Below are 121,896 nucleotides of genomic sequence, written 5' to 3'. Positions count from 1 at the left end.
GGATCTTCCTGACTCAGGAATCCAACCTGCCTCTCCAGCCTCTCCTGCACTGGCAGGCGGATTCTTTACCACTGAGCTACTGGGGAAGTCAAAAAGCTAATGACAGAGGTTGCCTTTTTTTTTTTTTTTTTTTTTTTGAGAAAATTATTCAAGGGCTGGGAGACTTGAAGACATTTTAAAGTTCGTTGTGAACAGAGTACTTAAAAAACTCACTTCTATAAAGAATGAATCCATTTTTTCTAACTTTTACCCTGTGTGGTGCTGACACGCTAAAAATATGCCCTAACCTCTGCTTTGAAGGCAAGGGGTGGGGGCGGGAAGGAGGACCTTTTATTTCCTCGGGGAGTGAAGCCAATAAAACGTATGAATAGATCCAGCCCAGCCTCGTGCTCTGTGACTCGGGGGCGGGCTCCTCCTTCCCCCAGCCCCATCCCCAGCTGCGCCCTCGGAATCTGCCATCTGGCGGCTGGAGTCCCGGCTTCCTCCTTAGAGGGCAGCAGCGGAGCGTCTCGGGGACGCATGCGCCCCAATTTGCGCCCGGGGAATTAAAGAGCGAGAAGAAAAGCCCCAACGAAACCCGCGCCCCAAACAAAACCCAAGTGGAGGAAAGCGCGCGGCTCCGCAGCTTCGGGGCCGTGGAGGCGCCTCCCGCCTCGCCCGCGTCCCCGGCCGCGGCGGGATGCGCACGGACCGGCCCGCGACGCCCCGGCCGCCACTGTCCCCGCACCTGGACGCCGGTCGGGTGGCCGCGCCCCAGCCGCGCTCGCTCGCCGCCGCGGCTCGCCCCGAGTCTCCCGGCGCCGGCGGGGCACCTCGCTCTCCATGGGGCTGAGGGACTGGCTGAGGACCGCGTGCTGCTGCTGCCCCTCCAAGTGCCTGGAGGAGCCCGCCGTGCCGGAGAAGGAGCCTCTGGTCAGGTGGGTGCGCGCGCCCCGGCCGTGATCTGGGGCTCCCTGGCTGCCGCCGGGCACCACGGACTCGGGGTACCCGTGTGCTCGTCCGAGCTGGGGAGGTGCGCCTGTTTTAAGCTCACACGGAGGCACAGACTAAGCCCCTTGGTTCCTTCAAGAAGATCCTGCTCCTTGGGGGTTGTTCCTTGGTAAAGTTTTTGCCAGAATGCACGAATCCTTGGAGGCGCCTGAGACCCAAGAAGATGCGTGTGGGAAACGGCAAGAGCTCGGGTGCAGTTCCCCGGGTAGAGAACTACCGGAGAGAAGTTTGCACAGAGGTCCTATTAAATACAACTGTGATTGTCTGTTACATAGGCATGTTTCAGTGAAGTGGGCGACTGTGAATTTCTTTCACCCAGGAAAAAAGTTGGATACCTTATCATTCAATTTTGTTAGGAAGAGAAGACATTTACAGTGACGGAGAGCAAGGAAATATTTTTCACATTAAAAAAAGTAACATATTTTTCTCAAGGGACACTGGAACGTTGATTCATGACAGATTAAGCTATTAAATGGGAGGAAATTAATGCACGTTAGCAATGTGCTAAGTGCCTTTGTGAAGGGACCGTACAACACAGCTTTGTTCTTGGCTGTGATTGTAAGCAATTATTTTATATCTTGACTCTGCTGAAATTAAGGTTTCATTTCGGCATGACTTGGGGGTAAGTAGGGTAGAAACAAAATATTTAAAATGAAATTAGGAACTAGTAGATGAGGCAAAATTCCAGGGTTGCGTAGGGGAGAACATGGAAGCCAGTGTTTCTTATGAAATATGCAACTAATATGATAAAGCTTTCACAACTTTGTAAAAACACAATTTACCTTTTCTTACTCTGTCAAGTCCAAACACTCCCCTTGGCTTTTGAGATCTTACATAACCCCTTCCCTCCTGTCCACTCCTGTTTTCCAGTATATTACACATTGTGCACTCTTTGATTTAATCAGACAGGCATCCTTACTGCGCTAGGAACAATCTAAGCTTCTTATTACCTCCAAGCTTGTTTCAAGTGGTGACCTTTATTCTTCCTGCCCCTTCTTAAATGCCAGTTTTCAAGTCCCCCTCAAACAGTCTTCTTTGATTTTTTCGTCCTTATTCATCTTTCTCTCCTATGACTTAGCTAAACCCTAAGTTTAGCTAAACTTGCTGTCTGCCTCTCACAGTTTAGTGAGCACATGTATATGTAAACTTGTATGTCCTGTTTGTTTTGTGTGTAATATACACACCATACAGAATGTTTTTGTTTGCTCCTGCAATGGTATTCCCACTTCGATTATTAGATTGTTGTGGGCAGGGAGAAACCCAGTAATCTTCCCGTAGTCTTAGAATAGTGGATAGCAATCTGGAATTTCAGGTTTGGATTATGCCCTTAATTTGTCAATATTCATAGTAACATGAAATAACAGCCTTCAGCTTGGTCTCATTCTCAGAGCCTTGGGTCTTTCCAGTATTCTTTTGGGAATTGCTATTTAAGGTAATAGTTTTGGTTGTTTTAAAATCTCAACCCTCTTCTGCCTTGGTTTACACTGTAAATCAGCAAATTTGCAAGTGATTTTAAGACTTTAGAGTCAGTTGGAGCAGAATAGCATAGTGCGTAGGAGCCAGATTTCCTGGGGTTAAATTCCAGCCTGGGTGACCTGGCACAAGTTATGAAACTTTTTTTGTGCTTTAATTTCCTCATCTGTAAAATGGGAATGGTAATAGTATGTACCTCAAAGGGATGCAGTGTATAGATACCTGCATGTTCTTTCCTGCCCAAGTCATTAGAAGGTCTAGATTGAAATCTTTTTTAAATGTGAAGTTCACTGCTTTTTAATACATTCACAAAGCTGTGCAGTCATCAACACCCTTTAACTCCGGACATTTTTCGTCACTCCAAGAAGAAGCACTATACTCATTGGCAGTCACTTGCTGCCCTCCCCTCCCTGCCCACCCCCTGCCATCCCCTAGGCCTGCAGTCAACCACGAATCTACTTTTTGTCTTTAGAGATTTACTTATTCTGGACATTTTGTATAAACGGAATCCTTCAATATGTGGCCTCTTGCATTTGACTACTTTCACTTAGCATAATATTTTCAAGTTTCATCTATGTTGTATGTTTATCAGTACTTAACTCTTTTTATCGTTGGATAATATTCCAGTGTATAGATGTTTTACATTCTATTTATCAATTGATAGATATTGGGGTGGTTTCCACTTTTTGGCTTTTAAAATAATGCTTCTGTGAACATTAGTGTACAAATTTTTGTGTGGACATACGTTTTTGATTCTCTTGGGTATATACCTACAAGTGGAATTGCTAGGTCACATAGTAAATTTACATTTTAACTTTCTGAGTTGCTGCCAGGCTGTTTTCCAAAGTGGCTGGTTTGAAATCTTGACGTGGTGAAGTCAGATGGCCAGATGGTCTTAATTTTTATTTTATTAAGAACTTCATTCTTCATGTCATTTTTTTTCATTTATAAAAAGAAGATTTTATACAGACACTGCCTGCCCTCAGCTGAATCCTTTATTCCATCATAAAACAGTGGTTATCAAGCTTTATTTCATACCCCAAGGCAATAGTGCTGGAAGAGATATGGTTGGAAGGAAGACGTTTGTCATTTGTGCACATGGTCACCTGCAGTCCTTTTCCAAAACAGACCAGGGAATCTCATTAGTTCAGCAAAACTAGTTTTTAAACTCAGCTCCTATGCCAATCTGAGATTGCCACTTGAGGTTTTTAAAAAATATCTACTTATTTATTTGGCTACGTTGAGCCTCAGTTGTGGCACACAGACTTGGGAGTTGTGGCAGCGCATGGGTTTTGCTGCCCCACAGCATGTGCGATTCCAGTTCCCTGACCAGGAACCCAACGGGTGTCTCCCACAAAGCAGATTTTTAACCACTGGACCACCAGGAAAGTCCCTGTGTGTTTGATCTTGCTCTGTTTGCTTTTTCTGGAATTCTGTCCCTAAAGGGAATGGCTGTCACTTTTCTGGCTTGCATCTATATTTTTCTCTTTCCCATGAGTTCTTTCTTTGCCCTTTCTCTCGAAGTATGCTGGAGCTGCCCCTGACTATAAATTCATCCCCATGTTGCTGTTTTCTTTAGCGGGCATCCTCTGCTTTCCCTCGTGTCGGGCGCAGATGTCTTTAAAGTGCAGTCGGTTGTACCCCCACCTCCTCCTTCACCTCCCACTCAGCATGAGATCTGGTTCTTTCCCTGCATGATTCCATGAGAACTCTTCTCTTGAAAGTTACAAGAGAAAGAAATCTGCTGCTCTTCTCTCGGTGTACACGGAGTGCCCCTACGCTGACCATCCGGGCCTGATTTCCCATTTCCTTCTCTCTGGCCCCTGATTTCACATTTTCTCATCTCTGTGCCTGTGATCCATCTAATCATGCTGGTTTCCCTTCTGGTGTTGCTGTTAGTGGCGTAATTGTTAGCCAGACATCTTTTTGTTTGCTCTACTGCTGAAGATTCTACTTGGATAAGGTCCATTTCAGTTGCTGCCTATATGATGAAGTCTTAGAAAGTCTCCCCAGACAGTTATGGTGTCTCTCTTTTTTCTGTTTACCTCTTAAGTCCCTTACTGCACTCTCCCTGGTATTATTTCACTTGTAAGGTGGGGACTGTGACCCCTATCAGACTGTAGATTCTAATCTAGATTGGGGGGGGATGAATCTTACTACTTTAGCATCCCCTAATGTGTCCAGCACAGTCTTCCACATGGAGTCAGAACTGAATTAAATACTTTTTGATTAATAAAAATTATAATGGCTGTTAATTTATTAATTTCTTCCTATGCGTAAATTTTAAAAAATATATTTGGAACAAAATGTTATAAAGAATAACAGAGCAGATACCCACATACCAGCACCCATCTTAAAAAAAAAATTAACAGAAGAGTGGAACCCCCCCTGTGTATCCATCCATGGCTGCATCATCCTTGCCCTGCATAAGTAACCTCTACACTGAATCTGTGTTTAGCATTCTTAAGCTTATATAAATGGCGCATACTGTATTGTGCTATTGTATAAGGTTTTTTACATGCATTCTGTCATTTGTCGCTATGGGAAAGATTAAAAGCCATGCATTCTCTCTTCTGTCACTGTGGGAAAGATTGAAGGCAAAAGGAGAAGGGGGTGGCGGAGGATGAGATGGTTAGATAGCATCACTGACTCAGTGGACATTAATTTGAGCAAACTCCAGTTTTTTACCGTTGTCATCTGTGGATGTGAGAGTTGGACCATAAAGAAGGCTGAACACTGAAGAATTGATGCTTTTGAACTGTGGTGCTGGAGAAGACTCTTGAGAGTCCCTTGGACTGCAGAGGAGATCAAGCCAGTCAATCCTAAAGATTGAAATCAACCCTGAATATTCATTGGAAGTCCTGATGCTGAAGCAGAAGCTCTAATACTTTGGCCACCTGATGTGGAGACTTGACTCACTGGAAAAGACCCTGATGCTGGGAAAGATTGAGGGCAAGGGGAGAAGGGGGTGACAGAGGGTGGGATGGTTGGATGCCATCATCGACTCAACGGACATGAGTTTGAGCAAACTCTGGGAGATAGTGGACAGGGAAGCCTGGCGTGCTGTAGTTAATTAGTTAACGAGGTCCCAAAGAGTCAGACACGACTTAGCCACCGAACAGCAGCAGTGACCAGATGAAATAGGTTATTTATTCCCCATTTTATAGGTAAGGAACTCAGGGCTTAGAGTGTTTAAATAATTAGTTCACAGTCACAATTGGTAAGTAGGAGAGTCAGAATTTGAATCCATGTCTGACTTCAGAGTTTATGCCTTGCATTGCAGAAAATTCAGAAAGCTACCAAACGGTTTCCAAATTTAACTGATAGTGTTTATATCCTAGACACTGGTAGATGTCACTAGCCTTAGCTCCTGCCCATTGTGACTCTTTTCTCCTTTTCTCCTTTCTTCTATGTCCCTCCTTAGCTTAATTCTTCTACCTGGATGCAGGAGCAACCTGACCTTGAGAGCCAAGCCAGGGGGAGTTAGGAGACCTGAGTCTTTGACACAACTATTAATTGTCTGTGGGACTTTGGGGAAGTCTCATAACTTCCTTGAACCTTAGTTTCTTCTTCTGTCCAGGAAAGGCATCTGACTTTAAGGTGCAGCCTTGAAGAGCTGTTCCAGGCTTGATGCAGACTGTCTTCTTTCTGTGGGCTTATGTCAGCTGAAATTCTGTTTGACATGGAATACAGGTGCAGCAAGGTTGTGTGTAGTCCTGGGGAGGAGCCTGAAGGCCTATGATGTGTGAATCATGACTATGATCCAGCTGCCAAGGTCGGCTTCACCAGCAAATATATGAGTAAGCATTTCTAACACCAGGAAGCTTAGAACAAGTCTAGGCTTGGAGAAATGATCCATGGCCTGATGTGGGCTTGACACCAGGCTTCTGTCAAAAAAAGCCAAAGATTTCATTCAGTCTCACTATTTCCTCACCTTCATCCCAGGTTTAGGAATGAATCATGTAATGTTCATCTTGTCCATCATCTATGTAAGGTGTGAAGTTCTGACAGTCATTCTTCTCCACACTATTTTTCTCAAGTAGAGTAAGTAATGATCACAGTGACAACAAAAATCCATATGCGCTGAGGACAGGACAGTGATGCAAATGGATCATTTTGGAATGGCTGGATCATTGTTTATTTGTCTGTAAAATAGCGAATGACGTTTTGACCCAAGATTTCATGTTGCTAATTAAAAGAAACAGTGGGATACCTGTTATTAGGTTCCAGGACTGCTGCGACAAGTTGCCACAAATTTGATAGCTGTATATTAAGGCATATGTGTGGAATCTAGATCAATGGAACAGATGAATCTATTTGCAGAGCAGGAATAGAGATGTAGACATAGTGAGCAGATGTGTGGACATGGTGGGAGAAGGGAGGGTGGCATGATTTGGGAGATTGGGGTTGACATGTAAACACTATCGGGTGTAAAGTAGATAGCTAGTGGGAACTGTTGTATAGCACCGGGAGCTCAGCTGGTTGCTCTGTGAGGACCTAGGGGGTGGGATGGAGGGAGCGTGGGAGGGAGGCCCAAGAGGGAGGGGTTATATGTATACTTACAGCTGATGGCAGATGGTGACTGCAGCCATGAAATTAAAAGACATTTGCTCCTTGGACTAACCTAGACAGCATATTAAAGAGCAGAGACATTACTTTGCTGACAAAGATCTGTCTAGTCAAAGCTATGGTTTTTCCAGTAGTCACATATGGAAGTAAGAGTTGGACTATAAAGAAAGCTGAGCACGGAAGAATCGATGCTTTTTAACTGTGATGTTAGAGAAGACTCTTGAGAGTCCCTTGGACTGCAAGGAGATCAAACCAGTCCATCCTAAAGGAAATCAGTCCTGAATAGTCATTGGAAGGGACTGATGCTGAAGCTGAAACTCCAGTACTCGGGCCACCTGATGCGAGGAGCTGACTCATTGGAAAAGACCCTGATGCTGGGAAAGATTGAGGGCAGGAGGAGAAGGGGACAACAGAGGATGAGATGGTTGGATGGCATCACAGATTGGATGGCCATGAGTTTGAGCAAGCTGTAGGAGTTGGTGATGGACAGGGAGGCCTGGCGTGCTGCAGTCCATGGGGTTATGAAGAGTCTGACATGACTGAGCAACTGAACGACAACAGTACATAATTTGTTTTGCACCAGTAATATGCCCTGCACTCTATTCTTTGGTGTTTTTTTTAGAAAATAATTTTGGTGAGACTGTATCTATCTAAAGAACTCCTGTACTGCCTGGAAAGGAGTTAAGAGTTTACTGTATTGCCTCTCATTATTTTTTTCTTAGCTTTTAAAATCTTATGTTTGTATATCAAAGACTGAAAACATACAAGCACATGTACAGTGTCAAACACAGCTACAGGGACTTCCCTCGTGGTCCAGTGGTTAAGACTTTGCCTTCCAATGCTGGGGGTGCAGGTTTGATCCCCAGTTGGGGAGCTAAGATCCCACATGCCTGGTGGCCAAAAAACAAAAAAGAAGCGATATTGAAACAAATTCAATAATGACTTTAAAAATGGTCCACATGAGAAAAAAAAAAACAAAAATTTTTTTAAGAAAAGAACAACTACAAGATGGATACTCCTATAACCACCGCCCAAGGCGAGAGAGAGCTGTGGGCAACCCCACACCCCCCCCACCCCTGATTACATCTAGACTTTTGTGATAGTCATTTCCTTACTTTTCTTGATAGCTTTTCCACCTATGTATGCATCTTAAAAATGGACTTTAGCTTTGCCTGCTTTTAAACTTAACGTATGTAGGATCAAACTGTGTGTGTTCTCGACTTTGTGAGCTCTGTCCAAGCTGGGGCAGGCCGTCAGTGGTTCTCACTGCTTTGTGGTGTATCCCCAGTGATTCACCCATTCTTCTGTTGGTGGATTTTCTGGTGTATTCCCCTTGGTTCACCTGTTCTTCTCTTGGTGGACGTTTGGGTGGTTTCCAGTTTGGGGCTCTTACACACGGTATAGATTTTAAAGTCAGTGCATAAGGGCAAATTGCTCATTCTTCAGCCACATTGGCCTCCTGGGTCCTCAGATAGACTCTTAGCGCCCTCCCTGCCTTGCATGTTCTTTCTTCACTTACCCAGGAAACTCCCTCCCACGATTCAGATCTCTCCTTAGAGTTATTTTGTCAGAAAGATCTTCCCTGACCACCCTCTTTCAAACAGTACTTTTTACCCTCACTCTGACCCTTATTCCTTCAGAGGCTGATCACCACCAGACATGAATATGTATGCTTACTGTCTGCTTCCTCTGGAAGACTCTGAGCCCCATCTTCATGAACTTAAACAGATCAAAGATGTTAAGAGCTTGTCTGTGAGTTCGGTGGGATTCCAGCCTCGTTTCTGACATTCAGAGCCCTGTGACGTTGGGAAGTCACCATTCATCCAACAAATTGAGCATCCATTATGTGTCAGGTCCTGTTCTAAGCACTCCACATATATCACTGAGCAAAACAGATACAGACCCTATCCTCAGGGGGCTTTCATTATGGTTTTAGGGGAGCACAACAAACAGTAAACATAGTATTGATAAATAAATCAGAAGGTAAACAAATACAGTCATTCCTAGGTATCTGCAAGGAGTTGATTCCAGAAACCACCATCTCCTCTGCACCTCCCCAATCCAGGGATGTAGACCGCATGAATATGGAGGCAGAGCCGGGGCAGGAGAGCATGCATGCAATTTTAAATAGATTGGTTAGAATAAGCCTCATTGAAGAGGGGATATTTATTTATTTTTTCTTGTTTTTTTTCTTTTTTTTCCCCCATTTATTTTTATTAGTTGGAGGCTAATTACTTTACAACATTGCAGTGGTTTTTGTCATACATTTAAAATGAATTAGCCATGGATTTACATGTATTCCCCATCCTGGTCCCCCCTCCCACCTCCCTCTCCACCCCATCCCTCTGGGTCTTCCCAGTGCACCAGGCCCGAGCACTTGTCTCATGCATCCAACCTGGGCTGGTGATCTGTTTCACCCTAGATATACATGTTTCGATGCTGTTCTCTTGAAATATCCCACCCTCGCCTTCTCTCACAGAGTCCACAAGTCTGTTCTATACATCTGAGTCTCTTTTTCTTTTTTTGCATGTAGGGTTATCGTTACCATCTTTCTAAATTCCATATATATGTGTTAGTATACTATAATGGTCTTTATCTTTCTGGCTTACTTCGCTCTGTATAATGGGCTCCAGTTTCACCCATCTCATTAGAACTGATTCAAATGAATTCTTTTTAATGGCTGAGTAATATTCCATGGTGTATATGTACCACAGCTTCCTCATCCATTCGTCTGCTGATGGGCATCTAGGTTGCTTCCATGTCCTGGCTATTATAAACAGTGCTGCGATGAACACTCGGGTGCACGTGTCGAAGAGGGGATATTTAAACAGTGATACGATATGAAGGAGGGGGGGAGCGAGGCATGTGGATATGGGGGTGGGGGTGGGGAGGGAGCACTATTATAGGTGGAAAAATCAGCCACTGCAAGGGCTTGCAGATGGCAGTGTGACTGGTGGGTTCAGGGAACAGCAAAGAGACCAGAGTGGCTGGCATGGCATGTAGGGATTATAGACCACAGTGTGACCTAGGCTTGTATTCTATGTCGGATGGGAGCCGCTGGAGGGTAGTGACGGAGGGGAGACAGGAATTGATTGATGTATTGAAAAGATCACTTTAATTGTGTTAAGAAGAGAATTGGTAGAGGCAGTGGTTGAAAAAGGTGAAAGTGAAAGAAAGTGTTAGTTACTCAGTCATGTCCCACCAACTCTTTGCGAGCCCATGGACTGTAGCTCCTCTGTTCATGGGATTTCCCAGGCAAGAATACTGGAGTGGGTAGCCATTCCCTTCTCCATGGGCTTTTCCAGACCTGGAAAAAGGTAGATCGGTGGAAAAAAAAAATTTGCAGGAATCCTTTTGTAAGACAGAGGTTCTTTGACCTGGGGAGTGGTAGTGGTAGAGGTGGGCATTTGTTTAATGTATGGTCAATAAGATTTTCTGTTGGATTAGATGTTGGGGGTGAGACAACCAAGGATGACTTGAAGGGTTTTGGCCTGAGGAAGGACAGGTTTCCCATCTTCTAGGTGGGAGACTGTTGGTGGGGAGGTTTGGAGCAAAGGTCAGGGGCTTGCTGCACCATGTTGAACTTGAGCAGTGGTCCAGGCATGCTCATGGAGAAAGGAAGAAGGCAGGCCGTGCAGGAGTCTGGGACTTGAGAGCGTGGTCTGAGCTGGGGATTCAGTTACAGGTTTGAGACTCTTCCTCAAGAAGATGGCATTTAAAGCCGTGAGACCAGGAGTTAGTGTAAACAAGGCGGAGACCAAAGGCTGAGTCTAATCTTCCCGAGCCCGAGTGTTTCCTCATCTGGGAGACAGAAAAGTCATGCTTCCCCTGCCTACTTCACAGACTTCTTGTCAGAACCATCTTCAAGCCTTTAAAGCATTTAAAGCAGTGAATGAAACCCGTGATGGCGTGAGGTTCTGTTTCAGCCTTGGGATGGGAAGGCATGAAGGGTGAGGGCATGCCAGGGAGCAAGCAGGGCCCAGAAAAGCACCTGGAGGTTTTCTTCTTACATATTCATAAGGTAGATAGCTCTGCTGTTGAAGGATGTCGTGAGACCAGGTGTTTAAACACTGAGAAAAGCGCCAGAATCCATGGGACGATGTTTAGACTTGGGGTTCAATCATGTTCAAACACTGGATTAACATTGGTGTATTTACGCCTGGAGTCTCCCTTAGCCCTGTTGGTATTGGAAGAAAAGATTCCCTAGAGGTTTGGCCTCACACCGTAGGTGGGGTTGGGGATGGAAGCTGAGACTTTGCTCATCTTACCTTCTGGGAGAAAAAGCAGCCTTTGCTTCGCTTCGTGTGTAACTTCAGAGTCACCTCTCAGATGCCTGAAGTTCATAAAATATTTATCATCAGCAGATGGCAGCCAGGGGCGAATCAGCCCCTCTCACTTTCCTCGGAACCTTTACAGATCATTTTACAGAGGAGGGAGGGAAAATGAAGCTCCATTTCAGTGCCCTGTTCTCCCTGCCGTCTGTCTTCTTGGGCTGTGTCCCAGACCCTAGGGCCTTTGCACAGAGTTTTGTTTACACAAAGGTCCCACAGTGCTTTAAAGGCTTGAGTGCACAGACGTTCCCAAGCTGCTGCTTTAGTTGTTCGCTAGGTTTTTCTTTGCTCTGGACTCTCCACCCTAAGGGTTCAAAGTTTTAAAACAGTGGATGCTGCCTTGCCGGGGTGGTGGAGCAGGACGAAAGGAATGGGGAGCAGGGATCTTGGGAATCAAGATCCTTTCTATGAGTTCAGGCCCTTGTTCACTGTTACCTTGATTGGTGTTTTGGTGACATTGTTAACTTAATGATTTATTTAGCGGTGAGCCCCACCTCTCTAGGCCTTCAAAGAAACGAGATTTATAACTTGAATAGGTAAGAAGAAGGTGGTGGGAGCGAGGTCCAGGTGAGGGAGGCAGCCAAGCGGAGTAGGGGGCTGCTCTGCAGAGGAGGACAGTCGCTCAGATCCTGAGCTTGAGAGCATCACTCGGATGAGAGTCGTTGCTCACCCTGGGCCAGAAGCCCTTGATTCTCTCCCCTGTTTTATATCATCGCCTGGGGAGAGGATCAGTGACTAGGCGGAGTCTGAGACTCACGGGTTGTCAGGGGAGCAGTGCTCCTAATTAGGGGGTGCTGGCGAGGCGCTGCCTATCTGGAGACATCCAAACAGGCCAGTGTTGACCTTCCTACAGAGCTGTCTTCAGGATTTGAGGTTAAGGATGCGTGGTACTGTTAGACATTGGCTGGAGTCATGTGTGTGTGTGTGTGTGTGTATGTGTATGTGTGTGTGCTTGTGGCGTGGGGAGAAGAGAGAGAAGACAGAGAGGTATTGATTAACTGATTGACTGTGAGAGGGTAGGACTACTGGCCAGGGGGCTTCCCTGGTGGCTCAGTGGTAAAGAATCCACCTGCCGATACAGGAGACCTGGATTTGATCCCTGAGTTGGGAAGATTCCCTGGAGAATGAAATGGCAGCCTGCTCCAGTATTCTTGTCTGGGAGATCCCATGGACAGAGGAGCCTGGCAGGCTATAGTCCATGGGGTTGCAAAGAGACGAACACGACTTAGCTATTAAACAACAATGAGCGACTGGCCAAGAAGGCACCTGTCATAATCTTCTCAAAACAGGCCAAGAAATTGTGGCTTATGAAGCCAAAAGCTGCTAGATTATTCAAGGTCAGATGCTGTTTTATCACCTTCCCAGGAAGCACAGTGGTAAAGAATCTGCCTGCCAGAGCAGACACGGGACTCAGGTTCGATCCCTGGATCAGGAAGATCCCCTGGAGAAGGGAATGGCAACCCACTCCAGTATTCTTGTCTGGAAAATTTCACTGACAGAGGAGCCCTGTGAGCTAGAGTCCATGGGGTCACAGAGAGTCGGATACAACTGAGTGATTGAGCATACACCCATTCAAGTGGATATTGGCCAATGTCTAAACCTCCCGCATTAGGGGACTTTTAATGAGTTATGTCAGATTTCCTTTAATACTTTGGGGTCACAGCTCTGTAACTTTTAAAGGTACTTGTAAAGCAGCTTCTCTCTGCCCGCCCCCACCAGGTGATGTGGGTTGTGAACTGGGTACATCCCAGTGACTCAGATGGTGAAGAATCTGCCTGCAATGTGGGAGACCCAGGTTTGATCCCTGGGTTGGGAAGATCCCCTGGAGAAGGAAATGGCAACCTGCTCCAGTATTCTTGCCTGGGAAATCCCATGGACGGGAGCCTGGTGGGCTACAATCCATAGGTCGCAGAGTCGGACACGACCCAGCAACTAACGCTTTCACTTCTCATCCCTACTTTAAAGGAGTGGAACCTATCAACTTGTTGAGACAAACAAATGAAACAGATTTGGGGAAAAATGAAAGACTGAGTTTCTGGAACGTAACTCAGGTTTCAGGATCTGAGAGGGGTGTGTACTGTCCTGGTGAAAACTATGCCCCCGGGGTTTGGATGTCTTGAGGAGAAGTCCCAGGGAATTTGCTTCCCAGGGAAGTCGGAAATCACTTCACACCTGGAGTCAGTATCTGAGCCGCTGTGTTTGAGGACCCATCCCATCACAGCACTTGGATGCACTCTATGAACTCTGTGACCGTGGCTGCTTAGAGATGCCCCATCGGGGTCCTTGTGCTGGAGGGTGGGGACCATCCTGTCCCGGGAGAAGTCAAACAACTATGGAGTCTCGTCCCCATCTGCCAAGTGGGATAGCGTCCCTGTCACCTGCCCCCATGAGACCTCAGATGGTTGTACTGAGGGAGGGATAGAGGGTGGAGGGATAAAGTAAAGTGCTGTGTGGTTTATCACTGGCCGCAGAATTGTTTGGGCATAAAGACGTTGGAGTTCATGCTCTTCGCGCTCTGATGCTGGCCGGGGTCGCCTGCTCTGCAGAGTTCCTCTGTGTCCAGCGTTCTCGCTCCCTGGGCTCTCCTGCTCTCTGTAGTCTCCTTTTCCATTCCCCCGAGGTCCTTCTTCACTCCCTCCTTTCCTTCCTCCTTGTTCCCAGATGCTTCCCTGGTCCCCTGGCTTCTGCGGTGATGGAGATGCATGAGTGTTTCTCCCACATCTAGGTCTCCTGTCCTGTCCTTGGTCCTAAGCCCAGATCCTGAGTGCTCCCTGCAGGTGTGCAGGTCAGCCGTGGCTCCTCCTGTCCTCTGTAAAGGCATCACCCGCACGCGGTCAGCGCTGACTCCCCTCCTCCCACCTCCGTGTTGCCCAGCTGGGTCAGTAGGGCAGCCGTGACTTAGTCGCTGATGCTGCAGGAACCCATGCTCGCTGTTCCCACCTCTATTTCTCAAGCCCGTGCCCTCCTTCACTCGTGCCCCAACCAGTATTTCAAATATTTTGAATTAAACATGGACTTATTTAGCCGTAGAACACTCTTTCCTATGCCCCAAAGGAATCTTCTCTGTAGCTCTAACGAATTACAGATTTGAACCAGCTGTTCTGGCTGTGGTTGGTTTGTGGGCATCTTCCTCTCTCTGCTGAGCAGCCCTGCCCATCTCCTGCCCCACAGTGGCCCCCGAGGCCCCCAGCACTAGGAACTCAAAAGGAAAGCCACACCTACCCTCTTGTGACCGTTGATTGTGACAGCCTCCTAAGCCCTGTTCCTTCTTTATGGAGAGTTGTTGTGCAACTTAGACCTGACAAGGTTCAGAATCGCTTCGATAACTTGTCACCATTCACAGAACAAAACTTGAACTCCAGCAGGCCTCAAATGTCCTTTTCTTCCTGTCTGTCCGTTTCCCTCCTTGGGAGCCTGTGTGGTCAGCCCTGTGTGAACACTTGGGAATTCCCCCACCCTGTGGACACTTTCCATTTCCATACGCTGCAGATGGTGTTCCCTGTGTCAAAAACACCATTCCCTTTGCTTCTCTTCCTGGAGAAAGACTGTATAGTCCTCAGATCTGGGTTACTTTCTGCTCCATGCAACCTTTCTTGAACTTCCTTCTCATCATACATAATGTGTCACTCTTTCTCTGTTCCTACAACTTTCTGTTTGCACTTAAAAAGGAAATTCACTTGCCTCCTTGCATTATAGTCACGCCAGCAACAGGGAAAATGCCCTGTTTATTTGTGAGTTCCTAGAGCACCCAGCCCAGTGGCAGTATACAGTTGAATAAATGAATGCATGCATGAATGAATGAGATGGACGTGCTTGGTAAAGCTCGTATGGACACCAAGGCATCATTTGCCTCCCCGTTTGTTGGCTCGTCATTCTGCAAAGGAGCAGGTGGTGGGTCTCTCTGTTCAGCTTTTGCGGGGTCAGGCAGCTAAGGGAAAACAGGGCATTTCTGACAACCTCGTGGCTGAGCTGCGTCTGATTCCCTGAAAGTCGCTCCTTCTCCGTAGTTCTGATCCCTCTGTCCAGTCTCTGCCCCTGCACTTCTGAACTGGAGAGACTTCAGGAGCACTTTTCAGCATCCATTCAGGTAGCTGGCCTCCTGTAGACCTTGACTGCCAGCTCCTGTCCCCTCTCTGTCCCAGTTTTCATGAGTGGGCCATGGTTGGCTCTCCCAAGCCTGACCCGGACCTCATCACTCAAGTGCTAGAGTCCATCCGTAGCTGGGAGGATTCCTGCGTTGAACACCAGTTTGGAGACCCAAGTTTTGCTTCCTGTTGCAGCATCTCCTTAGTGCCAGCTTCTGAATATTTCATGTTGGTTTAAATCTTAACATTACCTTCGGCCCAGTTGTCAGTTACTCTTATCCTTCCTTCCCAGAGGCTGTCTGCTTATCAGGTACCCACAGTCTGTCCTCCTTTGCCAGTCCCTCCCGTCACACCTGCAGATGTGTTGGCCATCCTGCTGCCATGGGGCATTGTAGCTCTGCCTCAGACGAGGGCATCGCTCACCGTCCAGGTGAAAAGCCAGGAGCTTCTACCGCCTCCTGCTCCTGGCTAATGCAGGGTAATACCTACCCTGTCTCACCAGAGTTGCTTCAGTTCCATCTTAATGAATCCCTCACATCCACTCTTCACCCCTCTGAAGCATTCTCCACACTGTAGCCAGAAAGATTTTTTTTTTTAATTGTGGTAAAAGTCACATAATATAAAGCACGCTATATTAACCGTGGTCTACCTTGATAGCTCAGTTAAAGAATCCGCCTGCAATGCAGGAGACCCCGGTTCGATTCCTGGGTCAGGAAGATCCGCTGGAGAAGGGAAGGCTATCCACGCTAGTCTTCTTGGGCTTCCCTTGTGGCTCAGCTGGTAAAGAATCTGCCTGCAATGCGGGAAACCTCGGTTTGATCCCTGGGTTGGAAAGATCCCCTGGAGAAGAGACAGGCTACCCACTCCAGTATTCTTGCCTGGAGAATACCATGGGCTGTATAGTCAATGGGGCCACAGTGAGATGGACCCGACGAAGTGACTTTCACTTTCATGTGAACTATATCTAAGTCTGCAGTTCAGTGGCTGTAAGTACATTCACATTGTACACTTGTCACCATCGTCCATCTCCCGGATTTTTCACTTTCCTAAACTGAAACTCTGTCCCTATTAAACACTAAGACCCCCTTCCCCCTCCCTACCTCCCTCCCGCTCCTGGCCCTTCTCATCTACCATTGACTTTCTTTTATTTAAAAAAAAAAAATTATTATTTGGCTGGGCTGGGTCTAAGTTGCAGCATCTGAGATCTAGTTCCCTGACCAGGGATAGAACCTGGGTCCCCTGAATTGAGAGCCGGAATTCTTCGTCAGTGGACCACCAGGAAAGTCCCCAGTGTACTATCTGACTCTGTGAATTTGAGTATTCTTTGTTGTTGTCATTGTTCAGTCTCTGAGTTGTGTCTGACTCTTTTCGACCCCATGGACTGCAGCATGCCAGGCTCCTCTGTCCTCCACTGTCTTCCAGAGTTTGCTCAAATTCCTGTCCATTGAGTTGGTGATGCTACCTAACCATCTCATCCTCTGCCACCCCCTTTTCCTTTTGCCTTTAGTCTTTCCCAGCATCAGGGTCTTTTCCAGTGAGTCAGCTCTCCACATCAGGTGGTCAAAGTACTGGAGCTTCAGCGTCAGCATCAGTCCTTCCAGCGAATATTCAGGATTGGTTTCCTTTAGGATTGACTGGTTTGATCTCCTTGCAGTCCAAGGGACTCTCAAGAGTCTTCTCCAACACCACAGTTCAAAAACATCAATTCTTCAGCGCTCAGCCTTTTTTATGGTCCAACTCTCACATCCATACACGACTACTGGAAAGACCATACATAGCTTTGACTGTACTGACTTGCGTTGGCAAAGTAATATCTCTGTTTTTTAACATATTGTCTAGGTTCGTCATAGCTTTTCTTCCAAGGAGCAAGCGTCTTTTAATTTCATGGCTGCAGTTACCATCTGCAGTGATTTTGGAGCCCAAGAAAAGAAAATCGGTCACTGTTTCCACCTTTTCTCCTGTATTTGCCACGGAGTGATGGGATCAGATGCCACGTTCTTAGTTTTTTTGTAGAAGTTAGCCAGAAAAATCTTTAAAGGTGTAATATTGTTCATGTCACATTACAGTCCTGCTTTAAGCCATTCTGCACCTTACCTAGCTCCTAGGAATAAAGACCACATTTCTAAAGAATGTTAGAAAACATGGCCTGCGGAGCCAAGATTATCTGGCCCCCACTGCCATCTCAGCTTCTCTTTCACTCACTAGCCAACATCCCCCTTCTTTTCCTACCTTTGCCCCGCTTCAGTCCACCCCAGGGCCTTTGAACATGCCATTTCCTTTGTTTGGAACTCTGTTTCTTGTCTTTCAGCTTAAAGCTCATTTAAACCCCTTTTTCACAACGCCTACCTGATGCCTACCCCCACTACCTCTCACAGCTCCCTGAGTCCCCCCTTTATAGCACTTATCACTGTTTTTAATTATATTGTCATGTGATCATTCATTACTCTGTTGCTCCTTAGACTCCAAGGTCCAAGGATAGGGACCACGTCTGTGTTGCTCACAATTTTATAAGCCCTGTGAGTAATGTAGAGTCAGGGACTTGTACATATTATTAATGTCAGATGAAGGAGATGACCCCAGCATGACCCGACCTGACCAGTCCCACAGAAGTTAACCAGGTCTTTGCATAAGCATGTCCTAGGTATGACACTCTGCCACTCAGCTCCTTGTAAACATAGATACTGCCTCATAAAGGGTAAATCCTTTACCTTTATGGCTCATGAAATCCTTACTCAACATCCAGTACTGCTTATTGAAAGTATTCAGATGTCCATGTTTATTACTTAATTTTCTTGTTGTAAGGAATTTGATCAATAATATTAATACATACCATTGTACTTTGAATTCACTCTATTTCCTTGAATTCAGAACCAGTAAAAATTTCATCTCTTCATATTAATTGCTTCTTTTAATCACATGAGAATTCTATTCCTCATTGGAAACCCTTTTTTTTTTTTTTTTTGTCTTAGCTGCCAGGGTACTCATGATAAATTTCATGTTTAACATGGTAATATTACCTCTGCCAGGTATCCTATTTTAGCTGTCCTCTGTTTCTATTTCACATTCTTTTGCTAGAAATCTCAACACGTGTTTTAAAAGTGATTTTTTAATTGTTCTGTTGTGTTATGCTTCACTATTAAAAATAGGGCAGGATCTTTTCCTTGGAATACATATTTATATGTTGTGCATGCATGCTAAGTCACTGACTCTTTGCGACCCTGTGGACTGCAACCCACCAGGCTCCTCTGTCCATGGGATTTTCCAGGCAAGAATACTAGAGTGGGTTGCCATTCCCTCCTCCAGGGGGTCTTCCTGACCCAGGGATCGAACCCCCATCTCTTAGTCTCCTGCATTGACAAGCGAGTTCTTTACCACTAGCGCCACTGTGCTCTAGAGCCCTTGCTCCACAACGGGTGAAGCCTCCCACACAACTATTATATGTTACTGAGAGAGTTAACTTCGGTTCATTCAGTTCAGTCACTCAGTCGTGTCCGACTCTTTGCCGTCCCATGGACTGCAGCACGCCAGGCTTCCCTGTCCATCACCAACTCCCGGAGCTTGCTTAAACTCATGTCCATCGAGCCGGTGATGCCATCCAACCACCTCATCCTCTCTCGTCCCCTTCTCCTCCTGCCTTCAATTTTTCCCAGCATCAGGATCTTCTCCAGTTAGTCAGTTCTCCACATCAGGTGACCAAAATATTGAAGTTTCAGCTTCAGTGTCAGTCCTTCCAATGAATATTCAGGACTGATTTCCTTTAGGATTGACTGGTTTGAACTTGTAGTCCAAGGGACTCTCAAGAGTCTTCTCCAGCACCACAGTTCAAAAGCATCAATTCTTTGGCGCTCAACTTTCTTTATGGTCCAACTCTCACGTCCATACATGACTACTGGAAAAACCATAACTTTGACTAGACAGACCTTTGTTGGCAAAGTAATGTCTCTGCTTTTTAATATGCTCTCTAGGTTGGTTATAGCTTTTCTTCCAAGGAGCAAGCATTAGGGAGAGTTAACAGGCAGGTTGATAAGAAGTCCAAGCCTAAGACCCCTTTAAGGAAGAGGTAAACATTCTTTCTTTTTCACATTCTTTTGCCCTAGACAAGTAGGCCTTATAGGCAGCAGTATCTCTTGTTCAAGGACCTGCCTTTTTTTGAGCTTTGGATGTATGTTATGGGAGAAAGTCTGGGTAAAAACTTCCGCAGCCTTGAGCTCTGGGTTAACCTGTTTCTTCTGGCTAATCTCATGCTGATGTCATCCTAGGATGTATGTTATGGGAAATGGTCTGGGCAAAATCCTCACAGCCTTGAGGTATTTTTTTTCTGTTCTCAGCAGCTAGCAGAAAAGTATATAAGGCCCCGCTGAACTAGTGAGGCGGGTACTCTTTCCACCCCTTTCTGATGTCTGTGTCAGAAGCTTTCTTTGTCCTGTCCCTTTAAATAAAATTCTGTGCACAAAGCTCTGAGTGACTGAGACCTGTCTTTGGTCCCAGAGTTAAATCTTCTCCTTTGGATACCAGGAATCTGGTGGCACTGTTCACCGTAAGCTATCACTACATTATGTAATATGTAACACATTTTGATTTATATGTTACTTACACGTGGTGTATGTATATGTTTAGTTAGTTATTCTGGGTCTTTGTTGCCACACAGCTTTTCTCTAGTTGTGGAAGTCAGGGATACTCTCGTGGCGCGTGGCTCCTCTTGCTGAATGTGCAGGCTCTAGAGCCCAGGCTCCGTAGTTGCGGCTCTTGGGTTTACTTGCTTTGCGACATGTGTATCCTCCCGGACCAGAGATCAGACTCATGTCTCCTGCCTTGACAGGTGGATTCTTTACCACTGAGCCACCAGGGAAGCCTGATGCATGTGTCATATGTGATATGTATTACAAAGCCCTTATAGCCCCTTTTTTTAATCCCATAGTGGTAGAAATCCATATTCTTCGTTTGGAGCCACGTTGGCGAGGGATGATGAAAAGAATTTGTGGAGTATGCCTCACGACGTGTCCCACACAGAGGCAGACGACGACAGGATCCTGTACAACCTGATTGTCGTTCGTAATCAGCAGGCCAAAGATTCAGAGGTAAGCAGCTTTTGAGATCTTGCCATGTGCCGATGGTAATGCATAGCAAAAGAGACCATGACAGAGAAGAACAGCTTGAAATCGAGAAAAGAATGAAGCATGATATGTGTGACACGAAGGGCAGGTCTTTTAGCAGCATCTAGTCACGGATTATAGCTGGTCTTGGTATACCTGTTTAATACACAGATAAGCCTGATTTCTACTTGCTGCTTTAATGATATAAATTACAACTGTATGGCAACAGCAAGGCAGTGCTGTTCAGATCATGAAGATACTTTATTGTCTTAAATAGCATAACCAGTCGGGTCTAATCTTTCCAGTTGTTTGGCAAGCCGCAGTTCAACATTCAGACTGAAGATTGGAGGGTACTTTGCATCATCCCCAGTTTTGAATTAATGGAGCCTGAATTGTTTTCTTTTTTTTTTTCCTGTTTTATCTTCTTGAATTGTGCTTATTGATCAAATACTGTATCTGGCGTATTTGAGATGATTTGTGTGATAAGGCTTGAAATCACTCTTAATGGACTTTTAATCAAAGTTATTGATACAGGAACACTAGACTATTGAAAAGGAGATGACCTCATAAATTAAGAGAATACAGCAAAAGGGATCATATTTTATTTTCTCTTTTTTTTTCAAAAGTAGTATTATATACTATAACAATTCAGTATAATGTTATATTATGGGTGTCTTTTTCCATATAATACAGCCTAAGTTTTCTAACCTCTGTGTTCAACTGTTAGTTCTGAGTAGATACCTATATTAGATATGACTTTATGTGTTCCTTTGTATATTATAGTAATTGAGAAGAATAGGGACATTTAAAATGCCAGGCTCTTGCTTTGAAGTAAAGTACCAGACTGTGTGTGTATGGGGTACTTAGGGCAAGGGAGGTCTGTTTCTTATGTAGGTTTCTTTATATTTTTTGATTATTAATTGTTTTTTCTCCAAAACATGCTGTAGCAGGATATGAGAACTTTTTTTTTTTGGTTACGTGGCTTGTGGGATCTCAGCTCCCCAGCGCAGAGATCAGTCCCCCCACCCCCTGCCGTGGAAGTGAGGAGTTCTAGCCACTGGACCGCCAGGGAAGTCCCAATAACGTTTAGAAGAGCCACATGTCCCAGTCTTTTTATTCTAGTGTGATCTGGGGGACCTTAGGGGGATAGAGGTAGACTTAGAAGTAAGGAATCACAATTGCCTCTGGTTCTTAAGACCTGGGGGAAGGGTAGCTGAAGAGTTCCCCCAGTGGCTTTGATGAGCATCGTTTCTTGGCTGTGGGGTCCTGCTGAGGACCACTTCTACAAAATATTGGTCACAGAGCTTAACTCAAAGACTCGGGGAAGGAAATGGCAACCCACTCTGGTATTTTTGCCTGGAAAATCCCATAGACAGAGGAACTGGTGGGCTGCAGACCAGGGGGTCACAAAAGAGTTGGGCTTGACTTAGCCACTAAACCACCACCACCACCATCTACTAGTGGCCCTGCACCTGCTACCCGGCTTCCCTTATCCCCACTGCAATCCCCTCCTCCACTGGAAACGTTCGAAAGACGTCATACAGGCTGCTTAGGCCAGGAACAGCCGTCCTGGCTGCCCCTCCTGAGCATATGGACGGGAATGCGTGCATGACCTAGTTTGTCCTTAGATGGGAAGAGATAGTCCTTACCCTGCTGTATTGAGCTGACCGGTTAGGGTTTCTGCTGGTGAGAATGGAACCTGTTCTTTATTTTCCTTTTCTTTCCCCACTCTGCTCAAAGCTGTGACTGTAATAGGGAAATGAAACGTGTAGTACTCCTCTCTCTCCGCACAGGGTCTCATGCCAACTCGGTAAGGGGCTTGAAGGGTGTTTGCACGGGGCCTGGCAGCTCTCTCGGAGGAGCTCCAAGTTCTCTGCCCTGTTTGCCTTTGCTATTGAAGAATCAGTGGAGGAGGCAATGTGAGCTGCAAGTCGCCCTGAATAAGCACAGCTTCCAAAGAGGCTATTGTGTCATTCGTGCTGCTCTTGGGCCTGTGTGAAGGGCCTTCCAGAATGCTGTTTCTTCTCCTTGCCTAAGAAGTAAAGTCAAGTTTAACTCTAGAGAAAGAAACCCTGCAACCAGGACAGGCCATCAGGTCAGCAACATGAAGATGTGACGATGTGATGATGATGATGAAATGGTGTGAAATGTCTGTTCATAGTGCTTCCTTCTTTTTAGGTGTAAAATATATATATATATATATATATATATATATATATATATATTCCCTGGTGGCTCAGATGGTAAAGTGTCTGCCGGCAGTCCTGGAGACATGAAGGTTCAATCCCTTCATCAGGAAAATTCCCTGGAGAAGGGAATAGCTATACACTCCAGTATTCTTGCCTGGAGAATTCCATGGACAGAGGAGCCTGGCAGGCTATAGCTCATGGTATTGCAAAGAGTCAAACATGACTGAAGTGACTAACACACTATATCTATGTGTATACATACATATATACACATAAAGTGAAAGTTGCTCAGTCGTGGCCGACTCTTTGCCCCCCCATGGACTGTAGAGTCCGTGGAATCCTCCAAGCCAGAACACTGGAGTGGGTAACCTTTCCCTTCTCCAGGGGATCTTTGCAATCAAGGGATTGAACCCAGGTCTCCTGCATTGCAGGTGGACTCTTTATCAGCTGAGCCACAAGGGAAGACCTATACATATAAAGGTGTTTATAAAGTATGTATTTTAAGGTATATGGGCTTCCCAGGTGGCTCAGTGGTGAAGAATCTGCCTGCAATGCAGGAGACCTGTGTTCGATCCCTGGGTAGGGAAGATCCCCTGGAGGGGACATGGCAACCCATTCTAGTATTGTCATCTAGAGAATCCCACGGACAGAGGAGCCGGGAAGGCTGCAGTCCATAGGGTCGCATGGAGTCGGACACAACTGAAGTGACTAAGCAGCAGTGTCTATATATACATACATACGTAATATATGAAAAAGAAAGTGAAAGTGTTAGTTACTCTGTCATGTCCAACTCTTTGTGACCCATGGACTGTAGCCCACCAGGTTCCTCTGTCCATGGAATTCTCCAGGCAAGAGTATATATACACGTGGTTAAAAAAAGTTTATTTTCTACCAAAAGTATGATACACATATAAAAGGATGGTTGTTCAGTTAAGTCCTGTCTGACTCTTTCCAACCCTGTGAACTGCAGCATGCCAGGCTTCCCTGTCCTTCACTGTCTCCCTGAGTTTGCTTAAACTCACATCCATTGAGTCAGTGATGCCATCCAACCATCTCATCCTCTGTCGCCCCCTTCTCCTCTTACCCTCAATCTTTCCTAGTATCATTCTCCCCACAGATTGGATCATATGTTACATATCATTCTGTACTTGGTTTTTTTTTCCATTTAATAATATATTTTGGACATATTTCCATTTCACCATGTGTTCAGTTCAGTCCAGTCACTCAGTCGTGTCCGACTCTGTGCGACCCCATGAATCGCAGCATCGCCAGGCCTCCCTGTCCATCACCAACTCCCGGAGTTTAATCAAACTCATGTCTATCGAGTCAGTGATGCCATCCAGCCATCTCATCCTCTCTCGTCCCCTTCTGCTCCTGCCCCCAGTCCTTCCCAGCTTTAGGGTCTTTTCCAATGAGTCAACTTTTCACATGAGGTGGCCGAAGTATTGGGCTTTCAGCTTCAGCATCAGTCCTTCCAATGAACACCCAGGACTGACCTCCTTTAGGATGGACTGGTTGGATCTCCTTGCAGTCCAAGAGACTCTCAAGAGTCTTCTCCAATACCACAGTACAAAAACATCAATTCTCCGGCACTCAGCTTTCTTCACAGTCCAACTCTCACATCCATACGTGCCTACTGGAAAAATCATAGCCTTGACGAGACGGACCTTTGTTGGCAAAGTAGTGTCTCTGCTTTTAAATATGCTATGTAGGTTGGTCATAACTTTCCTTCCAAGGAGTAAGCGTCTTTTAATTTCATGGCTGCAGTCACCATCTGCAGTGATTTTGGAGCCCCCAAAAATAAAGTCTGACACTGTTTCCACTGTTTCCCCATCTATTTCCCATGAAGTGATGGGACCAGATGCCATGATCTTAGTTTTCTGAATGTTGAGCTTTAAGCCAACTTTTTCACTCTCCTCCTTCACTTTCATCAAGAGGCTCTTTAGTTCCTCTTCACTTTCTGCCATAAGGGTGGTGTCATCTGCATATCTGAGGTCATTGATATTTCTCCCAGCAATCTTGATTCCAACTTATGCTTCTTCCAGCCCAGCGTTTCTCATGATGTACTCTGCATATAAGTTAATAAGCAGGGTGACAATATACAGCCTTGACATACTCCTTTTCCTATTTGGAACCAGTCTGTTGTTCCATGTCCAATTCTAACTGTTGCTTCCTGACCTGCATACAGGTTTCTCAAGAGACAGGTCAGATGGTCTGGTATTCCTATCTCTTTAAGAATTTTCCACGGTTTATTGTGATCCACACAGTCAAAGGCTTTGGCATATTCAATAAAGCAGAAATAGATGTTTTTCTGGAACTCTCTTGCTTTTTTGATGATCCAGCAGATGTTGGCAATTTGATCTCTGGTTCCTCTGCCTTTTCTAAAACCAGCTCGAACATCTGGAGGTTCACACTTCACATATTGCTGAAGCCTGGCTTGGAGAATTTTGAACATTACTGGCATGTGAGATGAGTAGATTTCCCTTATTGTTTTGAGGGGCTCTCTGTTCTCTTGCTTGGATTTCCCATCATTTATTCAGACAGTCCCTATTGTTATTTAGGTTGATTCAGGTTTTTTGTTGTTAGGAGCAGAAGCAATGCCTCAGTGGGTATCCGTATATACTTGTATGATCTTTTGTTGTTTTTTCAGGTGTAGAATTACTGGATCAAAGAGTACATGTGTATTTAAAATGTAGGAATTGTCTTAGTGCTTCCTTTCTGGAAGAACCAAGGAAAAACACTTTAGGGTGCAGAGCTAACACTGGAAATTCGCACAGTGTTTAAGAGAAGCAGCTGCTGATCTCCAGATAGCTATTTGCCATGCTGAGAACTGTGGATCTGGAAGTGCCAGAACTCTGGCTTTTTAAGAGAAACTAAAACCCTAAATTTACATATAAAATGTTCAGATTATTAAATGATAGCTCACATTAAACATGTGTCAGCTAAACAAATGGGCTATATACCTAATGTTTACGATACAGACTGCTGCTGCTGCTGAGCCACTTCAGTCGTGCCCGACTCTGTGCGACCCCACAGACGGCAGCCCACCAGGTTCCCCGTCCCCGGGAGTCTCCAGGCAAGAACACTGGAGTGGGTTGCCATTTCCTTCTCCAATGCATGCATGCATGCTAAGTTGCTTCAGTCGTGTCTGACTCTGTGCAATCCCATGAACAGCAGCCCACCAGGCTCCTCTGTCCACGGGATTCTCCAGGCAAGAATACAGACTACTACTACTCAATATTATTGTTATTTTGTTCAATAGGATTGAAAAATGAACTAACTGTGAATTTAGAAGGTAGAAGTAAAAAGCTGGTGGTGGGTGTATCTATTGTTTATTTTCTTTTTCATGCAGGATAAAATTGGCACAAATTTTAATAAAATAGAGGATTTTAGTTTCTTGAGAGAAAAACAAATTCCACCTGCTAAGGAATAAGGAACCCTAGATATTTTTGCATGAGGATGATTTAGAAACTCAAGCAAGGCATTAAGGAAAATTGAACATTATGTTTTTCCTTGAGCAGCAATAGCGTGAAAAAGCTAGGAACGTCTGTACTTGGAATTCTCTGGAAATTGAAGAGTAATTTCAAAACAGTGTGTGTATCACCTACATTCTCTCATTGAATCTGGAGCTGGTAGAAGGGCTATGAGTATAGTTAAGGCTAAATTTGCAGTGTTGTCCCAAACTGGAAAAAAATCAGAAGAGACGATATATAGGAGGGCAAATAATGAAACATGGCCTGAATTTAAAGTTACCTGCAGTGTCAGAAAATAAAATAGTAACATTATTTAATTCTTACACAATCCACTTTCATTTACACAAGCCTTCAAAAGCTTGAAGACAGCAGAAGAACTGACACATTTACAGACCTCCAAGTACTGGAAAAATTTGCTCTTGTCTTTAATTTTGGAAAATATTTTATGCTTAACTAATTCAGAAAACTAAGATCATGGCATCTGGTCCCATCACTTCATGGGAAATAGATGGGGAAACAGTGTCAGACTTTATTTTTTGGGCTCCAAAATCACTGCATATGGTGATTGCAGTCATGAAATTAAAAGATGCTTACTCCTCAGAAGGTAAGTTATGACCAACCTACATAGCATATTTAAAAGCAGAGACATTACTTTGCCAACAAAGGTCCGTCTCATCAAGGCTATGGTTTTTCCAGTGGTCATGTATGGATGTGAGAGTTGGACTGTGAAGAAAGCTGAGTGCCGAAGAATTGATGTTTTTGTACTGTGGTGTTGGAGAAGACTCTTGAGAGTCTCTTGGACTGCAAGGAGATCCAACCAGTCCATCCTAAAGGAGATCAGTCCTGGGTGTTCATTGGAAGGACTGATGCTGAAGCTGAAAGTCCAATACTTTGGCCACCTCATGTGAAGTGTTGACTCATTGGAAAAGACCCTAATGCTGGGAAGGACTGGGGGCAGGAGGAGAAGGGGACGAGAGAGGATGAGATGGCTGGATGGCATCACTGACTCGATGGACATGAGTTTGGGTAAACTCCGGGAGTTGGTGATGGACAGGGAGGCCTGGCGTGCTGTGATTCATGGGGTCGCAAAGAGTCGGACACGACTGAGCGACTGAACTGAACTGAAGAAATAATAGGGACTTCCCTGGCGGTCCAGTGTGCTTTGAATGGAGGGGGTGTGTGTTCAGTCCCTGGTTGGGGAACTAATACCCCACATTCCAAACCACCAAAAAAATTTTTTTAAATAGTAAACAACTATAAAATTATGTCAATAAATCATTGTCCTAATGTTCATTCTCATTAACCTAACTGTATACTTCATATAACACTCTGTATTCTAGGGGACCTAATAATGGTTAATGAAATATCACTGTACCTTATTTATTTGTTTTGTATAAATAATTCTAATCATACTGACTGACCCTGCCCTCCGAGATAATTATGAAAACTGTACCAAGCACTGTTCAGCTGCTTGACATACATTAAGTCTTCTACACAACAGCTGTGAGGTGTATGCCATTATTATTTCTTTTTGAGTCAACTTGTTCAAGGCTGCATCATTGAAATATGGAGCCAGGATCTGAATCTGGACTTTGTGACTCTAGAAATGTAAAATGTAAATGAGCACCATGATTGAAGTTGTAAGAGAGGACTAGATATTGTCTGTGATTCCATGAAGATTTCAAAATGCATGGGTGGAATCTATCCAAAGTCTATTTCTGTGACTTTTTGAAACCAGTGATGTGAAAGGCAGTCTCACATCAGTGGGATAAGAACTGTGTTTGGTTTGGGGATTGTGACCGAAGTTCAGAAAGTGGTCTCTGTCGAAATCCACCTTTTCCACATTATGGATCTGTATGCTTAGTACAGCTGGTTAAGACTCCAACCAAGTGTTTTGGTTTTATTAGCTCCAAGATTCTTCATCTTGTTTCTTCTCAGCCCTTCGTTGTTTAGTGTTCTCTTGTCTTGTTATTTGGTGCCTCTTCCGATGGTTCAGTAATAGATCTTTTAGGAGTCTGTGCATGGCTTTAAGATTTTTACTGTCTTCAAAATTACTTAGATTTTTGATTAAGAATGTGAGTGCTGAAAATCAAATTGTTCTTATAAACACTATTAAGGACTATTTTGGTTCAAAATAGGTAATGTTTATTTGGTAGCATCGGTAATAGAAATGCTAGGCATGTTTTTAAAGCTATTAAATAATTACATGCTCGGAAATGCACCTCATTCTGATGATGAGCTTCTATCACTGAGTGAAGTAGTGTTTATGCACTGGCTGGAGCCATGTGAACACCAGATGCTATGTGGCTCAAGGGATCCTGTGAAAACTTGAATATCTCCCTCTGCTGAGCCCCAGGGAATGGCTGTATGTTATTATTTTTCAAAACTTTACAGGCAAAAACATAAAATGTTCCTGTTTGCAATTTGTTTGTTCTTCCTGTGCGTCAGGACTCCCTGCTGGCAGAGTGTTGCCAGGCATTGTAAACAGTTCCTATAAAATGTTTAAAAGAGCGACAGATGTTCCCAGGGGTTTGTTTGCAGTGTCTGGATTATACGCTCAGCCTGTCATATCCCTGGTACTAAAAGAAAGGACAAAACAGAGTTAACTGGAATGTCTGGTCGGAGGATGTGAGGAGGTGGAGAGAGGGTTGAGTTGATGGGGTACCAGCCACATCACTTGGAAGCGCTTGCGGGCGGGATGTTCTGGCTGGGCTCTGCATGACTCCCTCTAAGTCTTCACTTGCTGTGTGGGGCTTGCTCTGGTCAGGCCCTCTGACTTCTCTACAAGTGGGTGAACACTGGCTACAGTTGGCGATAGGACTGTAAGTTTTAAGCCAAGCGTCAAGGAGCAAAATAACAGTGGAAAATGGAAGCAATTCTCTAGATAATTCTAGGCTTCTCAAAAGGCCTCTTTGTTTAGGATGCAGATGATCCAGATTGTTGAATGTAAGCATTCTTTTTTTTTTTTTTAGCTTTTTATTTTGTATTAGGGTATAGCCGATTAATGAGCAATGTTGTGGTAGTTTCAGGTGAACATTGAAGGGACTCAGCCATACATATGCATGTATCCATTCATCCCTAAACTCCCCTCCCATCCAGGCATGCAAGCATTCTTTATTTGACTTTGCTAGTGACTGTTTGGGTTAGAGGGGGAGAGAATAAAAACACTCATTAGGATCTGAGAATTAAGTCGTCTTACCCTCTGTGTTCTAGGTAATATTTATGCAGGATCATGCTGGGTGCTGAGCAGAAGTGCCCTTCTTAATGTGTGTGCTCCAGACAAAAACTCAAGCCTCCCAGTAACCCTATGAAGAAGGGGTTTTGACACATAAGATCAGAGACGTTTGGCCATCTGTCCAAGGCATTGAGAGTGGGGCAATTGGGATCATAGTTCAGCCTGTGTGTGTGACCTGGAAGTCTGTATGAACGGAAACACTTGTCCCCATCTCTCTCTTGAGCTTAGAAAGAGCTTCAGTGGGATCTTTTTGGTCAAAGATAAAGTGAATGGGTGTTAACAAATGGGTGTTGAAGTGAAGTGAAGAAGTCGCTCAGTCGTGTCTGACTCTGCGACCCCATGGACTGTAGCCTACCAGGCTCCTCCATCTATGGGATTTTCCAGGCAAGAGTACTGGAGTGGGCTGCCATTTCCTTCTCCAGGGCATCTTCCCAACCCAGGGATCGAACCCGGGTCTCCTGCATTGCAGACAGATGCTTTACCATCTGAGCCACCAGGGAAGCCAAGTGGGCGTTGACTTCCGGCCAAAGCAGCTGCCCGGGGCTGTGTATTTGTCAACTGCTCCTCACCCGGCACCACCTGAATCACAGAGTGGATGACGTTGGTGTTTGTTTAGTATCGCCTCCCTGGTGGCCCAGACAGGGAAGAATTTGCCTGCGGTGTGTCGGACCTGGGTTTGATCCCTAGGTCAGGAAGATCTCCTGGAGAAGGGAATGGCAACCCACTCCAGTATTCTTGCCTGGAGAATCCCATGCAGAGAGGAGCCTCGTGGGCTACAGTCTGTGGGGTCCCAAAGAGTTGGACACGACTGAGAGACGAACAAAACAGCAAACCTGTGGTGTGCAGTGCATGCAACAGCCTCCAGGTGCTGCTGCCTGGGGAACTTTTAACACCTCGGACACCATTCTGGGTACAGAAGATCTGCTGGGCTCCACCAGAAGACATTGTCTGTCTGTCTGTAATGTTCTTTTCTACTCTTTGCCCACCCCTGACTTTAAAAAAAAATCTAAGCATTTTGGATATTAGCATTAAGGTTTTACGTGTTTCTTAGCAAGTAGGTAGCACATCAAAACTCTGTGTAAGCCAACGGAGTTGAGACAGAAAATGAAGCAGGCAAAGGGAAAATCATTAGATATTCCGTAGGATGTGAGGTGGTGAAAAGCATGCTGTTTTGGAATTAGACAGTTGGGGATGAGAGTCATACCTCTGCCGTGTCCTGAGATGACACTGAATAGTTAGTTATTTGACCTCAGGGCGTTCTTCCTGTTTACTGTCCAATCTGGGACATGATCGCAAGGTCTTCACTAAGAGGAAAGATGGAGGGCTTCTCTGATGGTCCAGTGGTTAAGACTCTGCGCTTCCAGTGCAGGAATCGAGAGTTGATCCCAGGTCGGGAAACATAAGATCCAGCATGCTGCGTGCCGTGGCCAAAAAGTTAAAAAAAAGAAGAAGAAGAAAGAAGTTTCCTAATATTGAGTATGTATATACATGTGTGCTCGGTCGTGTCTGACTGTGACCCCACGGAATATAGCCTACCAGGCTCCTCAGTCCATGCAATTTTCCAGGCAAGAATACTGCAGTGGGTTGCCATTTCCTACTCCAGGGGATCTTCCCGACCCAGGGATCAAACCTATGTCTCTTGAGTCTCCTACACTGGCAGACGGATTCTTTACCACTGAGCCACCGAGTATGCAGGCCAAAGATATAAATTGAAACTGCTCTAGACAAGCTGGGATGTATGATCACCTTTTAAAACAATCATGGTAAAATATAAATAGCATACAATTTGCCATTTTAACCATATTTAAGTGTCAGTTCAGTGGTAGCTAAATGCATTCACATTGTTGGGCAGCCATCATCACCATCCACCTCCAGGACTTTCATCTTCCCAAACTAGAACTCCATGTCCCTTACACCATAACTCCCTCCTACCCTTTCGCAGCCCCTGAAACCCACCTTTCTACTTTCTGTCTCTATGAATGAGACTATACTAGGTACCTCGTATTAAGGGAATCATACAATATTTGTCTTTTTGTGACTGGCTGACTTCACTTAGCCCAAGATCCTCAAAGTTCATTCATGTTGTAGCATGTGTAGCATGTAGCATTTCCTTCCTTTTTAAAGCTGAATAACATTCTATTGTATGTATAAATAACATTTTGTTTATTCATTCTTGTGTCAGCAGGCATTTGGGTTGCTTCCAACTTTTGGCCAATGTGAGTAATGCTGCTATGAACGTGGGTGTACAAATATTTGCTTGAGTCCCTGATTTAAATTCTTTTGGGTGCATACCCAGAAGTGGAATTATTGGATCATACTGTAATTCTATGTTTAATTTTTTGAGGAACCACCATACTCTTTCACAGTGTCTGTACCATTTTACTTTCTCAATAGCAAAGCATGAGAGTTCTAATTTATCCACAGCCTCTCCAATAATTGTTAGTAAGATCACCTTTCTTAACCTCCACACTGATCAATGAAACAGCTGGTGACTTCAGATTGATCAGTTTTCACATCCAGATAGAGACAGTTGCAGCTGTGGACCACTCACACCACTGAATATTAGCATTAGGGTTATAAACCCAGAAGAAACTGATGTCTTAGCAGAGCCTCCTTCTGAGCCACTTGTCCACGGAAGAGAAATAGAGAGAGACTGGGAGAACTCTTTGTATGCGAATTTAGTTCTGTTTTTTCCGAGCATCCACATGCTAACATGTAATGGCCAGGCCCTCTTTCTATTCCTGTTCCTTAGATTGTCCTTACTGGCCTCCTTTCCTTGGAGCTCCAAAAAGGTAGTAGGTAATACACCTTGGGAGTACTGACAGGTCAGTGACAGAGAAGATGGACAATGCCTTGGGGACCTCCAGGAAGATGCCTGGAAGAGAAGGGCAGGGAGCTGTCCATCTCATTGCATTACTAGAACTTCACTGTCACAGTAACAGGTGGCTGTGTTTTTGGTTTCCTAAGTTACTGTGCTTGTGCTGGTGAATTTCCAGAAGGCAAACCACATGTTTATTGGTGCTCATGTGCAGGATCATTTGATGATAAGACTTGTATCTCTCCGTTAGTTTTTCTACAACTTGCATAAAGCAATTAGGCCTGAGAAGAAACAGAAACCATAAAGCTGCCTCAGTTCACTTCAGTTCAGTTCAGTTCAGTCACTCAGTCTTGTCTGAGTCTTTGTGACCCCATGGACTGAAGCACGCCAGGCTTCCCTGTCCATCACCAATTCCCAGAGCTTACTCCAACTTATGTTCATCGAGTCAGTGATGCCATCCAACCATCTCATCCTCTGTTGTCCCCTTCTCCTCCCTTCTTCAATCTTTCCAAGCACCAGGGTCTTTTCAGATGAGTCAGTTCTTCGAATCAGGTGGCCAAAGTATTGGAGTTTCAGCTTCAGCATCAGTCCTTCCAATGAATATTCAGGACTGATTTCCTTCAGGATGGACTGGTTGGATCTCCTTGAAGTCTAAGGGACTCTCAGGAGTCTTCTCCAACACCACAGTTCAAAAGCATCAATTCTTTGGTGCTCAGCTTTCTTTATGGTCCAACTCTCACATCTGTACGTGACTACTAGGAAAACCATAGCTTTGACTAGACGTACCTTTGCTGGCAAAGTAATGTCTCTGCTTTTTAATATGCTGTCTAGGTTGATCATAGCTTTTCTTCCAAGGGGCAAGCATCTTTTAATTTCATGGCTGCAGTCACCATCTGCAGTGGTTTTGGAGCCCAAGAAAAGAAAGTCTCTCACTGTTTCTATTGTTTCCCCATCTATTTGCATGAAGTGATGGGACCAGATGCCATGATCTTAGTTTTCTGAATGTTGAGTTTTAAGTCAACTTTTTCACGCTCCTCTTTCACTTTCATCAAGAGGCTCTTTAGTTCTTCTTCACTTTCTGCCATAAGGGTGGTGTCATCTGTGTATCTGAGGTTTTTGATATTTCTCCCGGCAATCTTGATTCCATCTTGTGCTTCATCCAGCCTGGCATTTTGCGTGATGTACTCTGCATATAAGTTAAATAAGCAGGGTGACAGTATACAGCCTTGACGTACTCCTTTCCCTCTTTGGAACCAGTCTGTTGTTCCATGCCCAGTTCTAACTGTTGCTTCTTGACCTGCATACAGGTTTCTCAGGAGGCAGGTGAGGTGGTCTGGTATTTCTGTCTCTTTAAGAATTTTCCACAGTTTGTTGTGATCCAACTGCCTCAAGAGTTGAATTTTTTTAAGCTATAGTTAACTAGTTATAAATTTGAAACATGAGGGATTATCAACAAATTAAGCCTTCAGTGAACTACCTCAGTGATGACTGGTTTTTCCTTGAACAAATGAGATCATCAGAAATACCTGCCTGTGTAGAGTCAGGGAGCCTCCTCCACACCATACCTGGATTTTCACAGCAGTCTACTGATGTAGATGAGTCATTCATTAAAAAAGAGTGAGAGAGGCTTCCCTGATGGTTCAGTGGTTAGCACTCTGAGCTCCCAATGCATGGGGCCCCGGGTTCGATCCCTGGTCAGGGAACTAGACCCCACATGTCACAACTAAAGATTCTGCATGCCACAACCAAGACCCCATGCAGCCAAAAATATATATAAATTAAAAACAAACAAAAAAAAGAATGTGAGAGAGAGAGACCCTAAGAGGTTTTCTCTTCCTGATAGCATCCAGAAATAGGCTTCTGACTCAGGGTTCAATGCCCTTCCCACTGGGGAGGAGAAGAAGAGCTACAGGATCTGAGGATTTAGGGCAGATAGCTATATGATGATTGTCTCTGTTCTTTATTTTAAACGAGAGCAAAAATAATCATGTGGCAAAATAAGTCTGTGGGCCTAGAACTTTATAGAGAAGAATGTAAAACACTTGCCAACTTATTTCCCTCTTCAAAAAATACCAGCGTGTCTGATCTTTCAAGGTATCTGCTATTAAGGATTTGTTTCAACAAAATTCTGCCTAATGTGTCTAACCTATTTATTGGTTAATTTTATTAAAAACAATTTGTCTAATGTTCATTTAGGCAAGCTTATTTCCAGTGAATGCTTGCAGTTCTTCATATCCCCGAGAGTCTAGTATTTTCTAGTCTTGATGTTTATTTAGTGTTAACAATGCAGAAAACTCCTTTATGCTCTTCCTGCATCTCCTTCCTCTCAACTCAATACAAGGATAAACTGATTTCTATTTGCCATGCAGTTAGAATTTCTGCTTTCATCAAAGTAAGGACCCGATTTCAATTTCATAGCTGTTCTTAGGTCACTGTGATGGGTATGTACACCAGGGAGCCTGGTTGTTTGCTCATGCAAATCTCACAGGCTTATGATACCATGGGTGTGTCACTTCTGCCCCAGATCTAGTAATCAGCTTTGCAGGTCTCTGCACTTGATTTTCTCAGGGCACATAGAGCTTTTTGAACTTAGGGAGCATATTATTCAGAGAAACAGAAGCAGGAGGATGTGTGTGTGTATCTATATCTCTATATCTGTATATTTATACCTATATCTCTCTCTCTACTTCTCTCTCTCTCTTATCTATCTCTATCTTTCTATCATATTTACCTTTTTACTTTTTTTTTTTTTTAAGGAAATGGTTCACACAATTGTGGAGGCTTGTTGAGTCACCATCTGATGGGGGAGGCTGTAGATTTAGGGGGTAGTTGCAATTCAAGTTCAAAGGCAGAATTCCTTCCTGTAGAAAGGAGGGTAATCTTTGTTTTATCGCCACCTTCAAGTGATTAGGTAGGGCCCACCCACATTGAGCTTCCTTTGCGTCTCAGCTGATAAAGAATCCGCCTGCAGTGTGGGAGGCCTGGGTTCGATCCTTGGGTTGGGAAGATCCCCTGGAGACGGGAAAGGCTACCCACTCCAGTATTCTGGCCTGGAGAATTCCATGGACTCTATAGTCCATGCAGTCGCAAAGAGTCAGACACGACTGAGCAACTTTGACTTCACCCACATTATACAGAGTAATCTGCTTTACTCCCAGTGTGCTAATTTAAATATTAATCTCATACACAAAATACTTCCAGAGAAACATCCAGAATATTTGACCAAATATCTGGGCACTGTGACTCAGCCAACTTGACACAAAGATGAACCATCATAGAGGATTTTCCTAACACTGACCAAATTTGCAAGAGCCTGCCATGTAAACCCGAATGTATGTGACCATTTGATGGGCCATAAACTTGACTAATCTGTCCAGCCTCTCCCGTATAATGAAATACGTAAAGGAAACTGGTGACCACACTAGGTGACTGGGGAAGAGGGATCAGAGCTCAGTCGCAGCTGACATCAGTGGGACACTTGCTGTGTGCCCAGTGCTGCTCTGAGTACATTACACTGGCTTGTGCTCAATCACTAAGTCGTGTCTGACTCTCTTCAACTCCATGGACTGCGGCTCGACAGGCTCCTCTGTCCATAGGATTTCCCAGGCAAGAATACTGGGAGTGGGTTGCCGTTTCCTTCTTCAGGGGTACTTCCTGGACCAGGGATCGAACCTCCTGTGTCTCTTTACAACTGAGTCACCAGGGAAGCCATCCATACACCGTGTTGACAGCTGTGATAACACGTGTCCTCCAGATGTGATAACCCAGAACTTTCACCCCCGGTATAAAGTTATTCCTCTGATTTGGTTAGGACACCCTGCCCCTTGATGGTGGTGGATAGAGGTTTCTGAACATCACCCCCAGGTGACTTGTAGCTTCAGGAACTGGACATAAGCAGGGATTTGGGAGGGCAGGCAACAGGATATAGAATCAAGGGAGATCCAGAATAATGCAATATTAGATGAATCTTAGACTTGAGAGCAGGGGCTATTTAGTCACTAAGCTGTGTCCGAGTCTTTGAGACCCCACAGAATGTAGCCCTCCACGCTTCTCTGTCCATGGGATTCTCCAGGCAAGAATACTGGAGTGGGCTGCCATTTCTTTCTCCAGAGAGCAAGGGAGATATTTCAGATATTTTTAAACTGAAGAGGCTAGGCAGATATCCAACAGAGCCAGCAGATTAGTAATGGAAGGTAAGATCTCTAGACATTTCAGTTCCAGTGAAATAATCTATGTAGATTTATTGCAGATAGAATTTAATGCATTGCCAAGGCTCCGCAAGTCCTGTCTCATTTTCTCCCATGGAACCTCTTGACTCTTTTCTCAGTCCAATAGTGATGTCATGTGTGTTGCCTATGGACAGCTACACTTCTAAAATTGAAGACACATTCATTTTCTTAATTTGTTATTTAATATATAAAGCTGGACTGAGAGCATAGAAATTGAGGAGGCTGTTGTGCTTTGAGGAATCTCTGCCTAAATAGACTGTGGCAGCCTTCAGTAAAGTTATGTTTTCCTCTTGGCAGAAAGGAGAGAGCCCAGGGGAAGTGGTGGCCTCTGAGTGGTATCCCTTGTGATCAAAATAGCTCGTTGCTTCCTCATCAGTCCTTTTGGCCCCTTTCATTGGCTTGAAATTCTTTTAAGGTGGAGCAGCCTAAGTATCAAATCCAAGTTACATGAACTCACAGGGCAGTTCTGCTGTTGGCAGTCCATCCTATACATATTGTTACACCGTTAAACAAAGATAACGTGTTCTTTGCAGTGGTGTTTTGAAAAGTAAACATCTGAAATAAAAGTATTTGATGGTTAAAAAATAATGAGGTTTAAAAAAAATAAAAAGAAAGCAGTGCTGTGATGAGCCAGTCTGAAGCTTGAGGCAAAAAGAAAGGTCAGTTATACTGTTTGTATTGAAAAATGTTATTTGTTCATTGTGTATTTTTTTATGTTGGTTTTTAAAAAATATTGCATTAAAATATTTATCTTGAGAAAAATAATGAGGTAGGATTTACAGATCCTGGCTTGGAAAGATAGTTATGATCTATTGCTAAGTGGGTATGTATAATGTGTAGAAAAATGTCCATTTATATAAAAGTATATGTATGCTAATATATAACTAAGATTTCTTCATAGGAAGGTCACCTATGAACTTTTTTTAGCCGTGGTGACCGCTGGGGAGTAGAAGTGGATCGAAAAAAGGATACTTTCTCTTTCAATTTCATGATCTTCTGTACTGACAGCGGTACATACGTGTGTTTTGCTTCGGTATACATCTACTTGGTATAAAATAGTTATTTCACAGCACACTTTGTGGAGGCCATTTCCCTGGGTCTTTCTAATCTGTCTAGTTTTAGTGTGGGTACGTTGAAGAAAGGGGAGGGAGTGGGAAGACGGAGAGAGGGAGGAAGGGAGAGACCAGAGAGCTCAAAAGAGAAAATGAGACGTCGCTTCGGAGGAACTGCCGCACGCTTGGAGGAATCCTGCCCAAACGGACTGAACGGCAGAACGTGGATGAAGCAGTCAGTTGGTGTTTATCTTTTTAACATTCTGAGATTCGTCTGATAAAGCAGGCTCTTTCTCTGGAGCTTACGCCCCCTCCCGCCGCCTGCGAATTCACGTGGTAATTAACAGAGCCGCGCTTGTCCGCGGCTTCCCCACCGCCCCTCCCCCGCCGCCTCCTTTGATGGTCTTGCTCGTCTTAGAGGAACCGAAAATGGCTCTTAATTGCACAGAGCCTGCCAGAGCCCTGGATACTGGCGCGCTGGGACTGCAGGGTGTGAATGTGCTCAGCTGGGGAATCTGGGAAGGCTTACGGGGAGCCTCTGTAAGAACAGTTTTCTGGTTTTGAGTGGATGCGGGGAGTGGGAGCTGGGGGCAGGGGGCGTGGATGGCAGGACCCGCCCGGTTCTGTTGGGGGCCGAGATCTGTGGCTTCTCCGCCCTAAAATCCGAAGACTGTTCTGGAAGGAGATCTTGTTTTTCTTGACAGGAAACCACCCCTCCCGTTTAGGTATTCAGTCCCTGGGTAACTGTTGTTACGTCATAATTAGAACACGTGACCATGCTCTCCCCCGACCCTGGAGGAAGCTGTGCCCTTTGATGGGTTTGCAATCAAGAGGCAGGTCAGGTGGCTTATGAATGAATACAAACTGGGTCTGCGCTCTTGAAATAATCCTTCTGTTTAATTAGAAATGAGGTCAGGTAAAGTCACTCCCAAGCTTGTTTACCACATTGTTGTTGTCTTTGTTATGATTAAATAACTTGGAGTCTAGATCTAGAGATTATCATACTAAGTGAAGTAAGACATACAGAGAAAGACAAATACCGTATGATATTACTCATATGTGGACTCTAATTTTTTAAAAAAGATACAAATGAACTCATTTACAAAACAGAAGCAGATTTATAAATGTTGAAAAAAAACTTAACAGGTACCAAAGAGGAAATGTTGAGGGGTGTGTGGATAAATCAGGAGTTTGGGATGAACACTCCAGCCCTGCTATATATAAGGTAGATGACTGAAGGGGCCCTACTGTATAGCATAGGGAACTCTACCCAGTATTATGTGATAACCTATGTGAGAAAAGAATCTAAAAAGTGATGACTATTTGTATATGTGTAACTGAATCACTTTGCAGTACACCTGAAACTCATAGAACATTGTAAATCAATTATACTCAAATTTTAACATTAAAATATTTTTTGAAAATTAAGTAAATGCGTGTGTGTGTGTTAGTTGCTCAGTCATGTCTGACTCTGTGACCCCATGGACTGTGGCCCACAAGGCTCTTCTGTCCATGGGATTCTCCAGGCAAGAGCACTACAGTGGATCAGTCAGTCAGTTCAGTCGCTCAGTCGTGTCCGACTCTTCGTGACCCCATGGACTGCAGCACGCCAGGCCTCCCTGTCCATCACCAACTCCTGGAGTTTACTCAAACTCATGTCCACTGAGTCGGTGATGCCATCCAACCATCTCATCTTCTGTCGTCCCCTTCTCCTCCTGCCCTCAATCTCTCCCAGCATCAGGGTCTTTTCACATGAGTCAGCTCTTCGAATCAAGTGATCAAAGTGTTGGAGTTTCAGCTTCAACATCAGTCCTTCCAGTGAACATTCAGGACTGATTTCCTTTAGGATGGACTGGTTAGATCTCCTTGCAGTCCAAGGGACTCTCAAGAGTCTTCTCCAACACCACAGTTCAAAAGCATCAATTCTTTGGCGCTCAGCTTTCTTTATAGTCCAACTCTCACATCCATATATGACCACTGGAAAAACCATAGCCTTGACTAGATGGACCTTTGTTGGCAAAGTAATGTCTCTGCTTTTTAATATGCTATTTTTCACTTCCACTGTATAATCATTACGGATTTGATTTAAGTCATAAACAGACTTAAAGGTAGGTAAGCATAAACAGAGATTAAAAAAAAATCCACTGAAACTGGCTCCGAGTTATTATTTTTAAGTAAGCATAGACAACGCCTTAAAAAAGTAAATAACTTGGAAGTAGTTTCAGTGGACCTGAGTCAAGTTTACCTGGCTCCTTCTCCGATGGTGTGGTTTGCGGTAGGAGGCCGCTCGCAGCGAGCAGTGTGTGTTTGGGCCCCACGTCGTCTCTCCTGGCCGTGGATCCAGGAACCAGAAGATCCTGTGCTGCTGATGCTTTCCCTAGGCCCAGATGCTGGGCAGTCATCAGGGAGGGGCCAGGCAGGAGGAAGGCCTCACAGACCCACCAGGATACTTTTTGTTTCATGGTGCAGTTGAATGCACCTCACTCTCTCGGAGTTTCCTTTTTTACTTTTTCTTGTTTTTGCCAGCCTTGGCGAGTTTACCAGGAAGTTTTGAAACCATGTACAAATGGTCAAAATAAAATGTCCCTGTGGTTGTTTGTTGTTAAACACAGGACAAAAAAAAGACAAAAAAAAAAAAAAAACACAGGACACGCTTCAGGCACACGAGCTTTTATCTGTTGACTCTTTGCCAGCAGTCACTCAAAGCTTGGTGAACTCTGAGGAGAGCTATGGATGGGAGTGTCAACAGCTTCTAAGAAGAGAGAGACCCTCAGACCAAGGACTGGTCAGGGTGTCTGCTCTTTCAGCCCAGCTTTGGCAATGTGCGAAAATAAGTTTTAAAAATGCCCTCTTGTCGTCTTATACTGTATAGACTATCATCTGTCTAAAGTCAGCGTGGTTTCTGTATTTTTTCCTTCTGGGAAATGACTGTAGGCCATGGTCTTCAGCCATCATCCATTTGCCTCTAGGCAGAAGCCTGGGGGGAAGGGTGATGGGGTGTGAGGAAAAGGGTGACGTGCAAACAGGAGACTGCTTGAAGTAAGACTGAGCTACCCAGGGATGTATTTGTCACCCCCAAGATGGGCAACCTTCGAGTGCAGAACTGTTCTCCCTGCCTTTCTGGGGCCCCATTGACTTCTCAAGGCTCCCCTCTGCCCGCCCCCGCCAGGATTCTTCTCATGGTGCCCCCTGGCTGTGCCCCTGTTGTTGGCTCCTCATCAAGCCTGGTCCCCCTACCCCCAGTTATCCCATGGCTAACATTTTTTTTCTCCCATCTTTCCACCCAGTTCAACATCCTTTTACTCTCTGTAGGCTCCGCTCAACCGGAAATTAAAAAGAAACAGGTATTAGGTCAAAGCTAGAGGATTTCAGTGAAGAGTGTGAATGACTTGAAGGAGGAAATGTGTGACCCCGAACTCATCATCACTGGTGAAATGTGAGGAAGAGCGGAAGTTTTCTGAGCAGAGAGGTCCCTCAGTGTAGTGGTTTCTTGCTGGGCATCCAGATGTATTCATGCCTGTTGTCACTGTGGTTTTTGGTCCTGAATTGGGGTTGGAGCAACCTCGTCACCTTGGAAACACTGCCAGGAGCATGCTGTGTGAGATTCTTGGGGTAGGGACAGAATCCTGTCTGAGGGCTCTCAGGGTGGAGGTCAGGGCCCTGGATGAGCCAGTCTGTTTCTTATCCCAGAGGATTTTGTGGGACCCAAGGGCTGAATTGTTGAGAGGGGTGGACTTTGGCATGGACTGGCAGTGAGCATCAAGTGCAGCTAGCACCAGCCTTCTGTGAGCTGCACAAGAATGTGGACAGTGAGCTGGGGGTGCCTGGATACGCTAGCCTTCTTACTGAGGTCAGGTAAGGCGGGGACATTTGAACACCATCTCCCTTGGAGCTGGCAGATCCTCTGCTGATGTGGAAACACTGGCTGCCGTTCACACCACTCACTCTGCCTGTTCTTCTGCCCTCGTTTGGAAAGGTCTTTTCTTCCTCTCTTGTTTCTCCTGCTCGTGGCTCTTCTTCCAGCCATGGAAAGCAGAGGGCAGGGCTTTGTAAAGTGTCCCAGCAGGGAAAGAAGCAGAACCTGATTTTTTGGGTCCATCCTTCTCTGCATTTTGCTTGCTCATATTTTCACCCCTGTCTGTGCTTGTATTTGAAGTGAACGTCTTGGCCGATGCGGGCTAAGATTTAGTCATTGAGAGGAACTGGCTCAAGCCTGCGTGTATCTAGGCTTTTCACTGCTAAATGTTCTTGAACTCTCAGCATTTTCATTGATGCTTCAGTTCTCACCTTCATATTTTGATCCATGACATGCTGTTTATCTTTTACCTGCTTTAAAGGGACGTTTGGGGGATAGAAAGCATCTTTGAACATATTTGGGCTTCCCTGGTGTCTCAGACAGTGAAGAATCTGCCTGGAATGCAGGAGAACCAGGTTCGATCCCTGGGTGGGGAAGATTCCCTAGAGAAGGGAATGGCAACCTACTCCAGTATTCTTGCCTGGAGAATTCCATGGACGGAGAAGCCTGGCGGACTATAGTCCATGGGGTCGCTATGAGTCAGACATGACTGAATGCCTAACCCTTTTAACATAAAGCACTAGAAGGTACATGTTTCAGAGGGATGATTCTCTTTTGGGTGGAGAGTACTTGGCACTATTGCTTCTTCTTTTTCTCCATTGCAGTGACTTATTTTCTTCCTTCCTTCCTTCCTTTTTTTACAGTGTTTATTTATTTGACTCCACCTGGTCTTTATTGCCTCACACACGACCTTTGATCTTTGTTGAGGCACATGGCATCTTTAATTGTGGCATGTGACCTCTCAGTTGTGGTATGTGGGACCTAGTCCCCTGACCAGGGATTGAACTCAGGCCTCTGGAATTGGGGGTGTGGAGTCTTAGCCCCTGGATCACCAGGGAAGTCTGGCACTGTCTTATCACCGTTTTAACCTATCGCGGCAGCGTACTGTGTGCTTCTGGCACATGTTGCTTTCTTTGAAAGCTCATCAGTCATATTGGATTAGGGCTTACTTTAATGACTTCATTTTAACTTGATCACTTTTGTAAAGACAGTGTTTCCCAATAAAGTCACATTCTGAGGCACTGGGGGTTAGGACTCGGCATACAAATTTTGTGGGGACACAGTTCAACCCGTAATGGGGACCAAAAATATTTACTTGTTTGGTCATCAGATGTAGACCCCGTGGCTATAGCAGGGTTTAAAGAGTCTGCCCTCAGGGAGCTTACATTCTATTAAAAGGACTCTGACAACAAATAATGTAGGTTTTGCTTGCTCCTTAGAAGGAAAGCTGACAGACCTAGATAGTGTGTTAAAAAGCAGAGACATCACTTTGCCCACAAAGGTCCATATAGTCAAAGCTATGGTCTTTCCATTAGTCATGTATGGATGTGATAGTTGGACCATAAAGAAAGCTGAACGCCAAATAATCGATGCTTTTGAATTGTGGTGTTGGAGAAGATTCTTGAGAGTTTCTTGGAAAGCACGGAGATCAAACCAGTCAATCCTAAAGATTAAAATCAACCCTGAATATTCATTGGAAGGACTGATGCTGAAGCTGAAACTCCAGTATTTTGGCCACCTGATGGAAAGAGCTGACTTATTGGAAAAGACTCTGATGCAGGGAAAGATTGAAGGCAGGAGGAGAAGGGGACGACAGAAGATGAGATGGTTGGAGAGCATCACCGACTTATTAGACATGAGTTTGAGCAAACTCCAGGAGATAGTGAAGGACAGGGAAGCCTGGCGTGCTGCAGTCCATGGGGTCACAAAGAGTTGGATAGAACTTAATGACCGAGCAACAACAACAGAAGGTTATGTAGCGGTGGAAAGATTTTCCCTTCTTTCCTTCTTTGGCTGGACTGATAGTTAAATTGATATAAGACAGATTAATAGGAGAAAAATAAACTTAATTATGTATTTATGAGATTCCCATAATGATATGAAGACTCAAAGGGCAACCACATAATTGAAGTTTATGTAACATCCTGAGTGAAGAAAAGGGGTGTAGGAGTCTGGGGGTTCAAAGTTGGAGGAAAGCCATTCATGGGAAGGCAGAGGAGATGTTTGAAAAACAAGTTTCCTTGTTACGCAGATAAGTTTCCTGGATAAAAAATAATTATGGGGTACAGGCCCCCTTTCCAATATAAATTTAGATGGTTGAAGGGAAATTAAAAATCTTTTCTTTAATCTGATGGGTTTTGATTGCTTTTACCCTCAAATATTGGCTTGGCCAAAAAGTTCATTCAAGTTTTCCTGTAACATCTTATGGAAAAACCTGAATGAACTTCTTGACCAACCCAATAATCCTTATGCCAGAGAGATATGTTTTAGGGTAACAAAACCTTCTCCCCTTTCAGTTGTGATAAGCATTTGGAAGAAAAATGAGATAATATGAGGCAACAGAAAGTGACTTTGGGGTCAGTGCAGAGACCTGATTGGGCTGGGAACAGCCTTGTAAAGCGCATCCAGGCAGAGGGAATAGGGCCTGCAGAGGCTCCGAGGCAGGAATGAGCATGGTGTGAGCCGGGACAGCAAGGAGGCCAGTGTGGCTGCAGCGGAGGGAGCCAGGGGAGCAAGGACCAGACCCCTCAGGCCTGCTAGGCACAGTGAGGGCTTTGAATTCTAAGAGGGGTAGGGAATGCTTTCAGATTAATAAGATAGGAAATGCTAATTTGTTGCTTTGCAAAATCTGTTCTTCTCTGGCCCCAGTTACTTCTAATCTGGGCAACTTGCATTCCCTGGGAGTCCTGAGCAGGCCTGGCCTTCCACCATGCCTCTCCTCTGCATTGCAAGATACATCTCCACGGGAATCTTGATCTCTGCACACACCCTGAGCAGAGGCACTGTCTGCCCTTTGTCTGGACTGTCTTGTCAGGGTGTTTTACAGTGAACAGCCTTGGCAGGTAGAGCCAGGTGTCTCTCTGGAGCAAAGGGCGGGTGGGTCTATCCCATTATAAAAGGTCAGGTTCCTTGAGTTTAGGGTTCCTTTCCTGTAATGTAGCCTACTGCACGTGTAGGCATCATTTAGCTCTCTTCTCGCTACTGGATGGGATTTGGCATGAAGAATGCTGATCTGCTCCTGCTGGATTCGTTGTCTCTGACCCTGAAGTCTTGTGTCTTTTGCCAGCACTTGTGAAACTGTGGCAGGAGATCACATTCGTTTCTAAGCTTGTGAGTCAAATCTCAGATGCTTCACAATTTTCAACACCCTTAAAATAGTTCTTACGTTGGCATCATGACTGAGAGCTTGACCATAGGTCAAGACTTTGGTGTATGTGTGTGGTTTTTAAACTTTTTTTCTGTTATTTTTGGAACTCTTCACACTTCCCTCTTCCATGAAATTTACCAGAAAACAGCTCTAAATTGAAACTGCCCTGGTCTGAGGAAAGGCAAGAACCTAAAGGGCTAGGTGAGGACATGGTTTCAGAAGTTTCTGTGCTTAAAGGCCTGTGAACCATGAAGCACAGATGCAGCTTTTAACGCAAGAAACGTTAAGTGCTGTCTGTCATCCTGGGTGTCTGCATTTTAAGGATTCAGACCTCTTTTGAATGAGATGTGTGCCCTGTGGGAATGGGGATGGGATTGTTTCTGAGAGTAAGTCAGGTGGACTGGATTCCTCCATGCCACATGTCTCTCCACAGTCTAGACAAGCTGTGGTCCACATGCCAAATTCCAGTTTTATTGGAACACAGACACTCCCACTTGTTTATATGTGTTTTCTGGCTGCTTTGGTGCTTCGTGACAAAGATGAGTAATTGTGATGGAGACCTTGTGTTTTGTCAGTTCAGTTCAGTCGCTCAGTTGTGTCCGACTTTTCCAGTGGGTCAGCTCTTCGCATCAGGTGGCCAAAGTATTGGAGCTTCAGCTTCAGCATCAGTCCTTCCAGTGAATATTCAGGACTGCTTTCTTTTAGGACTGACTGGTTTGATCTCCTTGCAGTCCAAGGGACTCTGAAGAGCCTTTTCCAACATCAAGTTCAAAAGCATCAATTCTTTGGCGCTCAGCTTTCTCTATGGTCCAACTCTGACATCCATATATGACTACTGGAAAAACCATTAAATATGTCTTGTAAACATATGAAATATGTTCTGTAAAATATGTGTTGTGAAATATGAAAAGCCATTAAATGTGTCTTGTAAACCCTAAAATATTTAGTATATGGCTTGATGCCGTCCAAGCTTTGCTTGTGGTTTGGTGCTCAGTAGAAGCTCCGATACTTAGGCCACCTGATGCAAAGAGCCAACTCATTGGAAAAGACCCTGATGCTGGGAAAGATTGAAGGCCAAAGGAGAAGAGGGCAGAAGAGGATGAGATGGTGAGATAGCATGACTGACTCAATGGACATGAATCTGAGCAAACTCCGCGAAACATTGAAGGACAGGGAAGCCTGGCATGCTACAATAATGGTGTCATAGAGTAGGAAATGACTTAGCGACAGCAACAACATACTTGGCTCAAATGCTTGTGTGGCAGATTTAATTTTTAAAACAACAAGGACACATAACCAACCCCCCTCGAGGAGGGCTCCCCACACCCGCTGCCTGGTGATACTTTGGAAGAAGACATTCTCTTTGGAACCTGACAGACTTTTTCAGCCTTTTCATTTACGGGTGAAAAACAGCTTTCAATTCCTGATGATTTTTTCTTTAGAAAAATGCCTATACAATTACGTGTCATGTGAGACTAGTCAACATTTTAAAAAATAGCATTTCTAAACATGTTGATTTTACCATGGATGGGTGCCACTGTTTTCTCTTCTCATTCTGAGAATTTTAAATGCAGAGGGATTGTTTTAGGGGCTTTGTTTGAATTAATTAAAGCCTGCCATGTTGATAAGGAAACAGGCAGATGACTGACAAGGCAGAGGTCTGGAAAACTGGAAATGGCTATCGAATTTAGGATTCATGAAGGCAGCTTCCTAATTGGCTTGGCAAAGGGTCATCCATGTGTCTATGACAGCCAGTGAAGACTGGGGTAATTATAAACCATGTGTTAACCAGTGAGTTTCCAGGCAATTACAGGACTGTTTCCACTTAAGCCATTATTTTGCCTTCAGGTGGAGGCATTACATCACACTTGGGGCTTTGTCAGAGTCATCTCCAAACACTTGAGTGGGGGGAGCAGCATCTTCGGGTTCTGCTGAAGATGGTAGGGGAGTAAAACATGGATGGCAGGTGACATACTGGAATTGTAAGGAAAAATGTTTGACAAGGCTTGACTCTAAATAATAACTTCCAATTGTTATAGGAACCCTGTCATCATTGACAGGTGACAGAGCAAGCATTTTGTGCCTCTTTTGAAAGGGGTTCATGTCGTGTGTCCCTGGGGGTATAATATGCTGGAGATGTTCTTCGAGTGATTGGGTGGTGGTTCAGTTCACAGGTTCATGTCTTCAAAAGGACGTAGATCACTTAGAGCAGGTCTGAAGTAGACAATGAAAATAGAGAAAAATTAGAAAGTAGGAATCAAGTGAGGGGGGAGAGGTGGGGTGAACGCAGATTGTCAAATCAGATTCACACGGATCATAGATTTTATCCAGCACCAAACTTTCCCTGAGAGCTCAGTTGGTAAAGAATCGGCCTGTGATGCATGAGATCCAGGTTCGATCTCTGGGTCAGGAAGATCCCCTGGAGAAGAGAATGGCTACCCACTCCAGTATTCTTGCCTAGGAAATCTCAGGGACAGAGGAGCCTGGCAGGCTACAGTTCATAGGGTCGCAAAGAGTCGGACACGACTTAGCGACTAAACCACCACCTCCTCCAGGCTTTACTAGCACTTTCAATGATAAACAGACAATTGAGAGGCTCAGGAGAAGCAGAGAGAAGTCTGGGACACTGAGAATGTCTCCCAGGGCCCCCTGTACCCCACATGACATGCACCCCTGACTCAGAATACTAGGCGAGGTTCACGGGGTTACCTCACACAGTGCAAAGCATTTAAATTATGGAAGAGCTCTGTTGTATGACCCCTCATTATTCTGTAGGATATGTGACATTCTCCGGGGACTATACGCCAAAGATATTTGATGTCTTGAGTCCAAGTCATCCTATGGCCAGAGACATCCTGCTAAGGGTATTCTATAGTCAAACCTTCCTAGCAAATATTGTTAGTCTAGTTACCTGGAGGTTCACTTGATAAGAAAATCATATAGATTTACCTGCCTTCTTGGGCTTCCCAGGTGGTGTTAGTGGTAAAGAACCCACCTTCCAATGCAGCGAGTTCAGTCCCTGGGTCAGGAAGATCACCTGGAGGAGGGCATGGCAACCCACTCCAGTATTCTTGCCTGGAGAATCCCCATGGACAGAGGAGCCTGGCACGCTACAGTCCATGATATCAATTCAGTAGTGTGTGACTCTTTGTGACCCCATGGACTGGCCTGCCAGGCTCCTCTGTCCATGGGATTCTCCAGGCAAGAATATTGGGGTGGGTAGCCCTGCCCTTCTCCAGGGGATCTTCCCGATCCTGGGTTCGAACCCGTGTCTCCTGTGGCTTATGAACTGCAGGCAGAATCTTTACTGCTGAGCACCTGGGGAAGCCCATAGGGTTGCATAGAGTCGGAAATGACTGAAGCAGCATAGCACGCATGCACTCACCTGCCTTCTTTCCTTTTTTGGGGAGGCTTACCCACACCTACCCTCAACACACACACATACACACCCAGCCAGTAAATGGACCACAGGCCAGCTATTTAACTCCTGAAGGTGTAAAAAACTGGAATTATTCAGGGTCAAGCAGAAATAAAAGCAGCTTGGCAGCTTTCAAATAAAGGAAGGACAATTATAATTTGGGTTCCTGGTAATAAAGTATGGAAAAAGAGTCATTCAGAAAGGGTTAGCACTATAATGAGAAGTATTTTCATTAAAAAAAATAGAAAACTTTCAGATTTGGGGGGTTGTTAGTTTTTCAAAGCAAGTGACAACTTCCTACTTTCTCTCCTTCCTTCCTTTCTGCTGTCTCTCTGCCCGGCTCTGCTGAGTTTTGCATGTACCAGCCACCCCCTTCCGGGTTATCATCTTGTCCTTGCTCTTTCCCCCCTTTCCTCCACCTCTTTGAAGCTGGCAGAGATCCTGAATTCAGAGTAAATGCCCACAGAAGCAACAGTGTTTTCAGCTAAATATTGTAACAGGCACAGGAACTTGCAGACTTATTGACAGGCTTTTCAGTTCAACAGAATTCATTGAAATCAGGTGACCTAAGGTCTGTGCATTGCAATCCAGAGCATGGGAAATACTTTTAAAAATAAATTCGACTTACGGTAATATCCATAGCTAGATTTTTCTATTTTTGAAGCAATTAGATACTTGGTTAGGTTAATAAAGGAAATAATTAAAAATAATAACAATCAATAAAAATAATCCTTGGGGATTTTAAAGTTTCTATTCTGAATATAAAAGCAGTACATGATCATTATGGAAAATTTGGAACATATAGGGAAAAAATCATCTATACATAATCTTATCCTTAGATTAAATGCTATTATACTACTTTATTGCATTTTTCTTTTGCTTTTTTGAGACAAAATATACATATATATAGACATGCACAGACATGTATGTATTTACGCTCTTCTGTCCATGGAATTCTCCAGGCAAGAATATTTGTCATTCCCTTCTCCAGAAGGGAGACTATATATATATATATATAATGTTAGATACACTATACATAATATTACATATATACATAATATTATGTATAGTTTATATATTATGTATATATATACATAATATATAGTCTATATATTTATATATATTATGTATATAGACTATACATACATATGCATATATGTATTATATATTATGTATATACACTTATATATTGTGTGTATATATATACATGGATGTCTATAATGTATATATACTAATGTGAATATATACACTATTGTTTCAAAAATATGTTATGATAAATATATATAGTCTGCTTTAACCCTAATCACTAATGTATCATTTAAGTCTTTTTTTCATCCATCACCTTTTAATTAGTGCTGTAAAGCACATTATTTGCATTGACCTTTTCTGCATTTGAGATTATTTCCTTAGGCTAGATTCTTCAAACTGGAATTCATAGATTAAAGATTTTATCCTTTTTTATATACTCTGATATATACTGCCAAATAGTTTTATCTGTGAAAAAAATAAAGTAACACCAATTCCATAACTCTCAGTCTTAATACAAAAGAGCTCCTTTCACCACACCCTTCCCAGCACTGGATGTTCCCATTTTCTTTTATTTTTAATAGATAATTTGGCTAAATGTAAGGCTTAGTAAGGGTTGGTTAGTTGGTCAGTCGTGTCCGACTCTTTGCAGTCCTGTGGGCTGTAGCCCTCCAGGCTCCTCTGTCCATGGGATTCTCCAGACAAGAATACTAGAGTGGGTTGCCGTGCCCTTCTCCAGGGAATCTTCCCACCCTAGAGCTCGAACCCAGGTCTCTTGCATCGCAGGCAGATTCTTTACCATCTGAGCCACAGGGAAGCCCGTATACAATTTGGCTAGACAACAGCAAGACAAAATTTATTGTTTCATTGAGAATTCTTGAAGGGTAGATAATTATTTCGTAATTAATCCCTTCATGAATTATCTATCCATGGCTTCTTTTCTTCAGTATAATTGTTCTTTCTATATTCATCCCTCGCTATATTGTATCAGTGGAGAAGGAAATGGGAACCCACTCCAGTATTCTTGCCTGGGAAGTCCCATGAACAGAGGAGTCTGGTGGGCGCAGTCCATGGGGTCGCAAAGAGTCGGACACGACTGAGTGACTAAACGCCATACTTGTATCAAATGCTTTTTCCACTATGTTACCTGCCTTTTTAATGTTATTACTTTTTCTCTGTGAATAAGTTTCAGGTTTTTATTTAGTCAAATTATATATTTTTCTGTTGCCTTGGAGGTCTTTGAAAGTAGTATGATGTTTGTCCAGGTATAGGAATCAGTTCAGTGAGATTATGGTACAAAAGCATTTTTAGAGAGTGAAAGACACTACCAATGATGGGGCAGTGACTTCGCCCCCGACCGTCACCTGGAAAGAACCTGCAGTTCTGTGGACCCACACAGGAACGTTTTCTGTAAGGTCTGGATAGAGAGGTGGCCTTTTGCAAACTGCCACTCTTCAGCATGTATTTACATTTATACAGCATCTTTCCATTTGGATGAGCCTCACTGAAGGTGCTGACTCCCAGGTATGGCCAGCAGCTATGATATTGCACAGCCCAGGGCTAGAGGCTGAGGGTTGGGGGTTGACCTTTGCGATGCTCTCTAGACTGTGCATGCAGACAATCCATTGTTACATCCAGGCTTGCCTCGGGACTTAGAAGATGCTGCCTTCCTTGACGGCACACACTTCAAGTAATTGACTGTTTCTGTCTTGCCCAGAAATTCAAGCCCCCCTTTCCACTCTATGCACAGGAATTGACTTATTATCCTTTGCCTTTAGTGACAACAACTAATTGTCTCTTTCTTGCCGTGACCTGAGCAGCAGAACTGATTAGGAGTTGCAGTGTCACAGGAAAACACCGAGGCCCAGTTCTTTCCACTGACCGTGTTGGCCAGATCGCCTCCTGAGTGGAGCCCTTCTCCCATCACTAAAACTGTGTGTGGACTGGAACCCCCCAAATTCGACAAGACTGACTTGAAATCTCTTTGCTTAACAGCCCCATCCGTGGCTTTGCTGGCATCCATCCACAGCCGGAGCTGCAAGCTATCCCTTGGCTTAATCTGGTTTAAACCAGATACAAGAATTAGGTCAGTGGCCACTGGCTGCAAGGCAGTCTGTTTCCAGAACTCCAGCAGAACTGCGGAATATAAATAAGCAGGGAGAGTTGGAAAAGCATTACTTGGTACTTACATTTGACTTGTTCTGGGTCAGACTTCTAGCCCTGGTTCTAGGTCTTGACACAAGAGCTCGCAGAGGGCAGTGAATCTACATTAGCAACCAGGGGTGGTGGTGGTTCAGTAGCTCAGTCGTATTTGACTCTTTGCGACCCCACGGACTGCAGTACTCCCCTGTCTTTCACCATCTCCTGGAGTTTGCTCAGACTTATGTCCATTGAGTCAATGATGCCATCCAACCATCTCAGGATGTACTTTTCCATGGTGCCTCCGGCAGGAACTGCAGGATGCTATTTGGGGTTTAAGGCTCTGTCTGGTAGGTCAGGTCAAACCGCCCAAACTGCCAGACCTTGGGCAAGTTTCACTTTATTATCTTTTAATATTAGAGCAGAGGTCCCCAACCTTTTTGGCACTAGGAACCAATGTCATGGGAGACAATTTTTCCAAAGACCAGGGATGGGGGGATGGTTTGGGGATGATTCAAGTGCATTACATTTAGTGTGCACTTTATTTCTAATCTAATGCCACCTTTGATCTGACAGGAGGTACTGCTTTGCGGCCTGGAGGCTGGGGACTCCTGTTAATTAGAGCATCTGGGGTGGGGGGTCTCAGAGCCTGGTGGACAGTGCAGCAAGCTTACCCAGCTAAGGCCCAGCTTTCTCTGGGATTCAGGGAAAAGGCAAGTAGATGGCTCTGGAAGGTCAGTAGGAAGGAGTTGTTCAGTTGCTCAATTGTGTCAGACTCTTTGTGACCCCATGGACTGCAGCATGCTAGGCTTCCCTGTCCTTCACTATCTCCCAGAGTTTGCTCAGGGATGCAAACCTGTGTCAGAGGCTTGTTCCTTCTTTTTTTTTTTTTTAAATGAGCTTTATTTTTTTTTAAGATTATTTTGATGTGGACTATTTTAAAAGTTTAAATTTTATTGAATTTGTTACAATATTGCTCCTTTCAATTGTGTTTGTTTGTTTGTTTTGGCCACAAGGCATGTGGGGTCTTAGCTCCTTGACCAAGGATTGAATCTGCACACCCTGCATTGGAAGGTGAGGTCCTAACTACTGGAACACCAGGAACGTCCCCAGAAGCTTGTTCTTATCTCACTGGATTGGTGGGTCTGAGGAGGCTGGGGGAGAGAGAACCTCATCAGAGTTTGACCTTCCCAACTGAAAAGGCTCCTTTCCTTAGGCCTTAGTTACTGACTGATAGGTCTGGTGTGGAGCGGGTGTTCCAGAGTAGCGAGATGTCTAGGCTGAAGCAGTAATGAAACTACACACTTCAGATTGGGACCCGAACCCAGGCTCACTTCAGCTGGAACTCGAGCCCAGTCTTCTAACTTCTCTCCTTTGGAACGGACTGGAATTCAGCCTCACATGAGGTGGGACTTGAACCCACAGTCTCTGGCTTAGAAGGGGACTCGAACCCACAGTCCCCCAGTTGAAACAGTCTGGGACTTCCCTGGTGGTCCAGGGTTAAGACTCTATGCTCCCAATGCAGGGGACCTGGGTTTGATCTCTGGTCGGGGAACTAGATTCGGCACCTAAGAGTTGGCTAAAGATGCTGCAGGCTGCAAATTAAGACCTGATGCAGCCAAATAAATATTAAAAAAAAAAAAAAAGAATGGAAACCCCACGTCTGGTCACAGGTATTAATGAAGCAGGTTCTTTATGCCTCAGCACAGAAGGAATTCAGCAAGAGGCCAAGTGATAGGCAGGAAGTAGATTTATTATCCATGATATAGGACGCTTATGAAAGACACCAATGGGCAGGCAGGAGGGCTCTGCCCTGAGAGCTAAGAGGGAAAGCAGGTCCATTCAGGGGAGACACACTCCACAGACAGAGTTTGGGCCATCTCAGAAGGCATGAGGCCATGAGATGTGGGGTTGGTTAGTTTCTATGGGCTGGGTAATTTCGTAGGCTAATGATTGGGGGGATTATCCCAACTATTTTGGGGCAGAGGCAGAGATTTCCAGGAATCGGGCCACTGCCCACTTTTATACGTGGCCTTGGAACTGTCATGGGGCTGATGGGTGTGTCATTTAGCATATGCTAATGTATTATAATGAGCATGTAACGAGGCTCAAGGTCTACTGGAAGTTGAATCTTTTGCCATCTTGGGCCTATTAGGTTCTAACCAGTTCATGTTGTATCCTGAACAACTGTGTCATTCTTTTTAAAAAATAATTTCATTTATTTATTTATTTTGGCTGTTGTGGGTCTTCGTCACTTCAAGGGCTTTTCTCTAGTTGCAGTGAGGGGATAGCTAGCTACTCTTCATTGAGGTGTGCGGGCTTCTCATTGCAGTGGCTTCTCCTGTTGTGGGGCACGGGCTCTAGGGCATGCCAGCTTCAATAGTTGCGGCACATGGACTCCATAGTTGCGGTTCCCGGGCTCTAGACCGCAGGCTCAATAGATGTGGCATACGGCTTAGTTGCTTTGAGGAATGTGGGATCTTCCCAGAACAGGAATCAAACCTGCATCTCCTGCATTGGCAGGAGGTTTCTTTACCACCGAGCCACCAGGGAAGCCCCCCTACGTCATTCATTTAAAGCTTGTGCCCTGCCTCCTTCTGTCCTGCCTCTATAAGGCCAAGCCTTGGTGGGAGCTGTTGGAGGGCCCTCCAAATTCTGGAGCCTCCAAGGACTAAGCGCCAGGTCCCCGGGCACTGGCTCCTCCTTGGCCTCCACTCCCTGCCACTTCCTCCGGCAGTGTTCATCTGTCTGCGGTTTCTCCTCTAACACACCGACTTTCTTGTCTGATCTGTGCCACTTGGGCCGAGGTGGAAGCAGAAGGCTGATGAGTGGAGCGGCAGTCTAGGAACAGTGAAAGACAGTCCTGTCTCCTGCTCACACATGGTGGGGTGGAGGGTGGAGAGAATGGGCTTTTATAGTCCCGAGGAGGATGCCTGTCCTGGGTGGGTGGCCTTGACTCTGTCAAGATCAAGCTCTGAGCTTCCTCTGCAAAATCTCTTCTTTCCTCCCCTGGCCCCTTGCACTGGGACCTGGGCAGTGAGGGGTGTGTGGTCAGAGGTGCGTGGAGAGCAGGGCGGGGCCTGTCTGTCCTCTGAATCCAAGTGGCCCTGCCAGAGCTGCTTTGGGAATGAAAGCCTCTGCATTATGTTCCCTTTCTTTCTCTGTGTCCCAGTTTCCACATTGGTGACAGGGAAGGGCCATGGAATGAGCTAAATTTGGGCCTAATTGGTGCAGCTTAGGGTACTGGGAGAAGCATGGGTTAAGGAGTCAAAGAGACTTGGGTGGAAACTTTAGGTTCCCTACTTAACAGCTGTGAGGTCGCAGCTGAGTTGTTTAACCTCCTAGGGTCTCACTTAACACCCTCTAGAAAAGGATCCACAAACCCAGCTCATCAGATTCTCTAATGGAAACAAGGACACATGTGGAGTGCTCAGAACAGGGCCTGCCTCACAGTCCAGCCTCAATGTCTGTTGTTATTTAAAGAGACATATGTGAAAAGTACTTTTCAAATATCGCCTGCTTGATCAGCACAGAGCAGGAGAGGTGAATGGGTTATTTTGTTTTATTTCATCTTTCTTGAATTTATTCTGCTTCCCCAAAATATGGGGATCAAAATATCTTGATTATATAAATCTGCCTTGTTCAGAATCCACATGGAGTAGAACTCATATGGCATTTTCTGATAACATTTAGTGCTGCTTTCTAGATTCAAAGCAGGCATTCAGTCATCAGCAGAAGGTGGCCTTTCTGTGAATTATCATTTTCTTTTGAGTTAAGCCAACCCACTGGGATGCCTGCTGTGTGCAGAAGACTCTACGGCATGGATGAATCCAGATTCTTGTATCCACAAAGTCCAAAATCTAGTAGTGAAAAAGGTATTACAAGTAGTGCCTGTATGACAATGTGTGTGCCCAGTTGTGTCAGGCTCTTTGTGACCCCATGGACTGTAGCCTACCAGACTCTGTCCATGGGATTCTCCGGGCAAGGATACTAGGGCGGATTACCATTTCCTTCTCCAGGAGATCTTCCCAACTCAGGGATCAAACCCACGTCTCTTGTCTCCTGCATTGGCAGGCGGATTCTTTACTGCCGAGCCACCTGGGGAACCCCTCTATGACAATATCTTGACAGTCAATAAGTCTACAGCAGTTCCCATAAAAGGGCTGAGGAATTTCAAAAGAAGCAGCAGTTCCGTTGAGCTGGTGAGAAAGGTGAAGGCTTCTCAGGGTGGCAGTATTTGGCTGTGTCTGGGAGACGGGGTAGGGTTTAGATGACTGTGGGATGTGGGCAGGAGTGAATGTGGTCAGAGGCAGACAGGGTCAAGATGGAGAGCCTATCTGGGGCTGACACTGCTTTTTCAGTAAGTGGTACCCACTGGAGTTCTCTGTGAAAGAAATGATCCAGTCTGACCTTTAGGAAGATAGCTGGTTGGGAGGAGACTGGAGTAGTTAGCTTCTGGAAGCAGAGGGACTTTTACTGGAGCTGTTCAGGCCAATGAAGGCTGAGGCAGTGGGCATAGATAAGAGAGGAATCTTGTGACAGAGACCGAGGGACCAGGACTGGGTGACTGATTGGGATGCGATGCGAAGGTGGGCTGGAAGGGGAGTGAGCGGTAGATGGCCACGTTGGGAGTGTCAGAGCGCCGGCGCTTGCTTGGTGGAGGCCGGTGGGGAGTCAGACTGGGCTCTGTCCAGTGGCCGGGTCAGCCACCCATCCATGTGGAGGCATCGGGCAGGAAGGGGACGATGGAGACCTGGACCCAAGGCTTGGGCTCAGGGCCCCAGAAGGAGTGACCACAGAGGTGGGGGCGTTTGAGGAAATCATCCAGGCAGGTGGAAAGGAAAAGACCCGACACAGCGCCTTGGGAGAGGCCCACCCAGGAAGAGGCAGAGGAGGAACAGGACCTGCCGAGGGAGGCAGGAGAGCGAGGAAGTGGAGCCGGAGGAAGCACTTTAGAGGCAATCAGTGAGTCTGAACCTTAGACCTCCTGCTGGCTGACTCCAGGCAAGGACCAGACCTTTCTTCTGCCGTATGGGGGGACTGATGTCCACCCTCCCCCACGAGGTGTCCTGAAGGGCACTTAGTAGATGCTTCTTTCTTCTTTCCCGTAGAGACCTGGGGAGGCATGGGAAGAAGTGGGATGGGGAGGGCACATCAGTGTCCAATGCTTTAGGAAAGGACACTCCTGTTGGGTTACTCCTGAGCTGAGGAGGTGGGGAACGGACCCTGGTACTTGGCGTGGGTAGCAGGTCTGAAAAGCTAACGGCCAGGGGGTGATGAGTAAGGGGATGAGGAGGAAGAGAGAAGGCTCTGGAAGGTCCCTTTGAAGCCACGTGGCCGAGAAGGGAGGGTGTAGAACCACGCGACATTAGAGGAAGCAGGGTAATGGGGAGGGCGTCCTGGTAGTGCGTCAGTGAAACCCTCTGACCTCTCAGGAAGAGGGAGCTAGTTCCTGGCAGAACTCCATTTCTTGCATTTGGCATCTGGGGTTGAAGCTTTCGAGTGTTTTTGTTCAGAGATGCCAGCCGATGCACTCTGGAAGGAAGAAGTCTGTCACGTGAGCCAGGGAAACTGTGGTTGGTCTTGTGAGCCCGTTGGGGCCCCTGCCGGGTTTCTGAATTAGATGTCCTGTGACCCAGTCATCTCGAAAGCCTGGGAGGAGAGGGCCGCCAGCTTTCCGGGGACTTTTCCAAGGGAAGGGAGACAGTGTGATCCGTCTCCTTCTGAAATGAGTGATGGGGCTTCAAGGGGAAGAGCAAAGAAGTACTCAGTAGGTAGGTGAGTCTAAGAAACTTGGGGCCTTTCTCAGCTCCGAAGCCTAGTTTCAGAAGAGCGTGGGCAGTTTCTCAGCTCTCTCTGCATTGCAGACACGCACAACCCGGTCCCAGACACTGACCTTTTCTCCTCTGTCCTCGGGATCTCAGACCTTGGCTTCTGCCACCCCTCACTGCCCACCCCGTCTGCATCTTGACGGGAGTGGTTTTGCCTTTATCTCACTCCTCACCGATGACTGTAGCAGGAGGGTGTGGGAGAGGGGGGTTGAGGTCCTTCCACCTGCTCTGAGGAGGGGAGGCGGAACGAAAGTCCCCAAAGGAAGGACTCCCAGGAGTCAGCCCTTGAGAAGGATGTTCTTGCATGGCTGCATTCTTGCCTAAAGCCTGGTAATACTTAGCTTTTAGAAAAGTTCTTTTTCCTTCCAGGATTTTAATTGTGTTTTCTTAGATCCTCCTTCAGGTTGACCTCTGTTCCAATCACCGGCTTTTTCGTCCTTACCTCCCTTCTTCCCTTGCTCATGTGCCAACTCCCCCCCAACCCCGCCACTTTCCCATTTGAAGAGACAGGGTGGACAGTGGCTATGCGTGTTGGCCCTACAACCAGACTGCCTGGGTCAGAAATCCCAGCTCCTTACCTACTGCTGTGTACACCTGGGCAAGTACTTCATCTCCCTGAGCCTCAGTTTGCTCATTTTTCAAATGTTATAATAATATCCATCTCGTTGGGACTTCCCTGGTAGCCCAGTAGCTAAGGCTTTGCATTTCCAATGCAGGGGGCCAGGGTTTCGATCCCTGGTCCAGGAACTAAATCCCAGACACTGCACCTAAGAGTTTGTGTTCCACAGCTAAAGATCCTGCCTGCTGCAAATAAGATCCAAATAAATAAATTAAAATATTTTAAAAAATCCATCTCATACATGTCATATCATAAGAATTAACTAAATAAATACATATAAAGAGCTTAGAGTAGTACTTGGGAAGTTGTAAGTACTCTGTCAATATGATCTATTTATATCTGTCTACTGTCTGTCTGACTCTCTCTTTTTGTAAATGCCTTCAAATCCTTTTCTAATTTTTCCAGGTGACACAGAAGGAATATATTATGTTTAAACAGCCTACAGAAGTTACATTTCTAGAAATTATAAATTATATAGTGTATTTTCACTGTGCTGTGTGCTTAGTCATTCAGTTGTGTCTGACTCTTTGCAACCCCATGGATTGTAGCCCACTAGGCTCGTCTGTCCGTGGGAATCCTCGAGGCAAGAATACTGGAGTGGGTTGCCATGCTTGCCTCCAGGGGTCTCCCAAACCCAGGGATGGAACCCAGGTCTCCTGCGTTGCAGGTGGATTCTTACTGCCTGAGCCACCAGTGAGCCCCTAGAGTACAGCAGCTCCTAAAGTACACGGAGCTCCAGTGATGGAGAGCCCATCCTCTTAGAAAACCTTCATCCTGGGTGGAAAGTTCCATCTAGTATCGATCTTTCAAACGCGAACAAGTCTTCCTGGAACAAGGAATAAATAAAGTTATTAGTTCTTGTTATGAGGAGCAAATAAAAATGCACCCACCTCTTAGGTTGAAAAAAGTCAACATAGCCAAAGGACCAGATGAGGGGACGTGTCTTTTGCATGAACTGCTGCTAATAAATTTCAACTTGTAGATTTTTTATCATAGGTCTTATTTGTTACAGGTTTCAAGCCTTGATTCTTACATTCCCTGTGTTAGTCATCTCTGCTATTTTTGTGACCTTTGACTCCATGCAGTACCTGATGAAAACGATGACTAGGCTGAGAAACCAAGCCCTTTCCTGTGTCACTAAAAACCTTCCTCCAGGCTGACATCAACAGCTTTGAATGCTCTTCCGTAGCTGGAAGACTACCCTAGTCTGTGTTATCCACTTCACATTTCTCTGTGAAAAACAAGCACGAGAGAGTCTGTTAGAGGCTTGTTAAAATCCAGATATTCCCCCACTCCCATATATCACATGTCTTTTTCTTACTTATCTACCTGCAGAATGAAAGAAAATGAAATGGGAGAAGCAGTCAGTATTTTTTTTTTAATATCTTTTGGAAACTCCATTTTTAATAGAAAGTAGCATAAGATGATCCGAACTGGTGAAAGTTGAAAGGAAGGAGATAGCAGTTACAATGTTCAAAGATTTCATTTTATCAAAAAGCTGTCACTTGCAAGTAAAAGTATTTGACTACTCTGCACCTTGTAGTTCCTTGAGTTAGATGTTTAATGTTATTATAGCCACAGTCGTATGGAGTCTTCTTTTAATGTGGATGTTGAGTTGAAGTGGAAATTCCCATAGGGATGTACACAGTGTATGATACATGTGGATACTTGGGGCAATATAGCTGTTCCATCTTTCTCTCTCTCTCATTGCAAGGGAGGAGAACAAGTGGGGACACAGATTCTCTCTAGCATTTGCACAGATCACGATCTGTTCCCTGGGGCTGGCACATTGCAGCCCCAAATAAAATCTGGGTTCCAGTAGCAAAAAAGAAAGACATAATGCAGACCCTGGGGTAACTGATCTGTCTGCCACAAGCAGATGCTTGATGTTTGCTTCTCCAAGACCTGTTTTTGCCTTCTCTCATCAATCGATCAAGTTTGTCCCAAATTTCCTTTGGAGAGAACAGTTACATTCTCAGTTCTAAAAGTGGACACTGATTCAGTTCAGTTCAGTCATTCAGTTGTGTCCGACTCTTTGTGACCCCATGGACTGCAGCACGCCAGGCTTCCCTGTCCATCACCAGTTCCCAGAGCTTGCTCAAACTCATGTCCATGAGTTGGTGATGCCATCCAACCATCTCATCCTCCGTTGTCCCCTTCTCCTGCCTTCACTCTTTCCCAGCATCAAGGTCTTTTCCAATGAGTCAGTTCTTTGTATCAGGTGGCAAAAGTATTTGAGTTTCAGCTTTAGCATCAGTCCTTCCAGTGGATATTCAGCACTGATTTTGACGGGTTTGATCTCCTTGCTGTCTTACAGAGTCTTCTCCAGCACCACAGCTCAAACAGGACACTGATCGGCTTAAGCTAATAAACTCAACCCTGGCTAGATATTAGAACCAATAAGGAACTATTTTAAAATATCTGTGCATGGGACCCACCTCTCAGAGCAACAAAGTCAGAATCCTTTGAAGGGATACTTGGCTTGAAATCCAATAACATAAGCCAATCAGCATATCCCGCTGGCTCAAAGATTGGCACATAACCCAGCTCAAGCCAAGTAGATGCAGCAATTTTTCATTTTATGCCCTCTGTTCTCTTTGTGATTATATTATTTGTATAATTAAAAATAAATTAATCTCTTTTGAGGTTGCTCCTGAAAGTATAAGATGATTTTAAAGTATGGGTCATCTATTTTAGAGTTCGTTTCTTTAAATGTACAAATCTCCAGGAAGAAGTAAGAAGTATTTTTTAACTGTGCCATGTATCCACAACCTCACAATAATACAGAATAAGTGTGAATAACATGTTTTATGTATGAGAAGATGACCCCTGGAGCTTGAATCAGAGCTCCAGGTCAAGAGCAGCTGCATGAGAGCTGGCTCCTGACGGTGGAAGCCGATTGTGGTTTGCTCTGCTTTTCGTGTTTGACCTCAGCCTTCTTCTCTAGCAGCTCTAATCTGATCTGGCCAGCAACTAGAGAGGAGAAAAACCTCAAGGATTCAGCTAAGTATCTTCAGTTGCTCTTTTTCAGATGTTTTTGGGTTTGACTTGGTTCCTAAATATCTTGTGAAATTAAATTTGCATGATTTTTTTGATTACACCTCTGCTGATGTACTCATTGTTTAACTTTCAGGCCACAGCATCACAATGAGCACATTGCATTACTTCGGAAATTATGAGTAAACAAAGATTGTTTTAGAAAATAAAAGTTTAGCTTTTGATGTCTAATAAATTTGAGTGTCAGGTCACTTGTGAAGAATATTTGACTTGTTATTTTCAAGTTATTTATCTGAAGAAAACTGGTGCAATTTTTACAATGTAGAAGGGTATCATAAGACTCGTTTTCTGTAATACTAAGGAATAAAGGAGTTAGTTTCTTTAGTTGTGGGTAAGATTTTGTTCATCACCGTTTCTTATTTGCTACATTTAGATTCTGTTCTTTGGGATCATATATTAAAAAGAAATTCAAATCCCCTCTTATCATTTGTTTTTTTCAAAAACCAGTTCTTTGTTAAAACTCTGCCCAAGTTACTTCTGGTTTTAGAGCTTTAAGTTTTGCACAGAGCTTTCAGATGCTTTCATATATGATTATCCATGACTATTATGTCAAAAGAAGACAGTGGATAATGTGGATTTATGAAATGCACAGTTTCATTCTGTTAATCTTAGCAGGCACTTATCACATGTATCCATCCTCAGCAGATTTACAAATGTTGCATTGTTGCTTCTCCTTGACAGTTTATCAGAGGAACAGACAGTGAAATGGAATGAGTTTGTGTAACATTAAGTGTTAGTGTTTAGGAATAGCAAAATAATCGACAAATGGACAGCAAGAAAAGAAAGATTAAAAAAAAATCTGAAGCCTGGATTACCCAATGATGAATGTGTGTCTGAAAAAGAGAGATTTGGCTACACTTAATTCAGGACATAAGTTCTGACCATAAGCCCAAGTAGCTAAAGAAAAATTAGCAGAGACTTTCCATTGCAATGTAATGAAGCCACCTAGTGGTTTGTTAGATAATTTAAGGTTATGTGAATGTAATAAGTGTCTTACTTGCGAATTGATTGGGTGGGTCTCTATCAAGCATGAATAGGACTCTGATCACTTGTCACTTAGTCTGGCAAGGAGGGTCAGTTTCATTGAGAATAAGCACAGCGCTACTCTGTGTAATCTTTTATATATTTATAATCTTTTTTTAAATCATAAAGGACTTAAGTTAACTCACATGAAACTACAATGAGAGAGCACAAACTAGAAAAGAGGAAAAAAAAAAGATATAAAAAGTGGTAAAAATTTCTGATAATTCAAAAATGTTTACAAGATTCTGTACATTTTCCATGATAGGACTCTATGTTTTCAGGAAAGCATGGAAACCGATCAGTTATAAAAATTCAGTGCTCAAAACAGTGAAATAATTTTGGGGGAAAGCAAAATCCTACCTGATGTCAAGAACAGAGAAATGTTTTTCTGAAGGTCCTCACCGATGAGGTTCTGCCTCATGTCATGTATAATACCCTCAGTCCTTGTAATGGAAATCATCCCGAGTCTTGGAATATTGTTTCTTAGCTGTGCCTCCACTGCTTTGGAGGAGAACGTGCACCAAGCTCTGTTTTCAGGGCTTGCATTAAAGCATTTGATCCTCATAATAAGCCCGAGAGGAAGGCAGTATTATTATCCCATACTGCAGATTAGGCCAGTGACATGCTGTGTCACTTTATGAACCTGCCCAAAGTTAGGCTGTTAGTGAGAATGGAACTGGAATTCAAACCCTTTGCGCTTTTTTCCAAGATGCTGTGTATACTGAATGACACATCCGGTGAAAATGGCAGTGCTGTACTGAATACTTAGACGGTCTGTAGGGCGTTGGATAGGAGCGCTTTAACATGGTGCTCAGGACATGGTGTGGACTGCACATTTCTGAGATGACCCAGCTAACGTTGCCCTCCTGTGTCACAGGCTTCTCCCTGACTCCAGTCCCTGCACACTCATGCATATGCATGTGCATACACACCTTTGATCAAAAACAGAGGACCAGGCAAGTGGATTCAGACTCACCAATTCCTGACTAATGAAAAACAGCTGAAATTCATGACCTTTTAAAACAGTTCTATTGAAGTGCAGTTGATTTACAATGTTGTGTTAATTTCTGCAGTACAGCAAAGCAGTTCATTCATTATATATCTATACATTCCTTTTCATATTCTTTTCTATTATGGTTTATCACGAAATGTTGAATATAGTTCCCTGTGCTATACAGTAAGACCTTGTTCATCCATTCTTTATATACCAGTTTGCATCTGCTAACCCCAGACTCCTAATCCATCCCGTCCCGCTCCCCTCTCCTTGGCAACCACCAGTCTGTTCTCTGTGTCCACAGTTTTGTTTCTGTTTCATAGATAGGTTCATTTGTGTCATATTTTAGATTCTACATATAGTGATACCAGAGAGTATTTGTCCCTCTTTCTGACTTATTTCACTTAGTATGACAGTCTCTAGGTCCATCCATGTTGCTGCAGATGGCATTATTTCATTCTCTTTAATGGCTGAGTAGTGTTCTGTTGTATACATGTACCACATCGTCTTTATCCCTTCCTCTGTCCATGGCCGTTTAGGTTGTGTCCATGTTTTGGCTGTTGTGAATAGTGCTGCTGTGAACATAGGGCTCCATGTATCTTTTTGAACTATAGTTTGTGAAATCCATGACCTTCTGATGGCTTTGTACCTTCAGATACAAGATTTAAAATGCAGTCATAACCAAATCTGCTTTATTCTGCTAGTTTTTCTTTCTTAGAGTGGTATCTATAAATGTTTGGGAATAGCAGCTAAATTGATTTCTCTTAACCAGTCATGAAAGTTGATTAGGGATGAGCAAGGCAAGCCTGGCATCACTGAAATGTTTTCAGTTAGAGGAGTCAAAATACCATATAATCTGAGTCTCAACTTGAGCATTTAGAATGATGCTCTTTTAAGCTGTACTTTAGCATAATTGTGTGACTAATTTCTTGCAAAGCAGAAAAGATATACTCTATAAAATGAATTTTCCATATAGATAAGGCTCCTTGAAAACACATTTCCATGGTGTTTAAAAGAAATCCGTAGCTCAGTAAAGATTCTAATGTTCCTGAAAGATTTAAGTTCTGTTTGAGGAGCTGAAGCTCAATATTTTGGCCACCTGATGTGTAGAGCCGGTTCATTAGAAAAGACCCTGATGCTGGGAAAGATTGACAGCAGCAGAAGAAGGGGATTACAGAGGATGAGATGGTTGGATGGCACCACCAACTCAATGGACATGAGTTTGAGCAAGCTGCAGGAGATGGTGAAGGACAGGGATGCCTGGCATCCATGGGGTTGCAAAGAGTCGGATATGACTCAGTGACTGAACAACACCAATGATGACCTACTACCCATAAGGTTGAAGTATTCAGAAAGATAACCTTTTAATAGTTCTGCTGAGTGCTTGAAAGTTTATCCTGTCTTGGGAATATAAATGAAAGAGCAATGCTGTAATACGATAAAGGAAACATTGGCTGGAAATCAAGAAACTTGGGATTCCCAACTCCACTGTATTCTGATAGCAAAGGAAGATACAAATTCTTTTGGTGTCATTTTTTCTCAGAAAGTTCTGAGTCAGACCTGGGTTCAAATACCAATTCCAGTACCTATTAGTTGGATGATATTGTATTAGCTAGGTAAACTTTCTGGGTGTCAGTTTATTTATCTATAAAAAGTCTTTAGTAATACTGTGCGCAGGTATTTTATATATAAACGTATGCAGATATTTTATATATAAAAGTTTTTTTTTTATACCTTCAATCTTTATAACATTCTTGAATGGAATATTCACTGTTGTTATCCCCACTTTATAGATGCTATCACTGTAGTTGGGAAATTAGATAATGTGAAGACATTAATTAGGATAGTTTCTGAGATGTGTTACGTCACCTGGTACATGATATTCCAGACATGGAGGTGATGTATTTCTGCTGACTTCATCTCACCCAACTCCTTCTTCCTTTTGGGATATGCCTTGAAGATTAGTGAAGGGGAGAACCACATGCATTAACAAGTTAACTTTGGGAATTAGATAGAGATTTAGGCCAAAGTGTAAAAATAAAACTGAACTTTAATTTTTCCTACAGGAGTGGCAAAAACTCAATTATGATATCTACACCCTGCGGCAGATTCGAAGGGAAGTGAGAGGTAGATGGAAACGCATTTTAGAAGATTTAGGTGAGTCTAAAAGTGATTATAAAATGGCAAAAATACCAGTTGTGGCTATTCCTCTTTACTTTCTCCAGCCTGGTTTTTATAAAAGGAATGTCGGTGACTGACTGATTAACGCTACTGTGTACTAATTGTTTTCCCAATGCCATCCTCTCTGTATCCTCCGGCATACACATCTGATGTTTCTTTTATCATCAGCCCTTGTCTTGAGGACATATTTTGCCATGTGTTACCCCATCTGTCTTCAGTATCAAGTAGCACAGGGCAGTGAAATCATATGGGACATTCATTTAATCAAGATCATTGAATTGGGGGGCACTGTACATTGATTGATTTAAATGGAGTGATTTGCCAGTTACTCATAGATTTATAGATAGAGCAGATTGGGAGAAATATTATTTGTAAGAGAGGCAGCAAATACCTCTAATAAGAGTAGCTACTGGGTATTGATTTTTCTTAATTCTGCCAGGGTTGTAATTCAGTAAATATGGCCCTCACATGATAAAGAAGCTTGTTTTCATGTTCAGAAAAAATGAAATTTATCAATTTTGAAGTCCTCAGTCCTTCTCCTTTGAAAGAGAACATTACACCTTGGCATTATAACTTTGCAAATGTGGGTACCAAGTTGCTGTCCCCTGTTACTTACATTACGCTTGTATTAAATCTGTGAGTCTTTTAGACTTTTGTACAAGTAATTTAGCCAACCAACAATATCGCTCTGGGGGAAGGAATCTGGGCTTGGAGGAGTGTGGACCCGAAGATGACCAGTTTGCAGGTTGAGGGGGCAAGTAGGAATTCTGGGGACAGGGGAGGAGGTGGGGAAGGGGAGGAGGGTTTCCAAACTGATAAAGGGGGTGGCAGGCAGTCAGTGGATGAGTAGCAGAGGCTTAACTTGGAGGGAAAAGTTAGCAAAGAGAATTTGATACAAAGAAACCGCAAAAGCATTTTAATTAAAGACCCGACCAACCCCACTGAGCTGCCGGGCGGCAAAGGGAGTGGGCTTCAGTTTTCTCGCATTTGCTCCGAAGCATCGACGGGTCCCCTCACCCCTTGCAGGTCTGTTGTCTCCTCGTGACTGCTTCACATGAGGGTTTAATTTCTTTACACAGGTTTTCAAAGAGAAGCAGACTCTTTGTTGGCAGTGACAAAACTCAGCACCATCAGTGATTCTGAAAACACAAGGAAAGCTCGGGAAATACTGCTGAGACTGGCTGAAGAGACCAGTATTTTCCCAACCAGTTGGGAGCTCTCGGAGAGATATCTCTTTGTTATGGTAAGTGTCCATCTGCTTTTTTTGGGTAATTTTTAAAAATTAATTTTTATTAGAGTATAGATGCTTTTGTCCTCTTGGAGGGTGTCTCAGATGGTAAAGAATCCACCTGCCATCCAGAAGATTTCAGAGACCAGATTCTATCCTTGGGTTGGATAGATCCCCTGGAGAAGGGAATGGCAACCCACTTCAGTATTCTCGCCTGGAGAATCCCATGGGCAGAGGAGCCTGGCAGGCTATAGTCCATAGGGTTGCACAGAGTCAGACACGAATGAAGCAGCTTATCTCACATAGTCGCTTTAAAATGTTGTGTTGGTAGAACACTGAGTCGAGTTTCCTGAGCTATACCATAGGCCCTTATTAGTTAATCTATTTTATGAATAGTATCAATAGTGTATATACGTCAACCTCAGCCTCCCAGTTCACCCCACTCACTCCCCTTTCCCTCTTGTTGGTGTCCATACATTTGTTTTCTGTATCTTTGTCTCTATTTCTGTTTGCAAATAAGACCTTCTGTACCATTTTTCTAGATGCCACATACATGCATTCGTATATAATATTTGTTTCTCTCTTTCTGACTTACTTCCCTCTGAATGACAGGCCTTTAGGTCAATCCACGTCTCTGCAAATGATCCGATTTTGTTCCTTTTTATGGCTGAGTAATATTCCATTGAATAGATGAACCACATCTTCTTTATCCAGTCCTCTATTGATGGACATTTAGGTTCCTGATTTTGCTTTAAATTTTTGCTTCTCTCTTAGTCCATATACTTACTCATCATTCTGACCCCATGAACTTCACCATGGTATGAGGTGTGGCAGATGGTGCTGACATCTTATGCCTTGGTGTCCAGTGGCCAGCACATCATAATCATTTGGAGGGCTTTTAAAATTCAGGTTTCTGGAATATGCTTAGACCAGTTGAGACTTGGGTTGTAGTTCAAGCATCTGTATTTTTCAGCCAATTTTGTTGTGCAGTCAGCTTTTTGAACTGTTTTTAGATCAAAGAGATGTGAGAAATAGTGGGTATACAGCCTAAGATTGAAAAATGATTTGAAAAGACTCTTAAGAGCAGGGGAATGTTTCCTGAGAATGTAAGTGATTAAGGAGTGTCTCTAAATTTGTTGAGAAATATTTAATAAATGTTTTACTCACTCATTGTTATTTCTAGATGGATGTGCTTTTTAGATGAATTTTGCCACAGACATGGCTTTGTTTCCATTTTGACAATTTTGTTTTTAATTTTTTGGCAGGACCGTCTCATTGCACTTGATGCTGCAGAAGAGTTCTTTAAAATTGCCAGTCGAACTTACCCCAAGAAGGCTGGGGTCCCGTGCCTGGCAGATGGCCAGAAAGAACTGCACTACTTTCCTTTTCCAAGTCCCTAAAGGAGAAGCTTCGAGGCAGAATGGGAATTCTTCCACTGGACCTCAACAACCAACCAAAGTTGGGCAAATGTGTGCAGATGAGAATGAGCAAGAAGAGAGCTAGCTAAGAGAAAAAGGATTTTGAATCCTGCTAAAACCTAAGAGTTTGGATAGCTGGTCATCATGAAACTCTTATGAAATGTTGAGGTTGCATTGAAACATCCTGGTGATCTTGCATCAGAGAGTTGGTCAGTGGGCTGTTTTATCATGGGTGATTAGATTCTATTGCCCCCATTTTGGAGAAGGAAATGGCAACCCACTCCAGTATTCTTGCCTGGAGAATCCCAGGGACAGAGGAGCCTAGTGCCATCTACGGGGTTGCACAGAGTTGGACATGACTGAAGTGACTTAGCAGCAGCAGCCCCCATTTTGGTTTTGGTTGTATAATGAGCTCTGACCACTGATCCTATTGGGAGAATGGGATATTCCAGTTAATAAAATAAGATTACTGGAGCCATCATTGAGCCCAAATATGGATTACTAATTTTTAAATAACTGTTATATAATACAGGCTAACACCAAAACACTACCAGGCATGATGTGACCTTCCTTGATTTTGGAGCACCTACAGAACCTTGGAGGTGTTTTGAGCATCAATTGGAGAATATCCAGAAGTTTAGGTGTACCAAATAATAGAAATATCTAGGAGTGCTGCTCAGGAGGGAGTCCTAAGTAGAATGATCTCAAGTAGAACTCCATGTAAAAAGCTCTGTCTTCAGTTATGGTACAGGCATCTCAAATTTTTAACGTTAGTGATATCTGGTTACCTCATTTTTGCATAGTGTCCAGCTCTGGTCCACAAGCCCCTGCCTGATATTTTATCGGGGATATTTGACCTTCACTGTCTTCTCTTTAGCCTGTTTCCAGCTTATTGACTGAGAGTTAGACCTGCCCAGAGTCCTCGCGTGTATATTTGCAACTCTGTAGGCCATGTTGCATTGAAGAAAGTCATTGATGGACTTTCTTCCATCCTGAAGATGATTTTCAGAATGGAGCATTTCTGTCAATACAGTTTGCCACAGGTTGAGCAGCTCAGCTTCAAAAGTTAATAGCCCCTTAAGCAAGGAGCTTGCCGTGAAATCAGGGTTCATTGTATTGAAAAGAGCTTTTCAGGTTTATCAGTAGATTGCTGAAAACAATGGTAATATTCTTACTTTTACAGATTTTGCTTTTCTGACTTCAAGTTTAAAAGTAACTTGTATGTAGTCTGTGCAGGGGATTGTGACTTGAAGATTTCCCTCCCCCAACTAGCTCTTTTGGTAGTGAATACTTTGTTTAAAATATTTGTTAGAAGAGATCCATGTTATCGATTTATGAGTGCATTGCAGACCAATTAACTGACATGTTTCAGGAAAATTTTTCATAGTTGAATAAGTAAACAAAAAGTTTTATTTTTTAAAATAAATAATACATTTTTATTTTGTTTAGTTCTTAATACCTCTCTCATGTTGTTTAAAATTAGCCTGCAGATATTTTCTCTCACTTCTGTAGGCTCTTGCAAGATAAACATACAGTGAGACAAACAAACAAAACCAAAAAGAAACAATAAATTAACAAAATACATTTGAAGATCATACTGTTTTCATCCTTGTCCATGGAATTTGTGTTTTGTCTTTCTACCTTTTCTGATGTCAAAATAGAGAAGATTGTTTGCAACTATAGAAATAGAGAATAAATTGTACCATAGTCTTTATTTTTGGTAATGAATAAGTAAGGTTAAAACTGTCTCTACGATTATAAAAACTCATGGAATTATCCAGGAAACTTTCATTGCAAAGAATTAAAAGGTTTCTCTATTTACTTTTCAGTTGCATGTGTGTTATATTTCCGAGAATAAAGAGGGAACAGGTATTCTTTCCTTAATCCCTTTAAATTAAAGGTAAAGAGGCTGAGAGAGATGGGCTTAAGGGCCTCTGGTCGTTCTAAAGCCAGTCAAGGGGCCAGTCTGTGCTCAGGTCCATTGAGAAGTCCATGAGAGGGACTTGAGGGTGACGGAAGTGACCACTTCACAAGTCACAAGCAACAGGATCCAGGGGTTCATGTGTGTATGCAGGGCAGTTTCAAGTGGTAGATGGATGGAAAATTTTATATTAATAGTTATTTATTTTAACATGCACCAAGGAAGCGAGGGGGTGGGGACTTCCCTGGCGGCTCAGCGGTAAAGAATCTGCCTGCAATGCAGGAGACCTGGGTTCCATCCCTGGCTCGGGAAGATCCCCTGGAGGAGGGCATGGCAACCCACTCTAGTTCTCTTGCCTGGAGCATCCCATGGACAAAGGAGTCTGACAGGTGCACTCCATAGGTTGCAGAGGTGGACACAACTGAAGTGACTCGGCAGCAAGAGCGGGGAGGGGGGCTGTAATTTAGCCGATAGAACACGAGATTTCCTATTCCATGAATATAATTACAACCAATAAAAAGTATTTTTGTTTCCTTAACGGGTCCCCAGGAAGGCAGAGTGGACACATTGACCAAAGTGATAAAGGATGCTTTGGTGAGGAGTCACTAACATCACTGAAAGCTTGGTGTATCCCTTAGGATGGGCTGTTCCATAAATGAGCTCACTGGTAGCAGTGGGGATGGAATAAGAGGGGCCCAGTGGCAGGCTTCACCATCAGAAGCCAAGTGGGCACAATTATATGAGTGACCAGATCTGAAGAGTACCTGTAGAGAGATTTGGCGATGGCTGAGGGAACATGGCCTCTCTAGGGGCAAAATAAATGGGTAGCCAATAAGAATATTCACATTTTACCATCAAAAGATCTCAAGGACAAGGCTAAGAATCCAGCTTGCAGTGCAAGGGACACCAGTTCGACCCCCGGTCCCGGAAGATCCCCACGTGCCACGGGACAGTTGAACCCGAGAGCCGTAACTACCGAAGCTCATGCACCCTGGAGCTCGAGCTCCCTAACAAGAGAGGCCACTGCAGTGAGAAGCCTCCTGCTGCCAGCTAGGGAGTAGCCTCCGCTTAACTGTGACTAGATAAGGCCCTTGCATAGCAACGAAGACCCAGCACAGCCAAAAGTGTATGAATATTCAGAAAAAGATTAAAAGATCTCAAGGATGGATGATCAAGAGATAAGCAGGACACAGATACAGCCAGTTTAATAAAAAGTTACGATCTCTTGCCAGCTTTCCAGACTTGGACTGTTTTCCAGACTCAGAAACCACGTACTGAAAGAAAGACTGGATCTCTGAGAAGGAAAACTTTGAAACACCACTGCAAGGGGACATGGCAATGCGTCCCCTAGTCCTCCCTCAAAAAGGACCTGTGCTTATTTACTGGGATAACTACACTAGGGAAAGGAGTCTGCACAGACACACTGCGGACGAGGGACGCAAGGTCCAAGTGGACGTAGACACCCGGGGGCAGGAGAATCATTACAGTGTGCGGTTTAGAGTGGGGCACGTGGAACGCAGATAATAACTGGAGTCCTACCCCACTTCCCTGGTAGCTTAGATGGTAAAGCGCCTGCCTACAATGCGGGAGACCTGGGTCCAATCCCTTGGTCGGGAAGATTTCCTGGAGAAGGAAATGGCAACCCATTCCAGTATTCTTGCCTAGAAAATCCCATGGACAGAGGAGCCTGGTAGGCTACAGTCCATGGGTTGCAGAGTCAGACACGACTGAGCGACTTCACTTCTGACCCCGTCTAACTCACAGTCAGTCAGTTGAGTTCCTGGATCTACCCAGTGGTCATCTCCCCAGTTCCAGATTAAATTCCTGGATGGAACATACTTGGGACTTGGCAGAAGCAACATTTGTGTTTTGGCCTATGGGTTAAAAACCAACCTACTGAGAAAGCTAAGTAGAAGACTCTGAAACTGCTTCACTCCCTGGCCAAGATAGTAAACACAAATTAACATTGGATTCCAGAAAGACAACAGAGATTAGCACCCTTAAAGACCTAAAGGATGCAGGAGTGTCGGTCCTAATTATAATTCCGTTCAATTCACCACTCTGACCCTGAAACCAGATAGATATTGGAGAATGAAAGTGAATTATTGAAAATTCAACTAAGTAGAAGCCTTAACTGCAGCTACTGAGCTAAATGTGGGATCTTGGTGAGAGTAATTAACAAGTCTCATCTACAATGTGGGTATTGATCTGGCAGATGCATTTTCTCCATACCCATCAGAAAGGAAGGTCAGAAATTGCATTCACTTGAGACGTCTAGACAACAGTATGCATTTCTGGTATTGCTCCAGAGCTAAGACTCTCCTACCCTTTGTTATACTAAAAAGGATCTGGACCCTCTGGATTCTGCAGAGTATCACTTTGGTTACTATATGGTAGCATTAGATAAATGGTAAAATTAGATAAATTGGTAACATTAGGTCTGATAAATGCAAAGTGGAAAATGCACCAGAGGCCTTGAAGAAAGACAGTTCAGAGGATGAGAGAGAAATTCTGCAGTCTCAGGAGCCTGTCACTTCATTGCAGTTCTTAGGGGTCCAGCAGTCTGCGGTGTGCTGAAACATCCCCTCAAAAGGAAGGTTGAGTTACTTCGTTGTACACCTCTCAGGAGCCACCAAAATGCCAGGTAGGCCTCTATGTTGCCTCCTGGAACTACCCCTCATCCCATTGAACTGGATGATGTGAGAAGCTGCCAGCTCTGAATGAGGTCCAGGGCAGGAAAGCGCTCCCAAGCAGGTCCGGGCTGTGGCCAAGTGGCCTGACACGTGTAGCTTAGGACCCTGCAGACCCATCAGTATTGAAAGTTGGTGATGAAAAAAAGATGCCATGTGGAATTTATGGACAGCTCAATAGGAAACTGACAATACAGACTCCAAGAGTCCTGGAGTTGAGGTCATGCCATTTTCAAGGGATGATTACATATTACTTGAAAAACTGCTCATCATGGATTGGGTTTTTGTCAGACCCATGAAAGGGTAAGGTCAAATCTAACAGCAATCTATTTTTTTTTCTGTTATTTTTCAACATAAGCTATTTAATTTTAGAATAGTTTTAGATTTCCAGAAAAGTTGCAAAGTAGTGCAGAGCTTTCCCATATGCCTCATGTCAGTTTTCTGTTACTAACATAGCATTGTACCTGGGGCTTTCATGGTGACTCAGACAGTAAAGAATCCACCTGCAATGCAGAAAACACAAAAGACGAGGGTTTGATCCCTGGGTCAGGAAGATCTGGAGTAGGGAATGGCAACCCACTCCAGTATTCTTGCCTGGAGGATCCAATGGACAGAGGAGCCTGGCGAGCTACAGTCCATGGGGTCTCAAAGAGTCAGGCATGAATTTTAACTAACGATAACAATAGTACCTTAGAATGGTACATTTGTTATATCTAATGAACCATTATCAGTGCATTATTATTAACTAAAGTCCCAAGTGTATTCAGATACCTTAGTTTTTATCTAATGTCTCTTTCTCTTGCAGGATCCCATCCAGGACATGGTATTGTATTTGAAAGAAAGTGAAAGTGTTAGTCGCTCAGTCATGTCCAACTCTTTGAGATCCCATGGACTTAGCAAGCCAGTTTCCTCTGTCCATGGATTTCCTAGGCAAGAATACTGGATTGGATAGCCATTTCCTTCTCCAGGGACTCTTCCCAAACCAGGGATGGAACCCTGGTCTACTGCACGGCAGGCCGATTCTTTACCGTCTGAGCCACAAGGGAAACCTGTGATGGTTTCTCAGACCTTCCCTGCTTTTGGTGACCTTGGCAGTTTTGAGGAGTGCTGTTCAGGAACCTAAGAGGGGAGAGATGCGAACCTAAGAGGGGAGAGATGCTAAGTATTGGCATGGCTTTGAGACCAGCTGTGGCAGTGGGGCTGTAAGTCATCCAATTAGCCTTTCTTCAGGAAAAGAAATACACCAGATTCCAGGAGGAGCCTCTCCCAGGACGTGCCATGAAAAGCAAGCAGTTCAGGCAGCACGGAGATGCTGTAGTCTGCCCTCTGTGGGACAGAAATATCCATCCCCTCCGCTGCTGGCAGTGTCAGAGTAACTGGCAGAGTTACTGGTGTCTGAGATCTCAGCCAGGTCTCTCTGTAGCAATTGCCATCAACCAGTTAGAGCTGCCTTGTCCAAAGTCGTCCCCCCATTCAGCCCATCCTGCCTCTACGGATGAGTTAGCTGGTGCAGAGGTGGGAAGGGTTATCCTCGCTCTGGAGCTCCCCACTAGATTGATGGAGCCTTTTGTTACGACATCTCAGTAACAATTTTCCCAACCCTGCTGTACGTATTTGCTTGCAAACTTCTTGCAGGCCAGTCTCCATTTCAGAATCTTTTTCTCAGGAAACCATATTCTGACAGTGTCTGAGTCAACAATACAATATGCAAGCCTGCAGTTGTAGCTCGCACATTCATAGTGATTCTAGTTAATCTTAGTGGAATTATACCGGAGCATTTATCTATTGAAATACATACTATTTCATTATGAGTCATTAAAATGTATTAAACAGGTATCTATCCTTGGTATTAAGGCATTGTTTTTTTTAAAGGTTAATTAGGTGGTTATTTGTAAATTCATTTAACATAAATGGTTAAATTAATTATTTATTCCGGCTGTGCTGAGCCTTCCGCTGCTGGGCCTGGGACTGTCTAGTTGCACTGTGAGGGCTTCTCATTTCAGTGGCTGCTCTCGCGGAGCACCGGCTTTAGGCGCATGGACCGAGTCGTGGCAGCGCTCAGGCTCTAGCGCAGGGGCTCAGTAGGGTAGCATGGGCTTAGCTGCACCTGGGATCTTCCCAGACTAGGGATGTAACCAGTGTGTCCTGCATTGCAAGGTGGATGGATCCTTAACCACTGCACCACTAGGGAAGCCTGGTTGAATCATTTTTAAAGACCATCATAAGAGTTACCTTTTCCTTACCTAAGACATTAAAGTCAGTAACTTCTGGGAAAGGACTGCATTGACAGCCTCAGAAACTTGTTTTTGTGATTTCTTGCCAGTGATTTCTTACACAGAACATCTGTTTAAGTTGCACTGAAAGGAGCATAACTCATAATTTCTAAATCATTACTATGTACAGAGTGAAAGCGGCCAGCCACTTTGCACTTTCTTTTACAATGTTTCAAAGAGTGTTATTATTAGCTTTCAGAGTATTATTCTATATTTTTCTTTGACAGACTACAGCAGGACATATGGGATTTCAGTTTTCAACTTCCTTATCAGATGTGTTTAGAACCCTGTATGGTTTTCTGTAATCTTGACCTGATTCTCATCCTTTAATCATTTAGTAACTAAATAAGATTTATCTAGTTGTGCTACTCATCTCTATTCTAAGTATTTAGTCATGTTAAATTTATAAAGAGCAGTCTTTTGTACATGTGTATGTGTACATATTAATATATCTCCATATTATATATTATAAAAAGAACAAAAATAAAATTGTGAGATTTATACGAGCTAAATAAAGCCCAGACATATAGGTCAGTACTTTTTCAAAAACCAACAGCAGTAGTTTTTAGGTAGCAATTTACTTTAAAAAATTCTCCCACATTAATAGTGTGAAATGTGTAAGTAAACTTTTTATCATATATCCTAGAGACATGTATTTAGCATTTGAAGTATCCTAATCAGGACACTACTTTCCAATAGGGTTGTTTACTCATTTCAATCATCTTTATCAAAATTTACACCAGAAAGTTCATCAAGTTGCATAAAGAGTGTTAGGAATGACTTTCCATTTAAAAAATGATTTTCCAGTTATGAATTATGAAACCACTCAAGATAAATGGTTAGCCAGAAAGACTGACTGACCTCTATCCTCTTTGCAGGATGAGGACATATATACACATATACACTACTGATACTGTGTATAAAATAGACAGCTGACGAGAGCATACTCTATAATAGAGGGAACCCTACATAATGCACTGTGGTGTCCTATTAAATGGGAGGAAATCCAAAAGTGAGGGGATGTATGTACACACATGGCTGATTCATTTTGATGTGCAGTAGAAGCTAACGTGACATTGTAAAGCAACTATACTGCAATTAAAATTAATTAATAATAATGAGAAAAGAGTCCATTGTAACCAGCAGTGCTGAGGAGCAGAGTACCTTTCTGTCCTTGGTCTGCCTACTTCCAAGTCCTCGTACCAAGCTGTTCCCCTTTGTTACTGGAATGTTGTTGTGTCTGCCCAAGAATGAAACTTTCACGCAAGTGTCTTTCAAATGTTTATTTCAATATTGTGGGTGCTAAGAAAAGAAAAAAAGGAGATTTCTTTGGGATTACAGGAAGCCGCTCATAATTCCTGGTTAATGAGTGTTGTTTCTTTAGAAGAATTTGGGCTAAGATCTGCTTTCGCTAGGTTGCAAGTGATGGGAGACAAGACCCATACCGCCTTCATTTTCTCGTAATTGCTGGAGATCACTGATATTTACTCACAGACTGGACATCTGCTGAAAGGTTACAGTGATTTAACTCAACTCTATCTTTTAAAAATATAAAAGTAATAGTAAAATAAAGGTAAAATATTTTTTATATAAAAAATATAAAAGTATAGTAAAAAAAAACAAAACCATGATACTCAAATTCTAATGTGACTATTCAAAACATTTTGGGAGGGTTCACTTAAAAAAAATTTTACTTTTTGACTGTGATGGGTCTTTGTTGCTTTAGGTGGGTTTTCTCTAGTTGCTGTGGCCTGGGGCTACTCTTCATTGTGGTGTGCAGGCTTATTGTGGTGGCCTCTCTTGCTGTGGAGCAGTCTCTTAGGTTTTTGGGCTTCGCTGGTTGCTGCACGTGGGCTCAGTAGTTGTGGGGCTAGGGATTAGTTGCTCTGAGATGTGTGGGATTTTCCTGGACTAGGGATCAAACCAGTGTCCCTTGCATTGCAAGGCAGATTCCCAACCACTGGACCACCAGGGAAGCCCTGGTTCATTTTTCATGGGCATATTTGAAATTTGTATGTAGTTATTTTCTGTCCTATTAAATTTAGGTCAGGGGTAATGAGCACCCAGGCCACCCTAAAGGAGATCAGTCCTGGCTGTTCATTGGAAGGACTGATGCTGAAGTTGAAACTCCAATACTTTGGACACCTCATGCAAAGAGCTGACTCATTTGAAAAGACCCCGATGCTGGGAAAGATTGAAGGCAGGAGGAGAAGGGGACGACAGAGGATGAGATGGTTGGATGGCATCACCGACTTAATGGACATGGGCTTGGGTATACTCTGGGAGTTAGTGATGGACAGGGAGGCCTGATTTGCTGCAGTTCGTGGGATCGCAAAGGGTCGGACATGCCTGAGCGACTGAACTGACTGGCTGAAGCAATTTTACAACCTTTCATCTGTTTTTGGACATGCAGGGGTTGTTTACAGTTTTTGTCTACAACAAACATCTTCACGCGCATTGCTTTCTCCTGTGTTCTTAGTGGGATTACAGAATCAGAACAGGAATACCTAAATCCTATTTGATATACATCATTAAATATTTTCCAAAAAGTTTGTACCAATTTATGCTTTTTCTAGCAATGATGCTTGAGAATATAGTTTCAGCACATCGTTGTCATCATTCAGAGATATACCAGGAAAAAATTGGCAAAGAAAAATAACGGTACCTCCTTGTTGATTTAATTTGCGTGTCTGTCTGTTAGAGTGAGTATTATTCCACATGCTTCTTTACCACTTCTGTTTCTTCTGTGATTGGTCTATTTGCTTCTGTTGCCCTCTGTGTGCAGGGTGAACTCCTGCTTTGAAATTGTAACAATGTCAAGCTATAAAGCAAGGCATAAATAAACATCAACACCTGGTTCATGTTTAAAACATCTGTTTTATGGGCTTTTCTTTTCTCTCCTTGTTTTCAGCTTTCATTCTGGGTGTTTTCACTGTCTCACACGGCAGCATCCGTAATAGTGGCAAAATGAATTGAAAGGCATCTTTAAATAGGCTTTGATATTGGCTGTGTCTCTTCATTGTGTGGGATGTAATTCTGAAGGATTAAGACTGCTGAAGTTTGACACCTATATTTTGTGATTGGTTTCTGAATTATTATGAATTGTTTTGAGTTTATAAATGCAGGTTTTATTTCTGTTATTAGGCGTCAGACTAACTCTTGGTTTTGGGAGGTCATACTCAAAATTTCAGAGTTCAGAAGGGTCTTTAAAGTTGTCTATTCCAAACTGCTCATTTTGTTGATGTGAAATTGAGTCCAGATTGCTTCTCCAAAACCACACAGCTAGCCAGTACAGCAGCACCGTCTACTACTTAGGCCTCTGCCCCCTGGTTTAATTTCCGTTCCATTTCACCACGCCGCCTTCCTCTTCTATTGTTGCATGTGTTGCTACAGTTTGCAATATAATTTGATCCTGATATATCTGAATGCAACTAATGAATGACTGCATTTCTGTATACTCACCTCAGCAATCCATTACAGAAAGTAATTATTTTGCTCTTTCAAGCCTGTTGAAAAATTTTCACAGAGTCGTGGAAAATCTTTATAAATATTGGTTTTATTACTCTTATTCCAAGAGATTATGGAGGTAAGAGTGGGAGCCAAGAAGTAAGAAAAATTAAATCTCCAAATGCTTGCTTTACTAATCATAGAAGCACAAAACTGCCGCCTAGACATTTTCTTAGGGGTAACTCTATTAGCGTCATTATGGCAGAGGTTCAGATTCAATCTGGGGGCAAAACACTGAACTCATGCTTTCTATCTAAAGGCATTTGATGTTAATAAAATACACACAAAGAAGGAATTGCCAGCATTGATCTAGAAGCTGAACGTTTACTTAGGGTATCCAGAATATCCCTGTGTGTGGAAAGGTCTGCATCTTTCTTTGTGGCAGCCAAGGAGGTGGCCTATAGGGTCTTGCCTCTCAAATGTAGCAGGGATCTCGGATTCGGCCTAAACTAGTACTTTTCAAACTTGAGGGTCTTGTTAAGTACAAAGGTAGTTGAATTCCACTCATGATAGTGTGATTCTGTAGGATTGGCATGGAGACTGGGAATATTGATTTAATGTACTTTGAACTTTAGAAAGTTTCATTTATTTATTTTTAATATTTATTTGTTTCTGACTGTGCTGGGTGTTCATTGCTGTAAGGGCTTTTCTTTAGCAGCGAGTGGGGGCCACTCTCTAGTTGCAGTGTGCGGGTTCCTCACTGGAGTGGCTTCGGTTGCTATGGAGCCCAGGCTCCAGGGCATGCGGGCTTCAGTGGTTGGGGTGCACGGGCTCTTGAGCCCAGGCTCAACAGATGTGGTGGACGGGCTTAGGTGCGTCGTGGCATGTGGAATCTTCCCGGATCAGGGATCGAACCTGTGTCTCCTACATTGGCCGGCAGATTCTTTACCACTGAGCCACCAGGGGAGCCCTAGAATAATTTTAGATTGATAGGAAAATTATAAAGATAGTACAGAAAGTTTCCATATACCCCACTCCCATTTTGCTATTTTATTAACATCTGACGTATGGTACATTCATCACATCCTGTGAACTAGTACTGATAACGTTATTATCTACTAAAGTCCATACTTTATTCGTATTCCCTGCCCCCCCCCCCCTTTTTAACCAAATTCCCCAACTGTGAGTTACAGAAAACCCTACACAGAAAGTCTTATTTGTATTATGCAACAAAAGTGTCTGGGGTGGGGCAGTCCATGGATCAACTGAGTCGTCTATAGCTTACTTCCAGCTCTTCATCCTTAACTATGACTTTAATCCTCATGGTTCCAAGAGGGCTGCTACCTCCAGAGTTAGCATCGACATCCAGGAAGCAGAAGGTACAAGAGCAAAGGAACAATGGGCATGTCACCTGTGCCTGCCACTCTGAAAGAGTTCTGCTTATACAATGGGATTGTCCAGAACTGGGTCACTGGCCCAGCCATGAATACAGGGGAATCTGAGAAGGTATAATTTTAACTGGGCACCTTGAAGAAAATCATAATCCTGTGAGTGAGTAAGAAGGGGAGGGTGGCTGGTACGTGGGCACTCAGCAGTACCTGCTTCCCGGAGATGCCACCAACAATGTATTTATATTCTACAAATAGCTCATACCCTTTCTTCATCCTTTCTTTCGATTCTTCGATAGCAAAGTGACTTTCTGAAAAATGCAAAGAGGATCATGTCCTCTGCTGCTTAAAGCAACATCCTTTGGAAAAAGTTCAAACTCCTAAACATGTCCGTGAGGTTCTGCAGTTTTGGACCTTGCTTGCTTTTCAGCTTCACTCTGCAGGCTGGCCACAGTGGCCTCCTTCTAATAGCACAGACTCCTTTGCTCTCTCTTCCCTCTTAGCCTGAGCATGTAGTGTTCTTTATTTGGAACACTCTCCAGCTCCCTGCAGGCATCTCCCTCTCAGCTTGTTACTGCGCCTAACTTCCATTCATTCTTTAGATCTTCATGTTTCAGTTCAATTCAAGTTCATGAACACAGTATTCCCCGACCCTAGAGATCAACATAGACCCCACTGTAAAACATGTCCTCTTAGGACAACATGCACTTTCCCTCCATGGTTCTTGGCCCAGTCATCATCTTGAATTTGGCTATGTGATTATTAAATGGGTGGTTGCCTGCTCCATAAAATGCTAGCCCCACAACGCTGGTGGGCACCACATCTATCTTCGCTCATTGATCTAATCCCTGTGCCTAATAGGATGGCTGGCATATGGAAGATATTAAGTTAATATTAGTGGAGAGAATGAAGGAGGGAAGCTTGCATTCTGAGGGATGAGAGAGTTGAGAGGCAGAATCTGCTTCGAGAAAAAGGGTTAATGATGGAGGAGAGGCACTCTGAGCCTTGCTAGGTTTGCCACTGACATTTTCCTTCTCCTTTCTCACTCTGGTGTCGTCTCTGAATTATAAAGTGAGAAGATGCAAAAAATAGAGAAAAAGCTACACAAGCTATTTTCTGTGCCCCCCATGGTACACTGGGAGATGTCTGCAGTGTTGGCATTAGTGGCATCGACGGCTCATAAGCATGAACTCTGTATGCAAGGTCGATGCCTTCTACAGCAATGGTCTTAGCGTGTTGGCTGTGGCTTTGCAGAGGCAGAAGGGGTGGGAGGGAGCTGTAATTTTACCACAAAGATTGGTGATATCCTAGGTGGTCAAAGGGACAACCACATTTTAAGGGTTAAGGGTTATTTTACCTAATTTATCTATTCTTTGTGAATTGCCATTCCAAATATTTCATTTTTCTCGGAAATGGTTCCACTGTTAGTTAAAAAAATATTGAAAATCACTGGCCTCGTCACAGGGAAAAATATTTTTTCTATTTCTTTAATGTTGTATCTATATGAGATGTGCACTAAACCTATGGTGGTAATCATTTCATAATGTATGTAAGTCAATCATTTTGTTGTACACCTTAAACTTATGCAGTACTGGATGTCAATTATATTTCAAAAAACGTGGAAAAAGGAAAACCACTGCATGCCTAGATAAAAAAATAACCTCTTATTTATAGAATGCAATAGGTTCAATGGTTCCCCTCAGAATTTGCTATTCATTGAGAAGTTCAAGATGTCAAGGAAAAGTTAATGGAAAACCAAGATTATTTCCCAAAGTTAAACAAGATCTATTCCATTTACTTCAAGACAAGTCTGTTAAGCAATGGCCCTGGGCTCTTACCCCTGGGACTCTCTTATCATCCTGTCTTTGAATACAAACGGAAGGCTGAGGGATGAACCAACTCCTTAGCTCCAGGTGTGCTCCGAGGCTTCCAGCTGTTGGGTGTCTCTGGAATTAGGACAACCTGCGTGCTTTCCCTGTGAACGTCTGTAGAAACAGCACCGTAAATACTCAGGTGAGTGCCTCTCAATGATCTCCGTTGGTTGGTTGGTTAAAAGTAACAGATTTGATCGTCCAGTCGTTGTTCGAAGGCTTTGCTGAAAAAATCTAATTGAACACTAGATGTCGCTGTTGACTCACTCTGTTGTCTGTTAACATCGAGTTTTTCTCTGCCAGGAGATGCAATTAAAGAAAAAAAAAAGCCTGAGTAAATATGCAAAGTTCTGTTAATTTTCCTCTCTTTTAATGACTGATTTAGAAGGTTTTTTTCCTCTTAATAAATTCCAGAGGTGGTCTTTTTTTCTGCAGAACATTTGACAATTGGCAGAAAATGGAGAGACATAGATGCATGAATGTCAATTAGCTCACACTTGGGGTTTGTAAATAAGATCCTTTTTGTATCAGTTTCTTTTTTTTTAAGAGTTAGTTTTACTTCTTTATTTCCAATTTGAATGCCTGTATAATTTTTTCCTGCCTGATTGATCTGACTAGGAATCTCATAATATATGGGATATGGGAATAATATGTTGAATAGTAATGGTGAGAGTAGGCATCTTTGCTCTGTTCCTGATCTTAGGAGAAAAGTTTTCAGATATTCACCGTTGAATATGATGTTCGCTGTAGGCTTTTTAGACACGTTTTTTTAAATCATGTTGAGATGCATGCCTGTGTGCACAGTTGCAGCTCACTCTTTTCATGCCATAGTCTTACAGGCTCTTCTGTTTGTAGGATTTTCCAGGCAAGAATACTGGATTGGGTTGCCATTTCCTTCTCCAGGGTGTACCTAACAGTTGCTGATGAGGAAAACACTCCACTTCCCCTCAGGTCTACTTGTTTCTTTTTTTCTTTAATATTTATTTATTTAGGATTTTTTTTTTTTTTTGGCTGTCTTGGGTCTTTGTTGCTTCATGGGTGTTTCTCTAGCTGCAGTGCGAGGGTCTCTCATTGCACTGGCTTCTCTTGTTGCAGAGCACCGGTTCTAAGACATCAGGGCTTCAGTAGTTGTGGCTCCCAGACTCTAGAGCACAGACTCAGCAGTTGCGGCACGTAGTCTTAGCTGTTCCACGCTATGTGGGATCTTCCTGGATCAGGGTTCGAACTTGAGTCTCCTGCTTTGGCAGGAGGATTCTTTACCACTGAGCCACCAGGGAAGCCCCAATCCTCCTTGCTTCTTAATCTAGTTCTCTGATGGTACTAGATTGTTTCCACCTTTGGAATTTATTTGAATATTATAATAAAATATCTGCTTAATGGTTGCATTAATTATGGAGCAGGCCACGTTGTTGGTGGCATTTTTTTTTCTTTTTATAGGTTTTAATTTTTAGAGCAGTTTTAGGGTCATCAGAAAAATAGAGCAGAAGGGGCAGAGGTTTCCCATGTGCTCTTTCCTCCCCACCACACACAGCCTCCCACATCGCCAACAGCTCTCACCAGAGCAGTACCTTTGCTACCACTGTTGAACCTACTCTGACATGTCATTATCACCCGAAGTCTGTAGTTTACATGAGGATTCGCTGCTGGTGTTGTGCAGTTTATGGGTTTGGACAAATGCATCATGACGTGCATTTACCATTACCGTGTCATACAGAATATTTTCACTGCCCTAAAAATCCTCCTTCTTCTGAGGATTCATTCTTCCCTTTTCCCTAAGCCCTGGCAACCACTTATCCTTTTACTGTCTCCATTACTGGTTTTTCACTATAACCCTCCAAACTTTTCACTTTAAAAAAGTTTTGTAGAAAGACTAGTAGAGCAAACCCCACCAACTATCTCATCACTTTAAAAACCACCAAACTTTACATAATTATCTACTTCATCTTCCTCATAGGTAGGTTTTACAATTCTACTTTTTTTTGGCAAATGTTGTGACTCCTTGCCTTTCTAAATTTTAATTAATTAATTAATTTCTATTTTGGCTGCATTGGGTCTTTATTGTGGTTCATGGGCTTAGTTGCCCTGCAGCCTATGGGATCTTAATTCCCTACTTGCATCCCCTGCAATGGAAGGTGGATTCTTAAGTACTGGACCACCAGGGAAGTCCCCATGTACATTTTATAGATAGTGAAATTGAAGATCAGAGAGGCTAGGGAACTCCGCAGATTGATGCAGCTAATTCATGGTACAGTCCCATTCACACCCAGTTCTGTTTCCAAAAAGTATTTCTAGGATGGGACTCTTCAATTCGATTTCTGCCGGCTTGGCTTGCATATCTCTTTTGAAGATCACCCCTGCATATACACTTTCTAAAACTTTTGAAATGTATTTTCAGGAATCATCTAAAGAGAGAAAAATTTACTATTAAATTCAAAGATAGATTTACAATAGCCATGTGTTTTGTAAATGTGTATATATTTTTAGGCATTTTATTCTATAAAAAATTCAAAACTATCAGATATACTTGTGACCCCTTGGGCATACAGTTGTAGGTTGCCCATGTCAAGGACAGTACAAGGTCCTTTCCAGCTTACATTTCCAACCTGAACATACCCCTATATGAATTTCCTTCTACATCTCACTATATTCACAGAGCCCAGATATTTTTAAATAAAATCTATGTTAACTCTTATTGTCTATTATTGGTCATCATCCATCTTCAAAACTACTCATCACTCCCTACTTTTAATAAAGTCTCAGATCCCTCCTGTAGCAACCCCAGGCAACACTCACATGCCAACCCTGACAAGTTGGTTTCTCTTCACATAGCGTATAGTCTGGGATGACACTTAACAAAACGTATGAAGTTTTTACAGCTTTTTTTCATTATCACTATAATTTTAGCAAACTGAGCACTAAAGGTACAAGGGCCTCTTAAGACCAGTTTTGAACTCTCTATGATCTGTTGATGGATGGTAAAGAAGTGTCTCTCTCAAAGGCAGATCATTAAAAGTTATTTGGAAACAGAACATTGCACATAACATTGGAGACCATTTGCTTCATATTAATGCTCAAAATTCCCTCATTCTTCAGCACAAGTATGACTCAGACACAGCTCCCGCTCTGTACTTTCAGAACAATGTGCTCAGAATGTTTATCATATTGCATTGAAATACTTGTTTACACAACTTGCTCCCTGAAGAGAATTCCTCTAGGATAGCATCTGGTCATTGTTGTGCCTCTGTGACCCAAAGTTTTCACAGTGCCTGGCTCACAGTGGTGCTTTCCAAACTTGACTCCATGTCAGAATGTCTTTGGAGTTACAAATGTAGAGCTTTCTAAAGCTCCCTGCGTACCTCTCAAGTCAGAATCTTGAGACAGTGTGAGACAGTATGGTTCTGTGTGGTTTGGCATGGTGGAGGGACAAAAAACAGGGACGTGAGCAGCCATGGATCTGAATCTTCCAGGACATCTGCCCAACTACTCCTGGTCCTCCATCGTTGGTTCCTTGCCTCTCATTTAATTGAAGTATGGACACCCTTTCTCATCCTTAAACAATTGATGCTACTACAAAATTCTATCCTTTTTCTGCAAAAGTAAGAACTTTGGAAGACTATGCAAGAGTTGCTAGCCTCTCTGAGTCATAACTTGGGAACAGAGACTCATTGACTCTGAGATATTCAGTATTACAAAACCATCCAACCTTTGCATGGAATACTACACCCAGAAGAAAAATGCTTCTTTAATCCATATTATATTAACACCAAACAGAACAAATGTATAAGAGTCTCTTTAGAATTATGTGAGGGAAATCCTAAAATGTTAAATCCAAACTATGATAGTAAGTGGGGAAATTAATTGTGCCAATATTATACCCAATATTATGAATTTCAATCCTGCAAAATGTTACCAATAATCTTTTTGTTTTGTATGCCATTATTATTTTAGTTCAGTAAATATTTTAAAAAATCATTGTAAGATTTTTCAGTTTCATAAGCATCCGATAATCCTGATTTTTGCATTAAATTTTTATTTTGCTGGTGATGTTTTCAGGAACATAGCTCTTTCACAGTCTCCTTTGCTGGATCCCTTTCTAATAAACCTCAAAATGTAGGGATTTCTATGGGCTTTCAGTCACTCCTTCATTATGAACAAATATTCAATTAATTATAAATATACTATAAAGAAAACATTAAACTTAGTCTCTAAGAGGGAAGAGACGAGTAGACAAAGTAACTACAAATGACAATCAGGCTGTGAAACTGAACATGGATAAGATAACATGGAAGTAGGTGAGACTGTGCTATGTAAGTTAGTCAGCAACATCTCTGAGCAAGGACATTTGAGACCTAAAGGATGAGTGGCAGCCAGCCATGCAAAGATTTAAAGGACAACTGGTCCCGTCGGAGGGAACAGCAAGTGTAGAGTCCTGAAGTTAATAAAGGATTTGGTATAACTGAGGGACAGAGGAGAAGACAAGCTAGAAAAATAATGCACTTTTTGTTATGATTGCATTTTTTTTCTGAATACTGAACTGAAAAACTTTTGTTTGGACAAGAATCTATGTATCTATGAGGATATATATATGGAGAGAGACAGATATATAGATTTTATATAAACTCAAAGGAGATAATTTAAGCAGTTTTATGTGCTCACCTTTTCAGTAATGAAGGTTTTGAATATTAACATTTCATGTTTCTGAGAGAGCATTGCCGACTAACCAATACTTGAATCATACCAAAAAAGTGATGTATCCTGTTGGTACAAGTCATCGTAGAATACATACTGGTCACAGTCTTTTCTCAAGGAAACACAGAAATATATCCAACAAGTACCACCCAATTAAAGAGGAAGATTCTCTTTTCTCTGTAAGTTGTGCAATCCTGCAAGGCAGGATTCTTGAAATTTAGTCTTGACTTCATTTTAAAAATTGAAATGCAGTTGACTCACAATGTTAAGGACACAATGTTGTGTTAAGGCAGACTCAAGAGCCAGCTGCATTGTGGCCTCAACATCTCACTGCTTATGAGGAAGTGTGCCCAGCACATCCTAAGGGGTGGAGTGCTGAGACCACGGTGCAGGTAGATGTTGTGTCCCAGCAACAGGGAAATCGCTGAAGGAGTCTGCAAGAGGGACAGCCACAATCTGATTTCCACTCTAAGACAATCACTCTGGCAATTCATAGGGAATGGATTGGAGGATGGCAAGAATGGAAGCAAGATCAGTTGAAAGCAAGGAGACTGATGATTTGGATTAGAGTGGAGGCTGTAAGGATGGGGATAAATGGGCCAAATTTAAGATATAATTTAGAGATGATACAATGAACAATAACTCATGATGGACTTGGATTTTGGAAATGGCACAGGAAAAGGAGATGTCCAGGATCACTCAAAGCTTTCTGGCTGTGTACGAGTGTGCTGCCATTTCTGAGATAAGGAAGGCTGGAGGAAGTCACTGGCTCAGTTCTCATGGAGCACCAGAAGTTTTTTCCCTCAATAATAGCCATTTTGTTTTGAAGTGCATATAGAATATTGTTTTTTAGTAAGAGCTTTATTGAGGCATAATTCACATACCATGCAATCCACCCACTGAAACTGCATAATTCAATGGTTTTTCTTTGACAGTACATCCATAGACTTGTGCAACTATCACCACAACCATTTTAGGATTCTCTTTCTTCTGTAGGAAAACCTGTTCCCTTTAGCAGTCACTCCCTCCTAGTTCTTCACATCTGAATCTCCTTTCCCACCCCAAACACTGTGTATGCGTGCTTAGTCGTGTCCGACTCTGCAACACCGTGGACTCTAGCCTGGCAGGCTCCTCTGTGCATAGGATTCTCCAGGTGAGAATACTGAAGTGGGTTGCCATTTCCTCTTTTAGGCAGTCTTTCCAACACAGGGATCAAACCCACATCTCCTGTGTCTCCTGCAATGGCAGACAGAATCTTTACCACTGATACTTTACCAACTTGGCAACCACTAATGTAGTTTCTGTCTCTATAGATTTATGCATCTGGGACATTTGGTGTAAGTAGAATCATGTGGCTACATTAATATGTAGCCTTTGTGTCTGACTTTTTTCACTTAGGATAATATTTTCAAGGTTCATTCATGTTGTTAAGTGTACTAGTATGTTCACTCCTTTTTATTGTTGACTAATATTCTACTGTATCAATATACTATATTGTATTTAACCACTCAACTGTTGGGCACTTGGATCATTTCTACTTTTTGATGCCTATGAATAATTCTGCTATAAATATTTGCATACAAGTTTTAGTGTGGATATCCATGAGTTTTGTTTAAATTTATGAAATTTGCAGTGTTCCCAGACTGCAAAGAAGTCCAGCTGCTGCCCTGGTCTGTGCTTCCTTCCTCTAGCCTTTTGACCTTCATCACTGTACTAAGGAGACCCCATTCCCCCAGTAAACCAACCAACCTGAGTCCTCAGAACTGCCACCTCCCAGGACCCTTTTCTTTATCCTGGCTTCTAAAGTTGGGGGGAAATAATATCTTACAGTGAGTCAGCTGGTGAGCATTCCATGTAGGAGATGGCTCATGTTTTTGTTACTTTCATGGGTGACATCCTGGAGGAAGGTGTGCAGCCCGATGTGTATCCTGAGAGTCAGGATATGTCGGTGAGGCTGTCCTGGGTCGAGTCCCAGCAAAGTGCTCAACTTTCTGATCCTCTTCTCTAAACGGTACCATCCTGATATATTTAGCTCACCGAGGGGTTCTTAGGAGTAAATAAGATTAATGCTGAGCACCATCCTGGCACAGAGGAACTACTCAATAACTGATTTTATTATTATTACATTTTTATTGAAGTATAGTTGCTTTACAATGTTGTGTTCATTTCTGCTGTACAGTAAAGTGTATCAGCTATATGTATGCATATATCCAGGGCTTCCAGGTTGCTCAGTGGTAAAGAATCTGTCTGCCTATTCAGGAGACTAGAGTTTGATCCCTGAGTTGGGAAGATCCCCTGGAGAAGGAAATGGCATCCCACTCCAGTGTGCTTGCCTGGAAAATCCCATGGGCAGAGGAGACTGGTGGGCTACAGCCCAAGGGGTCTGGAAGAGTCAGACATGACTTAGCGACTAAAGAGCAACAGCAGCATACATGTATCTCCTCCCTCTCGGACCTCTCTCCCACCCCATCCCCATCCCGCCCTACCCTGCATCCCACCCATCTAGGTCACCACAGAGCACCGAGGTGAGCTTTCTGTGCTATATAACAGGTTCCCATGATGATTTTACACATGGAAGTATGTGTATATTGATCTCAATCTTCCAATTCATCTCACCCTCCTCTTCCCTCATCGTGTGTTTACACATCCATTTTCTACATCTGTGTCTCAATTCCTGCCCTGCAAATACGTTCATCTGTGGCATCTCTCTAGTTGCTATATATATGCATTAATATATGACATTTGTTTTTCTTTGTGACTTTACTTCACTCTACGACAGACTACAGGTCCATTTGCATCTCTACCAATAACCCAGTTTCGTTCTTTTTTAATGGCTGAGTAATATTCCTTTGTCTATATGTACAACATCTTCTTAACCCATTCATCTATTATGAGCATATAGGTTGCTTTCATGTCCTGGATATTGTAGATAGTGCTACAATTTTACTATTATTATGCAGTCATCTCTTTGTGGGCTACTGGTAATGTAATATGAATTTCCCCCCTGTTCTGTCTGGCTATTACCAAATCTGCTTAATATCACTTTCTGCATCAATAATGAAAGGATAGGAATACATATCTCATAGGTCATTATAAAGATGAAATAATGGTAAAGGACTGGGCATAAAATATGGCATTCAATAAATGACAGCTATGACCATTTTTTTTTGTAAACGTATCTTTTAAGCACCCTGTATGAAACAGTGTTCTAGTCTTGGAAGTACAGCAGTGGGTGGAATCAAGTCCATATCCATGTGGAATCTGCATCATCATCACTATTACTATTACTGCAAGTCTAGTCCGGGTTGCTGTGTACAAGGGGAAAGGTGAGTGAGGTATGTCTCAGGCGATGGACCATATTTCTACTTTACCTGGAAAAGTGGGCTCATGGCTTTTCATCTTTTCTCCTTCGTAGGAGCAGACAAACGAGAACCTCTGAAGACCTCGAGCTGCTATGATCAGAGCCTGTGGACTCTCCTTGGGCTTTCCCCACTGTTCTGGTGTGGGTCCCTCTGGAGTCCAGGCTGCCTGCTCACAGACCACAGGGTTGAGGTCTGCTCTGTTTGTGCGGTTTTAAGTCAGATTACCTGCGATGCTGGAAATTGTTATTGATGCTCTCGACTGTTTACTAATGTGGCAGCGACTGTGATTTGTGCGTTAATATTTTTTCAGAGCCCATTTGCTCGGTAACTGCAGCTCTTAAGTGCTCAGGTGGATCGCCTGAGCGGCAGTTGCTAATGACATTGGATGTGTCACCAGACGATGGCAGCAGAGACATGCCGTGCAGCTTCCTGCGGAGGGACCCGGGCCTCTTAGGCAGGGTTTCTCAGACGGCCCGGTCACAAGAACTGCTTTTCTCGTTGCTCTTGTTGTTCTTGTGTTTTTTCGTTTTTTTCCATGTAAGCATCACAGATAACCCCACAAACAGGACCTTGTAAAGGATCCATTTGGAAAAGTGAACAAGATTACTTGTGGACCGGATCTTCCGCCCCTCCACAGCTGCTCTGTAAATTGTTGCGGGTGGACCTATGGGAGTGGGCTAAAAGTGATTAACGAGAAACAAAGAGATGTTTCTTATCTCACTGGGGTTTTTCACAATGTGTTTTAAGCACATTCAAAGGTTTGTTAACAATGGAGACCCTTATATGTTCTATGACTCACAGGGTTTCCCGGATAGCTCAGATGGTAATGAATCTCTCAGGGGATCTGGGTTTGATCCCTGGGTTGGGCAGATGCCTTGAAGAAGGGAATGGCAACCCACTCCAGTATTCTTGCCTGGAGAATTCCATGGACAGAGAAGCCTGGCGGGCTACCGCCTATGGGGTTGCAAAGAGTTGGACATGACTGAATCGACTAACACACACATATATACATACATACATGACTCACAAGAGGAGGATAGATGTGAAAGCTGATTTTGATTACAGGTATTGAGATGCTTGCCCAGGTTGGATGGTTTTTGTCATCTCTCAAAGGGTTATTGCTCTGGCACTTGCAGGAAAGAACACCTTCTCTAGTTCCTACAGCTTCTCTTCCTTGAGAAAATGTCTGTTTATGTCACACGATTCGCTGCCTGCCCCTGGATGCCTTGGGTGGATTTCCTAGAAAGTTTGATGCGAGAGAAAGGAATCTGCAGGCATTTTGAAATCCATGGCACAGGGATATTTTCCGGCTTCAGCTCCACCAGAAGCAAAAAGAGGTCTTAGAACAATGACACACCCTGCAATGTAGAAGTTGAATGTTGGGGGTGCAAAAGGGGTTGACGTGGGGAACACACGGTTCTGTTGCAGTAAAACCTTGCTCAGGGTAAAATGAAAATGTGGGACTTGCTCAAAATTATTAAGAATTTCAAGATGGCAGCAGGGTGCATGTGTATTCAGTCGAGCTTTAGTCGTGTCTGATTCTTTGTGACCCCCTAGACTGCAGCCCAGCAGGCTCCTTTGTCCATGGGATTCTCCAGGCAAGAATTTTGGAGTGGGTTGCCATTTCCTCCTCCAGGGGATCTTCCTGACGCAGGGATCGAACCCACATCACTTATGTCTCCTGCATTGACAGGCGGGTTCTTTACCTCTAGTGCCACCTGGGAAGCCCTGGCAGCAGCCTTGGATTCTAACAAGTACAGTGGCTCTTCTGAGTGTGGGGGCCTGCGCATCTTCACGTGTGTGCGTGTGTGTGTGTGTGTGTGTGTGAGAGAGAGAGAGAGAGAGAAAGAGGAAGTGGGGGAGAAGCTTTTTAAAAATTCTCTTTTCACTGCTTAGTCTTTTTAAGCTAGAGTTCTAAAGCTCATCACTATTGACACATTCACTGGATCATTCTTGATTGTGGGGGCCACCCTGGACATTAAAAGGTGTTTAGCTGCATCCTCTTTGTTGTCTACCCTCTAGATGCCAGAAGCACCTCCTGCCCCCCAGTTTTGACAATCCAAAATGTCTTGAGACATTGCCAAGTGTTTCTTTGGGGGAGGCAAGATCACTCCCATAGAGAATTACTGCTTTAAGATAAGGTTTTACAACTCACCCAAAGAGACCTTAATGGCTTGTTTTTCTTCTTTTTTCTGGCTTTTCCTTTCATTTCCTTTCTTCCTATCTAAGCATGAAGGAAACTGTGAACTGTGCTTTTTGGCTTGTTGCTGGTGGGTGCAGAATACTGAACTTTCACGCCAGGCTAATCCAGCGTGGAGACTTCTGCAGAGCTGAAGGCACACCCTTGTTCTGTGGATGTGCGATTTGTCCTGGTCGCCTTGGGTGGATATACAGTTCAGAATCTGTTTTCTGAATCCTGAAAATGTATCCTTTAATCTTCGACTCAGAAAACCCCTTGACTCTGGGAGGAGACACCAAAGGCCTTCTCTGTGACAGGCGGGGAGAGGGCTGTTTGGATTGCTAATTTGTTTTCACTCCCTGGTCTGTTTTCCTTCATGCTCCCTTTCCACTTTAGACCTTGCGTATGAATAATTCCGCATAGCCTGAGGGGAGAAGCAGGAGGCCGGCTAGTAGTGTTGTTTGTACTGTAATGAAATAGAAAGTTTAGAAGCCCTGTGAAGCCTGACACCTTGGAAAGGGAGGGAGGTCTAGAATGTACTTTAAAAATGACTCACAAAATATGAGAAACTCTGGAAGCCTCTTGGAGGTCAGCAAAATATATTGCCCATTTGCTTTAGGAGGGGATCCCCAAGCAGAACTCTCCCCCGCCCAAAATGTGGAGTCTCAATGCAGAGTGTCCCTGTCACTCACAGGCCCTGTGAGATAGCTTTCTTAACCCTGTATTTCACAAACTGTCATCCTGAAAGGCAAGCTAAGCAGTGACATTTTTTGGATTGTTAGTCAGTCAGTTCAGTTACTCAATCATGTCTGACTCTGCGACCCCATGTACTGCAGCGTGCCAGGCTTCCCTGTCCATCACCAAGTCCTGGAGCTTGCTCAAACTCATGGCCATCGAATTGGTGATGTCATTCAACCGTCTCATTCTCTGTGGTCCTTTTTTCCTTCTGCCTTCAATCTTTCCCAGCATCAGGGTCCTTTCTAATGAGTCAACTCTTCACATCAGGTGGCCAAAGTGTTGGAGTTTCAGCTTCAGCATCGGTCCTTCCAGTGAACACCCAGGACTGATCTCCTTTAGGATGGATTAGTTGGATCTCCTTGTAGCCCAAGGGACTCTCAAGAACCTTCTCCAATACCACAGTTGAAAGGCATCAGTTTTTTGGAGCTCAACTTTCTTTACAGTCCAACTCTCACATCCATACATGACTACTGGAAAAACCATAGCTTTGACTAGATGGACCTTTGTTGGCAAAGTAATGTCTCTGCTTTTTAATATGCTGTCTAGATTGGTCATAGTTTTTCTCCCAAGGAGCAAGCGTCTTTTAATTTCATGTCTGCAGTCACCATCTGCAGTGATTTTGGAGCCCCCCCAAATAGTCTGTCACTGTTTCCACTGTTTCCCCATCTATCTGCCATGAAGTGATGGGACCAGATGCCATGATCTTAGTTTTCTGAATGTTGAGCTTTAAGCCATCTTTTTCACTCTGCTCTTTCACTTTCATCAAGAGGCTCTTTAGTTCTTCTTCAATCTCTGCCATAAGTGTGGGGTCATCTGCATATCTGAGGTTATTGATATTTCTCTCAAAAATCTTGATTCCAGCTTGTGCTTCATCCCACCTGTCATTTTGCATGATGTACTTTGCATATAAGTTAAATAAGCAGGGTGACAATATACAGCCTTGATGTACTCATTCCCTGATTTGGAACCAGTCTGTTGTTCCATGCGCAGTTCTAACTGTTGCTTCTTGACCTGCGTATAGATTTCACAGGAGGCAAGTCAGGTGATCTGGTGTTCCCATCCCTAAGAATTTTCCACAGTTTGTTGTGATCCACGCAGTCAACAGTAGTCAATAAAGCAGAAGTAGTCAATAAAGAGTAGTCAATAAAGCAGAAGTGGATATTTTTCTGGAACTCTCTTGCTTTTTTGATGATCCAAATGATATTGGCAATTTGATTTCTGGTTCTTCTGCTTTTTCTAAATCCAGCTCGAACATCTGGAAGTTCACAGTTTATGTACTGTTGAAGCCTGTCTTGGAGAATTTTGAGCATTATGAGAAGAGTGCAATTGTGTGGTACTTTGAACATTCTTTGGCATTGCCTTTCTTTGGGATTGGAATGAAAACTGACCTTTTCCAGTCCTGTGGCCACTGCTGAGTTTTCCAAATTTGCTGGAATTTTTAGTGCAATATTTTAAAAGCATCATCTTTTAGGATTTGAAATAGCTCAACTGGAATTCCATCACCTCCCCTTGCTTTGTTCATAGTGATGCTTCAAAGGTCAAAGGCTAACAGAGTTTTGCCAAGAGAATGCACTGGTCATAGCGAATACCCTCTTCCGACAACACAAGAGAAGACTCTACACATGGACATTACCAGATAGTCAATACGAAAATCAGATTGATTATATTCTTTGCAGCCAAAGATGGAGAAGCTCTATACAGTCCTTTGCATTACCATCTATTACCCACAACTTACAAAATTACAAAATAGCTCAAAATAAAAGACAGACTCATGGCTCAGAAAGTAAAGAATCCACCTGCAATGCAGGAGATAGAGGAAACTCGGGTTCAACCCCTGGGTCGGGAAGATCCCCCGGAGGAGGAAATGGCAACCCACTCCAGTATACTTGCCTGAAAAATCCCATGGACAGTGGAGCCTGGTGGGCTACAGTCCAAAGGGTTGTTTGGCACCAGTACAATGTCTTTTACAATTTTTTCCTACACCTGTATATGTTTGATTATCTAATAGTGATATTTTGTTTTGGGAAATCGACTGTACTTTCAGGAAAAGAAGCTGTTGAGTAGCTTCCTCTTTGAACAACTCCAACAAGTCAGGATGAAATGTCCATGGATAGCCTTAAGGATGAGTTGGAAAGAATGAAAAGAGGCCATTGTTTAACCACAGGTGTGTGTGGCATACTGCCTCAGAGAAAAGAGTTACAGCTAAGCTTTAGACTAAGTGTTATTGCCCCGGATGTCATCTTATCTAGCCTCTGCCTCACCTTGAGCTCATCCTGTGGAGACATGAAAGCCATGAGAGGTTGTGATTTAGAGCTCTCTCCAGAGCAGAAAAAGGGGGACGAAAAAAAAGGGGATGAAAGGGGGCTTCCCAGGTGGTAAAGAATCTGCCTGCCAATGCAGGAGACGCAAGAGATGCAGGTTTGATCCCTGGTTGGGGAAGATCCCCTGGAGTAGGAAATTGCAACCCACTCCACTATTCTTGCCTGGGAAATTCCATGGACAGAGGAGCCTGGTGGACTACAGTCCATGGGGTCACAAAGAGTCAGACAGGACTGTGAGCACACACACACAGGCGAAGAAATGTCATTAGAGCCATCCTTGATGTAATTTGGAGGGTGGGGAGGACTTGGGCATGCGGAGGGAGCACCATCCAAGGTAAAAGGAGCATTCTGAGAGGAGGATCATAAAATTCTCGAAGGAATGGTTTTCAGAGGCCATGTGTTTCCCCCTTTACCACGGCATCCTCACAAAGATAAGAAAAAAAAAATTAAAACATCTGAAAAGTCTGTTCTGACTGGTTTTTGTTGAGCTTGTAGCTCAGACCAAAAGAGACCATTTGAAGTTGAGTGGTAAAAATAGGAAAGGAATGTATGCTTTTTAAAAGATGGAGACGTAGATATGGATGAGGGAAAGCAATGTGACTAAAGCAGGCTGGTATTTCTGAGTCATGGGATCGTGAACCTCTAGTCTTGGGGTTAAAAGGTGATCCTTGAGAATTTACCTGTTTATGAGGAATTTAGTACAGGCCATTGTTTTGAATCATAAAGCTCTGACTGCTTGCTCATTTCTCTTCTTCCTTCAATAGGCAAACAATGGAGAGCTTTTATTCTCTTCTTGCACTTGAATTTCTCAAAGTCCATTATGAATAATATAGTATCAATATTTCACTTAACTCCAGGTTTCAGGACCAAGAACTTGAACAAGTCAGCCAGAATAAAAGGAAAGAAAAGACACAAACCTTCTTTTAAAAATCATTAAAACTCTTTTAACACAAAGTGTGGCTAAATTATATCTGTGCCATGGAGATAGTTTAAAAGCCAGACATAATTTACGGCTATAACAAGTTTTCATAATTGTAGCTTCAATTCAGAATAACTAGGATTTTTGGATTGGCTTGGAATCTTCCTCTGGCTGTTAATTTAAAATATGAAAATGAAGCTGTAGGCTTGGACTCTTTTCCGAGTAAAATAGGAAGAAAAATATGTCTGTGAAACTCGAGAGCATTTGAGGGGTTTTGCTTTCTTATGTGAACAGTTAGACAACAACAAAGTGAAAGCAGAAATGGAGAACTACTTCTTATTGCACATCTCAAAAAGAAGTTGGCTCTGAAGCATTAACTTCAAAATAGTTTGTCAGTGAATTAATAGAACCTAACATCACCGATTCTCAGCTGAATTAAATAAATAACCCAGTCAAGCCCATGGTAGCTACACAGGTCTAGTGTAGATCTCCCAAGTTACTAAGAGAGTGATTACCAAATCAGGGGAAAAGGGCAGAGTTGGACACTTATAGTGATTTGTAAGCCCCTGTTCCTGGAAAAATCTGGCTAAAATCAATTCAGGTTTGACTTGCATTGTGTTCTCTTTCATACTGTGTGAGAGCTCAGGAACAGTCAGTGGCTCAGGTGTGTAAAGACATAATTCACATCGTGTGCCTGCGAGAATTGCTCCTCCCATAGCTGTGTTTGGATGGCACATAGCAAGACTGAGGAGGGCATATGAGGTGGTCTCCTTTTCTTGATCTATGCCAGAAGCTCTGGTGAAGAAGCAACAGTGGGTGGTTAAAAGCATCTTAGCATTCTAAGGTTGCTTGGTGCCCAGAGAAAATGTACTACTGTTTCTGAGACCTATGCATTTGGATTTACCGTACCTACAGGGAGGTTGGAAAGAAAGACTAGTGAGAAAGACAGAGACACTGAGAAACCTCTCAATTCCTCAGTGGTCGCTCGAGAAACCTCTCAATTCCTCAGTGGTCGCTCACTCCCAGGTTACCTGGCCTTGGCCAGGCCCTCAGCTGCTGTTGGTTCTCAAGTCGATTTCTCCTTGCAAGAGATTAAGGGCCGAACTCTTCCCCGGTGGGGCGGAAACATCAATTCTGGCTTTAATGGATGACACTTTAAGGCTGGAATATCCCTGGACGGCTGTTCCGGAAGAGCCAAAGTATCAACCCGCTGCTGCTAATCTTATTATTAAAAATTTATTTCCACTTGACAACAATGGCGGCTGTAAAATTGCCTCTCCGATCACTCCCGTGTCGAGGACCGGAGCTACCTGAGGTCCCAGGATGTCTGCTGATGGCTGTCTTCTGGTGCCTCCTGGATGGCTCAGAGGGTCCTGGTCTCCGGAATTCCCCCTTCTTTCCTGGGGTGTGAGGCTGATTGCTGAGAAGATGTTGTATTAGGGGGACCCCTGAGGGAGGATAGCAAAGTTATTCTGAGCCAGAAATGGAAGGTCTGGACTTGTCCTGGGGCCATAAAGTTGCAATTGAGTGTGGGGAATAGAGAGCTTGAAGGCAAAGCTGAAATGATGGAGTGATACTGACTTGAGTCTTATTGACCTTAAGATGCCTCCTTCTACCTGCTGTAAAGACAGGCTGGCCTGTGGCTGGTGGATGTCATTGCTTACATCCTGAGACCCAGAACCTGTAAGACAGAAATGTGTTTCATGGAACAGTGAGATTGTCTCTAGAAACATCTCTCAAGTCTAGCTGATGATCATTGTTATGACCAAAGTGACACGAATGTGAACTAGTAAGACTGGCTTTTGTCTCTGGATTAAGTAATTTTTACCTTCTTATAGTAACACTTCATTGAAAAATTCTGTAAACAGTGAAGCTCAAAAACCAATGGGAGACAACAGGAAATTCTCTTTCATCTTAGATTTGTGGCTGGCACACCTCAATTCAGGCCTGGCCCAAGCATGCCTTTCAAATTTTACAGCAGCTCTTCACACTTAACTGCAAATGTTGAAATTATAGCCATTCTTAATACCAAACTGGAGATTTAAAAAAATTCATGTTAACTCAAGCTTTAAAATTTTTTCTAAAAATTCTTTTCGCTTAAAAATTAAAAAAAAAAAAAAAACCTTTAATGCTGGCACAAAGAAAAAATTTAAGTCAGCACATAAAAATGTAGAAAGAGTTTCCTTCCCATCCCAGGTCTCCAGGTCTTAATTCCTCTCCCTAAAGACAAGCACTAAGAGAATATTCTGGTATAAGCTGCCAGAGACAGTCTTTTCAAGTCCAAATGTATATGTGTGTGTTCATGGGTTTACAGTCTTTTCAAATGCAGCTGTGTGTGTGTGTGTCCTACCTTCACAATCATTAGTACCTTATACACGTTGTTCTGCATATTCCTTTTTTGCACATCTTATCTTGGAGATCATTTCATATGATATTAAGCTGCCTCATTTTTTAAATGCTGCAATATTACAACACACTTTTCTTTGTGAAAAGATATGAGTAAACCTGTGAAATTAGTTTTAAAAGAGTAGAACTGCTAGGTGAAAGAGTATATGCATTTTTAATTTTAACATATATATTAATACATTTTTTTTCCCCTGAAAATGTGTTAGTAAGTTACACTCACACCAGCAATGCACCAGAGTGTTTTTCCCTCTCTATTCCTGCTAACACAGTTACCCCAAGTTTTTAACAGAACTGACGGTTTCTTCTTTTTATCTCTCCTCCATCTGTGGAAAGTGGGGCTTCTATGGCTCAGGCAGTAAACAATCTGCCTGCAATACAGGAGACCCAGGTTCAATCCCTGGGTTGGAAAGATCCCCTGGAGGAGGAGGAAATGGCAACCCACTCCAATATTCTTGCCTGGAGAATCTCATGGACAGAGGAGCCTGGTAGGCTACAGTCCATAGGGTCTCAGAGTCAGATATGGCTGAGCAACTAACACTTTCACTTTCACGTGTAACCTTAGCCAACTTGCAAAAAATTTTTTGTTTCCTAAATAACATCACTCTTCTGTTCTCTGATGTTATGGGATCTTTGGTATTTGGAGAACAAGTGCATTTGATTTTGTTTTGTAAAAGTGGTTTGAATTCTAGTTCTGATTTGATTCTGATTTGATTGCCTACATGTCCTACGCTCACTACTGGGAGCAAGAGGACATAATTCTTACTTCGAGGTAGCTTGAATAGTTTAACAATTAAAAGGGAAACAAAAGACCTGGAAACATATTTAGTAAGCTGCTTTAAATAATTTGTGGATAAGAGTGTATATCTGGATATATCTCCTCTTGGCACACAGATCAGTATATGCTTGTCTGGCTGAAATCTGGATGGAATCAGAACATGGTAAAAATAAAGGAAAAGACCAGCAGTGAAGTGAAACTGTCTTTCTGGTCGGCAATTTGAAGGGCGTGAGCAGCAGATAGGAACTGAACAATGGGAAGAGTGTGGTTTTTTTTAGGAATCTGATTGCAATAGAAAAGGAGATGGAGGAGTCAGTGGAAAGGAGGAAACACGAGCTACAGGGAAGACAGGTTCTGCAGGAGCCCGACGAGGTTGAACTTCTAAGCGTGGATGGGAAAGAGAGAGAATCCTTCCTACAGAGAGGAGAGTAAGTACCTCGTGATGCTGGTTGAGGTAGCTCCGAGCAGAGGGAAGAGGAGCTGAAGTTCTGTATTTAACCGAGAGTGTGTGGGACCTGGAGAAGACCTGGAAGTAGGTCCTGGCTCAACCACTGCAAGGCCTGTTTCCCCCACCTGCCTGGGTGTTCCTGCTTGTGCAATGGGGACATTCTGCTTATCTTAAAACTTTGGGGATCAAATGAGGGAGTGCATGGGGAGATGTCTAACACAGCACCTGAAGCAGAATCCCTTGTAAATAAAGGTGGATTGAATCTAAAGCCTGAAGTTTTGAGGAACAGGATGCTTTCTAGGGCCATAATCTGGGAATATAAAACACAGTAGCAAAAGGGGGGTGTGGGGGGGAGTGATAAAATGAGTGATATTGGGTGATATGAAGGATAGTTCACAGTTTTAAAAGATTTTTTAATTGAAGTATAGTTGATTTGCAATGTTATGTCAATTTCTGCTGTACAACAAACTGACCCAGTTATACACACTCTTCTGTAAAATATTCTTTTCCATTGTGATTTATCCCAGGAGATTGGATATAGTTCCCTGTGCTATACAGTAGGACCTTATTGTTTACCCACTCTGTATGTAAATAATAGTTTGCCTCTCCTAACCCCAAACTCCCAGTCCATCCCTCTCCCACGTCCCCTGTTTCCTCCCACTTAGTAACCACAAGTCTATTCCCTATGTCTATGGGTCTATTTCTGTTTCATAGATACTAGGCTCATCTGTGTCATGTTTTAGATTCCACATGTAAGTGCCATATCATAAGGTATTTGTCTTTCTCTTTCTGATTTGCTTCACTTAGTATGACAATCTCTAGCTGCATCCATGTTGCTGCATTATTTCATTCTTTTTAATGGTTGAGTAGTATTCCACTGTATCTATATAAGGATGGATCCGTTTTTTAAAAAGATGTATTTGGCTGTGCCAGGTCTTAGTTGTGGCATGTGGGATCTAGCTTGCTGACCAGGGATTGAATCTGGGACCCCCTATACTGGGATAATGGGGTTTTAGCCACTGGACACCACCAGGCAACTTTCTGGACAGGTCACATTTTTGAAGCCAATTTTTAAAATCCAGTTTTAATTTATCTCGGCAATAAAGGGAAAATTGAAGAAGAAATTCCATGCAGTTAAATGAACAGAGTTATTTATAGTCAACCATGAAGAAGAAATTCCATGTAGTTAAATGAACAGAGTTATTTATAGTCAACCAGGACCATTAAAAAAAACAACAACATGATCTGTTCTCATGGCAATGGAGGAGGTTGAGGACAAGTCTTTGCAGGACCTGACTGTATGCAGGACAGAGCTGCATCAGACAGGCCGTACCCTGTACACGACTCTCTTTCAGGAGAGAATGTAAGCTTGCCCTCTTGGTCCATTTTCCATTTGTACCACCATCCTTTGAGAAGTTATCAAACCATGGAGGTCCCGGTGTTATTAAATAAAATGCTATGAAGGGCTGTGTCTGGGATATCAGTGTGTTGGTATAGCTGCAACACATCTTGAATCGTTCTTTAATAAGCTCTGGCATGATCCAGATTGTTTCAGTAAGAGAGTCGGTGTCTTTGCGTGTTGGGAGGCTCCGGTTTGGCAGATGGAGGCACAGGGACAAGCCACGTGGGATTTAGGAGATGCTCCCTCTGTGTGTATCTTGCTTCTCATTCACGGTGATCAGTTACCAGGTGAAGCTCTCTCTTATACAGAGGCGTGCTCCCCATAGTGAGAATGGACACAGGACTCAAATCCTTTGATACCAAAGGGTTGTTGCAATCAGGTAGGAGACACCCCTGGACCCCCGCAAAGGCATCCGTAATGTCAGGTTTCATTGATTCATTGCATATAACTGTTCCTGCCAAGCTATCAAAACACTCCATAAGCATCACCTTCCTTATCTCACTTCATGTGTATCATGAGGAGGAGCAGAAAGGAACAGAGATGAGACCCCTGTCTACTACTGCAGGTTGCGTCTAGAAAACACATTCCTCCCAGGATGAGGACGCCAGGAAATTTTAAGTTGTAGGAGCCCAGAGGAGGAAAAACTGAAGCTCCCTCACCGAGGTTTACACTCACATCCGTCTTTCCAGGTGGCCACGACTCCAACCTGGCTGAAAATGTGAGAATGCAACCTTCTCCAGCCCTGCCCGCTACCTTCAAAAAAATGCCACGGCCGTTGATTGAGGGAAATGACGCCCAGCTGCAGTGTCTCCCTCATCACCAGCTCTTGTGGGGGAAATGGGACTATAAACCTGACCCCCCCTTGAGGCAATGAGGGAAGAACATGTCTGGGTCCTTGCCTGACACCTGGACCTCACCATGGTGCAAAGTGAAACTCATCAACTCAGGTGGCCAAGAAAAGCAGATGTTTAGCATGGTGAAGTGTAAAGTGTGGGGGAAGTGGCTTTATGGACCTTTGGCTGAGATGCTCACATTTGAATGTTATACATAGGAAGTCATCAGGTAGTGGAATAATATAAACAGACCTTACTTCATGAAGTAATTTATTTTGGATCGGCAGCAGCAGCAACAGCCTCTACAGCACAAAGGAAATGTAAGGATCTACTTTTTTATATGAAAGATTTTTCAACCAGCAGGGGCTGCTTGTAGTGAAAAAGTTGGGGCACCATTTCCTTAATTTTAAACATTTCTTCATCGTTAGAGGGGATGATGTTGACTTGCAGCCATAATGTTTCCCAAAGCACTTGCAGTGGCATGATTTCTTCAGTCTCTAGAACCACCAGTAAGAGAAGTAGGAATTCCTACCTAAGGTCCCCATGGGGGGAAACTGAGGCTTAACGCTGGTCAGAAAGTTTGCTCAGGGCCACAAAGCAAGTAAGGAGTGAAAAGGGAATTGAAATCAAGTCTTCTCTGAATCCAGAATTCTTTTACACTCAGCTGGTATTTCTTCAAGTGTCGATGTAAAACTGAGTGGTCTATGAGATGATTTGAGACAGTATATGAATTAAAATGAAAACTTCTTAATAGCTTAAAATTTTTGTATTAAAAAAGGATATAGCAGAATAGCATAGGAGTTAACTTAAACTCAGGTGAAACTCAAGTTCTAGAGCCCGTCTACCTGGATTCCAATCCCAGTTCTACTAACTACTGTGATTTCCTGCTCATCAGTCTAAGCCTCAATTTCCTCATCTGTAAAATGGGAATAATAGTAGCTTCTACCTCATAGGGTTGTTGTGAAGATTCAATAAGCTAATACTGATAAAGTATTTAGAGAGCGACCTGATATACAGTGAGAATTCTTTAAGTGTTAGTTAGGGAAATAATAAAAATAGTATATTAAACTCATGACTGCATGAATCTTTTGAATTTGGAGAAGGTAAGGAAGAATTTATGTTTTATAAGGATAGATGATAATTTTGGAATACAATATTAATAGGTAACTAATAGAACAGGTAGCAATCTGTATCTGGGGGTTTTGTATTCACAGATTCAACCAACCTCAGATCAAAAGTATCTGGGATCTCTTTGAGGGAAACACGGTTTCTGTTGCAGGGGAACCCCAGGCCACCCGCTCCTGCTCCTGACTCACCACTGTTCGCTCTCGCGGGGGAACAAGTCGGTAGGGAAGCCGCAGCATCTGTGGCCTTTAAAGACAGGAGCAAGACTCCCGTGGAGCCAGAGGTGGCCATTCACCAGATTAGATCACCATCACCAGTCGCAACGTGAAGTCTCTGGAGAAGCTATGTCCGGACCTGATCAGAGGTGCAAAGGAAAGGAATCTCCAAGTGAAAGGACCTGTTCTGATGCCTACGAAGACAGAATAACTACAAGGAAAACTCCGTGTGGTAAAGGTTCTAAGACTTGGGATTGATTCCAGGTGAGGATCCACAAGCGACTCATGGACCTGCACAGTCCTGAGATTGTCAAGCAGATCACTTTCATCAGTTCTGAGCCAGGATGAGGTGGAAGTCACCATTGTCGATGCCTAAATCAACCTTTTTAATAAGTCAAGAATCAGCCATTAAACATATATATGTATATATTTATATATACACACATGGGAAAACATTCCAGAAAGTTCCCAAAAGTAAAACTCGAATATGTTGTGTACTTGCAACTGTTTAGTTAGTATTTGCATTGTAGTTATTACTTGTGAAATAAATACAAATACAATAAATACATTGTGTTTATTAAATGTGAAAGTGAAAGTGCTAGTCACTCAGTCATGTCCGACTCTTTTCCGCCCCATGGACTGACTGTAGCCCATCAGGCTTCTCTGTCCATTGGATTCTCCAGGCAAGAATACTGGAGTTGGTTGCCATTCCTTTTTCCAGGGGATTTTCTTGACCCAGGGATGGAGCCTGGGTCTCCAGCATTGCAGGCAGATTCTTTACCATCTGGGCCGAAGTGATCCATATATACAAATACCTGGGAAAAAATTCCAGAAAGTTGTCAAAAGCAAAACTTGAATTTTCTGTGTACTTGCAAATGTTTACATAGCATTTACCTTGTATTTACTAGAACTAGTTAAATAATGTTGATATTGTGGTAGGTATTATAAGTAATCCAGAGCTGATTCAAACTATAGTGGAGATTATATGCAAATACTATGCCGTTTTATAAAAGAAACTTGAGCATCCATGGCTTTTGGTACGTGCCTGGGGGTCCAGAAACCAATCCCCTGTGGATACTGCAAGACAACTGTGTGAAGAGAAGTGTGGCACTTGTGACGCACCAGTCTATACCAGGAAGGACAGTGTGACAATAAAGAAGTTTGAGCCAGCAGGTGGGCCGCACAGCTGGCTGCCTCTGGTTGATTTTCTGAAGGGAGAGGTGGTGATGGAGACTCAGTCTGTGTTAAGACACATGCTAGTTTTCTATATCTTTGTCCTCTCACCTTTTCTAAATAGGTCCTCTTCTTAGGCAACGTTCCTTAGACCCAGAGAGCAGGCATGAAAACTCGCTTTAACAAGAAATACATTTACTGTCACCCAACCCGACCAGGACAGGAAAGCTGCAGTGGTTTCTCGCCCTGTTTGTTTGGGTCAGAGTGTCAGAAGCAGGAAGATGGAAGCCAGACCTGACACAGGGTGTGGAAGGTAAGGGACATGGGGATGCTGGGACCAGGGGAGGAATGATCAATTCCAAACCCAGACAACTGTGGCTGTAAAAAGCAGACAGAAGGAGCAATGCCTTCAAGTGAGACAGGCTGCTTCCGTTACTTCAGTGAAATAGGGGGGTCACGGGTCTGCTGACTCGATCATTCCTGTCCTCTGAGTGGCAGGGGAAAGAGATGAACCTGACGTGTGTGTTCTGTCTCCTCTAGGGACAGATTTCCTGTAACGGACTTCTCCCTGGACTGAGGTTTTTGCTCTGCCGGAAGGACACCAGGGGGAGCATCTTGGGCTCCTTTACCTGAGTTTTCACTTTCTGCCGCTTAGTGAGCTGCTCCAACAACTCACCCACCCAGATCGACTCTCCCCTGAGACTTGTGCTCTCTGATAACATCCTGCCTCCAGGTCACTAAGAAACACAGTGGCCTGAAACCTCAGAGGAAGCCCAGTAAGGTGCTTCTTCCTTTCTCATCCTTGATGACAAGGGCGCCTTATGTTCTGGTTCCATCTCTCTTTGGACCAGCAAGACATTGGATGTTTCAGGCTCTCGTGTGGTCTTTTTTATTTTTTCAAACTGCGCATATTTATCATATGTATGTATATGTATCGTTAGACCACCTGCTTCAGACAGGCTCATTTTTATCTGGTTCCTCTGGGGTAACCAGCATTGATCACAGTAGAAAGTTATGCTGACCAGCTGAGGCAAAATGTCAGCTTACTGGAAGGATTGCTGCTGCTGCTGCTAAGTCACTTCAGTCGTGTCTGACTCTGTGTGATCCCATAGACGGCAGCCCACCAGGCTCCTCTGTCCCTGGGATTCTCCAGGCAAGAATACTGGAGTGGGTTGCCATTTCCTTCTTCACTGGAAGGATTACTGCTGTCTAAAAGAATAAAAAAATGAAATAATCGTATTTTGGAAAAGAGAGAAACTCAAGCAGATACCCAAATCTACAATAATAGAAGCATGTTTTTTTTTTGAGAGCTTATTATGTTCCAGCCCTTGTTAAGCCCCAGACACATACTAACTCATCTGACCCTCCCTACAATGCTGTAAGGTGGGTACTGTTATTATTGTTTGGGTGAAAGTTTTCACAAAACCAAATTCCCGCACAATCTGACAATCTGACCTTTGCTTAACTGCCATTCTGAAGACCAGATACAATGATTTGTGTCAAGCCTAATGCCAGGCAACATCACTTCTGGTAAAAATGACCCCTGATTGGTGAATGGCCCCCAGACTGGGAGAACTGTGTGTACCTGTTAGGAAGCTCTCATTTTGGGCTTCTCTGAACTCTCGCAATTGGCATGTCCCTCTGTGGAGACTTGTAAGCTATGCCTAAGGGATTGTTACAGGAACTACTAGCTTCCAAAGGGGAGGTCATATTATTTTTAAGCCAGCGAAATTCCTGCCTGGAGTAGTTGTTGGCTCCTGGTACTTGAAACCCTCTATATTGGTTATTGTCAGGACTTCTGGGCTGAAGAAGAACATCTGATATGATTCTGAGTAAACTGATGCTAAGTGTAGAGCCTATGGCTGTCTTATGAATTTGAATCTATATTTTCACCTAAGTAGACCATCATGGGCATTATATATTGCTTTTATACAGAAGAGGAAACTGAGGCAGTGAGGAGTTAAGTAACTCTAAACCAAAGACACATGGATAGTAAATGGTAGATCCTTGTTTGATCCAGGGCACATGGTGCCACCTGGTCTCTTAAACAGTGGCCAGTCTCTACAGGGCACAGACTTCCGGAGGAATTTGCTTCAATTATTTCCAGTCTTGGGTCACTCAGTTCAAGTGGGGCGAACCTGGACAGCCAAACTGGACCAATAGCTCATCTCTTGGGCATGGTGCTACAGAGAAGCCCTTGCCATGATTGTCCATGCCCGAGGAAAATCAGAAGAAAGAATGGATGCCAAGTGGACAAAAATAATGAATGTCCACAGTTCTTGAGGCAGATAGGGCTCCAAGGATGGCTCCACAATGGGCATTAATCTCATTAGATATTTTCTGTTGTTGTTGTTGCCACTGTTGAACACTTGTGTCACTCAAGGGAACCTCTTTTTGGTAGTTTTTACAACATCTCCTGCCAGATTTTGTAAAGCATTCAATGATTCATCCATTTATTCATGCATTCATTTATTCTCTTGTTTTTTCTCATTTATTCATAATTCATTTACTCACTCTCAGTGAACACATTTAGAGAACCCTGGGGATGAAAGGATGCAGCAGTGGGGTTTAGTGATGTTCGGCAGAGGAGGTATCCCTGGGCACACTACTCAGTAGCCAAAGTTTGTTGGAGGCTGGGGACAAGAGGTCTAGTGATGAGGGACATTTAGAGACCGGTGGGAGGGGATGAAGGCTGGTTGAGGGGAAAGTCTAAAGAGAGCCAGAGTATTGGGCATGGATGTAGCCTGACTGGGTCAGGACAAGGCCCTGGAGCCCACAGGAGGAGCAGCGGGTGGGAGCAGAAGACAGAGCAGGGATGACAGGCTGGGGAGGTGTTTGGAAGCAGGTGAGGAGGTGGCAGGTGGGGTTGTTAGAGGAGAAGAGAGAAGAGTTGGTGTGTTAGCTGAAGCATTTGCTGAGGACGTGCCCACAGGAAGTTCTTCACTAGAAAGTACGCCTGGTGCAGCCACTGTGGAAACCATGATGGAGGTTTCTCAAAAAAGTAAAGCTAAAACCACCATGCATGTGTGTGTGCTAAGTCGCCTCAGTCCTGTCCGATTCTTTGTGACCCCATGCACTGGAGCCCGCCAGGCTTCTCTGTCCATGGGATTCTCCAGGTTAGAATACTGGAGTGAATTGCCATGCCCTCCTCCAGGGGATCTTCCCGACCCAGGGATTGAACCCACATCTCTTACATCTCCTGCATTAGCAAGTGGGTTCTTTACCACTAGTGCTGCCTGGGACGTCCAGAACTACCATATGACCCAGTAATTCCACTCCTAGGTATATACCGCCCCCCCCAAAAAAAACCCAAAACATTAATTCCAAAGGATCTACATACTCCAGTGTTCATAGCAGCATGATTTACAATTACCAAGATATGGGAGCACCCTAAGTGTCAGTCAACAGATGAATGAATAAGGAAGATGTGGTACACATTACATAATGGAATACTGCTGCTGCTAAGTCACTTCAGTCGAGTCCGACTCTGTACGACCCCATAGACAGCAGCCCACCAGGCTCCCCCATCCCTGGGATTCTCCAGGCAAGAATACTGGAGTGGGTTGCCACTTCCTTCTCCAACGCATGAAAGTGAAAAATGAAAGTGAAGTCGCTCAGTTGTGTCCGACTCTTTAGCGACCCCATGGACTGCAGCCTACCAGGCTCCTCCGTCCATGGAGTTTTCCAGGCAAGAGAACTGGTGTGGGGTGCCACTGCCTTCTCCAATGGAATACTACTCAGTCCTAAAAAGGAATGAAACCTTGCCACTTGCAGCAAAATGGAGGGTATTGAGCTTAGTGAAATAAATCAGACAGAGAAAGGCAAATACGATATGATGCCATTTATACATGGAGTCTAAAAAAATACAACAGACTAGTGAATATAACAAAAATGAAGTAGACTCAGATATGGAGAACAAACTGGTAGTTACCAGTGGTGGTGGTGGGGCAATAAAGGGTTGGGGGAGGAGGAGGTACAAACTATTGCGTGTAAAATAGGCTCAAAGATCTATTGAACAACATGAGGAATATACCCAATATAATAGCTGTAGCTAGAAAATAACCTTTCAAAATTGTATAAAACAATTAAAAAAAACTACACCTGGGTCTGTGGTGTCGCCTAATAAGGAGAGCTCGAGGCTCCTTGGGTGGCCGTGTCTGGTGGGTCGGGGCCGTCACTCCGGGGCTGGGGCTCGGGCCGGGATCCCTCACATGGCCCATCTCTGGGTCACTCCTCTCCCACTGCTCCAGGCCCTCCTCCACTTTGCTGTGTGTTCTCTCTGGGCTTTGCCTCCTGGTCACCTCACACTTGGGAATCTTTTCCTTCTTCACGCTTCACATAATGCCTCAGGGCATGGCTGCTTGCCTGGTTAGCTAAATTGAGAACTGAGCTCAGAGAATGAGGTTGGTGTCAGCGACTGAAGGTTTTACCTGTTTTAGGGACTATATTTATATTTACCCAGTCTTTGGGAAGTCACTGTGGGAAATTTAGACTGCTGACATTTCTGCTGGTTGATGGGGAGAAATATTTTGAAGCAGAAAGACCTTTGACCAGACCTCAAACCCTGCCAAAAATCTGGCTAAGGAAGGCCTTCCATAAATAAAAACTGGCCCCAAATTATGCATATTGCTTTGTGAAGTAATAAACTCCTTGTTGTTGAATGTATAGAGGAGAGTGCTTATCTGTTAGAGTTTTGTCCCAGAAGCTCCATTTAGAATGGACTATATAAGTGGCATCCTTTTAAATGAAGTTTTTAAAAAATTCATGAAAAAGTGAATTTTTCTGTGGGGCCTCAAAACAAAAAAGAAAAAAAAAAAAACCAGACTGTATTGTAATTCATAGTCTGTCTCCATTTCCCCTGCCTTTTAAGGAAGAAGGATTCATACTTATTGCACTAGTTCGTGTCTGGGCTTTCCTGTGTAGGGCAAAGGAAGGAAAAACCCCAAGTGCCAGCCAATGGAGCTGGAGACTAAGCTGAGATGGAGAACTGAGCCGGATGAGCGAGGGAAGAGGGTGGGTGAACCATGCAGGCTGCGTGTCGTGGAGTTTTTGGTCTGGCTTTAGGACTAGGAAATTCAATAAGATTTCAGAAAGCAGCTGCCATCTGTGTTCAGGATATTAAACATGGCAGAGATAAGGAATAATGGGTTTTAAAGGCATCTTGGTGCTCGTTAAGAATGCACTTTGCCCCTTCTACTTTTTCTTTAGAGGCTGAGTAGAGATTTGGATTGCTTTGGATTATATATTTTTTTGATGGACAGTTGTTTCTTTGAACACGACTCTATGCTGAGGCTGGACCACAAGGCTGTCTGGCGTTTACAGGGGAGAAAGTCAGATAGAAAACAGGTAAGATAGTGAACAGCTCTCGATGAAGCCAAAACAGGCAGCCCAGAGCACCCCTAGGCTTCACCCTTGTCCCCTGAGATGCCTGCTCTGACCCCTGGGCCTCTGTGGAGCCCAGTCTGAAATCCCCCTCTGACTCCCCCTCATAGTCGCCTCCAGTTCTGGAAGCCATTGTGCAATGCCGGCCTCGCCTCCTTCTCAGTCACAGACACTGACCACGGGGAAATGCAGACTCCTGGTTACATGTCTGAGTTGCCACACTTTGGAAAAGGTGCCCTCAGCACGGAGGCTCTGGGCCGCGGGGTGTGGCTTTGTGAATGGGGCCCGCTGTGGTTCTGTGGAGCCCAGGTAGCCCGGCCCCGTCCCCCGCCTGGCCCCGGGGCAGACGTCTAGTTCCATGCCACAGCCAGCCCCTGGAGGAGGCTGCTGCTATGACCCACATTTTCCTGTTGCCTCCAGACGCGACTTCTCATAAATTGCTTTGCTATATCCTGTTGGAACGAGACTTGAGGGTTTAAACCAGTTTGTTCAGCAGATCTGGGTGTCCTGCAAACAAGGGATCATTTGAGATAGACTGGGAGTTGCCCCGCTCCTGGGCAGGCCGATTGGCAGAGGACACAGCAGGCTGCCTTCTGGGGTAGAATTGTTTGAGGAGTGGAAAGGGACAGGGTTCGTTGAGGCTAAAACACACAGGAGAATCCCAGGTGTGGAACTCCACCTGAGAGATGAGACGCTGGTTCCTGGGATGACGCGGCTCCGGGGTCCCCCAGTGGATGAGATTTGTATTTTCCATGCTACCCACTGGAGCAGGCTGGAGCCACTGCTCACTGAGAATTTCCATGCGGTCATGGCACCTCTGTCTACCTTTTTCCTCCCATATAGGACCCCTAAAAAAAGAGACTTGCAATTGATTTTTTGAAATTATAGAAGTAATACAGACTTGCCTCATTAATCCTCATACTCACTACCTCCACCCTAATATTTACTTATTTTGACACATTTGTAAAATCCAGAAATACACGAATTTAAAGTGGTCCTTCTGTGGAATATTATATGACATCCCTTATATGTGGAACCTAAAAAGAAATGATACAAATGAACTTACAAAACAGAAATAGACTCAAAGAGTTGAGAACAAGCTTATGGTTGGGGGAGGGGGAAGGAATAGTTAGAGGGTTGGGGATGGACAGGTACACACTGCTGTATTTAAGGTGGATAACCAACATGGACCTACCCTACAGCACAGGGATCTCTGTTCAGTGTTATGTGGCAGCCTGGATGGGAGCGGGTGTTGGGGGAGAATGGATCCATGTATATGTATGGCTGAGTCTCTTCGCTGTTCACTTGAGACTATCACAACATTGTCTGTTAATCGGCTATGGAAAGAAAGTGAAAGGGAAAGTAGCTCAGCCGTGTCCAGCTCTTTGCGTCCCCATGGAGTATAGTCCATGGAATTCTCCAGGTCAGAATACTGGAATGGGTAGCCCTTCCCTTCCCCAGTACAAAATAAAAAGTTAAAAATAAAAAAGTCAGTCCCTAAGCTTCTCCTGTGAGCTCTTGTCTCGGGGCGACTGTTGTTAATGATTGCGTGTATTGCTCTTCCAGAGTTTTTTCCAGGAGAGGCTGCTTTCTGTCTCAGGAGAAGGGAGGCTCCTAAGTGCTGAGGCTACCGTTTCAGATTCTAGGAGACAAGTAAGATTTGAATGATTGGGGCTGATGAAGGCCTGGTAAGATGCAACGGCCAAACCCAGTCCCCCATTCTGAGCCAATGATTTTTCCAGCAACCCTGCTCGTGTCTCATGGGCTCCATTTGCCCATATATATTGTTTTTAATGCAGTTTTAATCGTCCAGACCACAGTGGGTTTATCTACTTTATGGCAGGTGGTGATGGACTTGCTAGTGGCGTCTAGGACTGCTGCAGGGCCCTTGGTGGTCAGACAGCAGCTCCCCAGGGCTTCCTGACCAAGAGCGGCTTGAGTTTCTGAACACCTTGAAGGTTTTCTTAATGAACTGAGAGTGTAGTGGTGGAGCGGAGCATATGGGGGTGTAAGTCCACTGGGGAAGTATGTCTTTATTCCTGTAGAGATTTCCAAGGGTCTTAGGGGGGAGGTGTGTTAGTTTGCTACCACTCAGACCAAACTTTAAGACTGACTGTTAGGTTATGTCTTGTCACTGAAAGGTCTTTGTTCTAGAAATTCTGTGGGGATGGGGATCTCTGTATTAGTAACCATGGGTATCCATGCAGTGCTAAAAGAAATCAACTCTCAATATCTATTGAAAACACTGATGCTGAAGCTAAGCTCTAATACTTTGGCCACCTGATGCAAGAACCAGCTCATTGGAAAAGACCCTGATGCTGGGAAAGACTGAAGGCAGGAGGTGAAAGGGGTGACTAAAGATGAGATGCTTGGATGGCATCACTGACTGAATGGACACGAGTTTGAGCAAACTCTGGAAGATAGTGAAAGACAAGGAAGCCACAAAGAGTCAGACACAACTTAGTGACTGAACAATAACAAGAGACTCTGTGCAGTGCCCAGCACGGGGTGGTCCTCCCTGCCCCTTCAGCTGTCCAGTTGTGCTTGTAAGATTACTTATTATCCATTGGGACCCCATGGACTGTGCTAGGCTTCTCTCTCCATGGAATTCTTCAGGCAAGAATAGTATAGTGGGGAGCCAATTCATTCTTCAGAGGATCTTCCCAATTCAAGGATTGAACCTGGGACTCCTGAATTGCAGGCAGATTCTTTACCATCTGAGCCACCAGGGAAGCCCCATCAATAACATATAACCATTATTATTATTATTAACAACCTAAATTATATCATTACAACTGATCCTTAATCAACACCAAGGTTGGGTCACCAACACTACACACAGTCGAAGATCCATGTAGAATTTGTAGTCACCCCTCCATGTCCAAGGTTCCATATCTATAGATTCATCCAACCATAGATGGTGTAGTACTATAGTATTTACTATTAAATAAAATCTGTGTATACGTAAACCCACACAGTTCAAACCTGTGCTTTTCATGGGTCAACTGTAATTCAGTGATAAAGAATTTTCTTGATAATGCAGGAGACACAGGAGACATGGGTTCGATCCCTGAGTTTGGAAGACCCCCTGGAAGAGGAAACTGCAATCCCCTCTAGCATTCTTGCCTGAAAAATCCTATCAGCAGAGAGCCTGGTTGGCTATAGTCCATAGGGTTGCAAAGAGTTGGACACAACTGACCATACATGCATATTGTTAGATTATTAGTATTAATTATAAGCTTTTATTGAGTACCTGCTATGTGTCAGGTACACTTGGCATACACTGATGAACAAAATAAATATTCCTGCCCTCATAAAGCTTATGGGCTTCCCTGGTGGTTCAGTCAGTAAAGAATCCACCTGAAATGCAGGTGACTGCGTGCAATGTAGGAGATCTGGGTTCGATTCCTTGGTTGGGAAGATCCCCTGAAGAAGGAAAAGGCAACCCACTCCAGTATTCTTTCCCAGGAAATCCCATGGGCCTGGTAGGCTACTTTCCATCGGGTCTACAAGAATTGAACACAACTTAGTGACTAAACCACAGAAAGCTTACAACCATCGGGAGAAGAAAGATATGAACAATACACAAAATTTGCAAGTAGATTTTGCTGTGTTTTGAATATTGGTAAATGTTATGGCAGAAAGGAAAGAAAAATTGAGAGTGTGGGCAAGCGGTGAGAAACAGGTGTGGTTTTCAGTAAGTTGCTCTGGGTAGACCCCATGAGAAGATGAGATTTGAGTCAAGTCTTAAAAAAGATATGGTAATTAGAGAAATTCTTAGGAAGTAAGAAAATTTGGCTATAGTCCCTGAGTAAGGACTTAAGTTCTCAGTGCTTCCCTTCCCTGCACCAAGCCAAATGTATTTATGTCACTCTTACTAATTTTAGGAAACCAAAAGTAAATTCTTCATCAGGAAACAGTTGGGGGGCGGGGCAGAGATGGAAAGGCCCCAGAGTAGATGGTGAGAGTGGGCTCTTCCTGAAAGAAGAAATGACCAGAGGTCAACAATGACAGAGCCATGCCTGGCTGGATAGAATGGCGGGGATACTGAGTGCCATGCACGGCCATGGACTGAGACTGGAACAGCATGTCTCTGAGTTCTGGGGTCTGAGAATACTGACTCACTGATGTGATTGGGGACCATCTCTCACCTTCCCCCACCCCTGGACATTCCCTCCTTAAATCCCATTATGGGGAATACAGATGGTCCCCGACTTATGATAGTTTGACCTTTTCTATTTTATAGTGGTATAAAAGCACTGCTCATTTGGTAGAGACCAGACTTCAAATTTTGAATTTTGACATCTTCCAGGGTTAGCCAGATGTGGTACTACCTTGTGATGCTGACCAAGGTAGCTGCCGCAGCTACCAATCAGCTCCCAAGCAGCCCCGTGATCATCAGGGTAAACAACCAAGACACTTACAACCATCCTGCCTCCATTCAGGCATTCTGGTTTTCACTTTAAGTACAATATTTATTAAATTACATGAGATATTCAGCACTTTATTATAAAGTCGGCTTTTTGTTCAATGATTCTGGCCAACTGTAGGCAAGTGTAATTGTTCTGAGCATGTTTAAGTTAGGTTAGGCTAAGCTAGGAGGTTTGGTAGGTTAGCTGTTTTGAAGGTGCTTTCAACTTATGATCTTTTCCATTTATGAAGGGTTTGTCTGACGTGACCTCATTGTAAGTCAAGAAAGATCTGTACATTCTTTTGGTTTCCTCTTTTAAATCGTACACAGAGCTAAGAGGAGTAACACAGTAAACTAAATCAAAATCATATTAGTGATTTATCAGTTTTTGCTCTCTGCACGCAGAAACTCAGAATATAGAACTTCGAGAAAAGGGAGAAGGCGAGGTGGAAAAGGATTTGGGGAAAGGGGAGGTCCAGGCGCTGCAGCGAACCAAGCAGACCTGTTGAGTCTGAGCCTACCCTGTTCAGTTATATCCACTTTCCAGTGCAGAACTGGAGGAAAATCGCATCACTGACACAGATGGGTTCCTGATTGAAATAGAGTTGACATTTGAAGAACAAGGGTTTGGATTACTTGGGTCCACATATACATGGATTTTTTCCCCACAAATATGTCCCACAGTATGTACAGTTCTCAGGTTGTTTGAAGCCACTGATGCAGACAGGGGATATTGAGGAACCAAGTGTAGAGTTGACTGTAAGTTCAGATTTTTGACTTTGCGAAGGAGCAGCACACCAACTCCTGCATTGTTTAAGGGTCAACTGTACAAGGCAATTTTTGAAAAGTCAAGAAAAGCCTGCTGATTGAGAATTGATGAGGAGAGAGTGCCTTCTTTTAAATCCCTAAGCTAAGGAGAAAAATACCCTCTCTTCTTCTGGTCACTTGCTGAGTTAAAAGTTGGATCCCTACAATCTCTACAAGTAGAGATCTTGACTCAGAGTTTTCCACAGGATTCTGCGTCCTGAGGATAAGTAATTTTGGGGGGCTTATTATTCTATATTGACTGTCCTCCCCATGGGATGTACTGAGCAAATGTAACATTCAATTTGTCCCTCTCCCAGCTCAATAAGTCTTTCTATTGTCCTTTCCAAAAACCGCTTTTGGAGGGAGGATCCCTCCCTGCCTATCACAGTCATGTAAGTACTATGTTTGATTTATTTGAATGACAATAGCCCAGTGTCTACCAGCAGAGTCTGCAGGTAGGAGATGATTTGTATTAGTTACATGGCTGAATCCTGTCAGATGAATGGATAATTATAACAGTTTATGCTCAACTGATATTCGTGTGTGCTTGTTAAGTAGCTGCAGTCGTGTCTGACTCTGCGCAACCCTATGGATCATAGCCCACCAGTCTCCTCTGTCCAAGGGATTCTCCAGGAAAGAGGAGAGGGTTGCCATGCCCTCCTGCAGGGGATCTTCCCAACCTAGGGGTTGAACTTGTGTCTTTTATGCTTCCTGAACTGGAAGGCAGGTTATTTATCACCAGTACCACCTGGGAAACCCCAATTGATGTTCAGCAGATTTCAAAAGGCTTTTCCACACAGTGCTCCCTTAATTCTCATAACATCTTGGTAAACATTTTCCTTGTTCTCAATTTGAATATAAAGAAAGCACTCAGAAAGGTTAGGTGACCCATCTAAAGCCACTCAGCTGAGGAGTGGAACTTGTGTCCTGCTCTAGATTCTTGCTAGTTCTCACTAATCTGAGCTAGGGTTCAAGTCTGTTCATACTAGGCAACATGAAAGCCCTCTTGAATATTTGAATACTTGTTTGAATGTACTCTCTACCATAGATAATTAATACAAATGATTGGTCAGGATGTCCTGCAATGAACTTGAACTCTTAACCCGGATGACTCAAAGAGTAGAATGACAAGAAGTCTGTCTACAGGACAAGGAATCAGGGAGAATCTTTGACACTGAATAACCCCCAAACCTTACTCCCACCCTCCCACCAAATTTTATGGCTCTGGGATACATGATTAAAAATGGCGTCACACATACTTTTCATAAAGGAAAAGTGATGAGACTTTGGTTTTGCTCTTGGGCATTTTGCTCTCTGGAATAACATTCACTGATCAAACCTGGTCTAATATAATGGTTCTCAAATTTTAATGGTCATGAAAAACCACTCAGAGGGCTTGTTAAAAGTGGAGGTTCCTTATCCATGCTTGCCATTCTGATTTAGGGGGTCTGTATTCAACATCACCTCAAGGTGGTTCTGATGCCCACTAAACATATCTGCAGGGACACTGGCTTGGAGTCACTTATAAAATTGCTCCTTTCGTGACTTGAAGCTTTCATAACACCAGTCAGGAGCTCCAAAAGTCAACACCTTGTGGATTCTCACCTAAGTCTGCCTCAGGTCACTTTGAAGGTTTACTTGAATTACTTACCTTGGCTGATGGCCAAGGTTTCTCACCACTGACTTACCATGGCGTGTGGATTTTGTATTTGGTTGGAACCCTGGAGCCAGGGGCTGGGGATGAATCTCTTTTCCAAATGCCTTCTACTTTTTATAATCATCAAAAGCACTATCTGTGTCTGAAGGTCATTGACCTAAATGTCCCACTAAATGACTAAAATGGTGCAAGGAATCCTTAGTGATGGCCCAAATTCTGCACCTGCTCCTCTTTTTTCCTTGTTAAATATTTGCTGTCTGTCTGAACTGGGAAAGGTTATTTCATACCAGAAGCAAATGGGGATGGTTTTGGCTGATGCCTCTTTGTACTTCTGTGTGGTTTCATTTTCTTGAGAAGTGCACCGTGGGTAGAAGTGTTGTCTATGCCTCTTACTAAAGGGCTATTCATAAAAGTGCCCCTCAGGTCAATCAGCTTGTTTTGTCTGTTCTGTGGCTTTATGGAGCCTCTGTTTGCTCACCTGTAGCAGATGTTCTTGGATTCCAGATGTTTTTAAGAATCGTTCTCTGTAGGCCTATGTAATGTTATATAGCAGCAATAACCCTTAAAGGTGTGTGACTTTGTAAGAAGTTCTGATTGCTTACTGTTTGGAAAGTGTTTGTGGTTCCTAATTAAGCATTTCATTAACAGCTGTCAAGGTCTTTTGGTCTATAAACTGACTCTATTGAGTTGAATTGTTCTTCCAAATTCAACATGGTTTTACATCTATGTTTGGTGATATGTGAATTTTGTTAAATTGAGACCCACATACAAGGCACTTAGTAAAGAATTTTTAGTAGATGATGACAGTAAAAACACACCCACAGAAACTTATCTCAATAAAAGTATGTTTATATTTTTAAAGAAACTTGGGAAAGACAAAATCTAGGTGACCTCGGAGTATAGGAACTTAATATTTCTAAAAGCACTTGAAGCAATATTTCCAACAAGTACAAAATCAGACAATTAATATGTTAACTTTGTATTATCTATTACTAAACTCAGCAAGTGTCTGTTTATGATCAACCTTATTTTTCTATAACTCTTCTCATTATTCCTACCGTGATTATTCTGAAGCAAATCCAAGGGATATAGTAATACAACTTCATATGTAAATACTTTAGAATGTATTTCTAAGAGCCAAATATGTGCTCTTAAAACACAATCATAATACACAAAATAATGCACAATAATCATACAGAATAGAAATTCCTTAATAACATCTGATATTCAGTCAGTATTTATGTTTCCTTAATTAATCATCCTAGGAATGCATTCTTTTTTCTTTCTTTCTTCTTCTTCATTTTTTTTTTTGTAGTGAATCAGGATCTAAACAAGTTCCTACCAAGAAGTTGGCTAAATATCTCTTTTAATCAACAGATATCCTCCTCCATTTCTTTTTATTGTTCTTGTGATTTTGTTGTTATCTTATCATTTTTGTTGAAGAAATTGTGGTTTGTCCTAGAGTTACTACAGTTTGGATTTTGCTGATTCCACTCCAATGATGATGTTAGATAAAAATAAAATTCATTATGTGTCCACACTGATATTTCCAACTGAAATTCAGCACTAATGGTTTTTACTTAATCTCTTATATTTGTGTCTTCTTTCTCTCACTCTCCAAAATCCCAGTTCTTAACAATAGCAACATAATTGCTTATTTGCTTATCCTGTACTACACACAAAACAATCTCAGAATAAAACACTAACACTGCTACAAACGCTGTGATTAGTGAAACTAATTTGTGGCAAGTTTGTTTTGTAATTGTTTTTGTCTCTAGGTAGGTACAGTTAAATTCAGTGATATGCTAGTAAATGTTCAGTAATCATATTCTGAAAACAAAGAAACAAGAAAACAAAATCAAAATAAGTAAAAGCCTGATTTATAGCATTTGCTGATTTCCATGGTGCAAACAGAGCTTCCCAGGTGGCAGTAGTGATATAGAATCTGCCTGCCAATGTAGAAGACTGAAGAGACGTGGGTTCAATTCCTGGGTTGGGGATATTCCCTGGAGTAGGAAATGGCAACCCACTCCAGTACTCTTTCCTGGAAAATTCCATGGACAGAGGAGACTGGTGGGTACAGCCCGTGTCCGCAGAGTTGGACATGACGGAGTGACTAAGCAGAGCGTAGCATGTGGTGCAAATACATCCATGGTGACTGTTTGATGCCTCTGAATGCAGATCTGGGGAGAGATGTGCACAGCTTGTGAGAACCGGGCTGGCTGGCTCCCATGAACCCTCAGGGGATTCCTCTGCCTGATGACACTCAAAAGGGTTCCTCACTGTGAGGTGCCACCTCCTGGACACAGAGGCTCATTCTCCCATTTCATGTTAAAGTTTCAGGGATTGCTTTCTAAATTTAAATTTTGTTTTCTAATTACGCAAAATATTTGTGGTTTCAAAGTTAAATCTACAAATATTCAAATAAATCTAGCTTCCATTCCTACCACTTTCACCCCAAGTCTTCCCTCCCCCAGAGATAACTGATTATCGTAAAATATTGTTACAGATATTTATATGCAATGTATACTCATCTTCTTAATATATTTAAATATTATTATATATAATTATATATTTATATAGTTTCATCTATCTATATATAGATGCTTTCATCTAAGCACACTTTTCTATATCTTGCTGTTTTCACTTAACAAAATATCCTGGAGGTCATTTCATAGCTATGTACTAAGATACACCTTGTTCCTTTTGAGCTACATAGACATTATTTTCTGAATTGACTCTGGCTTATTTAACTAGTTTCTTATTGATAAACAGTTGAGTTCCTTCCAATAATTTAAAAAAATTTGAATTGGAGGAAAATTGCTTTACAATGCTGTGTTGGTTTCTGCCTTACAACAACACGAAGCTGTCATAATTAAATATTTAAGTTGGTGAAAAAGTAATTGTGATTTCAGACCGTGATTTTTAAATCATTATAACTAGGCTCAACTATATCTTTATTAATCAAAATAGAAACCATTACAATTAACACATTTTTGCCAATGAGAAGTAAGTTTGTTTCTTTTGTAGCATAAAAATCCATGTTTCAGGATTCGACAAACTTTTGGAAAGCATTTTCTGCCCCCTGCTGCTTGTGGGAGCGTTTTCCCCGCAAAAAGACGCTTGAAGAAGTATCTGGTCTTGTGAAGTAGGTCGTCGTGTGAATATGGCATCTGTAGCCCAATTCATTCAAATTTTGAAGTGTTGGCTGTGCGGTGTGTGGTTGGGATTTATTGTGGAGAAGAATTGGGCCCTTTCTGTTGACCAGTGCCGGCTTCAGGCATTGCAATTTTCTGTGCATGTTATCGATTTGCTGATCATACTTCTCAGATGTAATGGTTTTGCCAGGATTTGGAAAGCTGTAGTGGATCAGACAGACAGCAGATTACCTGAGACTAGGACATTTTTTGGGTGCAAGTTTGGCTTTGGGAAGTGCTTTGAAGCTTCTCCTTGGTCCAACCTCTGAACTGGTCTCCACTAATTGTCGTATAAAATCCACTTTTTGTTGCACATCACAATGCAATTGCAAAATGGTTTGTTGTTGCATATAATAAGAGAAGGTGACACTTCAAAACGATGGTTTTTTAAAACTTTTGGTCTGCTCGTGAGGCACCCATTTACTGAGCTTTTTCACCCTTCTAATTTGTTTCAAGTGCTGAATGACCTTAAAATGGTCGACATTGAGTTCTTGGCAACTTCTCATGTAGACCTGAAGATCAGCTTTGCTGATCCTCTCAGTTGGTCATTGACAACTTCCAAAGACCAGCCACTGAGCTCCTCATCTTCAAGGCTCTCATCTCTTTTGCAAAACTTCTCGAAGCACTGTACATTGGTTAGCAATTTCTGGGCCAAATGCATTGTTGATGTTGCAAGTTGTCTCCACTACTTTATCACCTGTTTTGAACTCGGATATGAAAATTGCTTGAATTTGCTTTTTGTCTAACATCATTTCTCTAGTTTAAAATAAATATAAAATAGATAGCAAATAATAAGTCATTAGCAAAAAAAAATAAAGTGAGAAATGCATATTAATATGATGTATAACATAACCACATTTATTTAACAATGTATTCCAATATCAAGCAGCAAATTTCAACAATGCAAAACCACAGTTACTTCTGCACCAACCTAATATCTATCCCCTCCCTCTTGAGTCTCCCTTCACTCTTCCCATCCCACCTCCCTAGGTCATCACAGAGCACCAGACTGGGTTTCCTGTGCTATATACTAGCTACTCACTAGCTATCTCTTTTACCTTTGATACTGTATATATGTCAATGCTACTTTCTTAATTCATCCCACCCTCACCTTCCCATACTGTGTCTACAAGTCTGTTCTCTACCTCTGCATCTTTGTTCCTTCCCTGCTAATAGGTTCATCACTACCATTTTTCTAGATTCCGTATAAACATGTTCATATATGATATTTGTTTTTCTCTGACTTGCTTCACTCTGTATAACAGGCTCTAAGTTCATCCACCTCAATAGAACTGACTCAAATTCATTTATTTTTTAATGGCTGTGTAATATTCCAACATTGGAGTTCCTTCCAATAATTTTTTTAAAATTTATTTTTTTGAGGTTGACTAGATAGTACATTCAATAGTTCAAAATTCAGATGCTGCAAAAGAGTATGCAGTGAAAATACCCTTTTCACTTCTTTTCCACAGATGGCTATATCTTATCTTTAGAGGCAAAGTGTTTCATATGTGTTTAGCCTACAGATTCTCCTATTTGTGCTTGCAAAGTGAAGACTGTTATTAATAATTTTATTTAGTAAGGGGGATAAAAAAGAAGGAGAGAGCTCAAATATTTCAATCAATTTCAGTAAATGATGTCATTGGATATGGGATTAGGCATTAGGTTTTCAATTGCAGTTGGCTTTTCTATTATATGCGCTTGCATTCCCTTTTCCAACTTCAAGACTCCTGAGAGTCCTTTGGACTGCAGGGAGATCAAAACAGTCAATTCTAAAGGAAATCAAGGAAATCAACCCTGAATATTCATTAGAAAGACTGATGCTGAAGCTGAAGCTCCAATACTTTGGCCACCTGATGCGAAGAACTGACTCGTTGGAAAAGACCCTGATGCTGGGAAAGATTGAAGGTGGGAGGAGAAGGGGATGAGAGGCTGAGATGGTTGGATGGCATCACTGACTCAATGGACATGAGTTTGAGCCAGCTCCAGGAGTTGGTGGACAGGGATGCCTAGCATGCTGCAGTGCATGGGGTCACAGACTTGGACACCACTAAGGGACTGAGCTGAACTGAATTTCCAACTTCTACATAATAGAATATGGAGGAAGTGACGGTGTATGACTTCTAAGGCTGGATCATAAAAGATACTGTAGCTTCTGTCTCATTCTCTTCAATTCCTTGCCCTGAAGGAAGCCAGCCACCAGCCTGGGAGTACACACAAGTAGTTCTGTGGAAAGATCCAGAAGAGGAGGAACTGACTAATAGCCATATCCACTTGAATCCACATGAGTGAGGCTCCTTGGAAGTGCATCTTTCAGCCCTAGTCTGATAAGTGCAGATGGTGCAGCCCTGGCTGTATTTGACTGCATCTCCATGAGAGACCTGAGCCAGAGCTGCTCAGCTGTGCCATCCTGAATCCCAGAGCCACAGACAGATCAGCAATACTCCCACTGTTTTATATTACTAAGTTTTGGGGAGGGGGTTGTTATTCAGCACTAGATAATTAATATACTATCTGATTCATAAGTTAGTAGAGAACAGTAATTTTCACAATAACTTGGCAAAAACAGCCAT

General features: G+C 43.4%; 1 protein-coding gene, 1 long non-coding RNA gene and 1 pseudogene across 2 annotated transcripts; 2 read left to right on the top strand and 1 right to left on the bottom strand.

Annotated features, from left to right (window-relative positions):
* The first annotated feature begins 727 nt into the window (after positions 1–727).
* Positions 728–69,515, top strand: MREG (melanoregulin). The gene is made up of 5 exons (XM_070458619.1): positions 728–917; positions 20,367–20,526; positions 64,934–65,024; positions 66,128–66,291; positions 67,542–69,515. The coding sequence occupies exons 1-5, from the start codon at positions 823–825 to the stop codon at positions 67,674–67,676; spliced, it is 645 nt and encodes a 214-aa protein (XP_070314720.1). The 5' UTR covers positions 728–822; the 3' UTR covers positions 67,677–69,515.
* A 6,750-nt stretch (positions 69,516–76,265) lies between these two features.
* LOC139032182 (uncharacterized) lies at positions 76,266–81,577 on the bottom strand. Its single transcript, XR_011484697.1, has 2 exons — positions 81,252–81,577; positions 76,266–78,995 (listed from the first exon to the last, which is right to left on the bottom strand). It is a non-coding gene; the product is annotated as an uncharacterized lncRNA (long non-coding RNA).
* Positions 81,578–96,747: 15,170 nt separating this feature from the next.
* LOC110137695 (small ribosomal subunit protein uS10-like) lies at positions 96,748–103,072 on the top strand (annotated as a pseudogene).
* Positions 103,073–121,896: the final 18,824 nt, after the last annotated feature.

The sequence above is a fragment of the Odocoileus virginianus genome, chromosome 30 (assembly GCF_023699985.2).
Source record: "Odocoileus virginianus isolate 20LAN1187 ecotype Illinois chromosome 30, Ovbor_1.2, whole genome shotgun sequence".
NCBI lineage: Eukaryota > Metazoa > Chordata > Mammalia > Artiodactyla > Cervidae > Odocoileus > Odocoileus virginianus.
Note: the sequence above shows the minus strand (reverse complement) of the source record. Positions and strands in the feature narration are given on the sequence as shown.

Coding starts and splice junctions, on each gene's coding strand:
- MREG (XM_070458619.1), top strand. CDS start 823: ATGGGGCTGAGGGACTGGCTGAGGACCGCGTGCTGCTGCTGCCCCTCC. Junction 20,527..64,933: donor AGCAGGCCAAAGATTCAGAG/GTAAGCAGCTTT, acceptor TTTTTCCTACAG/GAGTGGCAAAAACTCAATTA. Junction 65,025..66,127: donor ACGCATTTTAGAAGATTTAG/GTGAGTCTAAAA, acceptor TTCTTTACACAG/GTTTTCAAAGAGAAGCAGAC.